Source organism: Schistocerca cancellata, chromosome 3 (genome assembly GCF_023864275.1).
Source record: "Schistocerca cancellata isolate TAMUIC-IGC-003103 chromosome 3, iqSchCanc2.1, whole genome shotgun sequence".
NCBI classification, from domain to species: domain Eukaryota; kingdom Metazoa; phylum Arthropoda; class Insecta; order Orthoptera; family Acrididae; genus Schistocerca; species Schistocerca cancellata.
In genome coordinates, this window is record NC_064628.1 from 166,814,894 (window position 1) to 166,959,072 (window position 144,179).

Here is a 144,179-nt window from a genome sequence, read left to right on the forward strand (position 1 = left end):
GTACTCACCACTTAGATTTTCAACTCCATCACTATTCATTCATTTCTCTTACACGTTAAACAAATACATAGTAATATAATTAAATGCAATAAAACATAAACGAAGAACTATCGAAGGAAAAGCTTTCCACCAAAAAAAACTACAGGTAAAATTGCTAACACTACATAAATAACGTGGTACATATTTTGACAGAAGCATGCAAATAAACAATAATACACTCCTGGAAATTGAAATAAGAACACCGTGAATTCATTGTCCCAGGAAGGGGAAACTTTATTGACACAATCCTGGGGTCAGATACATCACATGATCACACTGACAGAACCACAGGCACATAGACACAGGCGACAGAGCATGCACGATGTCGGCACTAGTGCAGTGTATATCCCCCTTTCGCAGCAATGCAGGCTGCTATTCTCCCATGGAGACGATCGTACAGATGCTGGATGTAGTCCTGTGGAACGGCTTGCCATGCCATTTCCACCTGGCGCCTCAGTTGGACCAGCGTTCGTGCTGGACGTGCAGACCGCGTGAGACGACGCTTCATCCAGTCCCAAACATGCTCAATGGGGGACAGATCCGGAGATCTTGCTGGCCAGGGTAGCTGACTTACACCTTCTAGAGCACGTTGGGTGGCACGGGATACATGCGGACGTGCATTGTCCTGTTGGAACAGCAAGTTCCCTTGCCGGTCTAGGAATGGTAGAACGATGGGTTCGATGACGGTTTGGATGTACCGTGCACTATTCAGTGTCCCCTCGACGATCACCAGTGGTGTACGGCCAGTGTAGGAGATCGCTCCCCACACCATGATGCCGGGTGTTGGCCCTGTGTGCCTCGGTCGTATGCAGTCCTGATTGTGGCGCTCACCTGCACGGCGCCAAACACGCATACGACCATCATTGGCACCAAGCCAGAAGCGACTCTCATCGCTGAAGACGACACGTCTCCATTCGTCCCTCCATTCACGCCTGTCGCGACACCACTGGAGGCGGGCTGCACGATGTTGGGGCGTGAGCGGAAGACGGCCTAACGGTGTGCGGGACCGTAGCCCAGCTTCATGGAGACGGTTGCGAATGGTCCTCGCCGATACCCCAGGAGCAACAGTGTCCCTAATTTGCTGGGAAGTGGCGGTGCGGTCCCCTACGGCACTGCGTAGGATCCTACGGTCTTGGCGTGCATCCGTGCGTCGCTGCGGTCCGGTCCCAGGTTGACGGGCACGTGCACCTTCCGCCGACCACTGGCGACAACATCGATGTACTGTGGAGACCTCACGCCCCACGTGTTGAGCAATTCGGCGGTACGTCCACCCGGCCTCCCGCATGCCCACTATACGCCCTCGCTCAAAGTCCGTCAACTGCACATACGGTTCACGTCCACGCTGTCGCGGCATGCTACCAGTGTTAAAGACTGCGATGGAGCTCCGTATGCCACGGCAAACTGGCTGACACTGACGGCGGCGGTGCACAAATGCTGCGCAGCTAGCGCCATTCGACGGCCAACACCGCGGTTCCTGGTGTGTCCGCTGTGCCGTGCGTGTGATCATTGCTTGTACGGCCCTCTCGCAGTGTCCGGAGCAAGTATGGTGGGTCTGACACACCGGTGTCAATGTGTTCATTTTTCCATTTCCAGGAGTGTATATGAAAGGTTTCGGATCGCTTACAGTTCCGTCATCTTGATCTGGCCGAATTAAAAGGGCCTTAATACCAATCTTTATCCTCACGTTAAGAGAAGTCACTCCTGACAATTGCAAAGAGTTAAGAGATTCTGTAAGTTGTGAAATAATTTGTTCAGTATCCATAATATTGCAGAATCACTATTTAAAATAAAATTGGTACCGGTACACATATTAGTTAGGATGTGGAAAAAAATAATATGTGTGTAATAACTACCAGACGTCTATTGGGGTGTGGTGCTAACGAGGCGAGAGAAAGGGGGATAGGGAAATGGACGGAGAAACAAAAGAGGATAAAATCGACAGGAGGAGGAGGACTTGGGCAGAGAGATGGGGGGGGGGGATGGGGAGAGGAGAGCGACAGAGAGTGGGGATAGAGACAATGTGTGATGAAGATGGAGTAGAGGAAGAAGGAGATAGACTTACAGAAGACTGGAACAAATACATACCCGTGCATTTTCGTATTCGTAACTGCTTAACCGAAGGTAACACCACAGGACACAACTACTAATCTATAAACACTCCGAGTCGCCGGCTTCTCATAAGCGTCGTCTGCAGTCCTACTTCACGCTCTTAGGCGGAATTGTTTCTTTTTTTTTTAATATGTAAAGCAGCCTACCTATAGGGTTCAAACTACCTCCATACCAAATTTTATCAAACCTGGTTCAGCAGTGTAGCCGTGAAAAAGTAGCAGGCAGAGTTTCTTTCGCATTTGTAACATTAGTATGCATAATTACAGCAAATGTCGCATACAACAGCAACAAATACTACAGACAACGAAAATCTACAATCCTGTCACAGGTCGCTCACTTTTACACTTTTACGGGTTCTGATTTCTTAGCTGCATTAAGAATACAGTGTACAGACTGTGCCTAGATCCACGTCAAGATTTTCAGGCTATGTTCTCAGAGGCTTGTTTCCCTTCCAGTGACCTCTTCGTAACTGTACGTTGATTTCATAAGTTGTAATCTGCGTAAACTAAAACCGACAAAGAAGCACTCCGTTTCTGTTCTACAATGAGGTGACAAAACTCATGGGCTAGTGATATGTACATACACAAATGGCGATAGAATCGCGTACATAAGCTGTAAAAGGGCAATGCATTGGGGGGCTGTCATTTGATCTCAGGTGCTTCATGTGAAAAATTTTCCGCTGTGATTATGGCTGCACGATGGGAAATAACATACTTTCAGCACGGAATGGTAGTTGGAGTTGGGTGCATGAGACATTCCGTTTCGGAAATCGTTAGGGAATTCTATATTCCGAGATCAACAGTGTAAAAAGTGTCGATAATACCAAATTACACGCATTATCTCTCACCACGGACAAAGCAGTGACCGATGGCTTTCACTTGACGATGGAGAACATCTGCATTTGCGAAGAATTGTCCGTGCTAAGAGATATGCAACTTCGTGTGAAATAAGCGCAGAAATCAATGTGGTACGGACGACGAAAGTATCCGTTAGGACAGTGCGGAGGAATGTGGCGATGAAGGGCTATGGCAGCAGATGACTGACGCAAGTGGCTTTGCTAACAGAATGACATCGCCCGCATCGCCTTTCCTGGGCTCGTGGCCATATCGGTTGGACCCTAGAGGACTAGAAAACCGTGGACTGGCCAGATGAATTCCGATTTCAGTTGGTAAGACTTGCTGGTAGGGTTCGAGTGTGGCCACAAGAAGCCATGGACCCAAATGACGATCAAGGCAATATGCAAGCTGGTGGTGACCCCATAATGGTGTAGACTGTGTATAAATGGAGTGGACTGGGTCCTTTGGCCCACGTGGACGATCACTGGAGACCAGTTGCACCCATTCGTGGACTTCAGTTTCCCAAACAACGATGTAATTTTACGGATGACTACACGCCGTCACTGGCCCACAGTTGTTTGCGACTGGTTTGAAGAACATTCTGAACAATTCAAACCAGTGTTTTGGTCACACGGATCACCCAAAGTGAATCCCATTGAACGGTTACGGAGCATAATAGAAAGGTCGGTTCGTACACAACATCCAGCACCGGTAACAATTCCACAATTATGGACAGCTTTAGAGGCAGCATGGCTCAATTTTTCTGCAGGGGACGTCCAATGACTTGTTGAGTCCGTGCCACGTCGAGTTACTGGATTACACCGGGTGAAAGGGGTCCGACGCCATATTGGAAGGATGTTAGGAGGTATCCTATGACCTTTGTCATCTCAGTGTATTCAATACGTGGGGAGTCACATCCTTTAAATTTATCCCACTTCATTTACGTTTGGTCTTTTTTTAATGGTTCAATCGTCTGTTAAGCAAATGCTCTCTAACTGAACCATAAAAGTCATGGAAAAAATTATCAGAGTATCAAGTTACGTGTGTGTGAACCGTTAGTACGTCAAGTGAATTTCAAAGTCAATATCACGCATCACTTACGAATATGAGCAAGATATCAGTCTCAGGATACGAGGATAATGGAACGAGGATAATGGAATGTAGTCAAATTAAGTCGGGTGATGCTGAGGGAATTAGATTAGGAAATGAGACACTTAAAGTAGTAAAGGAGTTTTGCTATTTAGGGAGTAAAATAACCGATGATGGTCGAAGTAGAGAGGATATAAAATGTAGACTGGCAATGGCAAGGAAAGCGTTTCTCAAGAAGAGGAATTTGTTAACATCGAGTATAGATTTAAGTGTCAGGAAGTCGTTTCTGAAAGTATTTGTATGGAGTGTAGCCATGTATGGATTTGAAACATGGACGATAACTAGTTTGGACAAGAAGAGAATAGAAGCTTTCGAAATGTGGTGCTACAGAAGAATGCTGAAGATAAGCTGGGTAGATCACGTAACTAATGAGGAGGTATTGAATAGGATTGGGGAGAAGAGAAGTTTGTGGTATAACTTGACTAGAAGAAGGGATCGGTTGGTAGGACATGTTTTGAGGCATCAAGGGATCACAAATTTAGCATTGGAGGGCAGTGTGGAGGGTAAAAATCGTAGAGGGAGACCAAGAGACGAATACGCTAAGCAGATTCAGAAGGATGTAGGTTGCAGTAGATACTGGGAGATGAAGAAGCTTGCACAGGATAGAGTAGCATGGAGAGCTGCATCAAACCAGTGTCAGGACTGAAGACCACAACAACAACAACATCAGTCTCAGAAGCCATCAACAGCTCTGGGGGTCAACAAAAAGTTTATTATCACCTTTTCCTATAAGGTGAATGGGAAACAGACTGTTGTCTCGAATCTGATCCCGGGTTCGATTCCCGGTGGGTCCAGGGATTTTCACCTGCCTCAAGATTACTGGGTGTGTGTTGTCCTCATCATTTCAACATCATTCATGAAAGTGGCGAGATTGAATTGAGCAAAGGTTGGGAAATTGTACAGGTGCTGATAACCGCGCAGTTGAGCGCCCCACAAACCAAACATCATCATCATCATTGAATGTAATCAAATTCATGACTATAATAAAGCAACCTCTGTCTGTACTGAAAATGTTGTATGTCTTAGTAGACGATGAAATACATTCAAACCCGGGACAAAGAGTTTCCAGAGACAACGTGTAGTAAACTGGCTTCCGATTTCCCCTTCAAGGACCTCACGCAGGGGGGGGGGGGGAATGAGTCAATTGTTTTGGCACTTCACCAACGAGGAAAATGTCCTCACCAGTACTGTTGTACCATGATGCATTACGAGAATGATGTAATGTAGGAGGAAAAGCCAGAGCAATGTTGAGCAACGTGATCCTGTGCCAATAGCGTAGTGGCAATGTTGGGAGGCGTTGTTTTGCTCGATAAGACTTCCGCAGCGTGGCTAGCACCCCGACTCAAGGTCACGGGCGTCGGTAGGACGCTTGTCTTTTGCGTCAGCCAGAGAATACTAGCGGCACCACTGACGGAGGCGCACCGGCACTTAACCTCGGCCTAACGCGGCCGCTTCCATTCCCTAACTCAATACTCACAGCGCCGCTGACTGTCTGACGCAACAGAGCTCGACTCGACGCTCGACTTACCCTAACGCGTAGAAAAGACCCGTTCTTGATACAACTGCGCACATGGCAACCTCGTGTTTTAGCAGTCTGACGGAAACAGGTAGAAACTTTCTCAGCCAGACGCTGTAAGGAACTGTATTTTAAACTAAAAATTCACTATTTTTTATGTGTGCTCTACGTTAAGCCAGGTCACTTAAACATTTTTGTTGTGAACAGATTCCATCACCGAAACGTAATTTTAGAGCGTAGAAAAACCTATCTGAAACTTCCGCAATGCCTCCACTGTTCTCAAAATTATTACGTCATACAAGTGTTTACATGGAGTGATTGAACGTAAGTCATAGAGTGCTAAGAGTAGGCTGCTTGTTGCAACGTTTGTTACGTTTTTCCCTTTGACAAAGCATATTTGTGAGGCGGGGGAGGGGGGGGGAGGGCAGGAGGGAGGAGGCTGTTATGTTGATGTATGTTTTCCTTTGTGATCTAACCCTCTCGTCAAATATTTTCTTCAGTTGGCACGGAATATACTCATAGGACCCATTATATCGCATCCCAGCAAGAAAAGTGACAAGTCAAAATACGGCAATTTTTAGTTTGTTACTGAAAAATATATGTGAGGTGCCGAAACATGAAATTTAAAGAAAGCTTATAGTATTTCGATATAAGTTTTATACAATTATTTCTTTAAGTCGAGCTTATTCAAGAATTACACGAATCTTTACATTTACAAGGTAATCAATAAGAAGAAACCCTTTTTCTCATCCATTACACCCCGGGCTACAACATTTTCGACTCCGGTTTTTTTGGTGCATAGTTCCCAGATTTGCACCTCTGTTTCGTTTCTGGCACGAAAAGTGGTCACACATCTCGTCCATGACAGCACTTCCTTTCAGTGCAGTGAAAACGTTGTCAGCAAATAAGTTTTCTCATTTTCTTCTGGTCAGAGCTAAACAAAGTTTAACTTATCTCAAGATAACTATTTTTAGTAAATGATCGTAATATACCTTCTTTTTTCTGGTTTGCCTAGGGCGTCAGATACTTAACACATCTGTAAGTGGCAAATGAAAATGAGCGTATGGAATTGTTGGCCGGAGGCCCCATCTGGGGGAGTTCGGCTGCCAAATGCAAGTCTTCTGGCAGTCGACGCGACACTGGGCGACCTGAGTGCCAATGAAGAGGGTGAAATGATGATGACGACGAGACAACACCCAGTCCACGAGCGGAGAAAATCTCCAACCCGGCCGGACCCGTTCAGCTACTTAGCACATCTGTAAGGCCGCCCGCGGTGGTCTAGCGGTTCTAGGCGCTCAGTTTGGAACCGCGCGACTGCTACGGTCGCAGGTTCGAATCCCGCCTCGGGCATGGATGTGTGTGATGTTCTTAGGTTAGTTAGGTTTAAGTAGTTCTAAGTTCTAGGGGACTGATGACCACAGATGTTTAGTCCCATAGAGCTCAGAGCCATTTGAACCACATCTGTAAGTGGCAGTCAGTCGATACCCGTCTGTACACTTTCTTAATGTTTTCATGTTTGGTTGTAGTATCGTTCATGGGGATGACCTGCAAGAGAACTTTAATCTTGTTTCATCCAAGTGCTCACTTCTTAACTGTTTATGATGTGGTAGAGGAGTACATTCACTAACTATGGATGTATTTCCACCTTTAATTAGGTAATTATAAGGCGGAAAAGTAGTATTTCTTCTCGACCAAAATATATAAAACGATTACTTTAAAAAGATTTGTAAACAAAGGTATACCATACTCCAAACAGACGTTTTACCTAAGTAATTGCTCAAAATATAAACGTAAAATTCCGCGATATGATCACCATCTACGCGCCAGGCAAATAAATGTCTGCTTGTCTGTGTCGAGCGCCACCGCACATGATATTAATTAAATAATACCTTTTCCAAGGGGGCAGCAATACTACATTTGCACTCTGAACGTTCGATTACCTGTCAGTTTAGACTAACCGTTACCTCTGTGATGTGAGTTTGACTTTTTAGAGCTAGCAATCGTCACAAATACTCCACTTGTCTGAGCAGAATGAACCACAGCCCTGTGTGGTGAAGATGTTTCATAGTCGTGTGGTATTACTTCTTGCCGGCCGCGGTGGTCTAGCGGTTCTAGGCGCTCAGTCCGGAACCGAGCGACGCTACGGTCGCAGGTTCGAATCCTGCCTTGGGCATGGATGTGTGTGATGTTAGTTAGGTTTAAGTGGTTCTAAGTTCTAGGGGACTGATGACCTCGACAGGTAGCTGTTTCACTGGAAGGACACCATACAGCTTTTGGCGGGGGTACATCGTAAGTTTGGCAAAATAATAATAATGTTTTCCAATTATTAATAACGGCTTATTTCGTTGCGTCTTGTGACCCATGCATTTCGGCTGAAATTATATCGAAATGTTGAATAGAAGTTCAGGATTAATATATTGAAAAGTTAATCAGCAACAGTTGCATTCTGTTGTGGGTACCTCAGGTAACAATTTGTACAATATTTTGCTAAAAACTAATACTGAAGATCAATGACTGAACAATGCTAAAAATAGACAAATAAATACTGAGACATCAAATTAACAAGGCCAGAATTAGTTGCTTTATTAGAATAACGGCAACAAACGACAATGTAAAATTCAAAATGATAAAAGTAGAATGATAGAAGTAAAGTAATATAATTGCTATGGTGTAAAGTCAAGTGCCAGGACGCCAGTCAGGAACGAGAGAACAGAGAGGGCTGTGAAAAAGACCTCAGCCAGTTGCACACTGCCCAACCCCTCTCCAGGACGGCAACTCGACAGCAACGGCCTCTACGCAAAGAAGACATAAGTCCCGCACCGAATGATCGTGGCCCAGTTCTGCAGCAGCATGAAGATTTAAAAAAATGCTTCAAATGGCTCGGAGCACTATGGGACTTAGCTTCTGAGGTCATCAGTCCCCTAGAACTTAGAACTACTTAAACCTAACTAACCTAAGGACATCACACACATCCATGCCCGAGGCAGCATTAGAACCTGCGACCGTATCGGTCGCGCAGTTCCAGAGTGTAGCGCCTAGAACCGCTCGGTCACTCCGGCCGGGTATGAAGATTAGGCACTGGTATAGCAGCAGCTTATGAAATGTATATACTGAAGAGATTTCTTATTTTGTCTGCCGCTTTTTGCTTGCAACACATCTATGTAATTCGCAAAGTAAAGTATTGTCATTTATCTTTTTGTAATGAAAACTCATTAATACGATTTGTTAGAATTGTTGTCTAGTGATCCGAGAAAGCATGTTTCCTAGGCACCCAACATTTGACGATTAGGCAGTATTCAACATTTGGCGACGATTATTATTTTGTGTTGCACTGGCACCTTAATTATACTATGTCTTTTTAGTTGCAGGGGTGTGTTTACTTGCTTTATTAATATTTCTTATAGTGTTTTTGCTAATCAGTGTTTTCAGGTGGGCGTTGTGGAAATTTTCTCTGTTGTTGCGCTTATTTTTCTTGCTTGCATTGTCTGTTTCTTGCATTTGCATATTCCAAAATGACCAACCCACCTCTCCTACTCTCAGCTCTGGCACCTCAGCAGCAAGCGATAGATGCAATGCAGCTAACACAGATGTTTCAGTCTTAGACCCAGCAAATTGTCTCACTGCCAAACAAGGTACAGAAGCTCCTGGCGAACCAATCTACCAGCACAGCACCACAAGCAACGATGGTAGTTCCTAGTGCTATACCGCCATTTCGCTGTTTAATGAAAAAGACGAGGAGTCGTTTGAGTGGTTGCAACAGTTTGATGCCCATGTAATTGCTCACAGTGTACCACGTACTGTGAGCCGGCCGCGGTGGTCTAGCGGTTCCGGCGCTGCAGTCCGGAACCGCGGGACTGCTACGGTCGCAGGTTCGAATCCTGCCTCGGGCATGGGTGTGTGTGATGTCCTTAGGTTAGTTAGGTTTAAGTAGTTCTAAGTTCTAGGGGACTTATGACCTAAGATGTTGAGTCCCATAGTGCTCAGAGCCATTTGAACCATTTTGAACGTACTGTGACACAACATTACTTTTTGTCAACAGTAGGATGTGCAGTGTTTCATCTCATTCAGAAATTGTTCTCTAACACTGTGATCAGGTTGTGGATCCGCTAGCTATCTACACTCCTGGAAATTGAAATAAGAGCACCGTGAATTCATTGTCCCAGGAAGGGGAAACTTTATTGACACATTCCTGGGGTCAGATACATCACATGATCACACTGACAGAACCACAGGCACATAGACACAGGCAACAGAGCATGCACAATGTCGGCACTAGTACAGTGTATATCCACCTTTCGCAGCAATGCAGGCTGCTATTCGCCCATGGAGACGATCGTAGAGATGCTGGATGTAGTCCTGTGGAACGGCTTGCCATGCCATTTCCACCTGGCGCCTCAGTTGGACCAGCGTTCGTGCTGGACGTGCAGACCGCGTGAGACGACGCTTCATCCAGGCCCAAACATGCTCAATGGGGGACAGATCCGGAGATCTTGCTGGCCAGGGTAGTTGACTTACACCTTCTAGAGCACGTTGGGTGGCACGGGATACATGCGGACGTGCATTGTCCTGTTGGAACAGCAAGTTCCCCTGCCGGTCTAGGATTGGTAGAACGATGGGTTCGATGACGGTTTAGATGTACCGTGCACTATTCAGTGTCCCCTCGACGATCACCAGTGGTGTACGGCCAGTGTAGGAGATCGCTCCCCACACCATGATGCCGGATGTTGGCCCTGTGTGCCTCGGTCGTATGCAGTCCTGATTGTGGCGCTCACCTGCACGGCGCCAAACACGCATACGACCATCATTGGCACGAAGGCAGAAGCGACTCTCATCGCTGAAGACGACACGTCTCCATTCGTTCCTCCATTCACGCCTGTCGCGACACCACTGGAGGCGGGCTGCACTATGTTGGGGCGTGAGCGGAAGACGGCCTAACAGTGTGCGGGACCGTAGCCCAGCTTCATGGAGACGGTTGCGAATGGTCCTCGCCGATATCCCAGGAGCAACAGTGTCCCTAATTTGCTGGGAAGTGGCGGTGCGGTCCCCTACGGCACTGCGTAGGATCCTACGGTCTTGGCGTGCATCCGTGCGTCGCTGCGGTCCGGTCCCAGGTCGACGGGCACGTGCACCTTCCGCCGACCACTGGCGACAACATCGATGTACTGTGGAGACCTCACGCCCCACGTGTTGAGCAATTCGGCGGTACGTCCACCCGACCTCCCGCATGCCCACTATACGCCCTCGCTCAAAGTCCGTCAACTGCACATACGGTTCTCGTCCACGCTGTCGCGGCATGCTACCAGTGTTAAAGACTGCGATGGAGCTCCGTATGCCACGGCAAACTGGCTGACACTGACGGCGGCGGTGCACAAATGCTGCGCAGCTAGCGCCATACGACGGCCAACACCGCGGTTCCTGGTGTGTCCGCTGTGCCGTGCGTGTGATCATTGCTTGTACAGCCCTCTCGCAGTGTCCGGAGCAAGTATGGTGGGTCTGACACACCGGTGTCGATGTGTTCTTTTTTCCATTTCCAGGAGTGTATTATGCCCAACAAGTGAATTTGGTAGCAGCTAGATATCAATTCATTAATAGCAAGAAACGGTCAGAACAAACTTACCGCTAGTGGGTAAGAGATTTACAGGGTTTGACGAGGAAATGCAAATTCACATCTGCTTGTGGTGCTTTATATTCAGATTGGTTTTTCGCGATGCAGTCCTGTACACTATAACTAATGTCAAACTTTGAGAATAGATTTTGAAACAGTGTCATGCATCTTTTCAGCACATAGTGCAAATTCTCGAACAGTACAATTCATGTACTGTGTCGGCCGATAAATTTGAGTAGCCACCAATTTGTCAGGTTGAGTCGTCCCTTGCTTACGACTGGCCCAGTAGTCAGCGACAGCATGCATGCAATACACTACATAAACGGTTCTCCATGCCGTGGTAACAGCTCTCTAAACAGCAAATGGAATTAAGTCATGCCCTCGGTACTATTCGTGGCACAAATGCCAGGACTGCCTGTCTAGACAAGCACAGTATTACAGTTGTGGCAAGAAAGGTCACATACAATGCATACATTTGTAGTGGAAAAAACATAAGAATTCGGCCCACTAACAAACATTTAGTCGCCAGGCTCGTGTAATCAATGCAGTGTATTCAAAGCCTGCTGCAGGCAGCAGCAAAACTAGCAAGTGAACAATTTCTTCAGTGCTACAGCAGTCCAACAAGCTTTTTGTTCATTCGAATATTTGTGGAAAATGTGACATTTCAGTTGCTCGTGGGTCATTCTATCACATTTCTGAATCATAATACATATGAACTGTTAGGCTACACACAACTGTCGAAAACTAGCACGCACCTTACATCCTGTAATGGACAAGACATTCCTGTTCTCGGAAAATGTACTTTGCCTGTGATGTATCGCTCGCATACTCGAGCTGTGACTTTTACTGTGCTACAATCACGCGATTGTGAGAACATATTTGGCCTTGATTCGTTTGATATGTTTGGATTTAAAATTAAGGACAATGTGTTGTCAGTGACTGCATTCAATGCAAAAGCCAGGGTAACTAGCTTTCTGAATGAATTCCCAGAACTCTTTTCTAAAGGTTTAAGTGAGGCTAATAATTTTGTTGCGCATATTACTATGAAAGACAATGCTCAGACGAAATTTTGTCCGGCCAGAGGTGTTCCTATAGCATTACGGGACAAAGGCGCTGCTGAACGTAAAGAATTGCCAGAGCTATTCTGCCCATACAAGCTCGTCGATCGGTAAGTCCATTGGTTTTGCTTCCCAAACCTTCAGATCGCATTTGCCTCTGTGTTGACTTTAAGTCTACAGTCAACGCATTAACTGTGATTGATATTTATCCATTCCCACGCCCAGAGGATCTCATGGACAGGTTAGGCACTGGTCGCTACCTTTTAAAAATTGATTTGCGCAACGGATATCTCCAAATACCACAAGATGAAGAATCTCAAAAAGTGCGTGTTGTGAAAACTCATTTCGGCTTGTTTAAATATCTGCGTTTGGCTTCTGTCAGTGCTTCCGCACTCGCCATTTTCCAACGTTATTTGGAACAGCTGACTGCTCAAGTACCAAACTGTTCAAACTATTTGAACGATATTGTTGTAGCAGGTCGTACACCTGAAGAACACATTGCAAATTTGCGTGCTATGTTTCGTGTGTTATCTGATGCAGGACTAAAGCGTCGACTGGACAAGCGTGATTTTTTAAACCAGGGTTTCAGTATCTTTGTCATATTGTACACAGCCATGGTGTACATCCTCTTCAGTCACATTTGTTAGCCATACGTGACTTGTCAGTTGCTCGCAATGTCACAGAATTGCAGTCAGTCTTAGGGAAAATGAATTATTACATTCGGTTCATATCGAATGCTGCACAAATCGGCGCTCCACTGCATCGATTGCGTCGAAAGAACGTTCTCTCTGTTTGGTCAGATGAATGTCAAGAAGTTTTACAAAAACTTAAAGATGCATTGCTCAGTGATCTATGCTTAGTTCACTTTGATCCTGACAAAACCGTTGTGTTGCAAGTTGACGCTTCCTCTTACGGAATCGGTGCAGGGCTATTGCTTTCGCATCAAAAGTGTTGTCCAAAGCTCAGTGTAATTACTCACAAATAGAGAAAGAGGCATTGGCTGTTGTGTATGGTGCCACCAAATTCCACCACTATTTGTATGGCAGAATATTTCGTAACGGATCACAAGCCATTGCTGTCCTTGTTTCATCCAATGAAGCCGGTTCCTGTACGAACTGCCCAAAAATTTCAAAGATGGGCTTTGTCGTTGTCTCAATACCAGTAAGAGATTGTGTATCGTGCGACAGCTCAACAAGGTAACGGGAACGCACTTTTACGTCTTCCGACTGACCCTGATACAGACGTTGATGCTTCTGCTGCATTTTGTTGTGACACCGATGCTGAGGATTCTGACTTCCTTCAGTCCTTTCCTCTGAACTATAGAAAAATTACACAGGCCACGGTAGGTGATTCAGTGTTTGAACATTTTGCTAAACTACATTCATACTTCTTGGCCTCTCTCATTGCATAGCATAAAGAACTCTGTAGTGCTCCGATACTTTACACGTCGGCATAGCTTCGCTATAGAGAAAGGAGTGATTCTTGTTCAAAATGACAGTGCACAGTCACGTGTGTTGATCCCCAAAGCTCTGCAAAAAGAAGTGTTGCAGTTACTTCACCAAGAACACTGGGGGATTGTTCATACGAAACATCGCGTCGACACTGTACTTGTCAGGGCATGGACACACAAATAAAACAGATGATGTCACAGTCTCACCCACCTGCGGAAAATCAGTCTGCTCCGTCACAAAAATTCTCTGCTTGTTCTATGTCGCAGTCGCCGTGGCAATGTGTGCACATAGACTTTGGGGGGGGGGGGGGGGAGGTCTTTTTGGAACAATCGTTGGTTGATTGTGGTAGACTCTTATAGCAAGTTTCCTTTTGCTGTACCAATGAACTCTACAACGTCACGTAGCACAATTCAGGCGTTGTCCTCTATTTTTTGCCTATTAGGTTTGCCTGAAGTCATAGTGTCAGACAGTGGCCCTCAGTTCACGTCAAATGAATTTGAAATATTCTGTGAACGCAGTGGCATACGGTATCTAACTAGCGCACCGCTCCATCCACCGTCGAACGGCGAAACGGAACATTTTGTCAGAACCTTCAAGCAGCAGATGGCCAAACGTCGCACCGCACACACCAGGGATCTAGCATTGCAACTGTTTCGCCTCCTGTAGTTCGCATCCACGCCGGCGGAGCTGCTTCACGACCGCCGCCATCGGACGCTGCTACACTTGCTCCACCCTCCTCAGCATCCGGAGCTTAAGGAAGGCAGCAAGTATCGCTTCGCGGTTCGCGCCGCGTGATATTGTCTTTTACAGGGTTTTTAGCGGCAGCAGACGGTCGGCGCGAGGCGAGATCCTTCGTCGACTTGCAGCATGGATGTGTCTCATTTCAGGCCCGAATGGATTGCAGCCCCAACATCAAAATCAAATTCGCCACTGTCATGTGCACGGTGATCCTTCTTTCTCTCGTCCCCCACATTCCAGGATCCCGAGGACAGCGTGGCCACAGCAGCCGCCAGGGGGTGTCGACACCACGGGACGATCACATGGAGAAGGATCTTTCACCGCCTCCGTCTCCTCTCGTCCTAACAATGGACCCGCCCACGCCGCAGCATATGACGCCTTCGACATCTTATTATGGGACTCAGGAGGTGGACACATATCCTTCTGGTCCACAATGACAAACTGAACAACGTCCTGTCACGGTCGCCAATATAAAATAAATAAAATAAATAAAATAAAACATTATTAATTATGTATGATAGTGATTGGATGTAATTAATATTTGCTTATCTGGAACGTGGACGTATAATTATTCGGTATCAGACGCTTGACAATGACTTTTTCGTAAATGTAATGTTATTCGTAGTTGACCGTGAAATAAGACTCAAATAAACGGACTTCGTATTTAAATCGTTTCCAAAGACTGCTGCGGTAGGTGCGGACTCAAATCTAAATCTCATTGTGGAAGTTTCCACCAGAGCAAAGCCCAGATGGCGGGATACGACTGGAAGCCTAATGTCTCCTGCAGCCACAGCCTCCAATCCATCGCAGCATCCACGCTCCTGCCTCCCCTCCCGTTGTCGTGCTCCCTATACGACGACGGTCGGTCGCTTCTGGGGGAAATGTCATGGCGTAATGTCAAGCCCTGGCACGTCAGTCGGGAACGAGAGAACAGAGACGGCTGTAAAGAAGACATCAGCCAATTGCACACTGATCAACCGCTCTCCAGGACGACAACGCGACGGCAGCGGCCTCTATGCGAAGAGGACATAAGCGCCGCTCCGACTGGTCGCGGCCCAGTCTCTACAGCAGCACCAAGATTAGGCACTGGTATGGGAGCGATTAGGAATTGCACATACTGAAGAGATTTCTTATTTTGTCTGTCACCCTTCGCTTACGACACATCTATGTCATTCTCAGAGTTTAGTACTGTCATTTATCTTTTTGTAACAAAAACTCATTAATACCATTTGTTTGAATTGTTGCCTAGCGGTACGAGAAAGCATGTTTCCTAGACACCCTACATTTGACGATTAGGCAGGTTTCAACAATAATTAGTAGAGGATGTAAAGGCACATTTGCATGCCGTGAGTGAGTTTCCTCGGAAACGCGAAATCTTAATTAAATAATTAATCTGTGACAAATAAATAAAGCCTATGGCACAGAACTGCAGCGCTGTGTCGCTGATAAAACAAAAACACAATTACGATACTCTTATGTTTCATTAAGAAGGGGAGGTCTGGTACAACTGGAGCGGGAAGCACGTATATTTCATTGACTAGCACACCGCCATATTTGATGTTATATAAGAACACTGTGAGTTGCAATCTTACTAGGCACTCGATTCTGTAAAGAATTTATATTTATGAAAGTAAGTAGAATTATTTAACTGTAGGCTTATTCGTTGAATATATCTGATTTAATTAACTGTGTAAACTTGTTATGTTTAGTAGACAGTCACCTCTGTACGACGTATTGACATGGCTGGCAAATTATTCTAATATTGAGATTTAGATTTGAGTCCGCACCTACCGCAGCAGTCTTTGGAAACGATTTAAATACGAAGTCCGTTTATTTGAGTCTTATTTCACGGTCAACTACGAATAACATTACATTTACGAAAAAGCCATTGTCAAGCGTCTGATACCGAATAATTATACGTCCACGTTCCAGATAAGCAAATATTAATTACATCCAATCACTATCATACATAATTAATAATGTTTTATTTTATTTATTTTATATTGGCGACCGTGACAGGACGTTGTTCAGTTTGTCATTTGTTACATTGTTCTCTTTGTTTCATGTGAAAAATCAACTTTCTGGACCTGGACGTGAATGTATGAGAAATAACAAAAATCTGAAGATATTTTCCAATTCTAAAATTTTGCGGGAAGACGCAATGAAGCTTCCAGCAAAATAAGGTAAGACGCAGCATCTTTGCATTGGCAGGCTTGACCAGGAGCATAATTCAGTGTATTAGCTCTTCAGTAGATTCTGTAGTATTTCTTTCGCGCGTAGCAGTTTTCAGTGATAAATTTCATTCTCAGTGCTTTTCCTTAAACAATAACTTCTGCAACAATACCAGTACACGAGTGTACAATATGGCCGACTTCTGTACGATACGTTGTAGCATGGCCAGCAGCCATTAAGAATAATCCGATATTCAGTTTACATTTTTAAATTAACAAACAGCCATTGTTGCTACGAGCGACTGATGTTCAACTGCATTTTATTTTAAAACCAGTGTCAAACTTTATTTTCTTGAAGCATACCATACCTGTGGCATGGTCATAACTAGAAAACAATACGCAAGGATGGAACAGCAAAGACATACTATTCAGACGCAATCCGACTCGGACGAGAGACAAATGTTAGAAAATGACTTTACGACAGCAACCGGTAGTGACGATTCATCAAATATTGACGCAAGTGTTAACGGAAATTTTGACAATAGGCCGTCCACCACAAAAATTTCAAAGTCTCAGTCAGAACCCATGTTAATACATGACGTCACGTCTAATGACGCGGCGGGGGCAGAGACCTTGCAAACAGTAAACATTGCCAACATGTTACAAATGCTAATGAAACAAAACGCAGAAAATATGGCAACCTTAAGGATGCAGAACGGGGAAAACATGGCAACCTTAAAGACACAAAATGAACAGTTAAAGACACAAAATGACGAAATTAAATCTGATCTCATAGCAATCAAGACAGGTAGTGACACTTTATGTAAACGTGTGGAACTTATAGACGCCACACTGACCAAACAGATGCCTGAGCTCAGTACGAAATTTTCCAAGCTTAATACGATACAAGAAAAGACTACAAATGACGTAGCACTTTTACAGACACAATGAAAAAACCTTAATGTCACGTGTGAAGCTCTTACTGAACAAATTCAAACATATCCTTCAGTACACGACAACCTTGAGAAACGAATTACTGACGTGCAGAATAAATTTGAGGATGTTGAACAACACCTGACTGACATCTTACAATCTCATGCCACAGCTCAATTTCAAAATATTAATAAAGAATTTCATGATTGGGTAGAGAACAAAGACAAACATTTTGATAGATGCATACGTGAAAATTTACCAACAATTGTGCACGACTCCGTAGCGGAATACATCACTAATAACAAACAGCTGATTAGTGGCGCAGTACAATCCGTCACTGCACCCATGAGACAATTCACGGATCAACCACAGTCTGAATGTAACGAAAATATCAGTCAAAATGTACAGTTCAGAAACCAATATACATTCGAGTATGACGCACACATACCGCACACGACAAACACACAAGAACAAAACACACCACGACTACAACACACACCACGACGTGCAAACACAAACACAAGCTATTATCATGGTAAACCACAGCAAAATTATCGTAACTACTCGCCATCTGAACATTGCAGTAATTACAGTGGAACAAATCCATATCATAATGCAAAGGAAGAAGAAAGCTTAATAAAACACAGGCAATTTCAGACTTTTATCCCAGAAAAACGAACCATTCCTCCGGTGATTTTTCTTAAATCTTTTAGTAACGCATTTCCACGCACTTGGAGTGACCGGAAAAAGATTTCATATATTGTCGGTTACATCCAAGGCGATGCAGCTGTCTGGGCATACAGTCAAGCTGACGTATGTACCACGTACAGTGAGTTTGAGCGTGCCTTTCTGAACAAATTCTGGTCGCAATCCGTCCAGGAGCGACTCAGAAGACAAATTTTAGTACCTGAAACTTTTAACAGTAAAAATGGTAACTTACGCAGATATTTTGAAAAATACTTGAACATGGGACATTTTTTGGACGAACCAGTCGCAACACGTGATATACTCCGTGCGTTGAAGGCCAAATTGCCTTTCAACATTAAAGAAAAACTCTTACATATTCCGGATGACGATCCAGATTATTTTTTAACAGCTTTAGATTGGGTTGACATGTTACTAGAAGATCAGCGCTTCGCGCGGCAAAACAGCAGCCACAATGTTTATACTAGTGGTATGCAAAACATGCAGGCTTGCCAACTCAATTCTGGCGCGCCCACAGTTGGATACGCGGTACAGCAAAAACAGCAAACTCACATGCCGTCTCAATACGGAAATCAAAATCAACTCGCGTATTCCAATACAAACAACAGTTACAACAGTAATAACACTCCATGCGGCAATCCATACAAAAGGCACCGCGGAAATAACAACAACGGTAACAACGGATACAAATGTAACAACAAAAACACAAACAGAAATAGAAATAATAATAACTACGAGCCAAGACAGCATCAAGGCTGGACTCGTAGTGATCAATACTTTCATTCAAACACTGCTTCATCACAGCAGCCACCAGGACAAAATTGGAGCATGCCTTACGACAGGTAAGTTATAATGCGCAACAGCAACAACAACCGCAAAAGTTTGGAGATCACAACAGGCAATATCCGAATATGAATATAATATAAATGACACCTGATACACAACCTCAATCTGTGTCAGTACCTAATACAAATGCTAATCCAACAAACTAGAAACAGTCACTTCTATGCCCCGGGTCGTGGCTGAAGAATTCTTGGGGGGCGACTTCAATGTTAATCAGTTATTTGACACCACAATTGAACAACAAAATATTGATATGCCTAATAATTCTAAACAAAAACTACCTGTTTTATTTATAAGATACAACCACAATGACAATATATCAGATGAACTTTTGCAAGACAGTACACAATGTCGTTCGAACACAAATGAAATTGTTTTAGCATCTACTACTGGTGTAGTAGGTGGGATTGCAACTACTATTATCTTAGATACAGGTGCAGCTGTGAGCGTTTTGTCTTTTAATTTCTATAGAAAGATGTGTGAATTGGAGCCTGTGCCTGAGTTTCCCGCCCAAAACTGTAAAATAACTACTGCTCTAGGTAATAAGTCATGTAGGGTTACGAAGCAAGTTTTTGTAAACATTAAAATAGGTAATGGAACCGTACAATGGCCATTACTGGTTGTACAAAACCTTGTGACAAATTGCATATTAGGAATAGATATTATGAGCGAGAAGGACTGCATTATAGACTTCTCCAAAGGTAAATGTATTTTAAATGATAAAGGCAGTGTAATTACACTCCTGGAAGTGAAAAAAGAACACATTGGCACCGGTGTGTCAGACCCACCATACTTGCTCCGGACACTGCGAGAGGGCTGTACAAGCAATGATCACACGCACGGCACAGCGGACACACCAGGAACCGCGGTGTTGGCCGTCGAATGGCGCTAGCTGCGCAGCATTTGTGCACCGCCGCCGTCAGTGTCAGCCAGTTTGCCGTGGCATATGGAGCTCCATCGCAGTCTTTAACACTGGTAGCATGCCGCGACAGCGTGGACGTGAACCGTATGTGCAGTTGATGGACTTTGAGCGAGGGCGTATAGTGGGCATGCGGGAGGCCGGGTGGACGTACCGCCGAATTGCTCAACACGTGGGGCGTGAGGTCTCCACAGTACATCGATGTTGTCGCCAGTGGTCGGCGGAAGGTGCACGTGCCCGTCGACCTGGGACCGGACTGCAGCGACGCACGGATGCACGCCAAGACCGTAGGATCCTACGCAGTGCCGTAGGGAACCGCACCGCCACTTCCCAGCAAATTAGGGACACTGTTGCTCCTGGGGTATCGGCGAGGACCATTCGCAACCGTCTCCATGAAGCTGGGCTACGGTCCCGCACACCGTTAGGCCGTCTTCCGCTCACGCCCCAACATCGTGCAGCCCGCCTCCAGTGGTGTCGCGACAGGCGTGAGTGGAGGGACGAATGGAGACGTGTCGTCTTCAGCGATGAGATTCGCTTCTGCCTTGGTGCCAATGATGGTCGTATGCGTGTTTGGCGCCGTGCAGGTGAGCGCCACAATCAGGACTGCATACGACCGAGGCACACAGGGCCAACACCCGGCATCATGGTGTGGGGAGCGATCTCCTACACTGGCCGTACACCACTGGTGATCGTCGAGGGGACACTGAATAGTGCACGGTACATCCAAACCGTCATCGAGCCCATCGTTCTACCATTCCTAGACCGGCAAGGGAACTTGCTGTTCCAACAGGACAATGCACGTCCGCATGTATCCCGTGCCACCCAACGTGCTCTAGAAGGTGTAAGTCAACTACCCTGGCCAGCAAGATCTCCGGATCTGTCCCCCATTGAGCATGTTTGGGACTGGATGAAGCGTCGTCTCACGCGGTCTGCACGTCCAGCACGAACGCTGGTCCAACTGAGGCGCCAGATGGAAATGGCATGGCAAGCCGTTCCACAGGACTACATCCAGCATCTCTACGATCGTCTCCATGGGAGAATAGCAGTCTGCATTGCTGCGAAAGGTGTACTAGTGCCGACATTGTGCATGCTCTGTTGCCTGTGTCTATGTGCCTGTGGTTCTGTCAGTGTGATCATGTGATGTATCTGACCCCAGGAATGTGTCAATAAAGTTTCCCCTTCCTGGGACAATGAATTCACGGTGTTCTTATTTCAATTTCCAGGAGTATATTATTGATTTGGACAGGAGGACTCTAAAGCATGACAAACACTGTACAGGATACAAGGTTCAGTTAGTACTTGACAATGACATTCAAGACATGCAAACACACTCATCTGACACAGAGCTAATGGACTTGAAAACATTGCTTGATCATAAGATAAATGAAGCTACAGCTCTCAGTGTACATGAAGGTATAAAACTACAGGAAGTGTTATGCAAATATTTACAAGTTTTTACCAAACGATTAGGTGTTATCAACACGTATGTGTACAAGATTGAAGTTAAGCCTCACAAGATCTTCTACCACAAGACATATAACGTAACGTTATCTCAACGACCTGCTGTGTGGCAAGAATTAAAGCAAATGTTAGACTGGAAGGTCACTGAACCATCCACCTCACCTTACTGTAGTCCTCTACTTGTTGTCAAAAAATCAAATGGTAGCATTAGGCTAGTGTTAGACGCACGAGCAATTAATGAAATAATTTTACCGGTTCACACAAAACCCGAAAATTTAGAAGAGCAATTACAGAAATTTCTAGATGCAAAATATTTTTCCACAATAGATCTCGCTAATTCCTTTTGGCAAGTACGTATCACTCCTGATTCTCGGAAATATACTGCATTTATGTTCGGGGGGCAATCCTATCAGTTTTGTGTTCTACCCTTCGGATTGAATGTCAGTTCTGGGATATTCATTAAGCCCTGGATACCGTGCTTGGCGGTGATTTAGTTGAGACAGTCACACACTATGTAGATGATATACTGATAGCTACACAGTCTTGGAATGAACACGTTGACACACTTCAAAGAATTTTAGAAAAATTTGCACATGCTGGAGTCACAGCCAATCTTAGAAAATCAAAATTTGGTTGCAGTGAGATAAAATATTTAGGACATATCATTAATTCACAGGGCATACGTCCTGATCCCAGTAAATTAGATGCTGTCAGAAACTTTCCTAGCCCTCGAACTAAAAAGCAGTTAATATCATTCCTTGGGCTATTGTCATTTTTCAGACGTTTTTTAGCACAACCACTTTTGAACAGTAAACATCTGCTAAATCTACTCAGAATGAATCAAGTTTGGATCTGGTTGGAACAGTGCCAGAATGACTTTAATACAATTAAACATGCTTTAGTGAATGCAAACATATTGAGCCATCCAGATTTCAATATAGATTTTTGTATGACTTGTGACACTTCACGTACTGGCTTGGGCTGTTGCTTATTTCAAGTTGTAAAGAATAAAGAAAAGGAACAGATAAGAATTATTGGGTTTGCAAGTCGTACTCTAACTGACTGTGAGCGTACATACTCCACTACTGAGTTAGAAACACTTTCCATAGTCTGGGCATTCAAGAAATTCAATTATTATTTATTTGGAAAACATACAGTAATTTATACCGATCACCAGGCCCTGACATTTTTGTTAACTTGTAAACTTGTACATCCTACACTATCACGATGGGCAGTTACTCTTCAGAACTACTCTTTTGAAATTAAGTACATAAATGGTAAGGACAACACCATTGCCGACGCTTTGTCTAGACTTCCACAAGGTATGAATGAAACCAACAGTGACTTAGAAAATATAAATTACTACAGGATTCTCTTAATGCAAGACAAGCAGTATCACCAATATTATATTGATATGTGCAGAAACATGCTTAAATTACAAAAACCTGATCCTCACTGGTATAAGATAATAACATTACTGGTAGAAAAACACAATCATCCTTTGACTAGGTATTACAAGTTACACAATGATGTGTTATTTTATCGCCGACATCCAAATGCTACTAACTGGTGTGTATGCATTCCCAAAGAGTCTGAACGTAATTTGATTTGGCACACACACTTAGTTTGGGGTCATTATGGGACGAAAAAGTGTTTGGCAAAGCTCAGCACATACTGTTATTTTAGCAATATGAGAGGAAAAATTTACGGGGAACTGAAAACATGTGTCATATATCAAAAATCAAAACCTCAGAATTTATCCACAAAAACAGATTTACATTCTATTTTACCGAGTAAACCCCTGGAAATTCTGTCTACTGACATCAGTGGACCGCATCCAGCAAGCTCTGGAGGCGTCAAATCTATCTTAGCTTTTTACGATATATTTTCTAAACATGTAAAACTTTATGCTTTAAAATCCGCCACTGCAAATGCTATAATACAAAGATTCTCAAGTGATTCCCTGACGCACGTGGGAAAACCTAAAGCAATTCTGTCAGATAATGCAGCATACTACTCTGGGTACAAATGGAGAAATTTCTTGAAGGGCAATAACATTAAAAGTATATTTATTTCAAGGTTTAGTCCACAATGTAACGCGACTGAGAGACTTTTCCGAGAACTAAACCGATTCATGAGGACCTATATTTCATCAAAACATACTAATTGGGTGTCCTACCTAAGTCTTTTCGAAGACGTACACAATAACTTAAATATTTACAATACAAATTACACACCTAACGAGATCATGTTCAATTGCAAACAGAACGATCAATGGATAGAACCATTACCTAAGTTGTCAGACAAGGAAATCACACCTGAACAGAAAATAAAAGAAGTATTGACTACACTGACACATCACGCACAGATACGAAACAAACATCACATAAACATAATAAAAAGAAAACAAAAATTCAAGGTAGGAATGCTTGTACTACTTCGTACTCGTCATAAATCTGTAGCACTCAAACGACGCAATGCTAAGTGGCGTCTGCTATATGAAGGACCTTATATAATTGTTAACATACCGCATCCTGGTGCGTATCTGTTACAACATCCTAGAACTAACAAAATTATTGGGCTATACGCACACCGAGATCTTAGAGCATTTCATGCTAAATAATGTCAAAGTCATACCCATGAAAACATTGCTAAGCAACTCGCAAAACTCTGTTTGCTACAACACAGATAATAAGTAGTATAGAAATTTTCATTTCAGCGGTTCCAGTGACGCAGTTGAAGACAGAAGAACTTTTCTTTCAACGCCGCGGCACCACCGAGAAGACTGAATATTAAAGTAAAATTTATGATTACGTAGCAGTGAATGATATATTAATTTTTCACGGAACATTTGTGACTGTAGGTACCACTGACTTGGTATGACACCTGACGAACCGACAGACGTCATCTGTGAAGCGATCTTTTACTTCGAGAAATAGATTAGACGCACATCTCTCAGCAAGAAAAGCATCTACCAGTAGTCAAGGCCACACAGACACTATACACACACGCACAAAACGCGAGGAATCGAACAGTTTTCCGTCTCTTATTATTTTGAATATTTATTGAGTAGTGAAAACGCCTAGTCTTGCCAACTGATGTAATGAATGTTGTGTCTAACCTATCTTAATTTCAGATGACATCACAAAAAACATCGATAAAATCCCAGCAAAACCGTTAAAGAGGACGTAAATATCTGCAATTCAGGTAATCAAATGTGACACAATGTAATAATTTATAGCTATGTAATGATGATGTAAACATGTTTATGTGTAACTGTATTATGTTTATGCTAAGAAAATATGTGACGTGTATATGTATGATTACTTGTGTTTTTTTTTTAAACTGATGTATAATGTAACTGTTACTATGTGAAAATTTGAACGATAACGAGTGCCAAAATGTGAAAAACTTTAAAAAAATTGCATAGTGAACCACTGTTCACGGACATTAACGTACATTACGAAGTCTGCAACTACGCAGAAACCTATGTGAAAGAAACTGTTAATGACATTCATCATGCATCGTACCTTTGTAAATGCGATGAACGATTTCTTTGATAAGTAACTACAAACATTTAGGTGAGCTATATTTAGCAAAAAACTGAAAATGTGAAGTGCGTAATTGGTGCATCGTCTAGTGACATTACTACAGTATCTAACAAGATGTTAACTGGATTAAATGGTCACAACGTGCCTGTCCAGAAAACAACACGACGAGTGGAAGAATTTTGGTTGGAACTTCAGGGAATGGAATGTTCTAGAAATATGACGGACACACCTGGACTATCCAAGGCTCGACGTCTGAGGTTCTGCAACCAAGCTTCCACGGAATATCGAAAACGAACTGCATATGGACCAATTACTCGACGGGTCACGTCTGATCTGTAATAAACAATGCTTTTTGTCACAACGAACTGCATCACAACGACTATAATGGAAATAGGAAATGGACATGCTTATGTATCAATCACGTTGTTATACAGCGATGTTACTGTGATCAAAAAAAAAAAAAAAAAAAAAACTTTACCACGACGTCACTAACCTGTGGAAAATTATTGTGCAGCAGATGAATATAAACTGTAATAACGACACTATGTGCATAGGTCAACGCACCTGAAACAAAAAGACATTTTTCTTTGAAGCATTTCAATGCAATACTATGTAACTAAGAACATTCAACAATCTAAAGTTGTATTGTATTATAACAAATATTGTAATTTTAAAACTAGGTTACCTGTCATAGAAAGTAGTCTTCATATGTAATCTTGGTGGAATATTTTCTTTGTGCAACGACTAAGAAATGCGCGCGCACACGAACAATATGAACTGCAACACTGTGCCGCGTGATCTAAATTTACGATATAACGGCAGTGCCGGAGTCACACAGACGCTTCTGCGCATGCGCGCACTCTATTTTGCCAACATAAGAACTTTTACGGCGCACGCGCGTCATTCAAATTTTGTATATAATATACAGTATAATGTAAGTCATGTAAATAGTTGTAGATAACTTAGATTTTCTTGTGCCTTTAGGTGAATTGCTCGCCTGCAGGTGTGTCCTTTCGCCTCGCAATTCAGGGGGCAATATAAAGGCACATTTGCATGCCGTGCGTGAGTTTCCTCGGAAACGCGAAATCTTAATTAAATAATTAATCTGTGACAAATAAATAAAGCCTATGGCACAGAACTGCAGCGCTGTGTCGCTGATAAAACAAAAACACAATTACGATACTCTTATGTTTCATTAAGAAGGGGAGGTCTGGTACAACTGGAGCGGGAAGCACGTATATTTCATTGACTGGCACACCGCCATATTTGATGTTATATAAGAACACTGTGAGTTGCAATCTTACTAGGCACTCGATTCTGTAAAGAATTTATATTTATGAAAGTAAGTAGAATTATTTAACTGTAGGCTTATTCGTTGAATATATCTGATTTAATTAACTGTGTAAACTTTTTATGTTTAGTAGACAGTCACCTCTGTACGACGTATTGACATGGCTGGCAAATTATTCTAATATTGAGATTTAGATTTGAGTCCGCACCTACCGCAGCAGTCTTTGGAAACGATTTAAATACGAAGTCCGATTATTTGAGTCTTATTTCACGGTCAACTACGAATAACATTACATTTACGAAAAAGTCATTGTCAAGCGTCTGATACCGAATAATTATACGTCCACGTTCCAGATAAGCAAAAGTTAATTACATCCAATCACTATCATACATAATTAATAATTAATGTTTTATTTTATTTTATTTATTTTATAAGGACCAGTGGACAAATGAGCCCAAAAGTTGCTGACGTCAGCACCAGCATTCCCAGAATTCTGACATCGCATTTGAACAAATGCACTAAGGCCACTATATCATCACTCCTGGAATTCTGACGTCATCGTCTCACTGCCTCATGAAAGACAACCACCTCCACCCCCTCCCGCCAACACCCGCACTGCCCCATCCAACGTGCCAACAGGAATTCGCCCATCGTGGAATTATTTGCATTTCATACAACTTAACCGACGCTTGCAATGGTTTTAACTTTTGTAAATGTATTCGAACAATCTTATGATATTAAATGTGTGTCATTTTGGTGTAATGTCGCTACAACACCAATAAGTAATTTAGTGCTTATCATTTGTTGCCCGTAGTTCATGTTGAGATTGGTATCTGAATGACATGCGTTGTTGCTCTCCGAATGATTAACGTAAGATACTTTCATATTAGGGCATGTGTATGACGTATTTTGTTCTGTGCTCCAAAGTATCTGAACGATCTGGGCACCAACACGATGCTGAAGTATTTTACTATAATTCAACTGCGTAAGTGTCAAAGTGTTATCACGTCATCTGGCCAATCGGCGGAGTGAGGGGATGTCTTTGTGCCTTTCGAACAATTTTCTCTGTGCTCTGTAGTGAGAGGACCAGTTTTGTTGGGGTATTTGTTATAAATAACAAATTAGTTTTATTATTATTGCAAATATGCGAGTTTCTTCCCACTGTTGGCAAAGCCACGTCAGTGTCATATTGCTTTGGGCCGCACTGCATGTAAGATACTTCACTGCTGTTGAACAAGTACATCAGAGAATCAAATGTAGTAATAAGAGACAGAAATAATGCCGCAGAATGTTTACATCTAAGTCTTTCTGCTTCTAAACGGGGATGGCTGAATAATATACAGCACATCGATGAATTTTCACGTCAGTTTTTCAAGTATGGATGCCATACCAAAAGAATGAAATTTATACCTGACACACTGAATTCTGTGTGAAACGTGGTCACACCCTTGCACTTTCGTCTGAGATATAGATACCAGGTGTAGAAGTATGAAACTGGAATTGGTTGCAATAATTACACGTCTGTTGATTGAAAGTGATAAACAATATTTTATTCAAAATAAACTCTATTGCTATTTATACATTTCTCCCACCTCTCCGGCAGGCTATGAATGCCACGCCATATAGACCAGTTAGCGTACATTTTCATATGAATTCAAGAATTGTTCAGAAACAGCGTTTTACAGTGACGAAAGTAGATGATAATTGAAAGGAGCCAAGTCTTGAGAATAAGCTGCATGCTCTAATATTTCCCAACTGAACGCCTCGATCTTTCGCCTGGCCCGTTTTGCTGTGTGTGATGGGGCTTCACTATGGAGCAAAATGACTTTACGTTACCTTTTTCCATATTCCAGTCGTTTTTCACGTAATGCTCTATTTAAACGGATCACTTTATGTTGGTAGGGATCAGTATTAACGGTTTCACCAGGTTTTAGCAGCTCATAATAGATGACACCCTTCGGATCTCACAAACGTTTTCTTTCCAAAGCGATTTGGTCTTGCAGTCGATGCCGACGGTCTGTCTGGGTTCACCCATGATTTTTCATCAACTGTCATTATTCGATGGAGAAACGACTTTCTTTTGTATCTGGCGAGCAGCATTTCACAAGTGGTCTTTCGATTTTCTTGCTGTCTTTCAATCAGTTCACGCGGAACTCGTTTTCCCACTTTCTGCATCTTTCCCATAGCTTTCAGCCGAAGAAAAACGGCTTTCTGCGTCCCATTCAATTGTTCCGCGAGTTCCTCTTGCATTTGGGTATCATCTTCATCCAATAAGGCCTGCAATTCGTTGTCTTCGAACTTTTTCTGTGGTTTCCCGTGTTCGTTTTTTCTCACATCAAAATCTCCACTTTTGAATTTTTTGAACCACTCGAAACACTCTGTTTGGCCAAGGGCATGTTAGCCAAAACCTTCGACAAGCATTCGATGCGATTCTGCAGCAGTTTTCTTCAAATGATAACAGAAAACCAATGCTGTCCGCAAATCGTAGTTCGTGGGCATAAAACTCGACATGTTTACTGGTTTGAAACAGATACCGATGTATCGAACTTGCGTTACTATCTGTTGACATTCGTATTCAGCCGTTACCTGAAGCAGATGGCGCTGCACAAGCGGTCTCATGGGCCCGACACTGACGGCTAGCGCCATCTATAGGGAAATTCCCGTTTCATACTTCTGGGTGTCTCTACGTATCACGTCATTGTGCAGTAAAGCTATCTGCTAGTACTCACGCCAATACCAGAACGCCAGTACCCCAAAACGTGGAAAATTTAGTGCTGTTTTTATATGAAGGTAACGCTGTGGAACAGACTACTGTTTTCTGCCAATACTACTTTGACCACTAGTGGATCGAAACGTATCAACTGGACGTCCACTGACTGATGAATCACATTTTATGCTCCGTCAGACAGATATCCATTTGGCCAGACATGGGGGTCACACCCCTCTACCATCCTCCATACCTACAAATCCTTAATCCGTCGCATCCTCTGTTATGCCAGTCCCGCCTGGATATCTGCCCCCCTCCCCAAATTCTATAAGTCCCTCCAGATCCTTGAGCACCATGTACTCCGCCTTGCCTTCCGTATACACCCTCCGTCCCCCACGCGGATTCTTTATGACCTCATTCCTTTCCCCCATCTGGTCCTATTCCTCGAACATATCCACATACTCTACACCTCCCGCCACCTTGATCCCCCTCACCCCCTGGTTGCTCCTCTCCTCTCCCATCCCCACCCTGTGCCACACCTTCACTGTTGTGTCCCCCCTACCCTCCATCTCTCCACCCTTCATCTCCTTTCCCAAGGTGGCTTCCATCAACTCCCCCTCCCAGATGATGCCCCCTCTCCCTCCATTTATCCCTCCTATCAACTGTGATCCTCACCCCCCTCCTTTCCTCCGTCTTTTCCCTGTGCTCCCTCTTCCCCCCATTCCATCCAGTGTCCAGTGTTTTCTCCCCGCCTAACCTCTCCCTACCTCCTCCCCCCCCCCCGAGTCCTTTTCGTATCCCCTCCTCTGCCTCCCCACTTTCTGTCGCGTCTGCTCAGCACCCCCCCCCCCCTCTTATGGGTCCTCATCCTCCATTGGCTCCTTTCCTCCTCCGCCCCAGCTTTTCCTCTCCTTCCCCCCTTTTTTATTTTCCCATCATTGGTCCAGTTCCCTCCCCACCACCTGCTCTCGGCTGTGGTATGTCATATTTGTGCCAACTTTTTAGTGCAGTGTTTAAGTGAGTGTTGTGTTGTGCGTCTTTCCAAAGTGTTGCAAACAGAAATCATGCTGTCGCTGGGTGTGAATTTTATATCTCTTGTGACCAGAAACCAGACTGTCGCCGTGTTTTTTGTCTGTCTGTTATTTTTCTGCTTCCTGTGTATTTTATTAGCATCATCAACCCTTTGTTTTTTGTTTTAAGTTCCACAATTTACCGCCATTTTACCTTTAAGTCACCGATTTTATCGCCAAATTTTATTATTTATTATCTTCATCTTTTTAAAACAAATTCTGTAGGCTGAAGAGTGGCGTACTAAGCTGCTGCCAGCCCGCCCCCTTCAGGGGGAATCGAAACTCAATAAAGAAAAAAAAAAAAGAAAAAGATAGCTGTTGGCATGTACTGTGTGAAACGTCTGAAAGAAAACTCCCTGCAACTATCATTGGAAGGGTCCAGGCTGTAGGAGGGAGCGTTATTGCCCGTGGGAATGTTTCCATGGCATTACCTGTGCAATCTCGTCGAGGATCAACACTAGTACCCACCTACCCTTGGGGACCACATCCAGCCGTATATGCCCTCTTCCTGTATGTGTCACAGTGGTCTCTACTGCAAAATGCAGTTATTCGGGCTTTTGAAAGATGGTCACATTGATGTCACTGGACTGTGTTTTACACATTAACGTTATAGTCAGGAGACAGGTTCACATGAATATTTTTAGATACACTCGCTGTCAGTTTACAAATATTAGCAAAAAGCAGTACTCTTAGGGGGCTTGTCTACGCCGGAGGCTGCTGTAGTAGTAGTGTTACCTAAACATCGATGAACCATCGGTTAATCGAAATCGTCTGCACTATCATCATTTCGGTTGTTTGCTTCAACGATCAATAGTTTACAATGTAATTCTTCTTTAATTGGCGTTCGGAAAATTGTTGGGTCCTATTATCTTCAAATGTTCAAATGTGTCTGAATTCCTAAGGAACCAAACTGCTTAGGTCATCTGTCCCTACACTTACACACTACTTAAACTAACTTAAACTAACTTAAACTAACCTATGCTAAGAACAACACACACACACACATACACGCCCAGTGGAGGACTCGAACCTCCGGCAGAAGGGGCTGCGCAGTCCATGACTTGACGCCCCTAACCTCGCGGCCACTCCGCGCTGCTCATATTATTTTCATGGCATGTGGAGTGCAGAGGGAACTTAGGTTGCATGTAGATAATTAATCAAAAACATGGTTGAAACGGCTCTGAGCACTATGGGACCTTACATCTGAGGTCATCAGTCCCCGAGAACTTAGAATTACTAAAACCTAACTAACCTATGGACATCACAAACATCCATGCCCGAGGCAGGATTCGATCCTGCGACCGCAGCAGCAGCGCGGTTCCGGACTGAAGCACCTAGAGCCGCTCGGCCACTCCGGCTGGCGATCTAGGCAAAGTCAATACACTGTATTTTTAAGGCAGCTGTGGTGTCACCGCCAGACACCACACTTGCTAGGTGATAGCCTTTAAATCGGCCGCGCTCCGTAGTATAAGTCGGACCCGCGTGTCGCCAATATCAGTGATTGCAGACCGAGCGCCGCCACACGGCAGGTCTAGAGACACTTCCTAGCACTCGCTCCAGTTGTACAACCAACTTTGCTAGCTATGGTTCACTGACAAAATACGCTCTCATTTGCCGAGACGATAGTTTAGCATAGCCTTCAGCTACGTCATTTGCTACGACCTAGCAAGGCGCCATATTCAGTTAATATTGATACTGTGAATCAAATACTGTCAAGAGCGACGTTCACCATTAACGAATTAGAGTTAAGTGTTCCACCAGCTACGTCGGTTTTTCTAAATTCTAATTTCCTTGTCCTGTCCAAGACCTCGCGCCAGCCTGCGTGAGTTAAAACGCAAGCCTTTTGGCCTCCTCTAGTAACACGGTGTTGGCTCTCCTGCCAACCACAACATTGGCGATGAAGCAAAACCGCGTTCTTATCGATATTGCCCTGATTTACTTGTGTAATGGCTTCGCCACAATCTTCAGATGTACTGTCCGAATTTTGTCGCTTACAGAATCAGCAGATGCAGGCCTTACTGGATACCCTTGGACAGCTCGCCCAGGGTCAACGTGCGATGCCAAACGATGCGGCAGCAGCCGCTCCACCGCTAACGCAGCCACAACACGCAGTTGCACCAACTTTTCGACCTTTTGATGCTGCACTGTAAATCTGGATGGAGCGGTCACGCCAATTTGGATTCCATCTCGCCGCCTACAGAATTCAAGGTAACGAGCGGCAACCTTTGTTGTTATCATCAGTCGGGGTGAACACGTACCATGGGATAATCAAATTATTTCCCCGACGCGACGCAGCAACTCTTTCCTACGAAGAAATTTTGATTGCATTAGATGCATATATCAAAGAATCAGTCAGTGTAGTTGCGAAACGGTATACCTTCTTTCGTGCAAAACGTACAGCAGGTCAGTCTAATCGGGAAGTGGGTTGCAAGCTTGCAAGGCCTTACTAGGGATTGTGCTTTTGATTGTCCATGTGGATACCCTTAATCAGATACTATGGTATGTGATGAAATTGCACAGAATGTTTCTAATGTTCATATAAGGGAACAGATTTTGAAACTAGTCAATCCCTCCCTTCAACACCGGCCGCGGTGCCCGTGAGGTTCTGGCGCTGCAGTCCAGAACCGCGGGACTGCTACGGTCGCAGGTTCGAATCCTGCCTCGGGCATGGGTGTGTGTGATGTCCTTAGGTTAGTTAGGTTTATGTAGTTCTAAGTTCTAGGGGACTTATGACCTAAGATGTTGAGTCCCATAATGCTCAGAGCCATTTGAACCATTTGAACCTCCCTTCAACTAGTGATGGACATATTGGATCGGCAGGACACACTTGACTTTGCTCAGGAATCATTTGAAACTTCACCAGCCGTGTGTCAGGTTAACCGCCCCCCGGGCAAGCTGCACAGAATGGTAAACAACCCTCGCGCCCGGCCACGCCGCTGCCTCTTGGCTCTCAGCCACGTGTGCCGCTCCGGCAAGGAAATGCAGTGCTAAAATCATGCCTGCGGTGCACTGCTAGTCATTCGCGTGAGAATTGCCCGTACGCCAAGCTATTTGCTTTTTCTCTAGTAAAAAAGGACATGTTCAGAGTGTTTGCCAGAAAAAGCTCAGATCGGAAACTCACAACCATTCCAGGACCTTTGCTTCGCGCCGGATTCGAACCAAGGATACTCAGGAACGTGAAACTTCACCCATGAAAATTCATGTAGTTCATTCCACTCCACTCAGCGCCACTCTCTCTAACAGTGACTGTGTTCACCCCACAAATAGTGTGCGTCGACATCGCTGGAAATCCCATCAAGTCGCAAGTGATTATGTACCAGTGTCAGTTCACATTGCACGAGACAGTCGCTCTTGTCATCAGCAGGACAATAAACTTTTTGTAGACTTGGACATTAATGGCAAAGTGATACCATTCCTGCTCGATACCGGAGCTGCAGTTTCACTCGTCAATCAAGACACATACAAACAGCTGGGCACAACTCCGTTGCGTGCCGCAAATGTTAAGTTAACTAGTTATTCAGGTCAAGATATCCCTGTGTTAGGACAGTGGAGCCTTCTTGCAACATACGACAGTTTTTCTCGTCTATGTGAAGAATTTGCAGACATTTTTGCACCGGGCCTTGGTTGCGCTAAGAACCATAAAGCACATTTGGAACTGAAAGTAAACGAGCAACCGAAATTATACAGAGCGTGCAATGTTCCCCACGCATTACGTGATGAGGTCGCAGAAACATTACACGATTTGGAATCAAAAGGTGTAATTGAACGTGTGCAGACTTCTCTCTGGGCATCACCCTTAGTAATTTTGCCAAAACCTTCAGGAAAATTGAGACTTTGTGTGAACTTCAAGGCAACAGTGAGTCCACAACTAGTGATTGCAACTTTTCCTTTACCCCGCCCAGAAGATCTTTTTGACAAACTGTGCCCAGGTAAATATTTTTCGAAGTTGGACCTCGAAGATGCGTACTTGCAAATACCGGTGGACGAAGAATCCCAGCGCGTTTTGGTGGTTAACACGCATCTTGGTTTGTACCGATTCAAACGACTGCCATTCGGGTGTGCATTTGCCCCTGCATGGTTTCAGCAATATCTGCAAACTGTTTGTGCGTCGGTCCCTACTGCAGCAAACTATCTGGACGATATTGTGATCTCCGGAAAGACGGAAGAAGAACATTTGGCCAATCTCAGAACATTATTTCAAATCTTGCGACAAAATGGTCTTCGCTTGCAGAAGGACAAATTTGTGTTTTTTGCTCGTGATTTGCCGTAGCTGGGACATGTACTCACTGCCCAAGGCATACATCCCAGTCCCACGCACCTTCGTACCATATAAGACTTGCCTTCGCCGCAGAATTTGAAGCAGCTACAGAGTGTGCTGGGAAAAATAAATTACTATAACAGATATGTGCCACATGCCTCTTCCATTCAGAGTGTGCTGGGAAAAATCAACTATTACCATAAATATGTGCGCCACGCCTCTTCCATTGCAGCTCCGCTTTATCGCTTACGCCGCAAAGGTGTTCCGTTCGTCTGGACGACGGAATGCGAACGCGCCTTTCGCCAGTTGATATCGGCGTTGCTTTCCAATACTTGCCTTACGCCATTCGATCCCCGGAAGCCCCTTTTTTTTATGGTGGATGCATCGGATTTCGGGATCGGTGCTGTGCTTGCGCACAAAGATAGATCGCACGATCGCCCTATTCCCTTTGCGTCCAAATTGCTCTCGTCTGCGCAAAGAAATTATTCACAGATCGAGAAAGAAGCATTGGCTCTCGTATTTGGTGTTACAAAGTTTCATGATTTCTTGTATGGTCGTCACTTTTTTTTTTTTTTTTTTTTAAGAGACTACCTGGTAGTCCCTAGATGCCACAACTGTGGCGATCTGGACCACGTTCACAAACATTGCGAAAGGAAGCCGGCCTGCTCCAGGTGTGGGGCTGAGGACCATACCAGAAAAAACTGTAATAAAAACGCAACCTGTATTCCATGTACCAAAAGAGGTAGAAAACCGTGCAATACTACTGGGAGAAACTGCCCAACGTATAGGATGCTAGAACAGAGACTAATCTCTCGAATTGATTATGGCTGAGGCCGTAATTGAACTCAGGAAGCCAAAAAGGAAATCCCCAAGCAAGAGGCTGAGGGACGCTCTGAGGGCAAATAAATTCAAAGAATTTATACAAAAAATCACACAACCACGATCTTTGGTGACAATAATGAAAGATGTCTGCATACAGACTGACCCGTGTGAAGAAGACGTTCCCTCTCCTCCTTGCTGGGGACCTGGGTCGAAACAAGAGCATACCCGACCACACTGGCATCCTATACTTGAGAGTTCACAATCACAACCACACAGTAAAGAAGTAATATCCACCAAACCTGTTCAGTTTAATGAAGTCAGTAGCTCAATTCCACCTTCTAACACATCACCTCGGGGTGTAAAGGGAATTGATCCCCAGCGAATTTACCCCAACCTGGAGCATGCGCTACAGTTATCAAGATTAGAGGAGCCGGCTATCCTCACAACTGCATTGAGACATGTGGTACGTGTCGGCCACGAGTATGGAAGAGATGTCACCTTTCCAGTAATGGAGGCTGTGGACAGAATTCAGCTCAAGACAATGAATCTCCCCACCGACTTCGGAGCCCTGCGAGATCTAGTTAAAAAGGTCTTCGAAAGAAGAAACGAAAAATTCGACATAGATGATCTATATTGCCAATCAGTGATTACCAATGGCAGAGTAGCCCACGACTGGACAAAAATGTGGCCAGAATCACACATTCATACATATTTCCCACGTGAGCCAACTAAACGTGGGTCAGATAAACACTCATAACAGCAAACTGGTCCTGCAGGAACTCCGGAGGGTGGTGGAAGAGAAGAGTCTAGATGTACTCTGTTTACAGGAACCGTACTCCCAAGCGGGGCGGATCCCATTCATGGCTGCCAATTGGCAAATTATACATTCTAACATAGAGCCTAAGGCTGCAGTTATAATTACAAACAAATCATTTAGAGCTACAGTCCTTGCACAATTCTCTGGCGAACACTGCAATGTCGTGGAGCTTCAAACACCCGCAGGAGTGATTTACATCTGTAATATATACTTCCAATATGGAAGAGGAATAGATGAGTTTCTAGAAACACTCACACAAGTTGCCACGGCATTGCAGGGACGAAGATTGCTTGTGACAGCGGACATAAATGCAAAGTCCCCCCTATGGTTCAGTGGCACGTACGATGATCGGGGGCTAAAAGCCGAGGAAACAATCATGGCATTACAACTGGTGGTTGCCAACCAACAAGGGAACCCCCCCCACGTATACTGGCGGAGGGGGAGAAGGTACAAATATTGACGTCACTTTAATGACACCAAACCTGGCCACAAAAGTCGATAAATGGAAAGTGTGGGACAAAGCAACCACCAGTGATCATAATTTAATAACATTCACCATTGGGGAAAGGGAGTGCCACTGGGACATGGGGTGGGAGCTGCAGCTTAATTACAACAAGGCTAACTGGGACCGACTCGCGGAGGAGTGCAACATTCCGACATTGCTGGACGGTGACGAAAACGTGGAAGAATGCGCCGAAGGACTGGTACAGGCGATCACCACAGCGGTGCGGGCAGCTGTACCAACCAGGAGGAGAGCCGTAGCGGCCACCCCCACACCATGGTCGGTCGAACTGGGACAGATGCGCCAGGCTGTGAGGAGGGCAAGGAGGTACTACCAGCGGAGTGTCGTCTGGAGGGAAAAACAAAGATGGCTTCAGATCTATCGTGAGAGCAAAGAACAATTTCAACAGGAGCTAAGGGCAGTCAGACTCAGAAGCTGGGAAAGTTATGTAAAAAGCCAACTGGCTATAGACCCATGGGGAGTCCCATATAAACTGGTACGAGAAAAGATAAGATCACCAATGGTGCTATCCACCGTCAGGGACGGGGACCGGATGACGGGCACTTGGCAGGAAACTGCTGAGGCCCTCCTCCGGGTTCTGTTGCCTGACGACGTGGAGCAAAATGAGACTGAAGAACAAAAAAGAATAAGGAGTGAAGATCAAAGGGACTATAACAATAACATCAGAGTCTACCCCTTCTCTGAGGAGGAGGTTGCTGCCCAGATCAAGGCCCTCAAAAGAGGGAAAGCTCCTGGCCCGGACGGCATTACTGCGGAAGTAGTGCAATTCCTTGCCCCCCAGCTCGTAGCTCCTCTCACTAAGTTATATAACGAGTGCTTGAAACTCGGGAAATTCCCAGGAATATGGAAAAAAGCCAATGTAATTATCATTAAAAAGAGTCCAGACAAAGATCCCACAGAAATTAAATCTTACAGACCTATCTGCTTGCTGGACGTACTGGGCAAACTTTTTGAGAGGCTACTGGCAAACAGACTGACAGCACACCGCGTGCTGTGCGGGATGAGTGACAGACAATTCGGCTTTCGGTCTGGGTGTTCTGCGTCTGACGCAATCGCCCTGGCTGCCGAGGTCTGTGGCTCCACCCCGCACAAGTATGTCGTCAGCATCATGGTAGACATCAGTGGCGCCTTCGACAACCTGTGGTGGCCCTCACTCTTTTCCTGCTTGCGGGAGAAGAACTGTCCAGGGCCGCTATATGGGTGTCTAAGGAGCTATTGTGCAGACAGGGAGGTCTGGCTATCGGCCCCTAGCGGCATAGTCAGGAAGATTGTCACCAAAGGATGTCCCCAGGGCTCTGTCCTGGGACCTCTCTTTTGGGACATCAACATGGAGCCTTTACTGGAAGATCTCAAGAATTGTGACGATGTGCTAGAGGTCATAGCATACGCAGACGACCTCCTCCTGCTGGTCGGCGGCCGAAGCCGCGAGGAATTAGAGCCGAAAGTGGAAAGAGCCCTAACTGTTCTTACATCGTGGTGCCACAGAAGTAAAATGACGATTGCACCCAATAAATCTACATACCTACTCCTCAAAGGCCAATTGGTCAGGAACCCGACGGTTAGAATTAATGGTATACCAGTTCTTCGGCGCCGCGAGGCCCGGTACCTGGGTGTAATCATCGATGAGAGGTGGAACTTTGCATCACATATTGACACCGTATCACAAAAATCCCTGGTTCTATTAAACAATCTCATCGGAATTGGTCACAAACGGTTTCACCTCCCACCAAATTTAATTAAGCTATATCATAACAGTATCCTGACCTCAATAATAGGATACGGATCTGGAGTCTGGGCACACAGACTCACGAGGGTCATGCCTGCCATGGCCGTAAGAAGAGTGCAGCGGAATATGCTTCTACGTTCAGCAGGGGCCTATAGGACAACACCGGGGGGAGCATTGTTAGTGTTAATGGGAATCTGCCCATTAGATATAAAAATTCGTGAACAGGCTGCCTGGTACTGGGTACAAAAGGAAAACAGGGACAAAATTAGGGAGATACTTGGGGTTTATGCAGGGGACAAGTACACCATCAAAAAGAGAGGGATAGAATTATGGCAAGATCAATGGAATAATGAGGATACAGGTCGTAGAACCTATGAGCTACTACCGGACATAGAAGAAAGAATAAAACTCACATTTTTTACGCCAACGAGAGGAATGCTGCACTTTCTTACTGGACATGGACCATACCCAACATACCTATGTAGGTTTGGGAAGCAGGCTACACCAGCGTGTGACTGTGGTGCAGTGCAGGGCACCCCAGAACATGTGGTGTATGAGTGCCACCTCTTCGATGATGTAGCCCAAGAGCTAAGACAACAGCTACCAAATAATGACACGTACCACTTGTTAAGGCGTGAAACAACTTTTGACATCTTAAACAAGCTTACAGACGAAATATCAAAAAAGATACTTAAGAACTATTTAAGGGACAACCACCATCATTAAAGACAAACTTTCACCGACTTAGACCTAGTGCACCCTTCCTGTACCGCCGGGCAAGGACTGGCCAGCCGCCTCACGGCTGGAATCCGCCTTGCCCTGGACTAGGAGGGAGGGGTGTACATAAATACCGGACTATGACGCACACCGATTTTGACACTTAGCTAGATTAATTAAATTAGAAGTAGAAGATAGGATAACACCTTAGAATACACTGCAGCGACACCAAGTCAAGAGCCAGCCCAGTGCCAGGGGCACGCCCACTGGGATTAGCTCAGTGGGCATGGCCAACAACTAGTAGGTTTATAGAAGCTCTGGCACAACTTGTAACGCTGCAGGTAGCATGTAGTTTCCCCGTAGATTATAGTTTAGAGCCTCATAGCGGCAACATTAGAGTAAATAATAGTAATAAGATTAACAATATTACCTGTAGTGTAGAATAACATAGCTGCATCATTTGTATCATACTAGGACCCACTAATGTAGTGAGGTAGTGGGTTTATCATGTATAATGTAATGTAATGAATAAAGATTTTTTTTTTTAAAAAAAAAAATGGTCGTCACTTTACCATCATCACAGACCACAAACCTTTGACATCGCTTTTTCATCCGACCAAGCCTGTACCTCCACGTACAGCGCAGAAATTCATTCGCGGGTCTATTTTCCTCTCGCAGTACCGCTACAATATCTTGTATCGGTCCACTGCTAAGCACGGAAATGCCGATGCGTTGTCCCGTTTGCCTGTTGCTGAGGATAAAGCATTCGATTCCTCCGAACTTGCTTGCAAGTTCATTGATTCGGAAACCGATGGTCGAATCGTTGCCGATTGATTTTCGTCGTGAAGCTACAGCCACAGCTGCCGACCCTGTCCTTGCTACCGTTCTGCGTTTTGTTGCTACGCCATGGCCCTTGTCAAAGTCACGGATCGGGGACTCGTTGGTTCGCTGATTTTTTGCTCTTAAGGAGAGACTTTTTGTTCGACGTGGTGTTTTGCTGTTGCGTTCTGATAATGATCAGCCCAGGGTCGTGGTCCCACGTTCGTTACAGTCCTCTGTCTTACAGCTTCTCCACCAAGGACATTGGGGTATAGTGAGAACGAAACAACTTGCTCGTCAGCACTGCACTTGGTTCGGAATCGATGCCGCGATTACGAATATGTGATCTTTTTGCATGGTGTGTGCCGAACAACAATCAGTACAGCCGCGGAAATTCTTTGCATGACCAAAAGCCACTTCCCCTTGGCAACGCTTACACATCGATTTTGCTGGTCCATTCTGGAATGCTCTATGGTTGGTCGTGGTAGATTCATTCAGTAATTTTCCTTTTGTTGTCCGGATGTCTTCCACGACGTCATCTGCCACCATCCAAGCGTTATCTAATATCTTTTGCATTAAAGGTCTTCCACAGACTGTTTCCGACAATGGCCCACAATTCATGTCCGCAGAATTTCAGTCATTCTGCAAGGCCAATGGTATTCAACATCTGACGTCCGCGCCGTTTTCGCCACAGACATAACGGTGCCGCTGGACGATTGGTCAGGACTTTCAAGTCACAGATGTTGCAGTAAAAAGAGTCGCTTTCTCGGGAGGACGCGTTACTGCTCTTTTTGTCCTCGTATCGCTCTCAACCCCGAGATGATCGCTCGCCGGCTGAGTTCCTCACGGTCGCCCTCATCGAACCTTGATGTCTTTGCTACATCCGCCGCATGAGATTCCTGTGCAGCGGCAGACACCTGTTTTGCCCCAGTCGACATTGTCTACTACCGCCACTTCCGAGGTTCACGGCGTTGGCTCGAAGGGCGCATTCTTCGCTGCCTCGGACGCGCTATTTATTTGGTTTTGGGGGCCTCTGGTGAGGTGCGCCGGCATCTCAACCAACTGCGCCTCTGTCGTCGCACGGGATCTGCCGCTCCCCGTCTGCTTTCAGCGACGGTGCCGTCCGGTCAACGCCCTGGGGACCCATCTACTGGCTCGCCTCAGCCCCAGGTGTTACCGACGCTGCCTTCCATTTTGCCCCATGGCGACGCGCCGCCGCCACCGCCGCCTCCGCCTGTTCTCCCGCTGGCGACGTCCGCAGTGGACGCGTCGCTGCAACCGTCGGGCGCCTCTCTGGATCACGCACCGCCGATCGCTCCCCGTGACCAGTTGTCCTCCTGTCTCTCTGCGGGCGCATACACCGCATGTTGGCGTGCACCCTGGAGTAGGTTTTCAGGCGTTTCCTAGCTCCCGGCGGTCCGAATGGCAGGGTGCGGGTGGCACAGCCTCGCCTGTTGTTAGGTCCCCACCTCGTCGCATACGTCAACATGGGGTCCTCCCCATGGCGAGCGGAAGCCTTCTGCCACAACCGTACGCCGATTTGCGGAGGAGGAAATTGGTGTCACCGCCAGACACCGCACTTGCTAGGTGGTAGCCTTTAAATCGGCCGCGGTCCGTAGTATACGTCCGACCCGCGTGTCGCCACTATCAGTGATTGCAGACCGAGCGCCGCCACACGGCAGGTCTAGAGAGACTTCCTAGCACTCGCCGCAATTGTACAACCGACTTTGCTAGCTATGGTTCACTGACAAAATACGCTCTCATTTCCCGAGACGAAAGTTTAGCATAGCCTTCAGCTACGTCATTTGCTACGACCTAGCAAGGCGCCATATTCAGTTACTATTGAGATTATGAATAATTTACCGTCAAGAGCGACGTTCATCATTAATGGATTAAACTTTAGTATTCCACCACCTACGTCCGTTTTTCTAAATTCTAATTTCCTTGTCCTGTCCCAGACCTCACGCCAGCCTGCGTGAGCTAAAATGCGTGCCTTTCAGCCTCCTCTAGTAACACGGTGTTGGCTCTCCTGCCAACCACAACAGCAGCTAAGAAATCAGAACCAGTAAAGGTGTAAAAGCAAGTGAGCTGGGACAGGACTGCATGTTTTCGTTTATAGTATACGTTGCTGTTGCCACTGCGGCTGGCTGGTAATTAATCAGCATCAAGTATGGTGCTGCCTTAACCAGTCTACGCTATTTATAAACGTATGTTGTTAATAGATTGGCCGCTATGGGGGAGGGGTCGTGGGAGAGAGAATTTTCTTGTTTGTCTTCCAGTGATGGCAACTCACGGTCGTGCGCATTTCGTACCGATGAGATGCTTGTGGTGAAAATTACACACGTAAATAACATGGATTCATGAATGCACATTATACAGATTGTCGTCTCCAAATGTTTCGGCATACTTACTTGTAGCAAGGAATACAAATGTAAAAAAGATTGTTGTAATACAAAGCAGATAGTAGAGGAAAAACATGACGTTTTAGTGACAGGAATTCAGCATAGCAAAATCTGCTGGTCGTGGCGTTACAATTACTGTGCTGCTGTCTTACGAGTATATAATCAACGGAACAGAATTATAACTACTGATGCTTAAAAAATGGCGTCAATGTTAATGCATATCTTTTGCCAGAGGAGGTGATAGAAAACTCTCAGCTGTTATATAATGGAAGCTGTTGTATCGCAACTACAACGAAGCCGGTGAAAGGCTATCTCTCAGGATCTGTCAAGTGCAGACTCTGAGCGGTCCGGGTATATTATAGGGATACATCGGTAAGCTGCGTGAAGGTGCCAGTACTGGTATCCCACCCCCCCCCCCCCCCGCATCTTTCCTTTCTCTCCGTTACAATAGTGCTCCTTATAGCGCTCCATGTGTTTCCCTCAGTTCATGGCGAAACTCCCAAGAAAACTTCTACAAGCTAAGATCCGTGTTAAGATCACGAGTGCTGCCGAGCTCAGCGATGTAGCAGCTGTAGCACTACAGTAGAGTGATGGCCCTATTGTTTTGCTTTGAGTGTCAACTCAACTGTGAAACACCCCCGGTCTCTTCAAAGCGCTTTCACTGATCCTTGTTTCGCCCGGGTGTAGTGTATGCCACATCTGCTGTAGTTCTTCAACAAGCACCCACACGTAAGGTACCAGGATTGCGTGGCAGACCAGTAGAAATTTCCTCTCTCACACCCCTATTCCTCGTGGCGACCTTCCTTATCTTGTTCTTCTTTTCCTGCTTTCCCTGCGCTTCTAAGACCCTGAAGCTCAACTTATCATCCACAAGTAATATACTGGCACGATTTTTATGAAAATTTTTTTTAATATGTGTGAGTAATTCTTTACGTAAGAAAAGGTTTAAAAAAGTATTTTTTTGAGAATATCAAGCAAAATTTCTGACATATTGGCTCTTAATTTTAAGATGACGTTTTTTCATGTCACCAACAAAATCTTGCTAGAATACAGTATATGTGATAAGATAGTAGTAGTGCTTACACACAACGCTGAAGTTATGAAAAAAAAATCTCCTGAAATCTTAAGAGCTGTTTTGCCGTCTGACTCAACAGTACAAGACTGTATCAAAGTAGAAACTTTTACCGATATTTTATTGAATGCTGAGGCTATTGTGACTTTTTCATAGCTGTACACCAGCCAGCGACAAACTGCGTAATGCTCAAAAAACAGCAAACAAAAAAGAATTGAAACTGATACAAGAATTGTCGACTCGATGGAACAGCTCATACTACATGCTGAAAAGACTTCTGGAAGTTTAAGTGATGTTGTAATAGCGATCAATGGAAGTTCAGAAGCACCGCCTTCCGCACAACAGAAAATTACTTAGCTGCAGCAGAGGAGTATTTGAAGTAGCAACAACAATATCACAGGACTCACATGTCACTGCTTCCTCAATTCTACCTCTTATACGAGGTATTTCTGCGAAGTTGACACATATGATATTATCGATAGTAGTTTCAATAACTAATAATATATCGATTAACTATCAATTGTTTTGTGCAAGTATTTCAAACGAAAAATAACTTTCTAAGAGTTTTTATTGATTAAAGGCAACACTGCAAAATATACAAAATTTTGTTATAAAAATTGAATCCTTCTTTAGTCTGTTGTTGTTTTCATTAATTATTTCTCCTGCCTTGGAGAAACTTTCTGCGGAGGAAGTTAAGTCGCCAGACAGCACAAATATTTAGCGGCCATTACACGCAACATACTACTGGATTTTGCCCAGTATTCTATTACACAAGCATTCTTGTCTAGTACTGGTTTTTCAAATATATTGACGTAGGTCAGTTATGGAATCACTAGTGTAACAACATCGATGTTGCACTGTTGCTGATTGGGCAAAAAAGGTATATCATCCGATTTAAAACTATTAGATGTATCAAAAGATGTATTAGCACTGCTCATGAATGCTTCTGTTTCAGGTATTATTCTTGGCGTTGATGTGATAATAGTGGAATACTCTTCCTGGCTTTAAAAAACTTGGTTTCAGGACATTTAAAGAGCCAGACAACGCTGCACAATTACCTCAGGAAGAGTATTTTGAAAAACTATGTGGTACTTTTGGTGGCGACTATGGATGTCCTACGGCATAATCAAACGACACCAGGTCGGGAAGACATCCTGTGGCGGCTGAATATTGTTGCTGCCGATGAATTAGTTCGTTGCAGGACACTTGCATGTCTTCTTCCATTTGTTCAGCCAGCACCAGATTGGGGGCTGTAGCGATAACAAGAAGATCTGAATACATACAGAGAATGCCATAACATTATTAGGTTGATGCATAATTTCGTAGCGTTTTTATTTAATTAGCAATTCCCATTTTTTATCTGTAGTTCACTGTTACTATTTCAGTTTACATATTTTTATTTTGTCAGTTGGAGATAGTAAATGGAGCTGTGGATTTTAGAAAATTGAATGCCAAATACAGAAATCGGAACCTTACTGACGTATTCTTCTGTTTGAGTTCAATAGAGGAGGCAATCAGAAACATTTGCGTCGTGCATGGGGATAGTGCCACTGGACGGATCATGGCAAAGATATGGTTTTCTCGTTTTAAGGAGAATCGTTTTGACGTCAGTGATTCTCCACGTTCAGGAAGACTTTTGAGGATTGATGAATATCTTTTAACCGAAATAATCCACTATGATCCACGTCAGTATATTCGAGAACTGACAACGTCTTTGTTACGTGTATCTGTCGTATTCGATGAACTTACGGAGAAATTTACTACGACTGGTCAGCGCGTCTGTAAAATAAGCATGTAGTAGTTCTCTAAGTCGTGGTTTACTGTCGATTCTGATAAGAACAACTCTGTCACTGAACTGTTCGCAGTAGCACACTCTCTGCCCTACGTTCCTGTTCATAACGAATTATTCTTCCGTTATACCAATTTCTTCTGCTGTTGATATTATCGTATACTCATCAGATCAGAAATCCTTGTCTTCTTTCCATTTCACTTCACTAACCCCTGTTATATCGAGACTGAGCTTTTGCATTTCGCTTTTCTGATTTTCTAGTTTCCCTACAATGTTCTAGCTTCTAACATTCTACACCCCGACTCGTAGAACGTTATCCTTTGGTTGATTATTCAGACTTTTTCTCATGGTAACCTCCCCCTTGGCAGTTTCCTCCCGGAGATTCCAATGGGGTACTGTTCCGAAATCTTTTGCCAATTTAGAGATCATCATGACAGTTATTCAATTACAGCTCACATTTCCTATGGATACACGTTACGTGTCTTTAATATAGTGGTTTCCATTGCCTCCTGCATCCTCATGCCGTTGATCATCGGTGATTCTTCCGCCTTTAGGAGCAGTTTCCGACCCCTAGGTTAAGAGAGTGTCCTGAACCTCTTATCGCTCCGCCACACTCTTTGACATGGCCATTGGCTATCCCTAAACATACGGGATGGTATGTCCATGGAAAGTGACGGTTTCATTACATCTGTAACACTTTCTGTTCCTTTGTTTGTTGACAAATCACCATAACTCACAGCGTCAAACTTTCGTTGTAAATAGTTTCATATTCAGGTCTATCTTTCTTTTTTATTTCCATGCTAATACTTCAATGCAAATGCTACATCCACAATCAAGGAATGAACCTCAACAGAGAGACAGGATTTCAGCTTCGAAAAACCTTGTTCCCAGAATTGCGGCAGTAAGGCATCGCTAGCTACAAAGAAATGAATTCAACAAGATCACACCGATGGTGGCTCGAAACCAGGACAGCTAGGTGAGATACCAATACCTTGCCCTCGTGCTTACGCTGGGCCCGTGGCTTGCTTTGCTGTGCTACGCGAGAGGAATTCGGGCTTTATTTCTCTCGCAAGGGGCTCTGGATATCGACACCTCCTACGAAGTTATAGCCCCATCTACTGGTGCTGCGTTTTATAGCGAACTAACGTATAAAATGGCAAGCCACCACAATTCACCACAGTCGCACCTGAAGACTACGAGTAACTGCCTCATTGAAATATTGTGCTGTTAGCATGACACCATCCTTCGCTACGTTCGATAACAGTATAAGAACCAACATCATCAGCAAACAGTGCTGATAACTCTGTATGTAAATCGTTCATGCATATTAAGGACTGTAGTAGTTCTCTACCTTTGCCTTTTGGCACACCGATGCTACTTTCACTTCCGTAATACCTCTGAAATCACCTGTAGCAGGAATCTAAACTTGGAAGGACTGACGGTCATGAAAACACGGTATTTGTAGAGCTGTTGCTCTAGTATTCACTGTCATCCACGACCAGCCATTGATAACCCCAGCGTACCGAGTTGGAGCCTGAGATTTGTGACCACTAATGACATCCGTTGTCCAAGCTGAAGCGCTCAGTCTGCAGTGGACACCCCAAGATCATGAAGAAGATCCCAGTAGAGAAGTCGAAGCGTCGTTAGTTTAGCAGAAATATGACGCGGCCTAACAACCTGCAGACTTACATAAATTTCGGGAATGTTATTATCTACATGCCACTGGTGCTTTACGGCTGGGTGAATTATCATTCTGTGATCATCGCCTCCGGATTATTCCTCCAGAGTATGCAGTACACAACGCACTAAAATATGTTCATATATTTCCACATTTAGCGTTTTCGTAAGCGGAATGACGGGACCACTCCCTAACCAAAGAAAACACCCATTGACCGTAACACCACCCCTTCCATATTTCACTGTTGACAATTGTTTACAACTGCTGTCCGAAATATTAGATGATCCCTCTCTATCAGTAAATGAGGTCTACCTGGTCTTGGGCTATGACACGCTGTTCCTTCGCTTTTCCACTTCACACTCACATCATCAATAGTCGACTTGGGCAGCTTTAGAAGGGTTGAAATGTCCTTGATGGATTTGCTACTCAGGTATGGCCGAGAGATTCTAGGCGCTTCAGTCCAGAACCGCGCTGCAGCTACGGTCACAGGTTCGAATCCTGCCTCGGGCATGGATGTGTGTGATGTCCTTAGGTTAGTTAGGTTTAAGTAGTTCTAAGCGTAGGGGACTGATTACCTCTTATGTTAAGTCCCGTAGTGCTCTGAGGCATTTGTTACTCAGGTGAGCCTGCCCGAGTGGCCGAGCGGTTCTAGGAGCGACAGTCTGGAACCGCGCGACTGCTACGGTCGCAGGTTCGAATCCTGCCTCGGGCATGGATGTGTGTGATGTCCTTAGGTTAGTTAGGTTTAAATAGTTCTAATTTCTAGGGGACTGATCCTCAGATGTTAAGTCCCATAGTGCTCAGAGCCATTTTTTACTCAGGTGACATTCTGTGACTAGTTCACAATCTAAGTTACCGAACTCTTTTAATTGGCCCACTGCGCTGTTTCTGCTTCTCTAGTGACACTACTACGTAACAAAACACAATCCGACTCCTTTTATACTGGCGGGTCAGCGTCTCGTGACGTCTAGTGCTCAGTTCCGCATTACATATTGGTGTACGGATACTAGTCACTAGATAGCGTATCTAGCGGTGTTTGTGACTGCTCTTTAATCTGTCAATGTTCCGAAAACCTCAAATGCAGACCAGACTGAATCCCTAAGGCAAACATCTCCACTACCCGAATGTTGCTGTGAACACCATTACGTTTTACCATACATGCCTGTGCCGGACAAGGTTACTGGACCAGGTACGCCTTTTCGTTTCTTTGAACTGTGCACTGATTTAACAGTCAGTTACAAGGGGACGTACTGTTTACAGTTTTATTGAAACCAAAGTGCAGCTTCACAATTTTTCACTTAAAAGAAGAATTTTTCAGAACAAAGAAAAAAAAATGAGAGACGGAAAAATCTAGGACTGACTAGCTATGAAACTACTATCCTTGGGACCTTTGCTGTGACATCCATTCAACCATAGAGCCACACTTCTGCTTCTCTATGACTCTTAGTACTCGAGTACTGTGTGTACAAATCATGCAAAAGACGCAGTCAGGACTTCTTCTCATACAGACTGTGTAGGTACACTGATAGCCTAATCTTCGACTGTAGCTATGTAAAGCCTAGAGCATACACTATTCAATTGGCGTGGTTTCAACTTAGAATCATGTACGTATTGGCAAAATGTCGTCAGAAGTTCAGAGTAACACACTATTTTACGAATAATTTTCGTACTTCTCTCGATTGTTTTTCTGCTGCATTTACTGTATACGTTTGGGATGTGTATGCGCAAACGGTAGAGAAAGTTGTTAACAATGTACTAATTTAGTTTGAGAGGTACTTCTCAGTGGATTAATAAGTGCATGCTTCAGCAGGGGTACGGTATATGAAGAGTACCGAATGTACATGTTGACTTCAAATATGACCATAGTTGGGAAAAATTTTTGTCAGTAATCTGTAAACAGTAACCAGTCTTCAAGGCCCCACAAATTGTTGCAAATAAAGAAATTTATAAAATGAACGTACCTGTTAGTACCGCTTGTGTCGAAAAGCTCACTTGCGATATAAATACTTGGCAGAAAATGTTGTGGATTGGCAAGACAGCCAATCCACTATGAGGAAGCCGAAAGGCACGCGTTAAGCTCACGCAGGCTGGCGTGAGGTCTGAACAGGTCTAGGAAGTTAGACTTTAGCAAAAAATGTCGTAGCTGTTGAAATACTTAACTTTAATACATAATAGGTGAACGTCGCTCTTGACGGTACATGTTTTACAGCATCATTAATAACTGGTAATGGCGCCTTGCTAGGTTGTAGCAAATGACGTAGCTGAAGGCTATGCTAACTATCGTCTCGGCAAATGAGAGCGTATTTTGTCAGTGAACCATCGCTAGCAAAGTCGGCTGTACAACTGGGGCGAGTGCTAGTAAGTGTCTCTAGACTTGCCGTGTGGCGGCGCTCGGTCTACAATCACTGATAGTGGCGACACGCGGGTCGGACGTATACTAACGGACCGCGGCCGATTTAAAGGCTACCACCTAGCAAGTGTGGTGTCTGGCAGTGACACCAATTTCCTCCCCTGCAAATCGGCGGACGGTTGTGGCATAAGGCTTCCGCCCGCTGTGGAGAGGACCCCATGTTGGCGTATGCGACGAGGTGGGGAGCCTAACAACAGGAGAGACTGTGCCACCCGCTCCCCGCCATTCGGTCTGAGGGGAGCTAGGAAACGCCTGAAAACCTGCTTCAGGGTGCACGCCAACATGCGGTGTATGCACCCGTAGAGAGACAGGAGGAGCCGAAGGTCGATCTCCATCGGGCTGGGGCACCCGACGGGCGAAGACGACATATGATCCGGAGCGGGCAAGAGTTCCATGTCGGAGGACAGTTGGTCACGGGAAGCGATCGGCGGCGCGTGACCCAGGGAGGCGCCCGGCGGTTGCAGCGACGCATCCACGGCGGGCGTCGCCGGCGGGAGAACAGGCGGAGGCGGCGGTGGCGGCGAGTCGCCATGGGGCAAAATGGAAGGCAGCGTCGGTAACACCTGGGGCTGAGGCGAGCCAGTAGATGGGTCCCCAGGACGCTGACCGGACGGCACCGTCGCTGAAAGCAGACGGGGAGCGGCAGATCCCGTGCGACGACAGAGGCGCAGCTGATTGAGATGCCGACGCACCTCACCAGAGGCCCCCAAAACCAGATACATAGCGCGGCCGAGGCAGCCAAGAATGCGCCCTGCGAGCCAACGCCATGAACCGCGATAGTTGCGATAGTATACAACGTCGCCTGGGGCAAAAGCATGTGTCTGCCGCTGCACAGGTACCTGATGCGGCGGATGTAGCAAAGACATCAAGGTTCGATGAGGGCGACCGTGAGGAACTCAGCCGGCGAGCGACCATCTCGAGGCTGAGAGCAATACGAGGACAAAAAGAGCAATAATGCGTCCTCCCTAGAATGCGACTCTTTTAACTTCAACATCTGTGACTTGAAAGTCCTGACCAATCGTTCAGCGGCACCGTTTGACTGTGGCGAAAACGGCGCGGACGGCAGATGTTGAATACCATTGGCCTTGCAGAATGACTGAAATTCTGCGGACAAGAATTGTGGGCCATTGTCGGAAACAATAGTGTGTGGAAGACCTTCCACGCAAAAGATAGCGGATAACGCTTGGATGGTAGCAGATGACGTCGTGGAAGACATCCGGACAACAAAAGGAAAATTACTGAATGAATCTACCACAACCAACCATCGAGCATTCCAGAAGGGACCAGCAAAATCGTTGTGTAAGCGTTGCCAAGGGGAAGTGGCTTTTGGCCATGCAAAGAATTTCCGCAGCTGTGCTGATTGTTGTTCGACACACACCATGCAAGAAGAGCCCATATTCGTAATCGCGGCATCGATTCCGAACCAAGTACAGTGCTGACGAGCAAGCTGTTTCGTTCTCACAATACCCCAATGTCCTTGGTGGAGAAGCAGTAAGACAGAGGACTGTAACGAACGTGGGACACGACCCTGCACTGATCATTATCAGAACGCAACAGCAAAACACCACGTCGTACAAAATGTCTGTCCTTGTGAGCAAAAAATCGGAGAACCAACGGATCCCCAATCCGTCACTTTGACAAGGGCCATTGCGTAGCAACAAAACGCAGAACGGTAGCAAGGACAGGGTCGGCAGCTGTGGCTGTAGCTACACGACGAAAATCAATCGGAACGAGTCGACCACGTCATCGGTTTCCGAATCAATGAACATGCAAGCAAGTTCGGAGGAATCGAATGCTCTATCCTCAGCAACAGGAAAATGGGACAACGCATCGGCGTTTCCGTGCTTAGCAGTGGACCGACACAAGATATCGTAGCGGTACTGCGAGAGGAAAATAGACCAGCGAATGAATTTCTGCGCTGTACGTGGAGGTACAGGCTTGGTCGGATGAAAAAGTTACGTCAAAGGTTTGTGGTCTGTGGTGATGGTAAAGTGACGACCATACAAGAAATCATGAAACTTTGTAACACCAAATACGAGAGCCAAAGCTTCTTTCTCGATCTGTGAATAATTTCTTTGCGCAGACGAGAGCAATTTGGACGCAAAGGCAATAGGGCGATCGTGCGAACCATCTTTGTGCGCAAGCACAGCACCTATCCCGAAATCCGATGCATCCACCATCAACAAAAGGGGCTTCCGGGGATCGAATGGGGTAAGGCAAGTATTCGAAAGCAACGTCGATTTCAACTGGCGAAAGGAGCGTTTGCATTCCGCCGTCCAGACGAACGGAACACCCTTACGGCGTAAGCGATGAAGCGGAGCTGCAATGGAAGAGGCGTGGCGCACATATTTATGGTAATAGTTGATTTTTCCCAGCACACTCTGTTGCTGCTTCAAATTCTGCGGCGAAGGCAAGTCTTGTATGGCACGGAGGTGCTCTCGACTGTGATGTATGCCTTGGGCATTAAGTACATGTCCCAGATATGGAAAATCACGAGCAAAAAACACACATTTCTCCTTCCGCAAGCGAAGACCATTTTGTCGCAAGACCTGAAATAATGTTCTGAGATTGGCTAAATGTTGTTCTTCTGCCTTTCTGGAGATCACAATATCGTCCAGATAGTTTGCTGCAGTAGGGACCGACGCACAAACAGTTTGCAGATATTGCTGAAACAATGCAGGGACAAATGCACACCCGAATGGCAGTCGTTTGAATCGGTACAAACCAAGATGCGTGTTAACCACCAAAACGCACTGGGATTATTCGTCCACCGGTATTTGCAAGTACGCATCTGCTAGGTCCAACTTCGAAAAATATTTACCCGGGCACAGTTTGTCAAAAAGATCTTCTGGGCGGGGTAAAGGAAAAGTTGCAATCACTAGTTGTGGATTCACTGTTGCCTTGAAGTCCACACAAAGTCTCAAGTTTCCCGAAGGTTTTTGCAAAATTACTAAGGGTGGTGCCCAGAGAGAAGCCTGCACACGTTCAATTTCACCTTGTGATTCCAAAACGTGTAATGTTTCTGCGACCTCATCACACAATGCGTGGGGAACATTGCACGCTCTGAAAAATTTCGGTTGCGCGTTTACTATCAGTTCCATACGTGCTTTATAGTTCTTAGCGCAACCGAGGCCCAGTGCAAAAATGTCTGCAAATTGTTCACATAGACGAGAAACACTGTCTGGAGGCACAGTCTGGTTCACTGATAGGGCCTGATTGACTATAGACAAGTTAAACAACTGAAATAAATCTAAACCAAACAAGTTCACTGCAGCAGAAGAACGAAGTACGTAAAATGACTCAAGTTTTGTTTGTCCCTTGTATGTTGCAAGAAGGCTGCACTGTCCTAACACAGGGATCGCTTGTCCTGAATAACTACTTAACTTAACATTTGCGGCACGCAACGGAGGTGTGCCCAGCTGTGTGTACGTGTCGTGATTGATCAGAGAAACTGCAGCTCTGGTATCGAGCTGGAACGGTATCACTCTGCCGTTAATGTCCAAGTCTACAAAAAGTTTATTGTCCTGCTGACGACAAGAGCGACTGTCTCGTGCAGCGTGAACTGACAGTGTTACAGAATCACTTGCGACTTGACGGGATTCCCGGCGATGTCGACGCACACGATTTGTGGGACGAACACAGTCACTGTTAGAGAGAGTAGCACTGGGCGGAGTGGAATGAATTATATGAATGTCCATGGGTGAAGTGTGGCGAGCCTGAGTATCCTTGGTTCGATTCCGATTCCAGCACGTAGCAAAGGACCTGGAATGGTTATGAGTGTCCGATCGGAGCTTTTTCTTTTTTTTTTTTTTTTTGGTTTGTGGTTTTAGGGCGCAAAACTTCTATGGTCATTAGCACCCAGGAGCTTTTTCTGGCAAACACTTTGAACATGTCCTTCTTTATTACAGAAAAAGCAAATAGCCTGACGTGACGGGCAATTCTCACGCGAATGTCTAGTAGCACACCGCAGGCATGATTTCACTGCATTTGCTTGCCAACGCGGGACACGTGGCTGAGAGCCAGGCAGCTGCGACGCGGCCGGGCGCAAGAACTGTTTACTGATCCGTGCAGCTCGCCCGGCGGTCTGGTTAACCTGACACACGGGTGGCGAAGTTTCAAATGATTCCTGAGCAAAGTCAAGTGTGTCCTGCCGATCCAATATGTCCATCACTTGTTGAACGGAGGGATTGACTAGTTTCAAAATCTGTTCCCTTATACGAACATCATAAACGTTCTGTGCAATTGCATCGCGTACCATAGTATCTGAATAAGGGAGTCCACATTGACGCTCAAAAGCACAATCCCTAGTAAGGCCTTGCAAGGTTCAACCCACTCCCTATTAGTCTGACATGCCATACGTTTTGTACGAAAGAAGGTATACCGTTTGGCAACTACATTGACTGATACTTTGAAATATGCATCTAATGCAGACAAAATTTCGTCGTCGGACAGAGTTGCTATGGCGCGTCGGGGAAATAATTTGACTATCACACGGTACGTGTTCACCCCGACTGATGATAACAAAAATGGCTGCCGCTCGTTACCTTGAATTCTGTAGGCGGCGAGATGGAATCCAAATTGGCGTGACCACTCCGTCAAGCTTTCCAGTGCAGCATCAAAAGGACGAAAAGGTGGTGCAACTGCGTGAGCGGTGGAGCGGTTGCCGCCGCATCGTTGTGCATTGCACGTTGACCCTGGACGAGCTGTCCAAGGGCATCCAGTAAGGCCTGCGTCTGCTGATTGTGTAAGCGATAAAATTCGGACAGCACATCTGGAGATTGTGGCGAAGCCATTACACAAGTAAACCTGGGCAGTATAGTTACGAACGCGAATTGGCCTCGTCGCCAACTGTTATGGATTGGCAAGACAGCCAGCCCACTATGAGGAAGCCGAAAGACACCGTTAAGCTCACGCAGGCTGGCGTGAGGTCTGGAACAGGTCTAGGAAATTAGACTTTAGCAAAAAAGGTCGTAGCTATGAAATACTTAACTTTAATCCATAATAGGTGAACATCACTCTTGACAGTACATGTTTTACAGCATCAATAGTAACTGGTAATGGCGCCTTGGTAGGTCGTAGCAAATGACGTAGCTGAAGGCTATGCTAACTATCGTCTCGGCAAATGAGAGCGTATTTTGTCAGTGAACCATCGCTTGCAAAGTCGGCTGTACAACTGGGGCGAGTGCTAGGAAGTGTCTCTAGACCTGCCGTGTGGCGTCGCTCGGTCTGCAATCACTGATAGTGGCGACAAGCGGATCCGACGTATACTAACAGACCGCGGCCGATTTAAAGGCTACCACCTAGCAAGTGTGGTGTCTGGCGGTGACACCACAGAAAATATGCAATATTCGGCAGAATAGCTGAGGTTTTGTTAATCCGAATAAATTTGTAGTAATGCAGTGAATAATGAGTCACGAAACCACTATAAAATTTCAGAGTTAGCAATTTCTACAGCTGTTATTTAATCGGGGAAAATTTGAAAAATAAGAGGGCTCAAAGCATTCAAGTGCGTCGATTCACTGGCGAAATTAGTTGAGAAATTTCATTTAAGGTGAACTGTAAGCGCACTATGAGGAACCCATCTTAGGTTACAAAAGAGAAACATCATCCATATGCAAACGTTTTTTCTCAAAATCTTATTCTGGAACACAGTGCAACATTTATATGTATTAGTCCACCATTAACCAAATGTTTTGTTAATAGTCTAACAACATGAAGCATGAAGCATTTAATATACGTAAATAATACTGCGTTTGTAAGTAGATTCTCTACATAGAAATCTCTGGAATGTTTCCGCCACAGATTGGTGAGCTCTGATCTTAAAATACTGAAACAAAGTTGTTTTTACGTACACTGAGGTGATGAGTTTTTGTGTTTTCCATGCTCGTCGTAGTTTATCACCATCTTGCGAGTAATCTACTGTTGGTGGCGTATTTCCATTCTCGTTTTCGACTTCTTCCGACCGTGCGTCTCCTCCTTGTAGCCCTCTGGCAGCCATCGTCTGCCAAACCTCTCGACTCCAGCCTTTCGCAGGTCGCCCACGGCTTCTTTTTTCCGTTGGGGTCCACTGCCACAGTTTCTGTGGCCATCGGCTGCCGTCCATCATTCCAGATGCCCATACCATTTTAAGCTATTCGTCTCTACGGTGTCTGTTATTGTTTTTTTGCCATTCATAGCCCTTTTTATGTTGGTATTTGGTATACGACCCTATCTGAAGAAGCCACAACTTTGTCTCCAAAAGTCCATCTCTAGTTTCATTAATTAATTTAAGTATGTAGCTATCAATTTTTCCACTGCATAGCACAACTTTTGCGTTTTTATGGGTGGATGGACGGTTTTACATTGTACGGGGCTGAACAGGATGGGCACCAGCGCCCTTTCTCAAGTTCATGATTCTGGTTCGGAAGCAGTTACTTAACTTAAAACGATAAGCAAAGTCCAAAAATTATGGCCACAGTCAAAAAATTCGCGTACTGCCTCCAGGAAATCTGTTCATTCCGTTGTTACAAATTACTGAAATTAATAAAACAGGTGACATTAAGGAGGGTGAGCCTCCAGCATAAAGCACGAAAGCAGATCAGCAACTTATTTTTATTAAAATTGCTACTTGTAATTCTGTCAAAGTTGCAATGAGAAATATCCTTTGTTTGCGGTGACTAGCTTCTGAAACGCAGTTCACTGTCAAAGCATCGCCTATAAACATATTACAGTAAGTGTTAAGGACTTTTTTCAAGATGAACAATTTCACATACAGAGGATATCCAGTGACGTGATAAGCCACGAGATATCTCATAATATCGTACCGGATCTCCTTTTTCCCGGCGTAGTGCAGCAGCTCGACTTGCCATGGACTCAAAATGTCGTTGGAAGTCCCCTGTAGAATTGCTGAGCCATATTGCCTCTGTTGTCGTTATGTCCCATAAACGTTCGATGGAATTCATTCTGGGCAATCCGGGTGGCCAAATCATTGGCTCGATTTCTCCAGAATGTTCTCCAAACCAATCGCGAACAATTGTGGCCCGTTACGTGGTGCGTCGTCATTACTAAAAACTCTATCACTGTCTGGGAACATGAAGTCTATGAATGGCTGCAAATGGTCTCCAAATAGCCGAACATAACCATTTCCAGTCAATGATCGATTGAGTTGGACCGGAGAATCCAATCAGTTCCACTTAAACACAGCCACACCATTATGGAACCAATACCAGCTTGCACAGTGCCTCGTTGAGGCTTGGGTCCATGGCTTTGCGTGGCGTGCGCCATACTCGAACTCTACGGTCAGCTCTTACCCGCTGAAATTGGGACTCTTCTGGCCACGGTTTTCCAGTCGCCCAGGGTCTAAGCGATATGGTCACGAGCCCAGGAGAGGCGCTGCAGGCGATGATGTGCCGTTAGCAAACGCACACGCGTCGGTCGTCTGCTGCCATAACCAATTAACCCAAATTTCGCCGCACTGTTCTTACGGGTAGATTTGTCACACGTACCACAATGATTTCTGCGGTAATTTAGGTAGTGTTGCTTGTCTGTTAGCACTGACAACTCTAAGCGAATGCCGCTGCTCTCGGTCGTTAAGTGAAGGCCGTCGGCCACTGTGTTATCCATGGTAGGAGGTATCGCCTGATATTTCATATTCTCCGTAAACTCTAGACACTGTGGAAATATTGAATTCCCTAATGATATCTGAAATGGACTGTCCAATGCGTCTAGCCCCAACTATCATCCGACATTCAATGTCTTAGTTCCTACTGTGCTGTAAAGACGTCAGAAACCTTTCCATATGAATCAGCTGACTAAATATGACAGCTTAGTTTTTTTCCTTTATTTTTATACCATCCCCCCGCATCCCATATGAATGGTTGGGGGTGGGGGTTGTAGGCGGGTGAGGGTGGTGTCAGCGTTACAGACAACCCGCTCTGTGGCCAAAGGACAGTACGAAAGATAAGTAGATAAAAACAAATGGCGAAGACATATACACTGAATTTAAAACTTTTTAAAGATGAAAAATAAAATTTTGCACTAGTAGTTAAAAATAGTAATAATGAAAGGTAAAATGAAATACAGTGAGCGCACATTTCAATCATTTAAAACATGTTGCCAAAACTCTTATAGGAAATCAGCACTTTCGTGTCAGAAATTGGAAGGACCTGCCATGGGATAGGGAGTCTGTTGTTGAAGGGGAAAAGGTTGTTTTATGAAGAGGCTAGGAATGTGGTGGTATAAGGATGGAACACTGCTGCATTGCCACGGTGGGGTAGGAGTGGCCTTAGGGACAGAAAAGGGAGTGGAGTGAAGGGGGTAACTGGTGATGCTAGTAGTTTTTGGGAGAAGGGGGGGGGGGAGGGAAGAAGGGCAACAGCTCCGTCAATGCACTGCAGTTTTGTGCTGTACGTGATACCTCCATCTGTCTATGTGCATGTCGCTATCCCATTACTTTTCTCACCTCAGTGTAGTTCTTGTTTTTCATAAACAAATAGTTACATACATAGTATAGAAACATAATATAACCAGTACATTCGAAAACAGTCGCAATCGGCAATCATGATTAATATGTACAAAATCATCTATAACGTAGACTATTATCAGTGCTTCTTGTCACGCAATAGCAGGAGAACTGATATGCGAAGTTACAGCAACCTACGTATATTCGCCAGAGGCTGCTATTAGTAGCAGTGAGAGTCTGTGTGTACTCTGAGGCACGATCTGCCAACTTCGTTTAAAATGATATTATTACATATTTAGCTGCAGTTTTAACAAAGAATTTGACGACACTAGCTTCTTAACTTTCATTATATGTATAGTAATTCTGACATATAGTTTCTGGTGATATCATTCATCATTTTGGTCAGTATTTCTGTTGCTGCATGAAATGTCTCCATCCACAGTACTTCATTAATTTCAATGAATAATGCCCTTTAATAGGATTTCTATTGTCATAGGAAATACACCCCCTCCTACGAGGGCTATTTTTGTGTCTAATGTCTGTTCAGTTGCGAAATGGTGAACTATAGTGAAAACAAAGTGTGCTATTTCCAGCATTTAGCTACAGTTCCAGCTACTTCTCTACATAGTCGCCGCTCCATCTTAGATGTTTTCCGTACCGTGGTACCATCCTTCCGACATCCTCGTCACTTCCTCCAATTTTATATCCTGGACTGCAACTCGTTGTCTCTGAAGAAACGTTGTCCTCATCGCCATCGGTTCACGTGAGCGACGATATGAAACTCGGAGGGAGACAACTCCGATCTGTCTGCTGGGTGATCAGAGACCGCCCAGGAGCGTCTTCATTGGAACTACAGTATGCGTCTGAGAACTATCATGAAGAAGGAAACGCATGACAGCTACGCTATGTGGCTGCATGAAATCGGATGAAACACCTCAGCAAGACTTCACACACGGGGGAGACGTTATTTTCTATACATCTGTACTTGTTCACTGTGCAATCAGAACTGAAAAGTGTGACATTACTAGATAGCCACACTAGAGACTCTGCGCAACACATCAGAGCAAAGCTTCCCTGGATTTTCACTGTGGTATTAATTTAAAGACCGATTGGAGGCTAAGATACTGCATATTTAGTTTAACATGTCACTTGGATAAAGAGAAGTACTTACAATGTGAGTAAACAATAGGTGTTTATAAACTTGTGCCATGCTTCAGTTTGTCTACTACTACAGTACTAACATTGAGCCACAACAGATATAGACACTACCTCCACACCAACATCGTTCGTTAATTTCGCAGCCTCGTGCTGTAGGCTTGACATTTCAGAAGTGCCTATGCCATTGAACGGAATGTAGCACACAGGGATTTTCCAAGAATTGTTAACACTTATCACCATTAATACAACTCATTTTCAAAGGGCAGGTTATCATGATCAATTTGTGTACCATCATCTACTGTGTCAACAAACCTATTTTAACAAAGTTGAATTATCAGCTTAATGACCAACAGTACAGGCGACCAGACGAGTATTCAACAATCGCCAAGTCTTTCTTGGAAACGAACCACTCCACGAATTTCAACCAAACTAAGGTCTTGATACAGAACTCCAGCTTCTGGGTTTTATCGTGACAGAACCATTTAATTTATAACAACGGACTACAGTATTAACTGGAAGTCTGGTTATCGTCTCAGGAAGGCCTTTCTTTCGACTTAGTGAACAGCGGGAATCTAGACCAAAGCACAAGACTGAAAGACAACCAAAAGCAGGTTGAACAAAGTAATACCTAAAAATACTGCGAATATTGGGGATTCATCCAGTTGTGCCACAGGATCACCCACAAAAATTATATATAGCTCTTCCAGAATGTGTCATATATCTGATATTTGATGTAACGTAACTGAAATATACGGTCCAATCACATTAATGTGACCTCGGTCTACTTTCGGACTCAGTGTCGAATAACCACTCACAAACGACAGGTGGCAGCACTGGCAATGGGGAATTTATGAAGCATTTTCGGGGAACGCCGGGAACAGTGCAATCGTTGCCGTAATGCGGAAAGGGTACAGTTTATTCGGCGTCCAAAAGGACTTGATCATTGGCTTTCAGACCAAGGATAGAAGCATTACTGAAACAGCTAAGTATGTACGCTTTTCGCTTGCCAAAATGGCGCTATCCAAAACCAGTGCCGAGGCAACTGTGGTGTGGGGCTGAATGACCACTAAGGAGATGTGTGCAGGCAAACAGACGTGCAATTGTTGATTAACTGACGGCCAATATGAACCAAGGGGCCACCGTTCAGCGAACGTCGCTGCATATGGGCGTCCGCAGCAGGCAACTGGTTCATACACCCATGCTGACTGCTGTTCATTGGCGACAAAGGCTGGGAATTTGCACGCCAATGCTGCAAATGGGCGTTCACTGAGTAACCACAAGGGGCCTTTTCAGATAAATCACGTTTTATGATCCATCGGACAATTGCCCATGCACCATGCTGCAACATTAGTCATAAGGCTCCAGTCCGGAGTAGATGATATGGGGAATGTTTTCGTGGCATTCCCTGAGTGGAAGGTGAAACAGATGAATAAGAGAGAGAATTTATCATTGGGGACCATGACTACACCTACATGGAGTTTGTTTCTCCTCAGCATGACTGTATCTCCTAGTAGAACTATGACACGTGTCTCATAGCTCGCGGTGTGGGTGCGTTATTGGGGTAGCATGTCGTCATGGCTCCCATATCCTTCTCGGTACCTTTCAGAACCTCACTGACTCTCCTCCTGGGCGTCTCGCAGCGGTCCGCCCTGCTAAAGGTAGTTGTTCAGGCTCGTGCTAATGTGACTGAACAGTGTTAAGATTTATATTCCAATTGCAAAACTGATAATAATACCAAACCAATCACTACTGTAACTTACACGTAAGTGATTCTCTTCGTGACACGTAGAGTGTATTAGATCAAATAATTATAAAGAATCCACCTCGACTGCAAATTGAAACCGGATGTAGACGTAGATTTCGGCGCGGATAATCATGCCCTCTTCGGAACACCCTAAAACTACAAACTGCCTAAAGAGACATGGTCCAACATTGATACAGAACGCCCAAAAGAGCAAAAGACTCGCGTAAAATGTAAAATAAACGGTACGTGTGTACCATGTCGATAGCTGTACTTAGCTCAAACGTCAGAAGCGTGCTTCCTCACCCCAGCCAACGTTCGGGGGGCCGCGGGCTCTCAAGTAAACTCAGTATTAGATTACTCAGAATCAATGGCCGTCAACTTGCTCCAGTCACATGATTGTCTCGTTCTTTTTCTTCGGCCGGCTGCTCATCGTCTCACTCGCCGATCATCTGAAACCGTGGCCAGCTCTTATCCACACTGGAGGAAACTGGATCTCATCACACTGCCTTCCGGTTAAGGAACACAAAATTTCTTCTCTATCTTGACGTGGCCAAATCTTGGTGAAAATACCACCAAAATCATAAAATAATTTTACTGTAATGTGTTACCAAGCGATAATGAGAGACCAAATCGAGGGGAGGGGGGGGGGGGGGGGGTGGGGCAGGGCTGAAGAATATTTGGAGGAAGCGAATCGCGACTGGCTGATGGTTATGCCCAACACAAATGTTCAGTACTATCCTGAACGGTCAAGAAATGTATTTGTGATAATTTAAAACAATGAGTTGGTGTGGTAACTCCTGCGTCTTCGTATTGGTAATAAAAGCACTTATTATATTTTATTAATGGTTACGCTTTACAGCGTTAAGCCATTTTTAAATCAACAAAATCCTATTGGTTTGAAGTACTGGATTTAAGTTGATCGCATGAAACATTAGTGTACATAGATCCTGTTCCTCTGCACGTAGTTTTACTCTGTAACGTATAAGGATTAGTGGAATATAATAAAGACTTGTGGTCAAGATGAGAGTTTCACTGTAAATTCGAAGAACGCCGACAACGTCACAAAGCTAATATGCATCTACGTTGAAAATTGACACATCTCTTTCAGTGTCCACAGAATATTCTGATTATACAAAGTAGATTGTGAATCAATTTCTTTTGCAATATCGCTCTTGACTGCTTGTAAGTGGGCTGTTTAGGTTTTTATATTGGTAACGCCACGTAGCGCTCTGTATGAAAATCACTGGCTGTGCTGTGTGCAGTCGGTGGCTGGTGTGAATTGTTGGAATTTGCTATTTTAGTGTTGGGCAGTTGGCTGTTAACAGCGCGTAATGTTGCGCAGTTGGAGGTGAGCCGCCAGCACTGGTGGATGTGGGGAGTGAGATGACGGAGTTCTGAGATCGGATGATCTGGACATGTGTCCATCAGAGAGAGTAAATTTGTAAGACTGGATGTCATATATATACACTCCTGGAAATGGAAAAAAGAACACATTGACACCGGTGTGTCAGACCCACCATACTTGCTCCGGACACTGCGAGAGGGCTGTACAAGCAATGATCACACGCACGGCACAGCGGACACACCAGGAACCGCGGTGTTGGCCGTCGAATGGCGCTAGCTGCGCAGCATTTGTGCACCGCCGCCGTCAGTGTCAGCCAGTTTGCCGTGGCATACGGAGCTCCATCGCAGTCTTTAACACTGGTAGCATGCCGCGACAGCGTGGACGTGAACCGTATGTGCAGTTGACGGACTTTGAGCGAGGGCGTATAGTGGGCATGCGGGAGGCCGGGTGGACGTACCGCCGAATTGCTCAACACGTGGGGCGTGAGGTCTCCACAGTACATCGATGTTGTCGCCAGTGGTCGGCGGAAGGTGCACGTGCCCGTCGACCTGGGACCGGACCGCAGCGACGCACGGATGCACGCCAAGACCGTAGGATCCTACGCAGTGCCGTAGGGGACCGCACCGCCACTTCCCAGCAAATTAGGGACACTGTTGCTCCTGGGGTATCGGCGAGCACCATTCGCAACCGTCTCCATGAAGCTGGGCTACGGTCCCGCACACCGTTAGGCCGTCTTCCGCTCACGCCCCAACATCGTGCAGCCCGCCTCCAGTGGTATCGCGACAGGCGTGAATGGAGGGACGAATGGAGACGTGTCGTCTTCAGCGATGAGAGTCGCTTCTGCCTTGGTGCCAATGATGGTCGTATGCGTGTTTGGCGCCGTGCAGGTGAGCGCCACAATCAGGACTGCATACGACCGAGGCACACAGGGCCAACACCCGGCATCATGGTGTGGGGAGCGATCTCCTACACTGTCCGTACACCACTGGTGATCGTCGAGGCGACACTGAATAGTGCACGGTACATCCAAACCGTCATCGAACCCATCGTTCTACCATTCCTAGACCGGCAAGGGAACTTGCTGTTCCAACAGGACAATGCACGTCCGCATGTATCCCGTGCCACCCAACGTGCTCTAGAAGGTGTAAGTCAACTACCCTGGCCAGCAAGATCTCCGGATCTGTCACCCATTGAGCATGTTTGGGACTGGATGAAGCGTCGTCTCACGCGGTCTGCACGTCCAGCACGAACGCTGGTCCAACTGAGGCGCCAGGTGGAAATGGCATGCCAAGCCGTTCCACAGGACTACATCCAGCATCTCTACGATCGTCTCCATGGGAGAATAGCAGCCTGCATTGCTGCGAAAGGTGGATATACACTGTACTAGTGCCGACATTATGCATGCTCTGTTGCCTGTGTCTATGTGCCTGTGGTTCTGTCAGTGTGATCATGTGATGTATCTGACCCCAGGAATGTGTCAATAAAGTTTCCCCTTCCTGGGACAATGAATTCACGGTGTTCTTATTTCAATTTCCAGGAGTGTATATATATATATATATATATATATATATATATATATATGACTTTTGAACACTATTGAGGTAAATACATTGTTTGTTCCCTATCAAAATCTTTCATTTGCTAACTATGCCTATCAGTAGTTAGTGCCTTCAGTAGTTAGAACCTTTTATTTAGCTGGCAGTAGTGGCGCTCGCTGGATTGCAGTAGTTCCAGTAACGAAGATTTTTGTGAGGTAAGTGATTCATGAAAGGTATAGGTTATTGTTAGTCAGGGCCATTCTTTTGTAGGGATTTTTGAAAGTCAGATTGCGTTGCGATAAAAATATTGTGTGTCAGTTTAGTGTTGATCAGAGTAGGTAAAGAGCGAAATGTCTGAGTACGTTCAGTTCTGCTCAGCTGTTTGAAAATCAAATAACGTAAGGGGTTTATCAGCACAGTAATTCATTAATTTTTCTGAGGGGACGTTTCAAGCTGACGTAACGCGAAGTCGTAGAGCAACTGAACGTTGGCCGTGTGAGGAAGTGAGGAAGCAGGGCGGAGCAGGAAGAGTTGCGAGGTGGTTCCGCGAACAGTCCCGCGAGGAAGTTGTAGCCGCAGCCGCTGATAAATGTGCGTCAGATAATGGCGACTGCCGGAAATTTCGGAAGTACACTCCACAGTCGTTAGGAAATGCTTAATTTACGTTCGTTACCGGATAACATTCAATGAGTAACTATACGTTATTGCGTCAGACTGCAGTGGGTAAAGGCACATAGCGCCACAGTAAACAGAATGGCAGTGTATTGTGCATGGCCTCGACTTTCACCTTGTTCCAGGATATAAAGCTCTTCGAAAAAATTATGTCCCGCATGGCTAAACGACATTCAGAAATTAGAAATGAAATATTTTCCATAACAAATACAGTCTCGGACGTAGATACAGTGTTACTAGATATAAAGTTTTTGCCAGCATTTTACAATAACAGAAGGCAAAAAATCCATTGTTCTCACAGAGGGGACTGTTAGACACCAAACCTATAGCTTCAAATGCTGTACGTCGACTCAAGAACGAGAACTAGGCGAACGAGTAGCGTACTAGATCACCTTTGATACTACAGACAGCGCCTTCTTGTCGATATATGTGACCTGTAATTCTCAGTGTTTTGCCAGAGAGAGATGGCACCGGATGTATACACATACGTCGCTCAAGTCCTGCGATTGCGAGCAGTTTTTTTTTTTTTTTTCAGCTCCAAGCTGCTAATAAGTAACGTCCCCGAATATCAATTCTAACTTATCATATTGCTCATTAGACTTCTTTCACCGATTTAAAATGTATCGCTTGGTCCCCAGAACACCTTGTAAGGTGACAAAAAGGTGTTCGGACAGACTGTGTGCATGGATCCAATTCGTTACCAGTCAGTGACTTATTTTGCCAGATGTTTGATGCTCGACGCATCATGTTTATCCACGAAATATTCACGGTACACACTTTCCCCGCGGTGATATCAAAGCATTTCGGTTGTGCACGGGATGAATATAATAACAAACACTTCAATCATGTACTGTTCCCCAACACGAAATAGGCAAGTATGAGCGTTTTTATAGCAGCTACAGTAACTTAAAGTACTGTTTCTAATTATGCAATTCCAACCGCTCAGGGGAATTACTGAAGAGTTTCTAAAACTTTTATAAGCTACCAAGGTGTCTTTGCACCAACATAGTAGCTTCGTAATTGTACCAACAGTCCAAACACTTGCATATATATTATACCTTCATGGTAAACTTAACTCTTGTATCAAGAAACTCACACAACCCATACTTTCTCATCTTACGTATCACGTTGATCACCTTCTGAGTTTCCATTATGTCAATCAACATAGAAATACAACTAGCTCATTCGAAGGGCCTAAAATTTTGAAGAAATTTCTGAGAGATTAAATCTGCATGTTGGACTGTAACTTGAACCTGTAATCTTGCTTTTCACAGCTTTCGTATTAGCTACTGAGCTGTCAAGGCAAACCTTACGACCTGCAACAATTATGTCGGTAAATCATGTTAATTAATTTACTACGACACTCCATTTACGTATATATTGCTGGAAAATTGTTGTATTCTACGTTTTTTTATGAATCAGAGTACTAAACTAAGACTGCCTTGGAAAAATTCAGATAAAGGAAACGTGGTTCCAGTCATTTTTACAGTTTCATGCTCTTCCATTAAAAATACTTAAACAATATAATTTCTATAAAAAATGCAATATAAAGAACCACCCCACTACTTTCCAAGTTTAGAAAAAAATTATCCCAAAAAGCGCACACTCGCCAAAGATATGATTACATATTTACGTACTATAAATACCCGTTATATCTAGAATTATCCGTGGCATACATTCTCAGACTAGGAAAAAATACGTAAAAAACGACACACCATGAAGGAATTATCCGAATTTATGGGGAATCGGTAGATGTGAGGCATATTTGCAGACAAATCAATGATTAAAATTTGAGAATAATTGGATGACTTATTCAAGAGTAAGAGCTTCACAAACTGTGTAAGTCAACAACGCGATGGTCCACCTCTGAACCATAAGCAAGCCGTTATTCAACATTGATCGATAGAGTTGTTCGATGTCCCGCGTGACATCACGCCAAATTCTGTCCAATTGGCGCGTTAGATCGTCAGACATCAAGCTAGTTGGAGGCCCTACCCATAACGCTCCAAACGTTCAGAATCTGGGAGAGATCTGACGATCTTTCTGGTCAAGATGGGGTTCGGCAAGCACAAACACAAGTAGTAGAAACTCTCACAGAGTGCGGACGGAAATTACCTTGCTTACTTCTAACACCAGGATGGCTTGCCATGAAAGGCAACAACACGGGTCGAAGAATATCGTCGGCGTATCGCTGTTCTGTAAGTATGCCGTAGATGGCGTAGATTCTGTTATGAAAAGAAATGACATCCCAAAACATCAATCCAGCTGGTTTGGCTGTATGGCAGGTGACAGGTTTGAATCGCATCCTTCTCCGGGGCGTCCCCACACGCTTCCTCGCTGGTTATTGGGGCTCAGTTCCAAGTGGGACTCATCACAGAAGACACACTCCAGTTAATGACATTCCAAGCTGAAGAAGTGTCAGGAGATGCCCCACACAACGATCGAATGCCAACCTGACAGTCGCACGCTATGAGGTCTGACAACATGACGTTTAAGGGTGCCATTTCTTTTCATAACATGGCCCCTTGTCATTCTACATTTACATCTACATTTACGTGAGTACTATGCAATTCATAATAAAGTGCCTCGCAGAGGGTTCAGTGAATTCTTTCGTGGCACCCTTGCAGTACAGCGGTATATCGACGATATCCTATGACGCGATTTGTTGTCCTTCATGGCAAGCCATCCTGAACTTTCATTTCAGCCAGAAAAGGTCCGCCTACATACGGCGAGAGTTTCTACTGCTTGTCTTTGTGCTTGCCAAATCCTTGCCATGGTCACCGGATCTCTTCCCAATTGACAACGTGAAGAGCATTATGGGCAGGGTCCTCCTACCAACTTGGCATTTTGACGATCTAACGCGACAATTGGACAGAATTTGGCGTGATATCCCTGACGAGGACATCTACCAACTTGATCAATCAATGCCAAGCCGAATAACTGGTTCCATAATACTCAGAGGTGCACCAACGCGTTACTGACTTGCTGTTTCATCTTTTTAAGCGCTTTCTCTTTAATAAATCATCCCATTTTTCCGAAATTAAAATGATTTGTTTTTCTGTACGAGTACGTCACACCTACAGATTTATGTTCCAGTCGGATAATTCCTTCGTGGTGTGTCGTAAAGTATAGCAACAAATAGCTGCAGAGCTTGTTTTACTTTTTAAAGTGGCCAATGTTTGTTTGTTGTAACGTGTAATTTCAAAGAAAAATGAAAGAAACTCAAAAATTAAGGCTCATTCAGACAAAACACAGGTACTGATTATATCACTAAGGAAAAGAATAAAGAGTTATGGCGGAATGTGGCATCAACGGCAGGAATGAGAGAAGAACGACTCCTTGAATACTGCAATAAATTTCAACCATTGCCGGCCGGAGTGGCCGAGCGGTTAAAGGCGCTGCAGTCTGGAACCGCACGACCGCTACGGTCGCAGGTTCGAATCCTGCCTCGGGCATGGATGTGTGTGATGTCCTTAGGTTAGTTTGGTTTAAAGTAGTTCTCAGTTCTAGGGGACTTATGACCACAGCAGTTGAGTCCCATAGTGCTCAGAGCCCTTTGAACCATTTTTTCAACCATTAATCGTAAGTATCACCGGAGATGAAAGTATGAAAATATACTTGGAAGAGGCCTTTAGACTCAGGAGGATCTAGCTAGATTGCGTCATGTTGATTCAGAGATTTAGGAATCATATATTGTGGTGCAATGAAGTAATGCTGAAGAACGACTGCAGTTTAGGAGAATCGTGAAGATAAATCAGTGTGGAAAGAAATAAGGTACTGAATTACTGAGAAATGATAAAGTAATATGGCTGCAGATACTGTGATAATACCACAATAGGCAATTCAGTTGAAGAGGAATGGACGTCTCTGAGAATGGCACTTAGATAAACTGGACGGACAAATATAGGTAGAAGGAACGTGGCTGTGAAGAAACCTGGGGTGATGGAAGATATAGCCCCACTGATAGACCAAAACGGGAAATATAAACCAATTCGAGAGAAGGGAAGAAGAGAGTAATTTACGCCATTCTGGAACAAAAAACCCTTGCTGAGAAGATGAAGTGGCTGAAGATTTCTTTCTTTTTTTATGCAATCGAAAAAGTAACCATCGTGAAAGCATAGATAAATCAAAATAACCTTTAGTTACATTAAAATCAAGAGCATCAACATTAAAATTGGAGTAAGAATTCAACTGTTAGACGCAGAGGGGAGAGTGGATAGGTAGAAAGAGTACTTTGAGGGCATTCACGAGAGTGAGGAATTGTCTGTTGACGTGAAAGAAGAAGAAATGGGAGTCGATTTGGAAGACATAGGGGATCGAGTATGAAATTCAGAGTCTGAGAGAAATTTGGAAGATTTACAATCAAACAAAGCAGAAGGCATAGGTAACATTTCTTCGAAATTCCAAAAGTCATAGAGGGGATTGTCCACCAAACGATTATTCATGTGAGTCAGTAGAATCTGTTACACGGAGGGGGGGGGGGGGGGGGGCGGGAGGTGGTAACATCGAACTTTCAGAAGAATAATATTCACATAATCCCGAAGACATCGAAAGCAGATAAATGTGAGAAAAAATTCACAATCATTTTAACAGCTTATGGACACAAGTTCATGACAAGAATATTACACAAATAATTGGAATAGAAAGCCATGTGTTAGATGAAAAATTTTACTTTGGTGAAGGTAAAGGCACCAGAAAGTCAATTTTGATGTTACGCCCATATTAGAAGCCAGATACAAGAGTGAAGACAACTTAATAGGATTTGTCAATCATAAAAAAAGCGTTCTACAGTTTTAAATGGAGCAAGAAGTTGGAAATTTGCGTAAGAATAGGTATGAACTGAATATTTTAATAAGCAATAAGTGCAAGAACTAAGAACGGACAGTAAAATGGAATATCGAGAATCAAACCACCTTCAGACTATTTCTTTGCCAATTTTTGAACATCCATCTTCAACCTCGGATGGAAACTGGGCTCCATAGCAGGTCAGGATATGAGAATTATTGGTAATACCGTCAACCTTGTATCTAAATCTCTTTATTTAAATGCGGTCGGTTCCGGGGGTCCTTTGCAATGTCATGAGGTCCCTGAAATTTTTTTTCCTGGCTACCAGTTTCAAGTAAAAATTCGTCAACTGTACAGAAGGACTTGTCCATGAGAGATTATTTTCAGTTAGATTTAAATCTTGCTTTGCTACCTGTCAGACATTTTAAGTTATTGGGTAATTTATCAAAGTTTTTTGGTGCTACATACTGCACTCCTTTCTGAACCACTGAAACCTTCAATAATAATCGGTAATAAAGGTCATTATTCCCTCTAATATTGTAGGTATAGACATCACTTTTCTTCTCTACCTGGGCTGGATTATTTATAACTAATTTCATTAACGAATGTATGTACTGTGGCGACGCAGTTGAAATGATTAGCACCTTGAAGACTCCTGCTCATGTGCTATACAATTTTTTGGTATGACTATTTGTTGTACAGAACTGAATGTGGTGTGGTTTTTTTTAATTTAGTGAGAAGGGAATGATCACAAAAAGAGCCCCACAGGCTTCAACTTTTGGTCCATTCCTATTGGTTATTTATGCGAATGACCTTTCAGTTAACATTGAGCAGGTAGAACTGTTATTTTTTGCAGGCAATACAAGTGTCATAACAAACCTCACAAGACAAAAGGCAACAGAGCAGATGGTAAATGATATTTTGGAAAGAACTGTAAAATGCTTCCCAGAAAATACTCTCCCTAAATTTGAAAAAAAAAAACACCACATTCAGTTCTGTACAACAAATAGTCATACCAAAAAATTGTATAGCACATGACCAGGAGTCTTCAAGGTGCTAGTCATTTCAAAACTATGGGTGATACAAGAAAACTAAGGTTTGATTTGGATTCAGCTCATGAAACTCTACTAAGATCAGCTATCAAAGTAAAAAAAGGTTTTAAAAAATTTTTTCGTTGGCCTGTGTAATCATTTGAAATATCATTTCTGTATTACTTATTGAATATTTGCACAGGATGCGGCTGAATTTAATTTCATATTCTTTGTCACAAGTAAGTACCAAACGTGAACGTGAAAAATTCGGTAGAAAAGTGTTTCCACGAAACCATATTACTTGTGTGTGTAGCATTTATGCCATACATAATAGTTGATCAGTACGAATAAAAAACCGTATGTGTCGTCACTCAACCTGCAGCCACCCCTTCGCATCCCACTCTGTAGTGTTCGTTAGAAAGTGAACAAGCATAAAGCTGTCGTGGTACGCACCAATTCTTAAAAACGTGAAGCAGTATGCAGTGACAAAAAGTGTGGGAACTCCTGATCTACATAATTGAACGCCTTGAAAACATCACAAAAAATACCAACCGGTGATATTTTATTACTTAATGCTTATACTATTTGATGAGTGGATGTATAAATAGCATCCTCAGCCTAGCAACGCTTCTGGAATCCAGACTGTGATATTGTAGGTAAATTGTTTCCACTTAATTGTGAGACTACTCTTGAGTACATTACCTTTTCGAATACTTTGGAAAAATAAGTCAGTAAGGAAACTGGGAGATAATTATTTAAATTTGTCTCCTCACATTTCTTATGAAGAGATTTAACAACTGCATATTTTACGCTGTCTGGAAAAATTCGTTGTGTTAGTAATGTATAGCATATATCACCAAGGACCTTACTTATTAAGTTGGAAAAACTCTTCAAAATAGTGCATGAAATTGCACCAATACCATATGAACTTATGTTTTTTAGAATTTTTTATAACTCTGTTAATTTCAGTGAAGGATGGTAGTGCTACTTTTAGTTGCTTGAAGTTTTGTGGAATGACATTTTTAATATATTCTCTTGCTTCTTCAAGTGAAACATTCAATCCTACTTTTGCTGCTACATTTGGAAATTGTAGATTTCCACTATCTAAAAAGACCAAGACGGAACTATCACTGGAAAGCTGATGCCGACAGATTTTTAGGATTGGCAGACGAGGTTATGGAAGGCTGTCCATGAGCTAGTTTCTGCTCTACGACAAAAGCTCAATTTCGTCCTGCACAGGAGCCAGTTACACATGCGTCCTCTTCGGGCTATCAAATTTTGTCTCACCGCCCCACCCCCTGGTTGTTCTGATATAGGACCGAGTCGCTTCTTCCTGTTTATGTAGATGAAGAAACCATCGAGTAGTAAGCATTTTCAGAATGAGGACGAGGCGAAACCTTGTCTCAGCAGCCAAAATACAGGATTCCACGAAAAAGGCATCCGTAAAGTCGTCGTTTAAGGTCTGGTGTTGCAGAAGGATAAATGAAAATTAAGTCAACTTATAATATAAGAAACTAGCTGTGTACCCGACCTTTCCTGGGCTTGTATTTATTCCCGTCTTCTATAGTCCAACTCCTCCTCCCCCTTTCGCGTCTGACTTTTCCTTCACCTTCTCTCTGTCCATCTCCTCCTGAACCTCTCTCTGTTCTCGTCCCCCTTCCCCAGTCAATCTGCTCTTCTGCCCTCTGTACACCTGCTCATCCACAGTCTGCCCATCAGCTCCTTCATCCCTTTTCACCTTCATTCCCCTCTAACTCCACCTCTCCTCGCCTCTCTTTCTCCATCTCCTGCTACATCACGTTTCTGTTGATCTCCTCCTCCCCCTCTCTCTGTCCATCTCCTACTCCCCAGTTCCCTGTCCATCTCCTCTCACCTACGTCTGTCTCTTTCTCTTTCCTTTTTCTATCCATTTTCTCGTCCTCCCTCTCATATCTCCTATTCCCCCTTCTCTCTGACTATCTCTTGTGCCTCACATCTCCATCTATTGCCTTCTCTTTCTTCTTTATGTCCATCTCCTCCAGTCCCCTCTCTCTGTCCAGCTCCCCCTCACTCTCACTCTCCCCATCTTCTCCTTCTCCACTCAATTGTGCCTGTCTCCTAATTCCACATCATTACCTGTCCATCTCCTCCTACCCCTTCTCTCTCCTTATCTCGCTGACCCTAATAGCAGGCTTGTAGTTTAGCAGGTCCATCCAGTGGTATACAGTGTGTTCGGAAATTCCCATTACAAACCTCTAAGACTTGTAGAGGGAAACGTGTACATAATATTCTGAATAAGATTCCATATCTGGGATGTACAGTTTCCATGACAGAGCTAGGTAACATGCAACAGGATAGTCCCGGTGGGGGTGGGTTACGCCAGATCGGCTGATGTCATTTGATGTCTGTCTACCATCTGACCTAGTTCTAGCCTCATTCACGTGTGTGAGTGTTAGAGCAACATGGTTTAGTACATGATCCTTCTAAATGGCGACGCTCACGGTAGCGGGACGGCTACTTGTTACCTTTATATTAGATCGTTCTTCACCACAATCACGCAGCGGCTTCGAGAAAGGGTACCTTCACCATCAGTAGGCGTCCTTGTGGTGCTCCAAGGAGACGAAGCACACCCGAGTTGTAAGAGGCCGTACTGCATCACATTGAAGAGAACCCGTCAATGCGTACATGAGCACTTTCTTTTCGTATTGTGCAATTGTAAAACAAGTCATGTACTGGGTCACATCTGATCAGTAACTAGTATAAGTGTTCAGTTTACCAACATATTTTCAAATAGTTGTAGCAAGGAAACGGTACGTTTCCGGACATGGGTTCCTATTCAAAATATTGTCTACTCACCCCCCTCTACAGGTCCTAGAAGTTTGTAACGGGAATTGCCTACACCTTGTACGTGGTTACTGTCTAAAAAATGTGTAGCGAATAAATTAAAACTTTTTGCTTGATGCGGCAGCTTTTCACGCGTTTCGGTGTTTATGGTGACATATCTTCTGAACTATGCGTCGTACAATGAAATATTTTTCTAGGTACATTCAGCGGCTTATTTCGATATTGTCTGTCAGGTGTGTTACGCATAGAGTTAGTAAAGAAGTAATGAATTAAAATGTCATACATGATGTCGCAGGTTTTTTCGCATCACAGTATTTGGGGTCATATCCCCTGAACTATATGTCGTATAGTAATATATTTTTGTAGGTACCGATACATTCAGAGGCAGATGTGGTTAGGGTGTTGCAAATAGAGTCAGTAGCAACGGAGTAAGAAAATTAAATGTCATATGATAGGACAGTTCTTCATGCATCTTTGTGTCGTACAATGATATAATTTTTTCGGGTAAATTTAGTGGTATATGTGAATACTAACTGCATAATGAGTCATGAACATAGTGGCAAAGAAGTAATATATTAAAACGTCATGCTTCATGCGGCAGTTTCACTGCATTAACACTGAAAATGTAGTAAGCAATAAACATTACCTTTCATCATTTTGTGCGGATTGTCAGTGATAAAAAGTTTCGTAGAGGTTTGAAAGTATGTCTAAAAGTTGTTGAAAGTCACTAAGTGCTCTCAATCGCAAATACTGGACAACTAAATTACGGGTATTGACGCGTCGTTGGCTACACTCAGTGATGATTTCCAGACAGTAAGTGATATGTGTACAAAGTTTGGTTGAAATCTGTCCAGTGGTTTAGGAGGAGATGTGGAACATACTTATATACAATACACGTTAAACCCGTTTCATAATATGTACGAATGAGCAACTGGTGAGGAAAGGAAAATATCGAAAACCCTTACTAGAACTGGAGATTGAATGGTATATTATTTGTAAAGGTGTCAGGAAACAGCTTCCGTGCTAGCACAGGAAGCAGTACTGGACAAAATCTGTAGTTAGAGAGTCTGGAAACCAGCCAACAAAAACTCGACCACAGTGGGTGTAAATGCTCTTGTGAGATAAAGAGGGTGGCACAGGAGTGGAAGTCGTCGTGAGCCACATCAATCCAATTAAAAGAATGTCTAGTTGGTTGTATTAGAGGGCAACTTAATTAAATCTTTGTCATTTACAATACTCTAAAAACTAATAATATAACGAAGCAATGATTGCACTCCGTCACGCAGATTATTTTGCATATATTGAAAAATAATCTAATTCGATGACTGAAAAAAGATCTATATATATATATATATATATATATATATATATATATATATATATATATATATAAGTACTTTATAAACTATTTACTGGAGCAGGGAGATAGTTGGTGACCAACAGTAGTTTGTATCTTGTGTCGCAGGTATGTCCCTAAATTGTTAGTATGTCGTCAGTACAGCCATCGTGGCCTGCGTTGCCGCTATTCAAACAATGCGACGTAAAGGATAAGCAAATAAAAAGAGTGATAGTAAATTTACGCGAATTACGTAAATTCAAAATCTACTATGCTGCAAGAGTACAGGAGACAAGAAACAAACTAGGTAAATATTGTGTGGATCAACGTTCCTACACTGTCGACGTCTTCCAGAGATATCTGATATAAAATTGGCCAGAACTCGCTAACGATGCTACATCCGGCGAACGCCGTGCTGTGCCCTTTTCCGGTCGTTAAGGTGTTAAGATAATTACGTAGCGCCTAGCCTGGTGTACGCATTCCTACAGAAGACAGCACACCGTGCTAAGAACCATGAATGATGTTGAATGCCACTCTAATGACATGACTCACAGTCACTTGTCTCCTTCCCTGTTACTTATCACTAAGATTTCATAAAAATATGTGTGGGAACGCATCGCTCCCACGTTAGAACATTTACTGTTTATTTGCCTGTGGAGTCCCCTGTCTTATTCGTGCTGATATACTGATTTCAGGAGCCGGATGTTAACAGTTGTGCTGTCCTCATGCGGGTTGCTTTTCGTTCCCACAGATACTTGTGATGGCGTACATTGGTGATGGGACAACCAAGTGATTTTAATAACCGATTGGTCAGCCGAATGAAAGAGTAAAATGAAGCCAGTCTTCACGGCCGCATCAGCTGTATGAATGTTTTCGTTCACTCAGCGGGTTTAAGTAGTTTCACTCAATGCGAAAGAACTGTCTGAAACAAGTCTTTGTCGGTTGTGGCCGTTATGTGGTTGTTTTTCACTCAGTCTACCGGTTTGAGTAATATTCAAGTACATGTGAATAAAAAGTATATTTCTAAAAATAAAGTATTTTTAAAATGTATGTATTTGAAACTTCCTGGCAGATTAAAACTATGTGCCGGACCGAGAATCGATCTCGGCACCTTTGCCTTTACCAGGCAAGTGTTCTACCATCTGAGCTACACAAACAAGACGCACATCCGGTCCTTACAGCTTTACTTACGCCAGTACCTCGTCTCCTGTCTTCCACACTTTACAGAAGCTCTCCTGAGAACCTTGCAGAACTAGAACTCCTGGAAGAAAGGGTGTTGCGGAGACATGGCGTAGCTGTGAGGACGGGACGTGAGTGGTGCTTGGGTAGCTCAGATGATTTGGACTTGGCCATAGGACGATCCGTGTATTCGAACTGCCTTTCGAGGTGAATGAAGATGAAGTCATCGCGGCGCTAAGGCCGTTCGGAAAAGTCCAGAGCCACGTAGCCGAGACATGGGCACAGTTCACGACGTATCCGGTATCGATCTCAAACGGCACGTTCCATCGTATATTTCTATCGGCGGCTGCCGTGCGGTAGTTATTTACGACGGACAACCTCGAACATGTTCCGGTTGTGGCAAAGAAGGCCACGTCCGTAATGAATGCCTGCAACGCCGCATCACACAACTAAGGCCCGACGATACGAACACCGACAGAACCACGACCACCCTTCCAGTCACCTATGCGGCGACACCGCACGTTCAGCCCACACAAGACGCCGTTCATGAGCGTCTCTCTGGTCCGATACACCCGGAGGCTTCCCAGCACCTTGACACCGGCAATGCCGCCCGTGAACATGTCTAACAGCCGGACACACCCACGCTAGAAGATCACAAGGATACCAATGAGAGTGTTCTGGAGAATGACGACCGCATCATAGCACCCGCGGCTTTTGTACCTGGACGACGTGAATCTCTTCCTTCCTCAGACACCGAAACTCATTGCCGAAAGCAGAAGTCTCCCAAACGACGAAAAGACATCAGAATCGACCAATGAGCCCCCTCCGCAGGACGAAGAGATGGCACATCACTCTGACGGAGAACACGATAACACTTTCTCCTCTGCCACGGAGACGCGCCATCCACAAGACGGTGATCCGTCCAACAGAGATCGTGCACACGCCCCGCGCCCAGAAGCCATGGAACACAGCACGCCTGTTGTCACCGACGCAATTGATCCGACTCGGCCAGCGCTGCCACCTCTCTCCAATGTCAAACCTGTCGGACACTTTTCATGGGCGGATGACACGGATTTCCCACCTCCATCTGATGCGGAAATGATATCTGCTTCTCCGTTAGACCAACACTAAAATGGGGGAAGTTTCTACGGCGACTCCTGCGACTTCTATGGACTTCCAGCATTCACCACGACAATCTTCACCAGCTACGAACCTATCGGCAGCACGGATCTCCCATCAGGCGTACCGAATAGCTACTATCAATACTAATAATATCGGCTACCACGTTAAACTTCAACTGCTGCATGACACGCTAAGAGCAGCGGACATCGACGTCGCCCTGTTACAAGAACTGAGGACAGCAGCTTGGACTGGGTGTTATGGATATGAGACATACGCCGCCCCTGCAGCTATGGAACACACAGGCGCAGCCATCCTCCTCCGAGAAGGGATTGCAGTTTCCGATGTCGCATACCTCCCAACGATGCGAGGGGTGGCCATAACAGTTGAAGTACTCAAAATCATAAATCTCTACGCCCCATCGGGCACTGATAAACGGAGGGATCGCTCAAAGTTCTACGCAGAAGATATCACGCCTTTATTCCTCGGCCGATACGATCATCTCATCGTAGGTGGAGATTTCAACTGTGTTCTCGAGCGCATAGACCAATACCCACATTTCACCACATGTCCGGAACTTCGCATCCTCGTCCGCCGCCTTCGTCTCCTCGACACTTGGCGAGTGGTACACGGCGGCCGCCGGGGGTATACACACATCACGAGCCACTCCGCCAGCCGACTTGATAGAATATACATCTGTAACGCTCTAAAATCAGTTCTCATCGACGCGGAACGTTGGCCGTCTGCCTTTTCGGATCATGACATCTACATATGTACCATGAACCTACGTCGACAATCTACACTCCTGGAAATGGAAAAAAGAACACATTGACACCGGTGTGTCAGACCCACCATACTTGCTCCGGACACTGCGAGAGGGCTGTACAAGCAATGATCACACGCACGGCACAGCGGACACACCAGGAACCGCGGTGTTGGCCGTCGAATGGCGCTAGCTGCGCAGCATTTGTGCACCGCCGCCGTCAGTGTCAGCCAGTTTGCCGTGGCATACGGAGCTCCATCGCAGTCTTTAACACTGGTAGCATGCCGCGACAGCGTGGACGTGAACCGTATGTGCAATTGACGGACTTTGAGCGAGGGCGTATAGTGGGCATGCGGGAGGCCGGGTGGACGTACCGCCGAATTACTCAACACGTGGGGCGTGAGGTCTCCACAGTACATCGATGTTGTCGCCAGTGGTCGGCGGAAGGTGCACGTGCCCGTCGACCTGGGACCGGACCGCAGCGACGCACGGATGCACGCCAAGACCGTAGGATCCTACGCAGTGCCGTAGGGGACCGCACCGCCACTTCCCAGCAAATTAGGGACACTGTTGCTCCTGGGGTATCGGCGAGGACCATTCGCAACCGTCTCCATGAAGCTGGGCTACGGTCCCGCACACCGTTAGGCCGTCTTCCGCTCACGCCCCAACATCGTGCAGCCCGCCTCCAATGGTGTCGCGACAGGCGTGAATGGAGGGACGAATGGAGACGTGTCGTCTTCAGCGATGAGAGTCGCTTCTGCCTTGGTGCCAATGATGGTCGTACGCGTGTTTGGCGCCGTGCAGGTGAGCGCCACAATCAGGACTGCATACGACCGGGGCACACAGGGCCAACACCCGGCATCATGGTGTGGGGAGCGATCTCCTACACTGGCCGTACACCACTGGTGATCGTCGAGGGGACACTGAATAGTGCACGGTACATCCAAACCGTCATCGAACCCATCGTTCTACCATTCCTAGACCGGCAAGGGAACTTGCTGTTCCAACAGGACAGTGCACGTCCGCATGTATCCCGTGCCACCCAACGTGCTCTAGAAGGTGTCAGTCAACTACCCTGGCCAGCAAGATCTCCGGATCTGTCCCCCATTGAGCATGTTTGGGACTGGATGAAGCGTCGTCTCACGCGGTCTGCACGTCCAGCACGAACGCTGGTCCAACTGAGGCGCCAGTTGGAAATGGCATGGCAAGCCGTTCCACAGGACTACATCCAGCATCTCTACGATCGTCTCCATGGGAGAATAGCAGCCTGCATTGCTGCGAAAGGTGGATATACACTGTACTAGTGCCGACATTGTGCATGCTCTGTTGCCTGTGTCTATGTGCCTGTGGTTCTGTCAGTGTGATCATGTGATGTATCTGACCCCAGGAATGTGTCAATAAAGTTTCCCCTTCCTGGGACAATGAATTCACGGTGTTCTTATTTCAATTTCCAGGAGTGTATATGGCGCAGTGCAGGAACTTGGAAACTCAATGTCGCGCTACTGCGGGACCCTGAATGTCGACAACAGGTCACCGACACGTGGCACACCTGTGTTCAACGCATTATGCGTTACGAGACCACACTGCAGTGGTGGTTGCTGTGCGCCAAACCGGCCATCCGACGCACATTGACACACTATGGCAGAGCCAAAGCCAGGTGGAATCACCACACAACTGATTTCTGCTATAGCGCTCTACGTGAACCCATGGATCATCCTCCATCCCCGGATCGTCTAAAAGAAGCTCAACGCATTAAGGCAAAGATTTTAACCTTGACCAGATGCCGTCTAGAGGGAGCCATTGTACGAGCACGCAGCCAAGATAGGATTAACGATGAAGAACCTTCTAGGCATCATATTGTTCAAAATATTCGTCGACGCCGACAGGCTTTAATGACGACTTTAGACTTACCTGATGGACGACGGCTGACTTCGCAAGCTACCATTGCGGATGCATTCACAACGCACTATAGACTTTTCTATCAAGAAGTACCTACCGGTGCAGAGGCCATTGCTGAGGTTGCCCAGGAGACACTTGGTACTCTAAACGCAGCAGCTGCAACCCTCCTGACTTCTGAAGTGACCACCGACGACGTACAAGGCGCTGTAGCCAAAGGGTCTCTGAATCGATCTCCCGGCCCGGATTGTTTACCTCTCAAATTTTACAGAACCTTCCAAGATTTGATGATGCCACGATGGAGGGACATGTGCTGGGAACTTTTGTCCGGCGCGGCGAACCCGCCACCAATGTTCATGGAAGGCTTACTTGTACCAGTCCCAAAACCCGCAGGAGGACCACGACTCGACAGTTATCGGCCGATCACTTTACTCAATTCCGACTTCAAGATTTTCACACGCCTTCTAGCAGTGCGACTCAAACATGTCTTACGAGACATTGCTTCACACGAACAAACATCCTTAGGCGGCGATCGTAATATACAGACAGCCCTTAGTGAATATCGAGATGTGATCGCTGTGGCAACACACTCGCGACTGCCAGGCGCTTTAATCTCCATCGACTTCAAACAAGCGTTTGACCGCGTCAATCATGCATTCCTCAACGCAGTGATGGACCGAATCGCAATTCCCCCAACGTTCACGCAAGTGATTATGCGGCTCCTTCGTGGAGCAACGTCCAGACTTCTCGTCAACGGCAGACTTACAGAACCTATACGGATTGAACGCTCAGTTCGGCAGGGTTGCCCTTTGTCGACGGTGATTTATGCCATTGCGATGGAACCACTCATTTGCGGATTACGGTGGCGTTTGACAGGTATTCCACTCCAGGATCATATGCTCCGCTGCCGAGCTTACGCGGACGACTTGGCCCTCGTCGTACGTGCAGCGGCCGCGACGTACAAGCTGCGATGCAGTGGATTACCCGTTACAGTGCAGGGGCAGGGAGCGCTATGAACGTGGTAAAATCATGCGCCATGAAGATCGGCCGCGGCCTTCACGCAGACAGCGTAGTCCCATTTCAACTGGTGGACACCCTTCGTTGTCTCGGATTAGTGTACACGCGAGACATTCGCCGCACCTCGGCGATCAACTTTAGGGCGCTGTTGCAACGCATCTGGGCCAACATACAAAATCACATACTACGCCCGCTGAATATGTGCCAGAGTGTCACCTTCGTCAATACCCATCTGGCAGCCCGGATACCCCATATTCTGCCCATCACTGCGAAAATGGCGGCCAGATTACAGGCGGCTTTCGGCTATTTAATTTGTTATGGACACATCTTCAAAGTCCAGTATGAAGCTCTCACCTTAACGAAGCGGGACGGTGACCTCGATCTTGTTAATGTGAGAGCCAGGACTACGGCACATTACACCAATACTATGCTCCGGTTATGGAAAATCCAAAATGCTAGTTTTACTGGAATGTTGATCACCGAGCTCGCACCTGTTTCGAGACGCCCACCGACGTCTTTGGCACACATCCCACCTCCGATGTCACATATCGGTCGTTTCTTTTTGGAGTACAGCTACATATGCACCGAGCTCCCCAGGACCAGTAAGACGACCACCCGCGACATCTACCGCCTTCTCCGAAAGTCTCCACCCCGCAACCCCGTCGAAACACGTCACCCCCAGGTTTCATGGCCTACAGTTTGGAAAACGACCCACCAACCATATCACACCACTGACACCACCTCTATGTGGTACCTTCTCGTCAACGGCAAGTGTACTACAAGACAGAAACTGCATCGCATCGCACTGGTGGACTCACCCCTGTGCCTCAAGTGCAATGCCGAAGATACAGATTTACATCGTTTTGAGTACGGCCAGCACCAGCTGTCTGGACCCTCGTACAGAAGATAGTGGCTTTCTACCTCCGAGGACCACCACATCACGTTTCTCCTACCATGATGATGTATCCCGACACGACCTACTTTCCATCGGCTAAGTGGCACGCCATCACATCGATCAGTGGCATGGCTGTCAACTACCTCTTCCGGGACGACGTCGTCGATCCGGCGGACTTTTGGACACGCCTCCAAGTACATCACCACACCCTTCGCCGACATCGACACTATCGGGCCACTTTCGCGAACTATTTACAGAGTATTTTCACCAATCCGCCTCAAAGCTGGAATCTCAACGAACCGTGCCAGCCAAGACTGGACGAACCCACGTTCCCCTTCAATGGTCAATGATAGAATGCATTTTGTTCTGATGGCGCGCCAAAGTGGAGCATGGCGCGGAAAGTATTCCTATTTTATTTCACTTCTCTTTTCTCCTCCTCTTCTAAGTTTTTTTTTCTCCTTACACATGTTTATCCTTTTCACACATAGCTATCTATCTGCAGCCTATTTGTTTTCTTTCTCCTGTGCTCCCAAAAAAAAAAAAAAAAAGGTTGCTGCTGATGGTGAGACTGTATACTTATTTATGTTAACAAAAAAAAAATAAAAATAAAAAAGAATAAAAAAGAAGACCGTTGAGGAAATATAGCTGCCTTTTATGTTTTACGTTTTCAAATGATATTTTGTTATTTTATGTAGAACGTCGTCTTTAAATAAAAAAAATAAAAATAATAAAAAAAATAAAAATAGATGGTAGAGCAACTGCCCGCGAAAGGTAAAGGTCCCCAGTTCGAGTCTCGGTCCGGCACACAGTTTTAATCTGCCAGGAAGTTTCATATCAGCGCACACTCCGGTGCAGAGTGAAAATCTCATTCTGGATCTATGTATTTATTTATTCAAATACAAGTTTTCGTACTTGTGGCATTAAAACTCAATTTTTGGTTGGTTTCAAAAGTTTTTTATCTCGCGCAACACTGTAAATTTGTGTATATAAACGAACAACCACTTTTTAACACGTTTTTATTAGGCTGGATTGTTGTCTATTTGTTCGGTAAAAATGTTGCAGATGATTTTAAACTAACTTCCATATAGGATAAACACTTGTAACTTTCAACTAAGCTCCGAACTGAATAAAAACGCAATATCAATTCACTTTTTTTTTCTGGTGTGTAGTGAAGAGTACTTGGTGTGGTACTGCTGTTTTCCTGTTTTCCTGCTCCAGTCGCGAATGTTTCACACATGTAATATTAAAAATCAGGAAGAAGCTGTTTGAATAAAAAACTTTATAATAAAACACGTTTTTCACTTGAATGGAAGGAATGAATAATTCAACTTAAAATGCGAACATTGTAGGTTATGCTTTACCGTGACTGTTATTGACATTAAATGAAACATCAAGTTTACTCCTGCCAGTCACCGTTTTATTACAGTCGGCATTCAGCCGTGATACCGTGCGGACGGGCTCGGCGCGCCGGGCAGCGCTCCGCAAGTTTTGTTGTTTAGCCGCTAGCGCGGGGTTGCGTCGTTGTATTGCCTTATAGTACCGGTACCGACCCGCCATGGCATTCTCATACCGACAAGATACAATCAGACTAACGTTCAACGCATCGTACACGAGACCAAAGGCCCATGAAAAAGAACGCTTTCTTCGAGACATCATGCACATAGAACCGCAAGAACTGATAGGCATTCATTTGTCTATAGTGTCCAGCACAGTGTACCTCAAACTGATTGACGAAGCGGCCTGTAACAGACTACTCCAACGATCCGCAAACGGCTTTCACTTCTGTCACGCAGACGGTGATGTGAGCGTGGTAGGAGTTGACCAAGCTTGTCTGTTGGTGCGTACCGTGCGCATCTTTGAACTACCGTTCGAAGTTCCTGCCAACCTTGTCGTTGATGCGCTGCGGACATACGGCACAGTTCTGCGCCACACAGAGGAGAAATGGAACACATTCGAAACGTACCCTGTCCTTAACGGGGTACGACAAGTGTGCATAGAACTTAAGAAGCACATTCCATCATATGTTTTCGTTGGTGGCTGCCGCGCAATTGTTATATATGATGGCCAACCTAGGACCAGCTCGGGCTGCCACCAGGAGGGCCATGTTAGAACCGAGTGTCTGCAGCGCGGCCTCGTTGAGGTGCCCCGCAATGAACTTCCCTAACGATCTACGATGACCTCTCTCCCACTAACGTATGTGGAGGCGGCACGACATGATATGATGGATGATCAAAATCTGCTACCTCCTCAAGCCACTGCGAGCTCCGTTGGAGAGTCAGCGCCGTCGACGACGCCGCATCCAAACGGTGCAGACGTTCCTACAGCCACTGCCCACCGCAGCGTCGTAGGCACCCAGCCGCCGTCACTGTCGGGATCGGACACAGGGATTTCTGGTGACCGAGGCCGTGTCGAGCCCCGCCCTCCAGTGGATGTCGAATCTCGAACCCGCAAGCAAAAATCACCCAAGCGACACAAGAAGAGGCGATTGTCAGTTGAATAACGGGACAGGGATGTGAAGCCGTCCACAGTTGCAACGGACTCCAGTGGCATCATTCACCAGCAGGCGCCTGAAGACAAGGAACACTCTGCTATATCTGGTGTCCCAGAAAACGAGGCGCATTGCGTCGACTCCCAAAATGTGGGCTCCTGTGAAAGCGACCAGCCACCACTGACATCACAATCCTGTCTTGGTGATTGGGCAGGCGATATGGAGGCCGATGATGCACATCAAACATCGATATCGCCACCGGAGCCCATGGCTGACATGAGCCCAGAGGACTCTGCCAGTCAGCGGATCATACGGCACAGTAATGCACAGCATATGGCTGGATGGTTGTGTGGTGTGCGAGATCATCGTGGGCTTGCACCCGCACTCTGCCTCCACCACTTGATATGTCTCAGTCATACCGTGTGGGAACAGTCAATGTCAATGGTGTCCACTCCACTGTCAAGACCCACATGTTACACGGCATTATCAGAGCGGCAGACTTGGACATTGCCCTTCTGTAGGAGGTCGGTCGCGAGCTGCGTTTAGACCTATATGGCTACACCACCTACAGCCTACCCTCTGCTGATGGCGCAATTGGAATGGCCATCCTTCTCCGAGATGGCATGGACGCGACGGACGTGACGTACTTGCCGAACGGGCGAGGCATCGCTCTCACACTTGGCGCAGTCCGCCTCATTAACGTCTTCTCTCCCTCCGGTAATTCGCACCGCGGTGACAGGCATGTCTTCTATTCGGAGGAGGTAGCCCCACTTTTGCAAGGAAATAAGGATCATTACATAGTGGGCGGCGATTTTAACAGTGTTCTGCAGTCCGAGGGCCAGATACCGCATTACGTCCCATGCCCGGCTCTACAGACATTGATACGTGACCTCGCGCTCCAAAACACGTGGCTCTTACATCATGGGAACCAGCGTGGATATAAGCACTTTGCCAGCCACTCTTCCAGTCGTCTGGACCGGATATACGTCTCGCGTGCCCTCAGCACACCAACCCGTGATGCAGGACTCTGTCCGACGGCCTTTACGGATCATCTCGCGTATATCTGCCCCACCGTACCCCGACAACTCACAAGACGCAGCAGAGGCCCGTGTACGCTGAACGTCTCCCTCCTTCGCGAGGAAGCGTGTTGGCAAGCAGTTACTGACACGTGACGTCGATGTATCGGGCGCCTTCCCATGTATGCTTCCACGTTGCTGTGGTGGCTGGGATGTGTCAAACCTGCACTCCGAAAGACCCTGATGGCCTACGGACGTGACAGATCTAACTGGCAAAGGACAACATCGGAATTTTACTATAAAGCGTTACGTGAGCTGGCGACGCAACCGCCGTCTCCCCAACGTCAGATGTCCGTTCCACGCATCAAAGCGCGTCTACTTCGCATCAGGGCAGAGCAGCTAGAAGGTGTTCGCATCCGTGCGTGAGTGCAATACTGTATCCCGAACGAAACGGCATCAGTCTATCACATTGTGGGCGAGAGGAGCCACCGCAAACGTCAGCTCATTCCGGCTCTAAACACGGAGGAGGACAGCCGCGCAGTGACGCAAACGGACATAGTCCACACTTTCGGCCGAAACTATGGGACCTTGTACATGGAAGATCCGCGAAATGTACGTGATTATGACGAGCTGTTGCACGATTCTGCCGCCCCTAGGGACGTGACACCCGATGATAGTCTACTGTTGCCCATTACATCCGACGAGCTGACATCGGCCTTGGCACGTGGAGCACCGAACAAGTCGCCTGGACCGGACGGTTTATCCCTGGAATTCTACCGCACTTTTTACGACCTTATGGGCGACAAGTGGCTCCAAATGTTTCAAGATCTAATCCGCCCTGATTTCACTGTCCCCTCAGAATTCACAGACGGCATCTTGATCCCAGTACCGAAACCGAATGGTGGTTGTAGGTGGCAGGACTTTCGCCCACTCACACTCCTCAACTACGACTACAAGATCTTCGCCCGCATCCTCCGCGCGTCTCCACACCGCTATCGGGAAAGCCATCCACACCAATCAGACGTGTTTAGGTGGTGTCAGCAACATTCATACGGCGTTAGGAGCATACCGCGACGTAATTGCTTTGACGGTGACCTGCAAAATACGAGGCGCCCTTGTCGCCGTAGATTTTGACAACGCATTCGACTGCGTCGACCACGGCTTCTTACGCGCTTTTTTGCAATACATGGACCTCTCTCCACAGTCTGCACAGGTGGTCCTTCGACTGGTCCACGGAGCGCGCTACCGCATGATGGTCAACGGTAATCAGTCTGGTCACATTGTTGTTGGACGGTCAGTGCGACAAGGGTGCCCCTGTCGGGTATATTATTTGCGGCAGCGCTTGAACCAGCTTTAGAAGGTCTACGGCAGAGATTAACAGGCATTTCTATGCGGAACGTGACCTTTCGTTGTGGTGCATTCACCGATGACGTGGTGTTCCTGGCCAGATCAGAAGATGAAATGCATATGGCGCTACAGTGGCTACGCCAGTACGGGGCGGTCGCTGGGAGCGTCATCAACGTGAAGAAGACAAAATACATGGACGTTAAAAGGGGGCTTTCCCAAGCAACGGCGGTGCCCTTTGACAAGGTGCCCGTACTCAAGTGTTTAGGAGTGCAATTCTATAGCAATGTCCGCCGCACGGCGGCGGCTACGTACCACCGGCTCCTACACCAGACACGTGCTCTGCTGCAGGCACAACAAATTGCGTCGCTTGGATACGCTCCTCAGAACACGTTATGTCAACACCTATCTTGTCTCCAAACTGAACTACTTTGCGCACGTCCTTCCCTTAACGGCTACGATGGCAAGCAGATTTCAAGCAGCATATGGACATTTCGTAAGCACCGGCCTTGTTTTTAAAGTCCGATACACCACCCTGACACTGCCGCAGCGGGCGGGCGGTATCTGTTTAATTCACGTATATAACCGTGCGCGACCGCTTTACCTCAACACTATGCGTCGCACGTGGACCTCTGCCCACGCCACTCTGGCGGCCACCCTGATAGCGGAAGTGGCACCACACACTCTGCATCCCCCGGTTTCTGTAGGACACATTTCACCGGCACTCGCCCACATCAGAGAGTTCTTGATTGACTTCGGCTACTTACGGTCAGGGGCTACTTACGGTCAGAACTTCCGACGATATGGATGCCCAGCGCGAAAGACTACTATCGCCTCTATCAAATGCAGCAACCTATAAATACGGTCGCCCACAAACATCCTGAAGTTGCCTGGAACACGGTGTGGCGAGCGGTACACACGCCTCTTCTACCTACGGCGTCGCGTTCATTGTGGTACGTGGTTGTGAGTGGGAAGTTCGCTACTCGTCAGAGGATACTTTCCATACATCTGACGGACGACCCCTTGTGTCCGACGTGCTCAGTCGTTGACTCGGATGCACACCGTCTGACTTGTGCCGCGACCAGCGAGTGCTGGCTACTGACGCAGCGCATGCTGGCATTACTCTTGCGGCGATTGCCGGAGTCTATCTCCCCTGATGATGTATTGCGCCCCGATGCCGTATACTTCCCATCAACCAGGATGAACGCCGTTAACTGGCTAAACGGCATGCCCCTTTACTACATATTTTGCGATGCTCCCAAAGGCACACTCGACTTTTGGTCCCTACTGATGACTACACACGCAGCTTTCAGCCGCCACCCGAAGTATAGTTCCCGTTTCGCAATTTATTTAGGTTCATTATTTGCGGATCCTCCTGCTCACTGGGGCGTTCCGGGTATGAGACGCTGAAAATGAAGAAGAATCCTCGAGCATACTGATCCTCTACCGACGGAATAGGGGGGAACCCCACCCAACAGACGAGAAGACAACTCGGACGCTCGGCTACGGAAGTTGTAGAATTCTTTTTTTAAACAAAAATAAATCCATAAATCCAATACAAAATAAAAGATAAAAAAATTAAAAATGTTATAAAAATTAAAGAAATAAATAAATAAAACAACATAGACAGAACCACTACATCCTCTTCCTTATCCTTCGATCCTCGAACAAGTTGCTTGAGCATGGCGGTGGGATGGCCAGGCTTCGGGTGTCGATCCCTGCCCTACCCGTCGTCCTGCTCCTGCAGCGGTTCCTTGTTTCTCTTTTTTTTTTAAAAAAAAAAAGAAAAAAGATGGTACAGCACTTGCCTGGGGTAGGCAAAGGTTCCGAGTTCGAGTCTCGGTCCTGCACACAGTTTTAATCTGCCAGGACGTTTCATATCAGCGCACACCCGCTGCAGAGTGAAAATCTCATTCTGAATGTAAGTTTTTTTTTTCTTTTATTATGGGTATTAACATCTGAGGTCATCAGTCCCCTAGAACTTAGAACTACTTAAACCTAAGTAACCTAAGCACATCACACACATCCATGCCAGAGGCAGTACTCGAATTTGCGGCCGTAGCGGTCGCGTGGTTCCAGACTGAAGCGCCTAGAACTGCTCGGCCACAACGGTCGGCTATGTATTTATTTATTCAAATACAAATTTTCGTACTTGTGGCATGAATACTCAATTTTTGGTTCGTTTCAAAAGTTTTTTATCTCGTGCAGCACTGTAAATTTATGTGTATATAAACGAACAACCACTTTTTAACACGTTTTTAATAGGCTGGATTGTTGTCTATTTGTTCGGTAAAAACGATGCAGTTGATTTTAAACTAAATTCCATATAGGATAAAGACTTGTAACTTTCAACTTAGCTCCGAACTGAATGACAACGCAATATCAATTCACTTTCTTTCTGGTGTGTGGCGAAGAGTACTTGGTGTGGTACTGCTGTTTCCCTGTTTTCCTGCTCCAGTCGCGAATGTTTCACACGCGCAATATTAAAAATCAGGAAGTAGCTGTTTGACTAAAAAACTTTACAATATAACCCATTTTTCACTTGAAAGGAAGGAATGAATAATTCAACTTTAAATGCGAACATTTTAGGTTAGGCTTTACCGTGACTGTTATTGACATTACTTTTGTTTACAAATGTGACAGTATACAGTATACATGTGATGTGTTACGACAGCGAAAGGAACCTGTGACCACTGGACGCAGTGCCACAAGTTCCTCCAAAAAATCGTAACACAACACACACAGAAGTGTCATACTAACTAATGTAAATCCAGCCGATGATGGAGATTTAAACCTTTGAAACGCGTCGTGGAAATAAATAAAACGGTGACTGGTAACAGTAAACTTGTTTCATTTAATGAATAATTCAGTCAATATGAAAGTTGCAGCGGTGTAGAATGTTTTCATTCAATTGGTCCCACATACTGCTTTCACTCGAAAAAACACATGAATAATAATGCTACTGAGACGCGAAAACTACAACCGATGTAGTCGATCGTTTCATTCGGCTGCTCCTACAGATTAGTTCCATTCAAAAGAATCAAGGACCTGGCCGGAGTGGCCGAGCTGTTCTAGGCGCTTCAGTCCGGAACCGCGCGACCGCTACGGTCGCAGGTTCGAATCCTGCCTCGGGCATGGATGTGTATGATGTCCTTAGGTTCGTTAGGTTTAAGTAGTTCTAAGTTCTAGGGGACTGATGACCACAGCTGTTGAGTCCCATAGTGCTCAGAGCCATTTTTTGAGTCAAGGAGTAGTCCGACCTTCCGGACGATTTTCACTCAGCTGCTCCCACAAACTGGTTTCAATCAAAATAATGAATAATTCAATCGACAGGAAAACTATAACCGAATGTGTCGATTGTTTTCCAGAAACGAATGAATCCATTGTTTTCATTCCTTGTTCTCATCACTGGCTGCAATGTTTTAACTGTGCAGCGACCTTAAATGAACATCAAGATATGGCATTTTGATAAAGTTTCGGTGTTGAATGCGTTTCAAAGCAGCATTCTATTTCAACATTGCAGCCTACCAGTACAGAATTCTGTTCGTGTCAAATTCCCAGTCAAATTACTTCGTTTCTACGACGCGCCACGTTGTAATTCAACATAAAATAGTGTTGACATGTAGAAAAATTCTTGACGTGTCAGTTTCAGCTAATAAATTTTCCTAACGCTATCCATGTCTACCCCACAGACTACGATAACTAACGAACGAAAGATAAAAATCGCTGAACATCCCGTTGATACTGTCATTATTTGGGACGGAGCGTGCAGAGCCATAAGGGAAGTGAAATAATCACGGTCTTGCAGTAGAATGGAGTATTTTTTTAGGAGAGTGCTCCTTTTCTATTCCTTTTATAGGGAGTACATTCCATTACTGACGTCCTATTCTTTATGTTCCGCAAAATACCTATATGCAGCTGCCAGAAGTTGTTTATTCGGCTAAAAATGTTTTTCAGAAACGAATTTCGTTGTAACTGTGAAGTCAGGCAGTACAAAATCTTGTGAACAGGAAAGATTTTCCACCAAACAGTATTTCAGATCGTCCATATTCCCACTGCCGAACACCTTCCATTGGTTGTAAAAGATGTGTTTTGTCTTTATCGATAAAAGTCTTGTATATTTTCTATCCACCATACTGAGAAGATTTGGTTAGTATTACCCGGCTATTTTTTAAGGTTTGCAAGCTAAATAATAATGATAATGCATTTTAGACACAACTATTCCGGCACTTACCAACTGCTTCGATTCCTGCATCGTTTCATACTAGAAATGTGCGTTTAATTTGCATAAACATTTCTCAAAGTTAATTCGTCATGTAAAATGCACCAATCTCGTCTTTTGTATGACAGAGGCAAGAGGTGTTTTACACAACAAGATCAACGATCTCCTAATATCTCATTGTGCACATTCTAGATGTTTTCATCTATAATTAGTTTTAAGGTTTCCTTAGAGTGGGTCAACATCAAAATGTGTACGATTATGTTGACTTGAGATTCGCTGCCCCTAATTGTTGGTAATAAATGAATGGAGTCGTAGCAAGCAGTCACCATCCTTGAGTGAATTTGTTGAATATAAAATGTCTGAAACAAAAAATTTTACTGTGGAACCGCATAATAAAACGGTTTGAACGAGGAACACGGAATGCCACTAGCTGAAAAAGGACGTTCAAGTAAGAACTTGAAATTTCTATCATTATCAGCGCAAGGTAAAGCCGTTTCTCCGAAGTAAAGGCATTAAGCTCTTCACCGATTAGAAAACATGTCTCCACCGCGGCGTATGGTAGCAACTTCCCATCTTTTAAACTGGACGGCGTGAAGTGGCTGTTAGTCATCCAGCAGACAGTTTGCGTCGGCCGCCGTCCGGGACTGCACTGGGAATTTTGCTCTTCCAACTACTGTGCGATGAGTCAAGACTCGGCTCGGGCACTGTAGGTTACAACGGTAAGCCTGGGATACGTCCGCCGGAACCGGCGCACAAGGTCGCGTGCTCGCCAGTGATCTACGTCAGCGAATTCCGTCAGCAGCGGGACTGCACAGTTCCCCCCATACCACAACAGCACACCGGAGTCCACATTCTTGCTACTTTACTAATATGAGCCGTTTCACAACATTTAGAAAATTAATAATGTACAACTTGTTGGATTTTACCCAAGAAGAAAGCAAAAAGCGTGTTGTGAGGGCTATTCAATAACGTGGACACCAACCGAGGGAAAAGAATGGAAAAGCTTAAAATAGGATAACTGTATCAGGAGAAGCAGAAATGAATTGTCATCGTAGTATAAAATCGACAGGATCGTGGTTGAGGACGTTTTATACGTAACTGCCAACATGTTAACATGTTCTTCGCTACTGACTTTTCAATGTATAGTGGAGTGTTTAGTCCAAACACTTATTCCTACCTGATTTCAGAAAGCAGTGGCGGGCATTGAGGTTTTCACCAGACACATCGAATTAGATTTAAGGAAAACCTTGCCAAACGAATACACTTTTCTTTCTAATACAGAGTAAAAAACTATAGGAAATAAAGAAGAGTTAGCTAAAGTTCAAATATTTCATACAGTCGAACAACAACATACTTATGCCTTTAACGGTATATTTATATAAATCATCAATACAGAAATCAGAAATCTGAAAAGAATGTTTTAATAACGCTACTACTATCGGGAGTGTGCTGAAATATTGCTTGCCTTCGAGCGTTGACCGTTGGTGGAGCGACATTCCGTTCGTCGGAAGTCTTCTGATTTCTAGAACAAGTGCACGGCCAATTCTTGGGACCAGTTTTGTTCTCCACCACGTGTGACAAGATTGCATAAAAAGCGAACGAAAACTAGCTGTTCCTCTTTACGTGCACAAATTTCAGTGAGCTTATCGTGATAATAGTGTATTTAGTACTGATCCAACTACTGATTCACCACCATCTTACTTATTGATATTTGATTACATACCTCTCACTACTTCAATGAATGTTATCAAATTCGATATTTGACTTGATGACTAGAATGTCGAAAATGGTTTACCAGTAGATGTTATTGGTTCAAATGGCTCTGAGCACTATGGGACTCAACATCTGAGGTCATCAGTCCCCTAGAACTTAGAACTACTTAAACCTAACTAACCTAAGGACATCACACACATCCATGCCAGAGGCAGGATTCGAACCTGTGACCGTAGCGGTCGCTCGGCTCCAGACTGTAGCGCCTAGAACCGCACGGCCACTCCGGCCGGCAGTAGATGTTATTTATCAACGTTATTTATCAATAGGTTTTATTAAACTACACTGCCGACTATTACAACTGGAGTACCGTGTAGGCTGCACGCAACGAGCGACAGACTGGCATAAAGTGTACTCCATGCTTCGATACGCAAAGCTTCAGCATTATCGCGCTACTGTACAGAATAGGTAGTGCAACGTCATCTACACTGAGCAACAGAATTAGAGGATAACTTTTCCGGAAACCCACAGTTCCCTCCCACTGCGACGTATAAGTTAGAAATTTGACTCAAGTGTACCTACAACATTTCTCTGTAATGGTCCAAAAGTTTGCGTCCTGTAACGATACCATCGGGCTCAGCAACACTTCAAATAGCAAGGTGTCGTCCACATGTGGAAAAACGGTCAGAATTCAGTTCATGTGACTTGTAAATGAGGTTAGTGGTGTCACATTGGCACCAAATTTTATTCCAATTCTACCAAGTTTCACCGTGGAAGTGTCACATGGTGGGAAGGACGTCTCAGCCCCTCTTACCCACACTTCACCCCTTCTTTCGAAACTTCTGAGATGGAGGTCAGAACTGCAACGCCCAGAGTTGAAAACACGCAGTTTTCTTATGAATGGCCCACGAAAATATTTCAAACCATTGCCGCTAAGAATCTACACGAAAAGGCCTTAGGGAGTGGCAGAAAGGGCGTCAGTGAAACCACCCATTTCCTTGGGACGTTGATTCCCACACGTTTCGTTGTCTAAAACGATAGCTAGCAGTCCGATGAGCAACAGGGACACGTTGATGGCAATGTTTGGTAATGCTGACATCTCTCTGAGTCTTCAACCAGCTCTGACATCGTGGGCTAGCGACCTCACTGAGCGTGACCTCGCCTCTCTGATGTACAGTATGGCTGCAATTTTTGCTCCGGTGTACGCGTGCAACCACCAGGGACTGTGCAACACCGTTCGACGAAACCTGAACGTGATCTTTTCCGAGGTCGCCCCTACTTGTTTTCTATTTTTCTGTAAATTAATCGAATAAATACTATGCAAGTTGTATTAAACTAATAATCTGATAATACTCATGCCTGTCAGCACATATCATTTTTTTGGAAGTTGGAATATTACACTCTTTTCGAAGTCTGAGAGTATTTCACCTGTGTCATATATCTCACACATTATGTCAAATAGCATTCTCGTAGTACAACGGTAGCATGGCGATGTAATCGCTGTTCTGTCACCTTGACACATATATGAAAGTAGTGTGTAGACGTAGTACGTTTTCTAGACCTGTCTAAAGGCCGCTTACAACAGTCACGGTTTCTACTCTTGCAATTACGTTTAGTACTTCAGATGTTATTCTAACTTCGGTAATTGAAGTACTTAAACATAACTATCTCCGTAACAACCGCTAGTGACCTCAACTGCCGCGTAATGGATAAAGCTCGATCAAATGTCAAGTTATCGTGTAGTCTTGGTTGCAGCTTTTCTTTTTCGTCAAACTACTTCTTGTGAGTGATAATAATATTGAAACCACGGTCGCCAGCCAAAACGACGATTAATCGATTGACGTTGTTCAACTAATTCACCAAATTTGGTCATTATTATATTTTAGTTCTTATTAAAACTTTTTCTCTTTTAATAATTTCTAAAACTGAAGGAGCAGGCTAATGCATGTAGGTATATGAATATTGACTGCTTTCAGAATTCGTCACACGCATACACGTAGAACGTTTCGGTCCATGAAAACAACGCCGGAACGACAATAATGCCTACATACGCTTCTGAAGGCAAGATCAGCAACACTGCCTCTGAAAACATGTATTATACACAAGAAATATTTTTACGATACTTTTGTTAGTATCGAAATGATGTCAATAGGTTTTTTATGCTTGGTCTTCCTCAGTATTATTAAAATAGTTACTTTACGTAATTTCTTGGACAGAAGGTCCCATTAACCAAGTTCACACAGTAGGTAGGATTGGTATTTATTTTATCTACTTTCAAGGCAATCTACAATTCTCCATATTTACTTTAATTGTTGTTCTTGAGTGACAATTGAATTTTACTTTGCAAGAACACACTCAGTTGCGCAATAATGTTCACACCAATGAATTCTCGGTTTCACTCTCTTTAGTATAGGAAAGGAACCCTCCTTGGAACAATTTAGGTTAAATGAGTAGTTTTGTGTAAAAAAACACTTAAATGATTATAGAACAAAACACTCAAAAACTTGTCAACGCAGCTCGTATACGGAACTAGGGACGATTAATTTCACCAGTGTCGTCGTGAGCACAGTTGCTGGAGATTTAGGTGCTTTGAAGGTACGTACGGTTTTGCAGCGACGGAGATTATTACCTGTCTGCGTGGCGTCCAATTATGCGACTTATACCATCGCAAATATGAGTTTGGCTTTCCTGGGGATCTGCGTCAGTCTATATAATGGATGCCTTAGACCATTTCACATCCAGGAACCAACACTCGTTGTAGACGTAATTTTATATCTACTCTAAAGCGTTGCAAACTTGTACCTTAGCACTTCCCCTTCACTCATATCTATTAAGCAGTTCAACTTTAGCTTTGTTTAAACAATACTGCGGAGTACAGCGCGCATCGGCTTTCGTCACCTGCCTCAAGCACGTTCAAAAATGGCTCTGAGCACTAGGGGACTTAACATCTGAGGTGATCAGTCCCCTAGAACTTAGAACTATTTAAACCTAACTAACCTAAGGACATCACACACATCCATGCCCGAGGCAGGATTCGAACCTGCGACCGTAGCGGTGGCGCGGTTCCAGACTGAAGCGCCTAGAACCGCTCGGCCACAACGGCCGGCCTCAAGCGTGTCTTGCGCCTGTTTGTCTCACTCCACTTCTCCTCTCTCCTACCTGCTTCCGTTAGCGCTTCCACCTTTTTGACCCTCAGGTAAATCCCTACTGGTTTTCGCCTATATTTAACTTTAGCCCTGAGCTGGTGTTGACTTCACTTTACAAACAATTATACGTAGTTAAATAAAAGATACTTATTGTTACTTACATAACATTATAAACGTTTGTTAATTACTTATAAACATTAAACTTCACACAGTCAAAGAATATTGTCTTCTGCAGACCATGTTATACACTGCATATTGTACAAATCTCGTTCTTTGCTTCATTAGTGCAAAGTCCCTCAACCCCAAAAACGTCGATAGTCTTACTGTAGCAGGCTAAATAGTGATGAATGTATGTCGTCTACCCCATGGGGCTTGTTTCTGTGTTTCTCATATTCTTCACGCAATATCACATTCGCTGTCTTATTGTCGTCAACTTCCTCTTCTATTTATGTATATATGACGGTAGTATCTGTTCCCGAAAGAAACAGTTACCGTTGATGACCATTCAGTTTTGCTAGAAATGAAATGATAATTAAATGGACACCCTAGCTGCAAACAGGCGTTGATGTACTTCATTGGGGACATGTTGGAAATGTGTGCCCCGACGGAGACTCGAACCCGGGATCTCCTGCTTACATGGCAGACGCTCTATCCATCTGAGCTACCGAGGGCACAGAGGATAGTGTGCCTGCAGGGACTTATCCTTTAATTATCATTCCTCTTCTATTTCTATAATATTTATTCCAGTTCATTTCCCTCGTATAGCCCTTCTAAATATTACTTCCACGTTTCAGTTTTCTCTTCGTTGCTTACTGTTTACTTGCCATCTGAACTCTAGATATTCATACAGCTGCTTCTCTTTTTTCCTAAGGATTCTATAACTGTCCTATTGGCGGCATCTATTTTTCCTTAGTCTACAGCCTTGCATCCATCTTCATCCTTGCATTTGTCCCCTAGCCAAACCTGTTTAGCAATCTTGCCCTTTCTGTCAATCTCCTCCTTGAGTAAGATCACATGCAACAGCGCTACGTTGGTACACGAAGTATCTTGTCTCAGTATCAGATAGTTTATCGTAAATGTGGTGTTGTAGCACACGCCATCAGTTTTGTAACTAAATGGTTCAAATGGCTCTGAGCACTATGGGACTTAACATCTTAGGTCATCAATCCCCTAGAACTTAGAACTACTTTAACCTAACTAACCTAAGGACATCACACACATCCATGCCCGAGGCAGGATTCGAACCTGCGACCGTAGCAGTCGCGCGGTTCCGGACTGAGAGCCTAGAACCGCGAGACCACCGCGGCCGGCAGTTTTGTAACTATGTGGCGTGGTACCTATAAGACGTGCGCATACATTCACAATTTTTTGTTGCAAACGTCAACGGCAGTGCGACTTACGATCGGAACATATTTTATTTGGTTTGCTGTACAGTTGTAAGGCAGGGCGCAGAGTCAGTTTCTGTGAACAGTTCAGTAACAGGGTAGTTCTCACAGTCGACAGCAAGCCAACACCTACAACAATAGTTCACTTGTACAGGCAAACGTTGCAAGCCGAACATGAAGAGAGAAAGAAATTACAGTGGACGTTGGAAGGGGAATTCAGTGCGTAAAGGAAGACGAAAATCTATTGTGATGGAAGTTCGGAATGTGGTTGTAGGGAAAGGAATGGAAGAATCGGATACAGGAGAACATGGGTTTGGTACTAGGAATCAGGGAATAGAAAGACTGGTTGAGTTCTGCAATAAATTTCACCTAGTAATATCGAATACTCTGTTCAGGAATCAGAAGTGGAAGAGATATACTTGGAAAAGGCGGTAGATACGGGAAGATTCCAGTTAGATTACGCCACCGTCAGGCAGAGATTCCGGAATCAGATACTGTATTATAAAGCTTACTCAGGAGCAGATATAGACTCAGATAAAAATTAGTTGTTGTGAGGAGTAGGCTGAAGTTTAACGTGTCGGGAAAAATCATGCGCAGAGAAGTGGCATAAGGAAATACTAAGGAGTGAAGAGATACACTTGAAGTTCTCTGAGGCTACAGAGGAGTGGACATCTCTAGAAAGGGGAATTACAGAGGTTGGAAAGGAAAACAAGGGTACAAAGAGGGTACCTGCGAAGAAACCATGGGTAACCGAAGAAATACTTCAGTTGATCGACGAAAGAAGGAAACACAAAAATGTTCAGGAAAATTCAGAAATAAAGTGATACAAGTAGCTTAGGAATAAAATTAATAGGAAGTGCAGGGCAGCTAAGGCGAAATGCTGCATGAAAAATTGAAATAAATCAAAACGAAATGTTTGTTAGAAGGAATGACTCACCCTACAGAAAATTCAAAACAACCTCTGGTGAAACTAAAAGCAAGAGCAGTAACATTAAGAGTGTAAAGGGAATTCCAGTGTCAAATTCTGAGGGGAGAGCGGATGGGTGGAAAGAGCACATGAAAGGTTCCAATAAGGGGGAAGACTTGGCTGATGACAAAAGTCGATATGAAAGAGATGGAGGATCAAGTATTAGAATCATAATTTAAAAGAGCCTTGGAATACTGAAGATTGAATAAGGAAGAAAAGAGAGACAAAATTCCATCAGAATTTTTAAAATAATTAGGAGAAGTGGCACTGAAACGACTAATCACGTTGGTGTGTAGAATGTATGAGTCTGGCGATATCCCATTAGACATTTGGAGAAACATCATCCACTCAATTCGCAAGATGGCAAGAGCCGACAAGTGCGAGAAGTATAGCACAATCAGCTTAACAGCTCATGCATCCAAGTTGGTGACAATAATATACAGTAGAATGGAAAAGAAAATTGCGGATGTTTTAGATGGCGATCAGTCTGGCTTTAGGAAAGGTAAAGACAGTAGAGAAGCAAATCTGACGTTGCAGTTTATACTGGAAACATCTTAAAAAAAATTAAGACACGTCCATAGCATTTTATTTTACTTGAAAAGGCGTTCGATTTGTGGGACTGAAGATAGATAGGGTGCTCCTGTTGAAGGCACACGTTCACTACCACCATCAGAGACGTTAGTATGTTGTTACTGTCCAAGGGAGCACCACTGCAAGTTGTTCATGTTGGCACCAGTGCAAGATGTTCAGGTTTGTTACTTTCATTCCTTGATGAAATACGGGCAATGTTTTGAGACATTTAAGGCCAAATTAATATTTTTCTTTCCAGAACAACCCATCTGGACCTTCCCTCGTTGTAAATCACGAAGAATGTGAAAGGAAAGCGATGCTTCATACACTGACACCATAGTAAATCTGTTCGATTCTGAGATCTGTTTTAGAGAATCAGCAACATCAGTTCAGTGAAATATTTTTGTCGTGTGTACATAGTACAAAGTCTTATTTGAGAAAAGTGTGGACCTCTCGTCAAGATACGCCTTCCGAGATATTCAGAACATTTTAAAGCTGTTAGACAAAAATAATTGATTTTCAAACTTCGATCACACTCTTTTCTCATAATAAAAGTCATCAATTCAAAGCAGAAATACCTTAGGTCAATTTCATATTGTTATAATAAATACAACGTAGCGAATTCGTTGAAAATTAGGAGAAAAGTGGCTTTATTAAGAGTGATAATGCTATTATACCCGATCCAGTCATTCGCAATTGTGTTTTCCAAGGTTTCGCAAAACATTCTTAATGAATTCCAGCGTGCTGCGCCAGTGACATGCCGAAATATCAATTTTCATCATGCAGATAGTTAATGGAGGCATGATGAATAACTGTAGAGGAAATTTTTAAATTTAAGGACGCATCTTTCGTTGAGATACTTTTAGCTCAATAAATACTGAAATACAGCTGATGGAATTTTGTTAATAAAATTGTCTTAGTTTTCCATACGAAGACAGTTTGTCTAAATATATAACATGAAGCAAATTCTGCTGAATTTGTGTATGGATTTTGTAATTTTTATTTTTATTTCAACGTCTGCATTTTATGGAACTGAATCTTCAGGTCCTTCACTAATGATGAAATTGAGAACTTAGGATATTTTTATTTCCTGTTTAGGTTTACTTCCTTGCATTTACCCAACAACTGAAAAAAGGGACCATTAAAACACACACACACACGCACATACCGGATTCTGTGTCACTCTTTATTCAATAAATGGAAAATTATTGTATAATAATTGCTTTGAATTGAATTGAAAGTTTGCCTAGAAGGAAGCAAGATTTATAAAATGAAAGTTGCTTATCGTCGCATTGTAAAAACGTGTAGCTGAAACCAGGGGAGTCTGTCAATTTCTGTTGTTAATGTTTCTTTTAATTTTCATTTAGATAACATTTTGAAGGGAAGAATGTCTGTGCAACATATATTCAGAAAACAAAATGCAAAATATTAGTGTAACTGTTCAGATGCAGTTTGTAAATTAAAGATTCCGTAGCAGTTATGGTAGTTGTAGTTATGTCTTTCACGAACATTCAACGGTTGTAATTACGAAATGCAAGAACATCGAACATCGACTACTTATTAGTATTTTAGACTTCATGCAAACGTGATTAAGTTAGAGATTCATTTGCAGATTATTATTGTTATTATGAGTTTTCTTCAAGTGCGCCCATGCACATCCCTCGTTAGATGTCGTCACTCTGTGAGAGATCTGCCGCGAATAGCTTTTGCAATAATTCGTAATGTTATGTTGGCAGAAGACGTCACCTGTGATAACCTTGCAGTAGATATAGAATTGTTTAGGGAAAAACTGTCGGTCCAATGAAGTCGCGACTGGCAGTCGTTTATGAACAGCCTAAGCTGTAGACAAAGACCAGGAAAATGAGGACGCTGGAAGTCATGAAGAATGAAGTTACATTGCAAAACGAATGCTTCAGTATATAAGCATGTTCTGGAAATGTGATTTTAGTTAGTGTACTGTACCTCAGCAGTGGGTTACCACATCCGCAATAAGCAGATGAAGAAAAAATATAGTCGTGCGGGATTAGACGAGCGGTCTCGGGCGCTGCAGTCATGCACTGTGTGGCTGGTCCCGGCGGAGGTTCGAGTCCTCCCTCGGGCATGGGTGTGTGTGTTTGTCATTAGGATGATTTAGGTTAAATAGTGTGTAAGCTTAGGGACTGATGACCTTAGCAGTAAGTCCCATAAGATTTCACACACATTTGAACATTTTTGAAGAAAAAATATGTTCTCACAGTGAAATGATCACCATCTCCATAAACGGCGCTACAATGACACGAATTCGTACATGTGGATGACCAGATGCAGGGGAGATCTGCGGCATACGTAACTAACATTTTTCATCTGCGTGAGAGACTTAAGGTCAAAACACAGGTTCTAAAAATTGAGTCACTTTTAATGGTAGTACGAGTTTTAATAAATTTCCTTGGGATCGCTGGCTACGACGGTGTTTCTTGCTCGATCTTAAACTCTTGTGGTGACTTGAAAAGGCCTGTTCTTAAGCTGTCTTTGTGATCAGCCTGAGGGCGTATTCCTTAACAGACATAATAATGCTGCAGTTGAATCCACCTACAAAACTCAGTACAAGCAAAAGATCTCCAACTGCAGATCCATTTCCCTCCTTCTACATCCATGGTCCGCAAGCCACCTGACGGTGTGTGGTGGAGGGTTCTCCCTTCTATTCCAGTCTCGTATTGTTCGTGGAAAGAAAAATTGTCTGTATGCCTCTGTGTGGGCTCTAATCTCTCTGACATTATCCTCATGGTCCCTTCGCGAGATATACGTAGGAGGGAGCAATATACTGCTTGACTCCTCGGTGAAGGTATGTTCTCGAAGCTTCAACAAAAGCCCGTACCGAGCTACTGAGCGTCTCTCCTGCAGAGTGTTCCACTGGAGTTTATCTATCATCTCCGTAACGCCTACGCGATTACTAAATGATCCTGTAACGAAGCGCTCTGCTCTCCGTTGGATATTCTCTATCTCTTCTATCAACCCCAACCCCACACCGGTGAGCAGCATTCAAGCAGTGGGCGAACGAGTCTACTGTAACCTACTTCCTTTGTTTTCGGACTGCATTTCTTTAGGATTCTTCCAATGAATCTCAGTCTGGCATCTGCTTTACCGACGATTAATTTTATATGGTCATTCCATTTTAAATCACTCCTAATGCCTACTCCTAGATAATTTATGGAATTAAATGCTTCCAGTTGCTGACCTGCTATGTTGTAGCTAAATGATAAAGGATCTTTCTTTCTATGTATTCACAGCACATTACACTTGTCTACATTGAGATTCAATTGCCATTCGGGGTGGCCGAGCGGTTCTAGGCACTACAGTCTGGAACCACGCGACCGCTACGGTCGCAGGTTCGAATCCTGCCTCGGGCATGGATGTGTGTGGTGTCCTTAGGTTAGCTAGGATTAAGTAGTTCTAAGTTCTAGGGGACTGATGACCTCATAAGTTCAGTCCCATAGTGTTCAGAGCCATTTGAACCAATTGCCATTCCCTGCACCATGCTTCAATTCGTTGCAGATCCTCCTGCATTTTAAAGTTTCTGAGGAAGTAGTCTATGATGAAATGCCTGCGAGGTTTTTCAGGGATTATGCGAAAGAATTTCCTCCTCTCCTATCGGTGGTCGCTGCAGCAGCGAAGGATACTATACGATTGGAAGAAACAACACGCTCTTCTCGTTTTCGAGAAGAATCGTCAGACAGGTGCACATAACTCTAGGTCACTATCGCTGACATCGATATGTTGTAGATTCGTGGAACACATTTCATCCTCACGTATTTTAACCTTTTTCGAGAGCAAATATCTCCTACGAAAAAATCAAGAAGGATGCCGAAAACAGCGATACTATACTCAGCTTGTCCTGTTCGTACGTGAGTTCAAGAGCACCGCACATAAAGAAATGCCTTTCTTTCGTTTTCCAGAAGACAGCAGATACAGTTCCCCTTAACCTACAAAGTTTCCGAGCGGGTCTGTGACTGGATACAAGACTTTATAGAAGTAGAATCCAGCACGACATTTGTAACGGCCAAATTCGATAGCTGGAAATAACTTTAGGAGGACCCCAGCAAGTGTTATTGGGTCATTACTGTTACAAAATATACAAGGGACGTTCAATAAGTAATGCAACACAGTTTTCCTCATGGCAGGTTGGTTTTATTCAGGATCCCAATACACCTTGCCACTTCTCACTCTTGTGGCAACAAAATCACATTTTTCAACATAATCTCTGTTCAATGTGACGGCCTATATTCCCGAGTGGTTTACGTCGGAGCCATCGTTTCGTTGCTGCAGTAACCTCCCCATCGACCACGTACCCTTTACCGTCTTATGTAGATGGCGAGGAACCTAGCGGGCGCACAGCTTTGAGTACCGCAACTGGTGCACGAGTGTGTCAGTACTACCAACAGCTACGTCCAGCTGGGCGTCAGGAAGTTTGATTGTGATCTGTAGACCACCCTAAATGAGAGCGTCCGCGTGTTCCAACACTGCAGGAGTCACAGCTGTGTACGGCCGGCCAGCATGCGGGAGATCGGAGAGGTTGGCGCAATCTTGTTGCCTTGGGGATAGACGTCTCGCCCAACGACTCACCGTGCTTTTGACCACTGCCAGGTCTCCGTAGACACCCTGCAAGCGCCTATGATTTTCTGCGATGCTTTCCCGAAAAAGAAGCACAGCGACAGCTTCTGGTTGGTACGCTTAACGCCGGCTCCTATGAGAACTTCACGTAAGTATAGTGGCTGAAGCGGGAAGATTGACGGATGCACAAAGGATTCCGCATATTTTCTATCGAAACTGGCGCGAAAACAAGTGTTGCATTGCTTGTTGAACGCCCCCCGTATAAATCATGTAGTGGCTGAAGTCCGAAGCTCCTTGACACTGTTCGTGGAAATTGCTCCAGTCTGTAGGAAGATTACAACGCCAAAAGACTGTAGCGAGAAGAGGGAAGCTCTACATATGATCTATGGGTGGTGGAGAATCAGGAAGTTGACCCTGAACGTAAATAAATGCCCCATTTTTCTTATAAAGAGGCAAAGGATACATTACTGTTTGTGTACGCTTTTGCCTATTAATCGGTGGAAGCGATAACTACTAAAAAATACCAAGGAGTACCTGTCCAGTGATACCTACAGAGGAACGACGACATAAAACTAATAATAGGAGAAAAAAGATGCCAGGCAGAGATTTATTGGAGGAATGTAAGGTACTGTAACTCTGTAATTCACCCGCAGAAGAACCGGCATACAATGTCTTCCAGAATGAGATTTTCACTCTGTAGCGGAGTGTGCGCTGATATGAAACTTCCTGGCAGATTAAAACTGCGTGGTGGACCGAGACTCGAAGGCAAAGGTCCAGAGTTCGAGTCTCGGTCCGGCACGCAGTTTTAATCTGCCAGGAAGTTTCATACAATCTCTTACTCGATCATTCTGGGAAACGTACCAGGTTGTATTAATAGTAGAGATTGAGACGATACAACGAAGAGCTGTGTGTTTCGTCACTTGATCTTTTAGTGAGAGCTAGAGCAGTGGAAGTCATATTGGTCCCTACCGTCCACTAGTGGGCATTCCAGCTTTCATAGTGGGCGGTGGCCGGTAGAAGTTCGAAAATCATTTTCAGTACTTTGTCATAAAATTTTCACACTAAGTATTTCTTAAGTAATTTTTATTGTATTCGTACATCAACTTGCTGCAACTCTCCATTGCAAATTTTATAAAGTAAAATTACTTCTCTACTTTAGCTATCATCATTACTGTGGAATAGGGTGGGCAATTACAAAGTTTCGTTACTAAGGCAGATACTAAAGTGGATGATAGGTAAAAGAGGTTGACTACCTCTGGGCTAGAGAGTTGCTGGTTTACAACTGAACTTCCGAGAGCGTACTTTCAAAAAAAGTCAACAAAATATTACTTTCAACCACAAATGTATCGCGAAACAACTACGAAGAATAAATCAGTGAAATTAGGACTCTTATTCACGTTTATCGGCAGTTATCATTCCTCATTCGTGAATGGAACACTTCCCGAGTAGAGCAGAGGTTGCTCACTGCCGTTCAGTTTGGTTTTCATAAGGGATCCTCCACACTGAAGACCTTCAGATGAAGACCTAGCTTAATGAATCAAGAAAAAAATTATGGTGGTATATTCTGTGACCATTGCAAGGCCTTTGACTGTGTAAGTAATAAAATTCTACCTGTGGAAATAAAATGTTTAATAACCTTGGTCTGGCATGTATATGCATTTACCTCTATAAAAGAAAGCGGAGTCACCTTGACTGTTTCACATAATTGATGAAAGTCTCAGAATGGGGAGCCTCTGTTCTTCTTAACCAACCTGAATTGTCTTCCAATGACTTCAGGTATTCAATAATTCTAATGTCTGCTGGTGACATAATCTCCACTAATCAGTGGTCACAACTTAATGCTACTAGAGACAGGTAGAACTGTATCTGAAACCGCGCGGCTGTATGATTTCCTCGCTTGTTAAAGTGTACCTTAACTCTTGGTCCGAAGGTAACCTTTCCAGTTGGAATCTATGGAACATGATGAGGGAATGAGTCAGTGAAGAAGAAAAACAAATGTTCACAACAAGTATTAACTCGACTTTGATGTGTTACTTACAGAGTTGTTAAGCGGACATCACAGTGACTAATGGAACCACTTGACAAGAGGCAGATTTAGATAGTTAACATAAACTGTTTCGAGTTTCCAGGTTGCTTTTTTTGGTATGTAACAAACACCATTCAAAAGCAAAGATCGCACAAAATATTTTTTATTCAACACAATCAGTTTCATTAGTCATCGCTGTCATCTTCAGGTCTTAAACAATTTTTTTATAGCAGAACATGTTCATTTTACGCTGAACCTCATGCAGAAGATGTAAAATGGATAAAACGCAGCACATTATAAACGTCAATCATAGTTAAAATATTTGAAAATACACAGTACCTTGTCCAAAAGGCAAGGTACATTGTCCATATACATATTTCTCACAAATGCTTCTCAGATGACATAAAACTAGTACACCATAGCACATCCACGTACATATGCTCAGTAAATACGCTCACTGTTTTCACCAGATAACTTGACTCCTTGTATTTGACAGTAGACTAGGTTTATTTTTTCTACGCCCACAAACGTTTGGCACGCTATTTCCGTGAATGTCTGTTTCAGATACAACAAATTCGAAATTCACCACGTAACTCTCAAGTTGTTTTTGAGACCCAGGACAAGGATCGGGATTAATTTAAGGAAAATATGTGGAAGGGTGGCCCAACTTCATGCGTTATTTACCATTCCCAGTTAAATATTTTTATTAATATTGATTCTATCATAAGGCACCTAATAGTTGGGAAAATTCTTGACGAATTCATACAAATAGGTAAGGGTTTTAAATAAATATCACAACGCATAAGAACATTTACATTATACATAAAATTGCAAATGGCACTCTAAGAACATGTCAATTGTGCAATACAATGGTGACCCGATTACAAACAGTTAATTGATTAAATAAACCTGCGGCGGCAGTCTGTCCGCGCGACTAGCATCACAGCTGTGGGCTAATCTCACACAGAACTTGAATGTAAGTTCAACAAACACTGAATAAGAGACATCAAAATGCATATACCTCCACTGCAACAGTAAACTCTAGGCCTACTCAAAGAGAAGAAATTAGACAGAAGTACATATAATCTTAGCATCTACAGCCCCTTAGCCACTTCAGCACTAGGAGGTACACGATCAGGTTAATTTTCCTTTTATTAACAATACTAGGGAGCGTAAAGCTAAAGCTAATTACGACACTTTGGTGTCATAGGATACGGTTACTCTGCTCCCAAATAGACAAGATAAGGCCAAGCCAACGAAACGCTACCTGTGTGTAAAAACGAAGCAAGCAGTAATACTTCACTGATTAGCCACAAGGCTGTTACACATAAATCATGTCAAGTACTTAAATAAAATATAGTGCAACTAAAACACTACTAAAATGATAATGACAAACCCTCATTTTTTAAAAGAAATGAAGAAACTCAGAGTCCACTTTGCTCAAAGGCTTTCATCAGACGTCCACATGGACCTAACAATAATAGAAACACTCAGTACATTACTTCGCCAAAATCACCATAGCCAGGTCCTAATCCGGCGATACACCCTCCGTGAAATGATACCAAAAGAATGACAAAACACTACTCAACTTGAGTCTGGAAAGGGAGCTCCGCAGAAGCACGTGTGACCTGTCAGCACCTAGGCCTCGTTTGATGACGCGAAGGTCGCCGAAGCAGAAGGAAAACGCGTCCCTGCCCCGAACCAGCAAAACAGCAGTGCGTCAAGCGCTGCCGACACAAGGCTGTCAACGTATACCAAACAACAAACAGGAAACAAGTTTGATATACACAGCAATACTTAAACAGGCAATTAAAGATTATTTTGAAGGAAACCAATTATTAAAATTTCAGTATAGGGACGGTCCACCCATAAAAATTGCAAGTTAACCTTCCAAGCAATAACAAGAAACAATGTACGAAGTCATTTAAAAGAGTAATCACATAATAATGAAACAAGAGTAAAGGAGGTGCAAATAAAAGCATATAACCCCCCCTCCCCCAACACACACGACACATGTGCATACCTTTAGGCTGAGCGCACACAGTTTTAGCTACAGGCCAAAACCAGTAACTCACCCCAGGAAGGACAACACAAATTACGGTCAGTAGTATCAAATATCTAATGATAGGAAACTATTAGTTCAAGTACTAGATTAACATTGCAAAATAATAACTTGGCGCTTACGGACCCCTCGAAATTGACACATAGAGCGCCAAAAGGGGTGACTGAAAGGAATTAGGGAACCCGATTCGTGGCCAGCTCGCACTGGGGTAGAATTGACAATCTTTTAAGTACAGTACTTGCTAAGCAGTCTTCATACATAATTTCAAATAAATACCAAGAAGGCCAATAGCTTCAGGAGTCGAGGTAGGTATTGGATAATACTGCCCTCCTGCTCGCAGCTACTAACAAGTTGTTCAACACATTTTTATTTAGTACACCACAATTACCGCGGGACCCCAACGGTCAACAATCGTAACGCTGCAGTCACCATGACGCCTAGTACTCATGCACACCTGTCCAGATCCGTGTCCCACACACCACTCCCTACCACACAGACCCGGAGGGAACATATAACCAACCAAAGATCATCCCAGGAGGCCAGAATCGATGGAACGCTCGCACAAGTGGCGCCAGTAGGATCGCGTGCGCACCTTCACACCAGCCGCACCTGCTCAGTTTGTTTCTTATGGTGCGTTTTTGAGTCTGTGCCTCACTATCCTTTGCAGTTCCGGTGTTTACCCGACATTCAATGCACTCAGAAACTAACGACAGATAAATATCTTAAGTTCAAAAATGGTTCAAAGGGTTCTAAGCACTATGGAAATTAATATCTGAGTTCATCAGTCCCCAAGACGTAGAACTACTTAAACCTAACCAAGCGAAGGACATCACACACATCCATGCCCTAGGCAGGATTCGAACCTGCGACCGTAGCAGCAGCGTGGTTCCAGGCTGAAGCGCCTAGAACTGCTCGGCCACCGCGGTCGGCGATCTTAAGTCCTGTGCATCTTCATTGAGTACCATCCTGAAGACACATGTTTAAGCTTTACAGTTTACCTTTATACAAATTGAAGATGGTTCAAATGGCTCTGAGCTTTATGGGACTTAACATCTCAGGTCATCAGTCCCCTAGAACTTAGAACTACTTAAACCTAACTAACCTAAGGACATCACACACATCCATGCCCGAGGCAGGATTCGAACCTGCGACCGTAGCGGTCGCGCGGTTCTAGACTGAAGCGCCTAGAACCGCTCGGCCACCAGAGGCCGGCTCATATTTAAGAGTTATTGGTTGTTTGTGAACGAGTTACGTAGTTATGCAAGTAGTAGTGTGTCTCTGTGAGTCACTGCTGCATAGTAGACACTAATAACGTCGTCGTACTTTTAATGCTGATATTACTTGTGTTACATTGCGCAATTCAATTACTTTTTTAGCATAGACCAGTTATGTTGGCAACATGGATGAGATCAGCGTTAAATTTCATCGCTGTTTTTCGTGGTAAAATGTATAAATAAGACCATCACGAATACTTGCAAGTATGTTCTCCACACGGGTGAGCGTCACGCAGACACTTGTAAAACTGTACTGGCAGACGTCTCAAGACAGACGAAAACTACCCGCAGAAAGCCTCATTCTAAAGTTTTAAGAACCCATTTTAAGTGAGGAACATAGGAATGTGTTACAGTTCCCCGTGTACTGCTGCCTTGGGGGTCATGAAGACATTTAATTGCAGACACACAGAGGTGTCTGAGCAATCATTCTTCCCGCATTCCGTATACGAACAAAGGAGTCCTAGTAAGTGGTATAATGGGAAGTACCCTCTGTCAAGTACTCCACCATGGTTTCCAGAATACATAAGCAGATATAGTCGTAGATCGACGGCTTTCAGAATGTCACATGAGAAAAGTGAGAGTTGAGGTTCTCATTGCTGACGTTTCTGGACTCAATGTTTGCTGGCATGGAGAGGTAATTCCGTTAGAGATACCCCTTTACATTTAATCTAGGATTATGTCATCCAGATCGCTGATCGCCAACAGCGATCGGCTAGTTTATCTTTCCTGTTTACGGCTAGTGATCTTTGTCAGAGAGGTTAGTGAGTGCAGGGGGAGAGTCTTTGAAGGGATGTAGAGTAGCAGCATTGACAACTTAGGGGTTTACCCCCAAATTTAGGGGGAAGATAGATGGAAAAGGTTTTTCGCTGGTGCTTCATTTTTACGGGGGGATTTTTGGGGTGACTCTGAGAGAAAGACAGAAAGCGCGCACGAAAGACAGCGGTTGAGATCATGGAGACTAGAGTAAAGGAGTGTGCACAGCGTGTTTCAGCAGTGGACACGAAATCCGCACCTCTTGTGGCGGCGTTGCGGTAGACAACATCTAAGACGTATATATATGTAGACAGAGCAATGATGGAGATAGTTTACTGTAGTCTCCAAGGCAACGGGAAAGAGCTTCGTACCGCGCAAACGCTGTACGATATTGTACTGCTATTGGTGGATGTTACGCATCTTCGCACCGCTCGCCGTAGAACACAGAGGTACCGGAAGAACAGATTTCCAGAACGCTGTTACTACGTATTCTCCTATCCTGTGAACACTCCTTCACTCTATTCTCCATGTTTCTCTGGTAGCAGGTGGCTCCTTCTGCCCCCTGACCGCTTGGCTTTGTATCTCCCGTCCATCTTTTAGTCCAGGTTTGGGGCGCTGAAAGCATCGCCTTCCATCACCCGTAGTCACCAGGTGGTACAGTCTGGTTTGATGTGACTAGGCAAGTTGAAACTAGTAGTAATGTCGTTACGTTTGAGGCCTAAGCGGAGTTCCGTACAATTTTTGGGATGCTACTGAGGAACGAAACTGCTCTAAAAAGACGCATCCATATGCGGAATTTCACCGACGTTATGTTTTCTGTATTTTACACATACAAAGAATGCGCGTAGTACGAGGTATATATAATCTCATCTGCGTCAGAGGTAGTGAAAGGTAAAGAATTAAGATACTTCTTTCTTTCCGTAGCTAGGTTCTTATAACACTTCTTTCTGCTACTGCTATACCATAACCTTAAAGTAGGAGGCAGGTCGTGAGATGTAACTATCTAGTTAAAACAATTATGGTATTAAGCAACAGAGCAGTGTTACCCTCTGAGAGGAATTTTGTTGTGTTGACTGAGTTGTACCTAACGGGGGTGGCTTATCGGAAATGAAAGTCAGAATTGTGTAAATATTTGAACAGTAATAAACAAAATTTTTGCCTATTTGCACTGTTTAACGGATAAATAAAACGGTCGCCAGCCTAATTAGGCAAGAGAATGATTAACATTCTTGTTCAAGAAAATAGTTATTAGTAACTTTAACGGATAAACGCAACCTGTACTTTGTCACACGCGAGTGTAATGAACTCTGACACATACATATGTTTACGGTAAGACTGAAGCTAACAGCTAGAGCAGCACATACTATTTGCAAAAATATAATAGATACCGAAACACACTATTACTTTCAAGGCTTATTCAAACTGAATGGTCTTTATAACATTACTATTAATATTCACTGCAGAATCATTAATTGGATACAGGTTAAGTATTATTTTTCAAACACTTTCCTAGTTGACATAGAATTATAAATGTTGTTCACTGCAAAATTATGAGCTGGTAATAGGTTGAATCTCTCTCAGTTAAATACTTTACTATTTAAAATGAAAGTTAATTGGAATTCACTAACAGGTTACTTCTCACCGTCTACTGAATAAAGATATTATTGTTTTCATAAATAGTGGTAAAGGATAACCTGTGGGTCTTATTACACTATTAATATGCACTTTCAATACCCGAAAGAAACAAGTGCTTAGCAAGGCAATATAACTTTCCAGAAATGCAATTCACGACTTTTGCTGCAGCGAGACACTATGTTGACAAATTTACAAGAAACTGAATCACCTGTCAACATTTACTACAGACAGCACTATGATCATTAACTAAGCAAAACTTTATAAGCCTCAGTTTTAAGAACTTTAATTTTTAAAAGAAACAACAAATTGTCTTTATTACCATAGTCTTCTACTTTCAAGTAAATGATTAAATAGGTGACTTTGAAACTCCACTAAATTTTAAATTAGACTGTTTCCATCCCCGGGAGGCTTTCACAAGACTACATTTACTACCTCCTACAATTTCATTAAATCCACAGTAAATCTAAACACTCTTTCTTACCAAAGATCAAACAACATTATTTAATGTTCTGAGGCTTTCATTTTTTTCCACAAACTAGGACCCTCGGTAATCATAGTTTAAATGGAGAGGAACCTGAAAGGTGTGATAGGAAAAAAAAATCCAGGTAGGTACATAAATTAAGTTATAAGTTACCTTATATTTGAGCACACTAACACATCCAATAAGCTGATCCTTCACTGTACATCATTATAGTATTCCGTTACAGTGATTGCGCAATGTGGTGGCAACTGCATATTGGTAGGTGGATTTGCAGGCAGAATTGCTGGACTCTGTCCCTTCTTGGTGGCGATGATGGATACCAATTCCAGAACCGTTACAGCTATTTACTCATCCATCTGACGCATTGGAAAGTGGCAGAAAAAGCCTCTCTCGGAACCACCACAATATGCAACTTTTAGACGGCAGTTCACGGTTTGGTAGTTCGTCCCCGACTGACTCTTGATTCCACCATTCCTACCCAGGCCAACCACAATTTGCGCGCGCTACACAGTTCCGTTCCCTAGGGGAACCACAACAACTTTTACATACAGAATAACTAAGAACCCTAATTGAGGATCAGCAGTTTACATAACAGCAACCAAACACTTTAAATAAGACAGAACATTTGCACATATTGACATTTCTACAAAAAATTATTCACACAGAAATTACAATTATATACAGTAAGTTTCGTTCCCTCCAAATGGGACAAAGAATTTAAATGACAGATATACTACATTACATAGAATCAAACCATGACATCAAAGATTTTACAAAGAAAGGAGTATACAGTTTTTTGTTATCGATTCAATCTAACAACATTTACAGAAGCTCAACGACGTAACATCAAATAAAACAAAAAGCAAAATAAATCAGTAGAGCACTAGAGTCATGGTGTTACATTCTCTTCAACAATCAATACAGGCGATAAATTTTAGTAGTTGTCTTAAGCAGTCCACAGATACTGCAAAAGTCATATAAAAATAATCTTCCTTTGATTTCAAGTCATTACCACTCAAAATATTGTAGGGATATGTAGGAATCCTGAAACCATTCTGTGGTGAGGAGAAAGTTCTATGGGACGCCGGAATTTAATTCTTTTACTTTTATTTTGCAGGCTGTAGGATTATTTGTTACTTTATATATTGTTTATCTCATTTTAAAGATAAATTATTGTAAGAAATCCTGATTAGAGACCGGCCGGGGTGGCCTAGCGGTTCTAGGCGCTACAGTCTGGAACCGCGCGACCGCTACAGTCGCAGGTTCGAATCCTGCCTCGGGCATGGATGTGTGTGATGTCCTTAGGTTAGTTATGTTTAAGTAGTTTCAAGTTCTAGGGGACTGATGACCTCACACGTTAACTCCCATAGTGCTCAGAGCCATTTGAACCTGATTAGAGCTTAAAGATTATCAGCAACGGCTTAAGCCAAAAAATGTAATCGATTACTACGTCAGTGTGTTGATCCCAATTTTTATAAGGTCATAATACATCTGCTGTTGTCTCGCAGAGCATTATTTGCCCTCTTCTGACATGCTCAGTGGTTCCTGGTATCTCCGTGTAAACAGACAATACATCATAACTGCTTAAGCTCTTCTCGGACGTTCCTATTGCACATTCTTAAAGAACGTATCTTGCTCTGTGAGGAAACAGAACGCTCTATTATCGCGGCAAATGAAAACGTTTATCCAGTTAATGAGTGCTACTGAACAAGTCTAAGTCATTGGAATACAAAATATCTCTCTCAGGATCTCAGGAAAAGAAAGCAGTGTGTTCTGAACTTTGTGTGACACCAGTATGGAAAAAAATTCGATTATAATTGCTACAACAGTCAGAGTGAAACAGTAGCACGAAATTTCTAAAAACACACAATTTACGTAACAAAAAAAGGAATTTAAAGGGAGACCATGTAGAAAATTTTAACACTTCTGGTGTGAATAATTTGCAATGGAATAAGTCAAATACCTCCAAAAGTTTGATGAAATGAAAGGAAAATAGGTATAATAACTGCATTGCAAGTGAGGAAGAGTTTCTTCAGATCCTGATTGTGAGTAGCTCTTATGCAGACTGTTTCCACGATGATTACACATACTTTCAGCAATGATGGGAAGGGCACCTGTATCGTTTTAAGATAAGTAACTCTGTCCTGCAAGCACCTTAGTCGAAAACTACGAAGACAAACGTATCGTACGACCATTCATCCAGTGTAATACGAGAACCGTACACTCACTGGTCGTACGCTGTAAGAAACATTATTTATGGTATACTTAGTTGCTGCCATTGTGGGGTAAGCAAATCCGACGAACATCGTATTGAGAGATGGGGACGGGATACTCCACTAACACGCTTTGTTAAGAATAATCTCACCTGATTTTCGGGAAACTAATTTTTTTCCAGTAAAATGGTTTCATGGAATTATCATGATGACATTAAAGATGCTCCTCATGAACACATGCGTCAGAGGTGAAGATACCTATGAATGAGAAGGTGCTGTTTCGCTGTTTCGTTGCCAGCTCTTTCACTCGTTCTACTCCTATTTGATTCCTCCTTGTGGATAATCCGTCTGGCCAGACAGTATCACACATAGTCGGTCCAAAACCGCAACGGCAAAGCTGCGGGCAGACGGACCGCTGGAGTTAAATGGCTCTGAGCACTATGCGACTTAACATCTGAGGTCATCAGTCTCCTAGAACGTAGAACTACCTAAACCTAACTGACGTAAGGACATCACACACATCCGTGCCGGAGGCAGGATTCGAACCTGCGCCGTAGCAGTCGCGCGGTTCCAGACTGAAGTGCCTAGAACCTCTCGGCTACAAGGGCCGGCATGCTCGGGAAGTTAACGGTTTTACCCGAAAATCTGTGTGAACACATGATCCGGTGCCAGCACGACGGATTGTAATGTCTGCTCTGACACCTCTAGAACCTCTGATATACGTCCCAGTCCACATCTGCATCGTACGATACTATTTTCAAGTAATGTGGATACTGTGTGGACTGAAGAGCAGTTCTTGGCAATAATACTCTTTGTTGTGTTCAATAGCGCTGTGGTTGATCAGATCGTTAGGACAGAATTTTTTACAGTTAATATCACTGCCGGAAGACCCCACTTTTAACAATTTTTACGACTATAGCAGTTTTTGCAAGTTTTGCAGTCAATTTTGTTTTGAAGACATCAGTCTCCTGACGAGTATAATGCGGCCCACCACTAATTCCACTCCTGAGCTAACCTCTGCATCTCACAGTAGCCCTTCAAACCTACGTCCTCAATTATTTGTCGATGAATTCAAATCACTGTATGTTCACTTACAGTTTTTACCCTCTACAGCTCCTTCTAGCACCATGGAGGTTACTCCCTCATCGCAGGCCCCGGTAGCCGAGCGGTTCTAGGCGCTTCAGTCCGGAACCGCGCGACTGCTACGGCGCAGGTTCGAATCCTGCCTCCGGCACGGATGTGTGTGATGTCCTTAGGTTAGTTAGGTTTAGTTAGTTCTACGTTCTAGGGGACTGATGACCTCAGATGTTAAGTCCCATATTGCTCAGAGCCATTTGTACCATTACTCCCTCATCTACTAACACATGTCCTGTCATCGTGTCCCTTCGTCTTTTCAGTATTTCCCATAACGATGTTCCTTTCCTCATAGATTCTGCGGGGGAACTCCTCATTCCTCATCAGCCAATCTAACAAGTTGTTCTGTAGCACACATCTCAAACGATTCTATTCTCTTCTGCTCCGCTTTTCCTTGCGCCCATGTTTCATTGCCATACAATGCTGTGCACATTCATAGAAATTTCATCCTAAAATTAAGGTCTATGTTTGAGACCAGTAGATTTCTCTTGGCCAGGAATGCCCTCTTTGCCTGTGTTAGTCGGCCTTTTATGTCCTCTTTGTTTCGTACGTCATGGGTTTTTCTACTACCAAGGTATAAAAATTACTTATTCTCGTCCACTCTGTGGTTACCAACTTTGATGTTACCTATTCTCATTCCTACTACTTCTCATTACATTCGGTTTACTATGTTCCTATTCGGTACTCATTAAAATTTTGATTTCATTCAACAGATTCTGTAATTCTTCTTCACTTTCACTCAGGATAGCAACGTCATCAGTATATCGTATTATTGATATCTTTTTACCTCGAATTTTAATTCCACTCGTGAGCGTTTCTTTTATTTCCATCAATGCTTCCTCGATGTACAGATAGAACAGTATGGGGGAAAGACTACATCCCGGTCTTACTCGATTTTTCATCCGAGCACTTCGTTCTTGGTCGTCCACTCTTATTATTCCCTCTTGGCTCTTGTACATATTGTTTATTACCTGTCTTTCCCTACAGCGTACTCTTATTTTTCTCAGGTTATCGAAAATCTTGTACCATTTCACATTGTCAAACGATTTGTTCAGGTCGACAAATCCTCTGAAGGTGTCTTAATTTTTCCTCAGTTTTGCTTCCAGTATCAAGAGCAACGTCAGAACCGTCTCCCTGGTGCCTGTACATTTCCTAAAGCCAAAATGATATTCACCTAACACATCCTTGCTTTAGCATTTTGTCCATCCCCAGCACCTGTAGTTGTATGCAACAAAATACACTAATCGCCAAAGAAATTGGTATAGGTATGCGTGCTCATATACAAAGATACGTAAACATGCAGAAAACGGCGCTGCGGTCGGCAATGCCTATATAAGACAATATGTGTTGGTGTAGTTGTTAGATCGATTACTGCTGCTACAATGGCACGAGTGTACCGTAAATATCAGGAATCCGGTAAAACATCAAATCTCCGACATCGCTGAGGCCGGAAAAAGATCCTACAAGAACGGGTCCAACGACAACTGAAGAGAATCGTTCAGCATGACACAAGTGCAACCCTTCAGCAAATTGCTGCAGGCTTCAGTGCTGGGTCATGTACATGTGTACGAACCATTCAAAGAAACATCATAGATATGGGCTTTCGGAGCCGAAGGCCCGCTCGTGTATTTGTGATGACTACATGACACAAAGCTTTAGGTCCCGCCTGGGCCCTTCAGCACCAACATTGGACTATTGATGACTGGTAACATGTTGGCATCCACTCCCCCCTCCCCCCCGAGGTATTCATGCCTGTCTTAAAAGGCGACTAAAAGGAGTCTCTCACTTTTCGGCCTTTATGTGATGGTCCCCTGTCGGGTTTGACCTCCATCTTTCTAAATTTTTCCGAAGAGCCAGCCAACTGAGTAAGGGTGCCGTACATGGTGCATCGTGTCCATCGAGCATTGAGATCTTTAGCCCACTTTCTCGTCCTCGCGTTTCAGTCCCGCCCATTCTCGAATCTTGGGCGATGACACCTTCCTGGGTGCGATTTCCACCTTGCACTATGCAGTGTCGCTTTCTGCGCCGACGATGACCATGACTTCTTAGCACCTCATATCCAGCACGGTAGCCAGTCCCTTGTGGTGGGGCCGCCATTTACCCTGTTAGTTGTAGACCCCTGGCAACACAGGGATCACTCTGCTGATGCCTGCGCCGTTAACTCACCACGACTGCCATGGAGTAGATGTCCATCTCCCTGGGGCATCGGGACTCCCGGTAATGGCCATCCGGCCAGTGGCCTTTGCAGCAGCTGGGTGGCGCCTGTAGGGAGGCACACTTGTCGGAGCGGGTGGCATCAGGGCAGATGACACGCCATAAAGCATAGTACATCATCTCTTGCTGGTGGTCCGCCGCCAGCAGTCTCTAAGCGGTCGAAGTCTAACTTCAATGCTAATAAATATGGCCCCAAATCGTCCCCCCCCCCCCCCCAGGGGGTTCACGGTCCTGTCGTGAGTACATGCGTGGCGAGCACAGCGCCCTGAGCTATTGCAGCCTTCCTTTTTCCTGGGCTGCATTTAGTTTCCCTTCCCCTCCTTTCCTGTCCTTGCCACTTCCCTTCCGCCCTCTCCTCTCCCTCTCTTAGTGTCCTTGTTTATGTTGGCCCCGCTATCCTCCTGGTTATGTTGGCTTCGCGATTTAGTTTTGTTGCGTAATTACCTCATCCTTTTGGCATTCTCTGGTCCCCCTCTGGGATTTGACCTCCATCACTAAATTTCTATTCCATAGGGTGAGCCATTTGGGGAAGAGCACCTTACCTAGTGTCTCTAGTGTGTGCCCTTCTCTTTCCCTCCATCTTTTCCTTCATGTCGTTGTCTGATGCTAGGGTCCATAGCCAGCATGATAGCCAGCCTGTGTGGTGGGCCCTTGCTGTGGCTGAGTGGTGCCCATGGGGAGAGCCCCTGATTGGAGTGAGTGGTATCAGGGCGGACGCTATGCAAATGAAACGCATACAGGTCCAGAACACTGGCAGTTCTCCTATTGCCGTCTCTTAGAATGAAAAGGATTCTTTTCGTGCTGCTTCTTCTGCCCCTTCAGCCTTCCCTTCCATGGCTACCCCCAGGGAGGAGGGTCAGGCTCATCGGCTAGGGGCGAAACCTTTCCCACGCTATCTGGTTTGCACTAGGACTGTGGGGGATACTTTCACCAATACCAAAACTTTATTTTTTGTTGAACACATTGAGGACAGGTTTGGCAAAGGGTGCCTGCTCTCTTTCTGTTTCAGATCTTGCTGCAGCTGGCTCCTTTCTGCAGCACAGACCTCCTCGATCTCAAACAGAAAAGAAGAAGAAACATAAGTCCCACGACAAGGAGCCTCTGGTGTCGACAGAGGTCCTGTCCCCACCTTCGCAAACTGACTCTGACCTGCTGTTCATGGATGTCGCCCCCTCCGTGACGCTGACGGATGGTGACCTGGTGGTATGACTGGCTTTAGCCTGTTCACCCCCAATTTGAATCATCGTTCTGTGGTTATACAATGGAACTGTAATGGATATTACCGTCACCTTCCGCAGTTGACATGCCTTATTTCGTTTTACTCTGCAGCTTGTGTGGTTTTGCAGGAATCTCATTTTACTGATGATCATTCACCGACCCGCCATAGGTTCCACGCTTTCTGTCGAAATCAGGTTGGCACCCTGTGGGCCTTTGGTGGAGTTTGTACGTTGGTCCATACCGACATTGCTAGTACGTGGATTTCTCTTCAAACTACATTGGAAGCGGTTGCTGTTAGGCTCCCCCTGGACTCTGGGGTCACAGTTTCCAATCTTTATCTCTCTCCGGACAGGACACTTACACCTGCTGCCTAAACTGCCCTTCTTCAGCAACTTCCTCCTCCCTTCCTCCTTCTCGGGGATTTTAATGCTCATCTTCCTTTGTGGGGATGTGCATTTCCATCTGGTTGGGGTATTCTCATAGACTGGTTTCTTGCAGACCACGACTTGTGCCTTCTTAATGATGGCTCCCCAACTCATTTCAGTGCCGGTCATTGTACTTTTTCTGCCATTGATCTTTCTTCTCTCTCCCTTCTCCCTTCATTACAGTGGTCGCCACACGACGACCTCTGCGATAGTGACCCATTTCCCATTGATTCTCTCGCTCCCATCCTACTCCCTGATGGACAGGTTACCTCGTTGGTCTTCCCAACGCGCCGATTGGCCTCTATACTGCACAGGTCGTTTTTTCTCCCTCTTTGTTGGGTTGTATTGATGACGTCCTACATGACGTGTCTAACGCGATTGTTCGCGCTGGTAGCCTTGCTGTCCCGCGCTCATCTGGACCGTTTCGCCGCTGCCAAGTCCAGTAGTGGAGTACAGCCATCGCCATTGCCATCCGTGATCGCCGTCGAGCTTCACAACATCTTAGGAGGCACCCATCCATTGCCAACCTTATTAACTTTAAACGCCTTCGCGCTAATGCGCGTTACTTAATAAAACGGAGGAAACGGATGTGTTGGGAATGCTTTGTTTCTTCCCTCGGTTCTACTGTCCGTATGTCACGGGTATGGACTACACCTCACTCTCTCCAAGGTTGCCATCGGCAGTCTACCCTCCAGGGCCTTCACCTCCTGGATGGCCTTTGCATGGACCTGTTGATTCTCGTGGAACATCTTGCAACCCATTTTGCAACAGCATCAGCCTCCTATCCGGCTGCTTTCCTTCACCAGAAACAGCGGGCTGAAGCATCTGCTTTATGTTTTATCCCTTGTCAGTAAGAATCTTACAACGAACCTTTTACTGACTGGGAACTTATTTCTGCACTTTCTTCTTCACATGATACGGCCCCTGGCCCAGACTCCATTCATAACCAACTGCTTCAACATCTCAGTGCTCCACAATGGCAACATCTTCTCTGGGTGTTTAACCATATTTGGCTCCAGGGGGACTTCCCTTCTCAATGGAGGGATAGCATCGTGGTTCCCGTCCTTAAGCGTGGTAAGAACCCCCTGTTTGTTGAAAGCTATCAGCCAATTAGTCTGACAAACGTTGTTTGCAAGTTACTTGAAGGGATGGTAGCCTGTCCGCTCGATTGGGTCCTCAAATCTCGGGCTCTATTGTCCCCTTACCAGTGTGGCTTCCAAGAGGGATGGTCCCCGATCAATTATTTACTTTGCTTGGAATCCGCAGTTCGGCAGGCGCCGCCATTTGGTTGCAGCATTTTTCGACTTTCGCAAGGCCTATGAAATGGCTTGGATCCATCATATGTTACTTACACTTCATGAGTGGATTCTTCAGGGCCCACTCCCGATTTTTATCCGCCAGTTCTACTTTCATCGGTCATTCAGGGTTGGGGTTGGTAGAGTTTTTAGATCTAAATGGACCCAGGAGAATGGTATCCCACAGGGTTCCTTCTTGAGTGTACTTTTTCTCATTGCGATAGATGGACTTATGGTTCAAATGGTTCAAATGGCTCGGAGCAATATGGGATTTCACATCTGAGGTCATCAGTCCCCTAGAACTTAGAACTACTTAAATCTAATTGACCTAAGGACATCACACACATCCATGCCCAAGGCAGGATTCGAACCTGCGACCATAGCAGTCATGTGGTTCCGGACTGAAGCTCCGAGGACCGCACGGCCACCGTAGCCAGCGGACTTGTGGCCTCTGTCGGTCCTTTCGTCACCCCTGCTCTGTATGTGGATGATTTCTGCATTTGGGTTAGTTCCTCTTCGATAGCCTCTGCAGAGCGGCAGATCCAAGGTGCTATATGGCGTGCCCAGTTGCTGACTTCCCTCCTTGTGTTTTCACCATTGACAACACGACTACCCTTTAACGTTTTTTAGCCTTTTACCTTTTACCGTTATTACTCTTCTGAGATGTAAATCTGTTTGAATGGACCACCTTTGACATGAGGGACTAATGACCTTGCTGTTTGGTCCCTTAAACCCCAATCAACCAGTCAACCAACGTCGCAGTCGCTGTCCAGGAAAGCCAACGGGCGCTGCAGCGATTTAAGCGACACCCTTCTCAGACCAACCTTCTCACTTTTAAGCGTCTCCATGCTAAGACTCATTACCTTACTATGCGTAGTAAAAAGGAATGATGGGAGCGCTATGTTTCCTCCGTGGGGACGTAAGCCTCTTTATCGCACGTTTGGTCATTGCTCCGTAGCGTTCTGGGTCGCCAGCAACAGTCAACTGTCCAAGGTCTGCACTGATCTATTGGTCCTCGCAGTACACCTTGCGACACACTTTGTGATGGCATCATCGTCAGCTTCCTACCCTACATCTACATCTATAATTATACTCCGCAAGCCACCCAACGGTGTGTGGCGGAGGGCACTTTACGTGCCACTGTCATCATCTCCCTTTCCTGTTCCAGTCGCGTATGGTTCGTGGGAAGATCGACTGCCGGAAAGCCTCCGTGAGCTCTCGAATCCCTCTAATTTTACATTCGTGATCTCCTCGGGAGGTATAAGTAGGGGAAGCAATATATTCGATACCTCATCTAGAAACGCACCCTCTCGAAACCTGGACAGCAAGCTACACCGCGCTGCAGAGCGTCTCTGTTGCAGAGTCTGCCACTTGAGTTTGCTAAACATCTCTGTAACACTATCACGCTTACCAAATAACCCTGTGACGAAACGCGCCACTCTTCTTTGGATCTTCCCTATCTCCTCCGTCAACCCGACCTGGTACGGATCCCACACTGATGAGCAATACTCAAGCATAGGTCGAACGAGTGTTTTGTAAGCCACCTCCTTTGTTGATGGACTACATTTTCTAAGGACTCTCCCAATGATTCTCAACCTGGCACTCGCCTTACCAACAACTAATTTTATATGATCATTCCACTTCAAATCGTTCCGTACGCATACTCCCAGATATTTTACAGAAGTTACTGCTACCAGTGTTTGTTCTGCTATCATATAATCATACAATAAAGGATGCTTCTTTCTATGTATTCGCAATACATTACATTTGTCTATGTCAAGGATCAGTTGCCACTCCCCGCACCAAGAGCCTATCCGCTGCAGGTCTTCCTACATTTCGCTGTAGTTTTCTAATGCTGTAACGTCTCTGTATACTACAGCATCATCCGCGAAAAGCCGCATGGAACTTCCGACACTATCTACTAGGTCATTTATATATATTGTGAAAAGCAATGGTCCCATAACACTCCCCTGTGGTACGCCAGAGGTTACTTTAACGTCTGTAGACGTCTCTCTATCGAGAACAACATGCTGTGTTCTGTTTGCTAAAAGCTCTTCAATCCAGCCACACAGCTGGTCTGATATTCCGTAGGCTCTTACTTTGTTTATCAGGTGCCAGTGCGGAGCTGTATCGAACGCCTTCCGGAAGTCAAGGAAAATGGCATCTACCTGGGAGCCTGTATCTAATATTTTCTGGGTCTCATGAACAAAGAAAGCGAGTTGGGTCTCACACGATCGCTGTTTGCGGTATCCATGTTGATTCCTACAGAGCAGATTCTGGGTTTCCAGAAATGACATGATACGTGAGGAAAAACATGTTCTAAAATTCTGCAACAGATCGATGTCAGAGATATAGGCCTATAGTTCTGCTCATCTGCTCGAAGACCCTTCTTGAAAACTGGAACTACATGTGCTCTTTTCCAATCATTTGGAACCTTCCGTTCCTCTAGAGACTTGCGGTACACGGTTGTTAGAAAGGGGGGGGGGGCAAGTTCTTCCGCGTACTCTGTGTAGAGTCGAATTGGTATCCCGTCAGGTCCAGTGGACTTTCCTCTGTGGAGTGATTTCAGTTGCTTTTCTATTCCTTGGACACTTATTTCGATGTCAGCCATTTTTTCGTTCGTGCGAGGATTTAGAGAAGGAATTGCAGTGCGGTCTTCCTCTGTGAAACAGCTTTGGTTCAAAAGGTTCAAATGGCTCTGAGGACTATGCGACTTAACTTCTGAGGTCATCAGTCACCTAGAACTTAGAACTAACCTAAAGACATCACACACTTCCATGCCCGAGGCAGGATTCGAATCTGCGACCGTAGCGGTCGCTCGGCTCCAGACTGTAGCGCCTAGAGCCGCACGGCCACTCCGGCCGGCGAAACAGCTTTGGAAAAAGGTGTTTAGTATTTCAACTTTACGCGTGTCATCCTCCGTTTCAATGCCATTAGCATCCCAGAGTGTCTGGATATGCTATTTTGATCCACTTACTGATTTAAAGTAAGACCAGAACTTCCTAGAATTTCCTGTCAAGTCGGTACATAGAATTTTACTTTCGAATTCACGCATAGCCCTCCTGACGCCAACTTTGACCGTTTAGCTTCTGTTTGTCTGAGAGGTTTTGGCTGCGTTTAAACTTGTAGTGAAGCTCTCTTTGATTTCGAAGTAGTTTCCTAAATTTGTTGTCGAACCACGGTGTGTTTTTCCCGTCCCTCACAGTTTTTACTCGGCACGTACCTGTCTAAAACGCATTTTACGATTGCCTTGAAATTTTTACTTAAACACTCAACATTGGCAGTGTCGGAACAGAAATTTTTGTTTTGATCTGTTAGGTAGTCTGAAATCTGCCTCCTATTACTCTTGCTAAACAGATAAACCTTCCTCTCTTTATTTTATATTCCTATTTACTTCCATATTCAGGGATGTTGCAACGGCCTTATGATCACTGATACCCTGTTCTGCGCATAAAGTCTCAAAAATTTCGGGTCTGTTTGTTGTCAGTAGGTCCAAGATGCTATCTCCACGAGTCGGTTCTCTGTTTAATTGCTCGAGGTAATTTTTCTCCAGCAGAAACGCAGAGTTGAACAGACCACCCTCCGTTTCATCCCACACCATGTTGAGCCCTATAATGCACCTTTCGCTGAATGGGAATTGGTGCAGGCTTTTAGCTCTTCAGGAGAGAGCCACGGGGCCATATTCCGCTTACAATAAGATGATTCAGCCTTTGGATGTTCCCCAGAGGCAACAGCTCCTCATGGTCCTCAATCACATCTGGCTCACAGGTGATTTTCCGTCACAATGGCGAGACAGTATAGTTATCCCCATCCTTAAGACCGGGAATAACACAACTTCTCTAGATAGCTGCTTCTCCATTCGCCTTACGAATGTGCTTTGTAAACTGCTCGAAAGGACGATCAACTTCAGATTATGTTGGGTACTCGAATCTCGAGGCCTTTTGTCACCATATCAGTGTGGCCTCCGGGCTGACCGATCTCCAAATCACCATTTACTCTGATTGGAATCAGGCATCTGACAGGATTTTACTCACCGCCGGCACCTTGTCGCAGTGTTCTTTTGACCTACATAAGACGTATGACGTGGCTTGGCCCCATCTCATTTTAGTTCCCCTCCATGACTGGGGCTTCCGTGATCCCCTTCCGATTTTTATCTGCGAGTATTTATCTCACCGGCTCTTCTGGGTTCGAGTTGGCACTTCACTCAGCACCCCTCAGATACAGGAGAATGGTATCCCACAGGGTTCTGTGCTAAGTGTCACATTCTTCCTCATTGTCATAAATGGGCTTGTGACCTCTGTTGGGCTTCTGGTTATCCTGGAGTTGTATGTCGACGATTTTTGCATCTGGTGCAGCTCCCACTCGGTGGTGTCTGCTGAGCGCTTGCTCGAAGGCGCCATCCGACGGGCATCTGCGTGGGCCACCGTCCATGGCTTCCAGTTTTCCCCTTCCAAAACGCGGGTTATGCATTTTTGTCGTCGACCCAAAGGATACCCAGATCCAAAACTTTATTTAGGCAACCAGCTCGTCAATGTTGAAGCACAGTCCGTTTCCTGGGTCTTATTTTTCATAGCAAACAGACATGGCTTCCCCACAATCGCCAACTAAAGACTACACGCATGTGGAAGCTTAATGCTCTCCACCTCCTGGCCCACAGATCTTTGGGTCCAGACCGTTCCACTCTTCTCCATCATTACCGTGCTCTGGTCTTGTCCAAACTCGATTATGGTGGTCAGGTTTATGGCTCAGCAGCTCGTTCCACTTTGAAACTCCTTCACCCTGTCCATCATTGTGGGGTGCAGCTGGCTATTAGTGCCTTTTGCACTAGTTCTGTTGATAGTCTCTTCACAGAAGCAGGGATTCCCCCTCTACACATCTGATGGAGCCAACTCCTTGTTTCTTATGCAGTCGCCATTCGTCAATTCCCTGACCATCCTGTGTACCCTGTGCTCTTCGTCAACGAGGTATGTCTCCCTCCTAACACCCGCCATGGGTGAGATGGCCAGTTGGCATATGTCTCACTACTCTCTGCCAGGACCTCCATATGCACTCACTGGACTGCTGGACTGTACCATGTATCTTTCCTCCCTTAACCCCCCTCCCCCCCTTGGATGGTGCCTAGACCACGGATTAGGACCGATCTCTCCCAGGGTCTCTGTTGCTACTATGGTTTACTGGCATCTTGTATGTGCCATCCTTGCAGAGTACCAGAGTGCCACAATCTTTTATACTGATGGTTCTAAGACTGCTGGTAACGTGGGATACGCTTTCACGTCTCCTACTGGCTTTGAGCACCATTTGTTGCTAGTAACTTGTAATGTATTTACAGCAGAGCTACCAGCCATTCACAGCGCCCTCCTTTTTGTTTCTCAGGCCTCCCTCCATAGTTTTTTAATTTGTTCCGACTCCATGGCCACCTACAGGCTATAGATCGATGCTACTCTCGTCCCGCCTTGGTATCTGCCATCTATGACCTTTCTCTGCCCTTGAGCATGACGCCTGTTCTGTCATCTTTCTCCGGGTTCCAAGTCGTGGGAATCCCAGGATATGAATTGGCTGTCCGTTTGGCTACAGAAGGAGATACTTACCCCCCCCCATTTCCTTTCACAATTCCAGCTGCAGATATGCAGATCTACGTCAAATCTCTTTGTCCTGGAATGCCATCAGGAGTGATACTGCTCATAGTAATAAACTCCGCACAATCAAGGGGTCTACTGCAGTTTGGGGCACTTCTTTCTGCCCCCTCGGAAGGAGTCCGCTGTCTTATGCCATTTACGCATTGGCCATACCCAGCTCACCCACTGTTTCCTCATACGTAACGACCCACCCCCACAATGTGGTTGTGGCCGCAGACTGATGATATCTCTCATATTGGTGGCATATCCCCTTCTGTCGACCCTTCATGCTAAGTATAGTCTTCCTGCTTCCATAAAATTTAATGTTAGCAGACGATCAACGGTTGGTTGATACGGTCCTCAGTTTCCTCCATGAAAGTGGTTTTTATTGCCAGATATAAGGTTCTCCTTTAGTCTTGCAGCAGGGGCGCGTTGTTTGTGGTTGGGATTCCTTTTGCAGTATTCACAGTGTGCGAACCCGTCACCGCTCTCCTTTTTTCCAGTTTTTAGATGTGGTCTCACCTTTTATTCTTTTACTATGTGTGTAATGTTCACTCTTTTATAATTTGATTCCTCTCAGTGAATTCATTCACTTTTAGCAGACCGTCGTTCTTATGTAACCCACTTTGGAATCGATGGACTGAAGACCTCGCTGTTTGGTCCCATACTCTCTCAATCAATCAATCCATCAACCAAACTGGTTTCCTTGCCTTTAACACCTATACTTGAGGTCCAGTCGAGTACATCTACATGGTGTACACCTAGGCCGCCATTCGCTTCGACCTTTCACATGATACTAAGGACCCAGTCAACCCCGCAGCTCTCCACTGCCACTTCCTCTCGATTCTTGACATGTACAGAGGCCACGAAGTGGTTTACACTGATGCCCCGATGGCTGATCATCACATTGGCTTCACATACGTCAATGGAGGACGTACTGAACAGCATACCCTGGCCAATGGCTGCAGTGTTTTCACTGCTGAGCTGGTGACTATATCTAGTGGTCTTGATCACATCCATTCATGCCCTGGGGAGTCGTTTCTTCTGTGTACAGACTCCATGAGCAACCTACAAGCTTTCGACCACTGCTCCCCTCGTCATCCTTTGGTAGCGACCATCCAGGAGTCCACCTATGCCCTGGAACGGTCCATTCGTTCAGTGGTGTTTGTCTGGACCCCAGGTAACGAATTTGCTGACAGGCTGGCCAAACAGGATACGAGAAAAGCGCTTATGAAGATCGGCTTCTCTGCAACTGACATGCGTTCAGCACTACACCGCAAGGTTCTGCAGCTTTGGAGGATGAAATGGCATAACCTTATCACGTGCAACAAATTGCGTGCCATGAAGGAGACTATGAAAGTGTGGCAGTCCTCCATGTTGGCCTCTCGCAGGGAATCTGTCACCCGTGTGGGTCTGGGGCTTATAATAGGCTTGAGGTATTCCTACCTGTTGTACGAGGCGACTAAAAGGAGTTTCACACGTGTTGGTCTTTATGTGATGGTCCCATGTAGTGGTTTGACCTCCATTCTTCAAAATTTTCCCGAAGAGAGAGCCAACTGGGGAAGGGCGCCTTACAAGGTGCATCATGTCCATCGTGCATTGAGATCCATAGCCCACTTTCTCGTCATTGCATTGCAGTCCTGCCCATTCTCCATCTCTTGGGTGAGGAAACCTTTCTGGGTGCGTTTTCCACCTTGCACTATGCAGTGTCACTTTCTGGGCCGACGATGACCATGGACTTCTTCGCACCTGATATCCAACACAGTAGCCAGTCTGTTGTGGTAGGGGCCACCATGTACCCTGTTGGTTGTGGCCCCCTGACTACACAGTGTTCGCTCTGCTGATGCAGGCGCCGTTAACTTCCTACGTATGCCAAGGGGTGGATGCCCATCACTCTGGGGCATTGGGACTCCCGGAAATGGCCATCCTGCCAGGTGGTCTTTGCTTCAGCTGAGTGGCGTCCATGGGGAGGGCCCTGGTAGGAGTGGGCGGCATCAGGGCAGATGACACGCTATGAAGCGTAGTCCATCATCTCTTGCTGGTGGTGTAGCACCAGCAATCTCCAAGCAATCATGAGCTCAATTCAACACACAGAAGTATGACTCCAAATCTTTACCCTCCCTGGCCACACCATGGGAGGAACGTCAGGCTAAGGGTGGCAGCAGATCTTATTCGCCCCGATACCTTGTATGTTCGAGAGCTGATGGGGAATCTTTCATGACGATAAAGCCTCAATTTTTTGTTGAGCATTTAGAGGACAAATTTGTGGAGATGGAGGGCTTGTCCAAAATGCGATCTGGGTCAGTCTTGCCCAGTCACAGAAGTTACTCACTTGTGACAATCTGGGGATGTTTCTGTAACCATCGCCCGCATCTCGTGGTCGTGCGGTAGCGTTCTCGCTTCCCACGCCCGGGTTCCCGGGTTCGATTCCCGGCGGGGTCAGGGATTTTCTCTGCCTCGTGATGGCTGGGTGTTGTGTGCTGTCATTAGGTTAGTTAGGTTTAAGTAGTTCTAAGTTCTAGGGGACTGATGACCGTAGCAGTTAAGTCCCATAGTGCTCAGAGCCATTTGAACCACTTTTTTCTGTAACCATCACGCCCCATCGATTCTACATTCGCATCAAAGCCGTGGGACCCCACCCAACACGAGAACCAGTATCGCAGAGTGATAAATCGCCATGTCGAGAGGCCACGATCATCCCGCTACCGAGTTCCGACACGTCCTCGTACGCGTTTCTCCTTCTTGCACGAGACATAACACGATCTTTAATTACAAGCGTTCAACTTTGAGTCTGACCACTAGCTTACGCTGATTCGAGTAGTTATAAGAAGTATTTCTTCTATGGTAAGCAGCAATCTCACATCGCTATAAGAGCTTCTTTACGCCACATGTCATTTCTGTTATTCAGCTTTTAAAGTGCAAATGTTTACGCAGCTGGATACTAAATTACGGATCGCAGTCACAAATAGCTATTTATTAGCCTCCGAATTATCAGAACGCGGAGGTCTCCGTATTGTCGGAAATACATAAAAAAAGATAAACTTCATGTCTATAATTCTCGTAAGTTTCACCAGCATTTTCTCTCATAACAAAGTAATGACATGGAATGTCAAACTCAAAACTGCCACAAAACTTTTGTATCGAACTACGTCTTACAACATTAATTATAACTAACTGTTCAGCACGTCGTCCTTAGTGGTTTAGCGTAAATAGCATGCCTCGATAACGAGAGGGCGTGGGATCGGACCACTAAGTTTTCGTCTTCATTTTAACGTAGCCTTCACCTGTCAACGATGTGAGGGATTGCCAGAAACGACTCCTGCTTCGCACTCCACGTTAAACTGCAGATCTCCTTATAGCATTATTTTTAATCACAAACTCTAATATGAGACTAAACTATTCTTTTTTACGTGTAAGCGGTACTAAAAATACAAAGAAAAGAAAAAAATAAGACTTTAATTACATGATGTCTGACTACCAATCTATATTACCAAGAACAGGAGCGTGAGAGCATAGCCACAGGCTACACTACCTTGTTTTATGATGTTTATATTGTATCTTCCTTACTTATGTTTCGCTGTCTTGTTGTTTATTGTCTGATTGCGGAATAATACTCCGCCTCGGAAGTCCCAACGGAACTAACTGAGCGCGGCGTTAATCCTCAGACGATAGGCGTTACTGGATGCAGATATGGAGGGCCATGTGGTCAGAAGAGTTCTTTCCGGTCGTTTTCAGTTTTTGTGACCGGAGCCGCTACTTCTTAGTCAAATAGCTCCTCACTTGGCCTCACAAGGGCTGTGTGCACCCTGCTTGTCAACGGCACTCGGCAGACATCGAAGTCAACCATGCAAGTGCTATACAAGACCAACAGCGATTGACTTCGATGATCTAACGCCGGCCGCTGTGGCCGAGCGGTTCTAGGCGCTTCAGTCTGGAACCGCGCGACCGCTACGGTCGCAGGTTCGAATCCTGCCTTGGGTATGGATGTGTGTGATGTCCTTAGGTTAGTTAGGTTTAAGTAGTTTTAAGTTCTAGGGGACTGATGATCTCAGATGTTAAGTCCCATAGTGCTCAGAGCCATTTGAACCATTTTGATGATCTAACGAAAATCGCTCTTACCACTGCGGCAAGGCCGTTGGCTTGAGGAGGGATAAGTTAATATTAATTGTCTAGCTGTGTTGAATTTCGTAGCGTCAGATGGAATACCTTACATGAATAACATTTTTGGATTACATGTGCTATTTATGATTTCCAGAGGCCGTCTTCAAAAGGATGGGGACGGATTTATTCAATAACCAAAGACTCGAGCTTCATTTATGCACTTTCTTCAATCATTTTCTTAATAGAGAAAGAACCTATCTGCGACAGTGTCGATATCCGCTTACGTTATTTTCTACATTTTTTTTCATTGAAAGAATTTCATTACATTTTAACGGTCAAGAGTCACTGAAGCGTGACGGCAGACAATCAAAACGGATTGGTCGGAGATATTACCATTTTTCTACTTTTTATGACCGCGGGAATAATAATTTCTTACTGATATTTAACTTTTCAGATCACGAAAGTATTTTTGCAACAGAAATTTGCGCAGTTTGTAAGCATAAGAGATAATCAGATCGCCGTTGGAATCTACCATCTTCATGTGTAAAATACGGACGTGAAAGTTTTAAGTCATTTGCATTTTGCAATGTCGTGTAGCTGTAGGATTTTACTTTTGAAAAACTTTCTCTGTGGCGAGGAAATATTTCACGCTATCCCCGTTGGTTAACTGGGATAGGTAAGGGACATGCAACTCGCGCAGGTGGCGTGCAGCGGGCCACTGAAACTAAACGAAATTGTTATTATTGTAACGAAATCGATATGGATAGATGAAACTTGAAGTAAAACTATGTTGGCACTTCCTTCCGGAAATTGACTACACACATCTCATAGACGAGTTTGGAAGTAGTAGGGCAGCGTGAAAAACATATACATCATGTTGCTACGTACGCTCCGCAGGGCCTTATATGGTGACGGTATGAGAAGCATGACGGAGAATTGTCCGGTAAATATCGCAGCTACGCTGGTCTTTTCCTAGAGAAGTACATTGGTATCCTCGCTAGCAACGTAGTGAACATTACACTCTACGCACTCTTATGATCCCTAAGCCCACTGAAGCATCTATACGTAACACTGGACACCGTCATTTGGTGAAGGGACGCTGACGCTTCAGTTGTGTAAGAGAAATATTTCCGAATAAGCAGCTGATTGGTCATCCAGTGCACAGTAGACGACGAAGTTATTTGAGACAAACCACAAGCTCGGGATGGGGGATGGACTGGGTAGGAGTTTCGCTGTTCTTTCTCAAACGAACCATCTAGGTGTTTGCGTTAAGCGATTTAGGTGGCCGGGCGGGGAAATTAATAAAACCGTCGGCACGAGGACCACACATTGGAACGTTGAGTGTTGAGTGTGCCGCGTTTCTGTCACAACGTGGAAAAGTACTTTGGGGAATTTTTCCGAACGTTCTGGGCAATATCTAGTACGTCAGATATTCTGAGCGTGCGTCTGAACTTAGATCAGTGAGATGTGAGAAAGGCTCCAACGTCAGATGAGGCCATCTCTCTTCACTACAGAGTTGCGAGACGTCATTTTGGCTTTCAACTGAAGCCCATATGTACAGGGTGATTATAATTAAAGTTAGACTCTCAAAACGCTGTAGAAATAACACCACTGGTCAGAATGCCTTCAAATTGCAACCGAATATTATCGGAGAAGGAGGAAAACGTATGGCAGAAGAAAAAATAGTGTGAAAATTGATCAATAGATGGCGCTGCATGTGTCAGAATACGTAAATGAAAACACCTGTCATGCGCACGACCCATTGAAGTTGGTATAAACACGCCGGATACACAGCTTTTCCTCCTTTCCCGTCTGCGACGTTCGCCACGCCTGTCTCAATGCGGAATAGCGCTCTGCTTGTGAAGCTGTATTACAAGAGTGATGACTGTGCACACGTCGCTCTGCAGAAGTTGTGGGCACTGAAGGGTTTGAAAAAAGGCGTTGGCCAGTGACTGCCGTGGGTCTGGAGAAAATGATTAGGAAATTAGAAAAGCCGGTTCTTTTGGTGTGCGACCTGTTAGAGGAAGGATACGAATTGATTCGACGTCAGTGGAAGCAGTAGCCACAGCAATCCAGGAGGAGACCTGTGGTGGTGTGAAAACGTGTAGTGCATCGAGAATTGCCCGAACATTGGACATACCCGTGGACACGTTGAATAAAATCCTTTGAAACATCCTTCTTTGCTATCCATTCAAAACTACCCATGTGCACGAGTTGCTTCCTGTTGACCTGCCGGCAAGAGAGACCTTTGATTGAGAATTTCTTGCTCACATGATAGTGGACAATGATTGGCCGTGGAAGATTTTGTGGACAGACGAAGCCCATTTCCATCTGACAAGATATGTCAATAGACAGAATTGTCGAATATGGGCAACGGAAAATCCACACACAAATCAACCAGTACCACTTCATGCAGAAAAGGTCACTGTGTGGTGCGGGTTTACGGCAGCATTTATCATAGGGCCATATTTTTTTCGAAGAGACAGGTGTTTCCGGTCCTGTTATCTGTACTTTCACTAAGCGCTATGAGTGTCTTTTGCGCAACAACGTCATTCCAGCTCTCCAACACCGTAAATATGTGGATGGGATCATTTTTATGCAAGATGGCGCAGCTGTGCACATTGCAAATCCAGATAAGCAGCTGCTGAAGCGCCATTTCGGAAATGATAGAAGTATCAGCCGCCATTTCCCTACAGCCGGGCCGTCCCGATCACCTGATCTTAATCCGTGTGACTTCTGGCTGTGGGGCTGTCTGGAAGATGCTGTGTTCAGTGTTCCAATTGCGAACTTCGCTGCACTGAAGGCACTGATTACGCAACACATACTGAACGTGACCCCGGAAACATTTCGATTAGTTGTGGAATATGCTGTTTCTCGATTTCAACTTGTTGCAGAAAACGGTGGACAGCATATTAAACATGTTTTGCGGCAGTCACACAGAAAGTAATAATCCGATTTGATTTTTATTGATGCTTTTTATGCAGTTTTTGGCCTCAGGACAATTAAAGCCGGTTTCTCCCATCCGGTGTGCTATGATGATGCCGTGGTGGATGGACTTGCGTAACTAACAGTGTTACACCCGTACACCCATGTACACTGAGCAGTACAGTTTGTTTAACGTCAAACATACGCCTTAGGCATTGTTGTATGATTCATTTGTCATTTGTAGTCGACTACTATTAAATTATGATGCTTACAATGCCATCTTTTGTTGCATTTTGTAACTTTTTATTTTTCTTCTGTCATACGTTTTCCCTCTTCTCCGATATTCCGTTGCAATTTGACGTCATTCTGACCAGTGAAGTTACTTATACAGCGGTTTGAACGTTTAACTTTAATTATAATCACCCTGTATATATGCCTTTTCTAAGCGCCAGGAAATTGCTGATCTCTCGAAACCCGTCGACAGTTGTACGATTTATTGCCATAAAAAGACGGAAAACGCGATAGTCAGTTAAAAAAGTAACTTGTGTGTTACGAACGTTTCAAGGCAAAGGAAAATTGAGGATCCATCAAAAACGCCTTTGTCTTAGGTGCAATTTGTTATGATTAAATGCCACGTAAGAAAATAGCTACGACTAAATCTTTCATGTGATGCTAAGATGTAAAGTATGGTAGTGTAATGAGTAGAGACACATCACTGATGTGACCGCTGACGTGTTGCCGGTTCGCGCCACATTGTATCCGATTTTTCTTTTTTAACGTTCACCTTTTCTGATAGGTTCTGATACTTTATTATTAGTTTAGTAGAAGAATATTCTATAGACTTTAATGTTACGTAAATAAAAGTGCGCTGTTTCTGATGAGTGAGTTCGTTCTGTTGGCTTTATCTACAAGACAGATTGCACTACTTTCAATACTATATTTTGCACTTTCCTGCTTCAAATTTTGTGTTTCACAATTTGTGAAGATTCTACTAATGGATGGGAAAAGTGATCAAGTAAGAATGACGTTAGGGTTCCATTAAAAAAATTAGCATCATGAAATAATTTTATCTTTGTATCGAACTATTTCTAATGCAACTTTTACAAGCCGCTGTATTCATTCACTGGACATGGTACTTTCCTTTTAGCCTTATAAAGTACCGTATTCATGGATACTGAAATTTTTATTAGTGTATACTGCAAACAGAACAAAGCGATTAGCGTATGAACAAGGGAGGAAATGTTAGCAGCGCTAACATAGATTTTTACGACCGTCCATTTCGTAAACAGTTTGATTTACGAGCCAGATAGTCAACAACTGGCGCTGGACGTTGCGATCGCGTACATCTCGTTGAGGCGCACGTGTCATATGCACAGGCCCCATCGTTTCAGAGCGTTCAGCAGCACGTCTAACTCGGCACGCTCAACGTTGACGCTCAAAAGCACGGTGCGTGTTACGAAGGCTTTACCATACTGCAGAATTCAAATCCAGATGGTTCAAGAACTGCAATTGAGTTTTCAGGTGAGGTAACGTCCTTACTTCTTGGCTCTTGGAATGACAGCTGTCTTGGGCCAGAGTGTTGAAGGAAAAATATGTAGAACATGGTCACTTCTGTTCTCAAGAAGGTCAGTATCGGCGAACTTCAAATTATATCGCTCCACGGAAGTTACGTCACCCTCATCTGTGGCTGTGTCAGAGTAGCAGTTCTCGCAATACTCTCTGCTCGCACGTGATGCCTCAGGCATCACACGACTCGAAAAGATGTCAATCAAACAATGCGTACAGAAAAATCAACTGCCCGGTCGACCTCCGTTATTACGCAGCGCATTCCTTAGTGGTAAGATAACATTATTTTTCGTATTCGTGACAGATAACGCATCTGTTATCGGACTTCACACGTCTGCGGTCACGGCTGGAGTGCTAGTTGATCATCGTGATTGTGGGTGGGTGCCTGTGTTCGTGCGTTCACGTACACTTTTCCACTACAAAAATGGGGTACTCGTACTCGCTTGGAAAATGGAAAGACGAACCAGAGAATTATATTCGCGTTTCGATTCGAAGAAATCTATTCTTTTTGTTCTAAAAAGAGTGGGCCATTCAGATTCCAATCGGTGACCTTGTAGCCGTTGTGGAAAGACGCCACAAATGTCTAGAGTGTAGCCAATGTTTCGTCTGATATTTTATTCTTAGACATTACAGATTATGTCTTTCGAATATTGTCAGACCTTGTTCGTAGTTATCTGCTCCTAGTTGATAGACCTCTATCAAGTGCCCCAGGTTTGTCTTGTTTACGGCCCTATGTGTTCTGGTGAAGCGTTAGTTTGGCTACTGACCCTTCGTTACCCAAGGCGATAAACGATCTACAGAAATAATATGGACGTTAGGGAAGAGCGTACCTAGAATCTGACATGGGGAGGGGGTGGGGATAGACAATATTAGTTTCGTTGTGAATGACGACATAGATTTGAGACCTCACAAAAATGAGTGCATTTATTATTTGTCAGTATTCCTTTTAACGCTCTGACTTTCCATAAGTTGATATTGAACTGGTATGACCGTCTGTCTGGTGAGGCTGGATGAGAATTCTACAGTCGAATATCCTTTGCTTGGAGAGCGGATGGAGGCCCTTGAAACCTCCAAAAGTTCATTTTAGTGGACATTACGTGTCAGATTGTCGCCACTACTCATTACGAATGAACTGCAAGATTATGCATTGAGAAGGTATAATGATTAAGACGTACTGTTCTTATTTTATAAGTTGCTGTGTACAAAAATTTTGCTGAAAGCCGGTGGATAAAATGGAGCCGCCTTCTGTTTGCAGACTAGGGATTCTAGCCAGACAGCGTCGCGAGCAGCAAAGATTGTACATCGAGCCGCAGCCTGTCGCTGAAACAAAATACGGCAGCCGAAGATTCACAATGAATTAATTTGACGGGCCTAGTGGTATACGGGTCATCTCCTTCAGTTCGATGAAAACCGAACTGGGTGCATATTATGCGAGCTGGGTCCATCTGGCCCCTATTTGTTGAACTATCACAGCATGGGATAGCTCCATGTCAATACTAAAAAGGGTGAGATAAAAGGTCTTACAAAGCAGTCTCAAACTCTCCAGTAGAATAGGCGTGACCTGAACCTCTCTTATACCTAGGTTCTGACTGGTTAACTGATCACCTGAACAATGACTGCGAGAGAAAGTTATACCCCGTGTTTATAATCAGCGTGGTTGATACAGAGTGTGATAGTTCGGTTTCAAATGACTGAAACATAGAAACTGAGGGGAAAAAATGAAGCGAAATAGAAAAAAAGTGAATGATAATTCCAAGAAGAAGACATGTAATAGTGGACAAGAATAGGCAGACCAGTAGCGGAAATGCAGAAAAAGGATTTCTTTAGGTTAAGTCGGTAGCAAAAAAGCTAAAAAAAAAAAGAAAAACCCTTGTGATACAAGCGTGGTCTTCCGAACGGTATCTGTTCTAACATTTCAGGGAGGGCAAAAAGTCTGTGTACGGTGCACATGCAATGGTCTAGGACACAATACTGGCGTTAAGTATGCAGAGTATTAACGGTAAGGCAAAGAAGATAAATTTGTGACCAATTCGCGTAACACATTCGTAGTTTTTTTTTGGCTTTTCCTTCTTATTTTTGTCTTAGAGTGTATATAGACCAATCAGAGAATAAGACTCTGGTACAGTGGCACTCGTCTACCGTTATATGGTCTTGTAATATATTTTGCTGAATAAAACTTCCATACATCAATTCAAAACTAGATTACAGACTACAGCCACTTTTTCTGTATAGACCAGATCCTTGATTTTGATCAGTTTAAAAGTAAATATAAATGGAAGGGAACATTCAAATATTAAGTAAAGGGCAGAATAGTAAAAGATATTACGATTATCTAATGAAAATGAGCTCTGGAAAGATTGTAGCAAAGATAAAGCTGACCTTTAATACCCAGTAATCTTCTTTGTTGACGTAATGGCAATGAAAAGAAATATTTATTGAAGAGAGGAGAAAATCAGTGTACTGAAAGCTTTTTCTTACAGAAGGGACATATAAAAATACTGCCGTGAGCAGGAATGATGATAAATTAAATACAAAATGTAGGAAAAGAAATTTACTTATCGGGGGATACTGACAATATGAAGGGTACGTAATGCTTTGCTGACTACGTTATTAAGTAAGTATTTGCCTTCCACTTGAAATAAACAATGACAAGACAGTGTTACAGCTTTGGTCAACTACAGCTTATCTCCGTCTGCTGAAGAGATACAACATAGTAGTCAGGCAATAACACTGTATCTTATAAAGCTCGAACACCAATCAAGCGAAAAACATACGTCAATACAAAGAATATCAATAAAAATCAGAGTAAAGCAGATTTTCCGTGCGCTCGTTGCCACAGAATAATGCTGCGTTTCATTGTGCATTCACCCCGCCCCCCCCCCCCCCCCCCCCTGTAGAGCGGCGGAGCTCCGGGAATTTATACGAGTATTTCATTCACCCGACGTCCACCTCTCGTGTGCACTGAAGGCACTGCTTGAACTTCTTCAGCCTCCGGTACTGGCAGTGACGGTTCTACTTCCCCTTGTGAAGCCGAGACAGTGTCATCCGTGTCCAGTAGTGTGGAAGGTGGCACGTCGTGTTCAGCGTGTACATCCCCTTCGGTCGGTAGCATACGTGCAGGTTTGACACGTTACAAAGATACCACTTAGGTCTTCCCATTTTGATCTATGTGCATGTAGTGTCCATCGCGGGAGAGAACTCTGTAGGGCCCAGACTATGAGGGCTGCAGGGTGATAAGCCGTGGTATGATGATGGTGTAAATCGCATAGGTTGGCCAATTCTGAGAACACCGTCGATTCGAATTGACGCCCCTGGTCTGTGGTGACATGTATATAAGCAGGCGCTACCGGTTTCTGGTGATACGCTTTCTGGCAATCAATGACACTAAAAATGGTCGCGCCTGCCAGCGCGTGCATAAAATCGTTAATATGTGGTATCGGGTAGTGATCGGAAATAGTACGGATATTGAGTGCTCGGTAGTCTCCACATGGTCTCCAGGTCCCATCTTCCTTCTTTACTAGATGAAGTGGTGATGACTACGGGCTGTCGGATCTACGGACGACTTCCGAGCGCAAGACTTCTTCGAATTCTGTCTTCGCTGCAGCGAAACGATCAGCAGTTAACCGGCGCGGGCGCTGAGATACTGGCTGACCTGGTGTGGTCCTGATGGGATGGACCGTGTTGTGCTTAACTGTCTGTGCACACGGCACGGATTCGCAGTTTGATACGTGTGGCGTCACTTCCTGTCTGTCATCAAACTTAGGCAGAGAACCTCGTCCTAGGCTGCCTCTAATGCTCTTCTTACCCTGGCGGATGCTCGACGAGCCAACATCTACTTCAACTGCGTAATGAAACAAGAAATCTGCTCCCAATAGTGCGTCTTACACATCGGTAATCACGAAAGTCCATGGAAACCGAAGTCTACATCTATATGGCATTTTCCATAAGTCATTATTGAAGTCTGATTTACTGCTGTGAGTTTTGATTGAGATGGAGGGAGCTTCACATGGCAACTTCTAACAGGCAATTCACTGACGTCCGAGCCTGAGTCGATGAGATAAGCGCGGCCAGATTTAGCGTCTGTGACAAAAAGTCGGTGGGACAGCGAAGGTAAAGAAGAAAGGTTACTCAGCAGTAGCTTCCTGTCAACGCTCTCACCTCGCAGTGGTAGGCGCTGGTGCTGGAACTCGCAACCGGCGGCGTCTATCGCCGGCCACTGTCGTCATTTGGGTGGGTACAGAGTGATGTACATCGCGTCGCCTTGTTTCTAAAGCGACGGTGGTACCATCAGATACGTTCCTAAGGCACGTTGCCATCTTCCTTGCTCTTCTTGTACGTGGCTGCCTTGCCTCCCAGAAACGTCGATATCTGTCACCGCAGGTCGTCAATGGGATTTCGTAGTTCGTCCAATTGTTGAGTAACGTCCGTTTGTCGGCGTTGTTGTATCACTGCAGCTTCCTGAATGCCTGTACTGCTGCGTTCGAACATCATAGACCACGTATGCCCGGCGTTTAACGAGGCATAGACCTTGTCGGCTAGTGAGAGCAACTATGAATCTCGCGTGCGTCGGAAAGAGCCACAGCCGTTCTAATTGCCTCTGGCAACTGTACGCGCCATACATGTTGCAGTTATCATATCTAGCAACTCGGTGTCGTTGGCAAAGCTTCGCAGGTGCCGCCAAAATTCCGAAGACGACTTATCTTCTCTCTTTTCGCCATGTAGTGCTTGTTTGTTACGTTGTTCCACTGGCCGACATAGTCGTTCAAGCGGTAACTTTAAAATGCTTATACTTCTGCGTCGGGGGGGGGGGAGTATTATATCTGCGCTGATCGTTGCTGTTTCACTGTCGAGTGTACTAGCAGCGATCACAAATTTGGTATCTTCGTTTACAATGCCGTGGTGCTGGAAAGTCAGATCGAGCATTGCAAGCCAAAATTCCGGTTTATCAGGAATGAACTGCGGTGGGCATATCTTGATCTTGCTAGTTTCATTCGCCAAACGGGTGTTACTTGATGCAGTAGAAAAGTTCAGAGCAGCGTTTTCCTGGTTTTCAATGTCACGTTGTAAATCTTCGATGCGCTTCAACAAAGCGTCTCGCCGATACGTAGTACTTTGTGTGTCGCGCGGGCGCGCCGACTCTGCGGCAGATGAGACCGGACGGTGCTGCATTTGCTCATCTTAAACGGAATTCAATATACGGGGTCACCACTTCAGTCAATTACAGCTTATCTCCGTCTGCTGAAGAGATACAACGTAGTAGTCAAGCAATAACTTCTTATTTTCTAAAGCTCGAACACCAATCAAGTGAAAAAATAAGTCAATACAAAGAACACTAATAAAAATTAAAGAATAAAGCAGATTGTCCGTGCGCTCGTCGCCCCAGAATAATGCTGTGCATTCACAGATGTTCTTCTGGCGACACCCGCACAGCTTTTTAAGTTACAGAAAAGAGGGAAACTTGAGTGATATAGTAATTTGTAAGGTCTTATGCATTCTAATTCATTGGAATTGATTGATATCTGGAATCAAGCGATAAATTTGTGATTTTTCATTGGCAAAGTTAGAATAACAAATTATTCACTCCTGCTCAATGATGAGGTATCGGTGCTATCGTTCCGCTAACGCTGCTGTGTGTAAGTGTTCATCAGAAACTTAGACTGATTGCGTTAGTGAATTATCCTTAGTGCTGCATAAGAGAGCATATTTAACTATAAGAAAAGAGATAGTTCTATTACCAATGCATTACTGACGCAAACTGTTCGATAGCAACTAGAAGATAGCGAGTTCTTAAGATGATTAAGGCAGGATTACTTATACAAATTCAGCGACACACACCCATCTATGTTGAAGGAAAGTATGATTACAGCTGAATTGAAGTTTTCCGTGGTTTTATTACCACGTTTAGCGTTTCCTGATAATTACCTTTAAAACAGACATTAGTACATATTTAATTACCTATTGCGTGGTGTTGAACCATACTGCAATTCTGTAACATTCAGGGTACCAGCAACGTAAGACCCTAAAGAGCTTGGGATCGTTTCATGAAAGACTGAAGTTGGATACTAATGCGCGTAAAGTTGCTGGTAGGTGCGAAAGAACAAAAAATAAATTGCGTTTTGGGAGGAAGGAGTAAGTTTACACCTTATAATAGAGCTTAACCTTCGCATACCATCACACACTGCCTAGACTATCACTGGATATACCTTCACATTAGGGACGAAAAGGAAAACGAAACAAATTCTCTGCTTGATAGTTTACTTGTTACGTTTTTTAAAGTACCTTTCACCAGTGGTAGCAGTCTTTTAACACTTTCGCAAGCAGGCTCATTTCAGAGTTCATTAATACATATTCTGATTTTTAAAACCGTAAAATTAGTAAACATAAATAATAAAGTTGGCGTTATGCACAATGTCAATTTGTGAATCAGATCAATTACTTTCTGCAGATAGCAAATTTATTCAGTAAGATAGGTTCTTGAGTGGTTGACCTCGTAGATAGGAATCTTTAAATCTAATCCAACACTCATTAAAATTATCAACCGAAACTGATTTGTAAGATAATTATTTCCATTATCAATACTATCTTGATATATCACGAAGTAAAAAGGTCAAATATTTTATTTATTAAGGTGGAAAGGCATTCTGAGAATTTCACAGAAGAAGCGAGAGCCGTTGGACGCAAGCAGGGGTGAGACCAGCACACGTTTTAGTATCGGTAACGGTACGGTACCAAGGGTGAGGTAAATGGCAGCGTCCTGAGCGGCCTACCTTTGAGGACGAGGTTAATGCCGTCGCGATAAATTAAACTGATATGACAATGTAGGAGATTAGCAGTGCATTTCTCACGTGCTGAAATCGGGAGTTATGCAAGTACCTTAGTTTTTTAAATATAGTTGTCGCCATAAATTAAACAAATGAAAGAAAGATACTTTGGTTCGGAAAATCAAGCCTGCTGAATAGCCAATTTTTTTCCCCTTTCTTCGGAGAGCACCAGCCTAGATCAGATGAATGTTGTATTACAGGGCAATGCATAGGCACTGGCTAAGTAAAAGCTGATAACTTTCCTATTAGATCTGTGATTTCATTGTAGTCCTAATAGTTAAAATAAATGAATATCAATTTAAGAACACGTTCTGCTCTACGCATTGAGATTTATTTCGTTGTGGCTTATTATATCCATTAGCTATTGAATGAGGGTCTAACTGAAAAACGTAACTTCGTTTCCAGGTGATGTTCTTCAAAAGGAATATATTTCAGGGGCGACCTAGCAAGGAACCCAGGATTAATATTTGAATTTTTCCAGCAGCAGTTCCCACATTCACTCGCACAATCCAATTTCCTTATACACTGAATTAATGTGATTAATATTAAATAATACACTACTGGCCATTGAAATTGCTACACCACGAAGATGACGTGCTACAGACGCGAAAATTAACCGACAGGAAGAAGATACTGTGATATGCAAATGATTACCTTTTCAGAGCATTCACACAAGGTTGGCGCCGGTGGCGACACCTACAACGTGCTGACATAAGGAAAGTTTCCAACCGATTTCTCATACACAAACAGCAGTTGATCGGCGTTGCCTGGTGAAACGTTGTTGTGATGTCTCGTGTAAGGAGGAGAAATGCGTACCATCAGGTTTCTGACTTTGATAAAGGTCGGATTGTAGCCTGTCGCGATTACAGTTTATCGTATCGCGACATTACTGCTCGCGTTGGTCTAGATCCAATGACTGTTAGCAGAATATGGAATCGGTGGGTTCAGGAGGGTGATACGGAACGCCGTGCTGGATCCCAACGGCCTCGTATCACTAGCAGCCGAGATGACAGGCATCTTATCCGCATGGCTGGAACGGATCGTGCAGCCACGTCTCGATTCCTGAGTCAACAGATGGGGACGTTTGCAAGACAACAACCATCTACACGAACAGTTCGACGACGTTTGCAGCAGCATGGACTATCAGCTCGGAGACCATGGCTGCGGTTACCCTTGACGCTACATCACAGACAGGAGCGCCTGCGATTATGTACTCAACGACGAACGTGGGTGCATGAAAGGCGAAACGTCATTTTTTCGGATGAATCCAGGTTCTGTTTACAGCATCATGATGGTCGCATCCGTGTTTGGCGACATCGCGGTGAACGCACATTGGAAGCGTGTATTCGTCATCGCCCTACTGGCGTATCACCCGGCGCGATGGTATGGGGTGCCATTGGTTACACGTCTCGGTCACCTCTTGGTCGCATTGACGGCACTTCGAACTGTGGACGTTACATTTCAGATGTGTTACGACCCGTGGCTCTACCCTTCATTCGATCCCTGCGAAACCCTACATTTCAGCAGGATAATGCATGACTGCATATTGCAGGTCCTGTACGGGCCTTTCTGTATACAGAAAATGTTCGACTGCTGCCCTGGCCAGCACATTCTCCAGATCTTTCACCAACTGAAAATGTCTGGTCAATGGTGGCCGAGCAACTGGCTCGTCACAATTCGCCAGTCACTACTCTTGATGAACTGTGGTATCGAGTTGAAGCTGCATGGGCAGCCGTACCTGCACGCGCCATCCAAGCTCTGTTTGACGCAATGCCCAGGCGTATCAAGACCGTTATTACGACCAGAGGTGGTTTTTGTGGGTACTGATTTCTCAGGATCCATGCACCCAAATTGCGTGAAAATGTAATCACATGTCAGTTCTAGTATAATATATTTGTCCAATGAATACCCGTTTATCATCTGCATTTCTTCTTGGTGTAGCAGTTTTAATGGCCAGTAGTGTAATATTAACCTAAACTATAATAAGGTTAATAAAGTGTACCATAACATTACGACCTGTCATGGCACTGGGTCATGGCTAGAATACGAATCTGTTGGAGTGAACAACGACTGATGTATCCAGATTCCGAGCCTCTCATGCCACTCTCCCCATTCTAGACTGAGATGTGATGACTCCCGCGATATATATAGAATACTAACTGAAAAGTATCGGCATGAGTCTGGAATAAAAAGGTAGTACACTGTCTTCCTAAACATATTTTCTGAGGAAAGTGCTGGGAGTGAAAAAAGTGTGCATTTGATGTGCTAATAGGTTCCAGTATCACGCCATTCTGAAAACCGTGTTGTCTGCTAATGCTGAATAAACGAGTACCCTCTGGCGCTAGCCATAGCGTATCTACAGTAACAATATTGGAGGACTCATTGGCATCTTCTGTTACACGATCGTCACGCATTGTCGTTGATCACAGAAGTGGTGGTGTTCACGACCCATCACATGTTACTTGTTTATCCGTGCAAAGCTCAGTACCAGCATTAATTGCCAGATAGTGTTTTCTGTTATTAGGACCTAATGGCTTACCAGTTGCTCTGATATCTAATGTCTACCGAGCCCTATCACATGGTAAGCGGGTGTCTATGAATTGTTTGCTTAGTTGTATGATTTAATGTAATGGATTAGAACAATTGTCAGCTCCTGTACAGCACTTGCAAAGGATTTTGCTCTTGCATGTATGCAGAATTTTAAGAAGTTTTCTACTTAATTACATGTACTTCCTTCTGTCAAGTGACGGGATACTTCGTGTATCTAAGAGGTGCCAAATTATGATGTAGTTTAGATTCTATACTCAGGCACTACCTCTCGTGTACGTGTCCTAGTACTCACTACTACGATGGCAACGTCTTATTCAGGATAATCTCAGAGTTCAGGTGGCCAGTAGGTCAAGAAGTTTGTAGGATATAACAGACGATTTTAAGTTTACAATTTGCCAAGGTAAAATGGACTTGAGTGGAAATTTGTACATTGTAAAGCATCAGTTTTGATCAATTAATAAGCTGCCACATACATTGCTCGTTCGTTTTCTAGATTTTAAATTTGGTTTACACATGCAGAATCTGGCCAAAAAATAATGTACTGAGCTACAGCTGATGATTTTGTACTGCACATTAGCCAGCATTTTATCTTAAATACATACGGAGTGGAGATTTCGATTCACATTTTCCAGACCCTCCTATTGTAGAACAACACAATATTCCATTTTTGTTTCACATAATCCAAACCCACAAAATTACTTTATAACTAGAAGTATGAGAAATGTATGTGTATTGTATTGATAGAAATGCGAAGCCACGCCCATAATGTAAATCCACAGTGTAAATCCTACACTCAGTGGTCTCTCAGAACATAATACTTAGTTACTTGTGTTTAATGTTACTGTTTAACATAAATAATATTAGAAATCATTAGAATGATACGCAAACAAAAATGACTGAGAATTTTCATAACTAGTATTTAAATACAATTTCAAAACAAATGCTTAGTACTATCACTACAACTGAAAAAAATGTATTTGGAAGCGTAGTGGAAAGCTTTGAAAAATACACTCCTGGAAATGGAAAAAAGAACACATTGACACCGGTGTGTCAGGCCCACCATACTTGCTCCGGACACTGCGAGAGGGCTGTACAAGCAATGATCACACGCACGGCACAGCGAACACACCAGGAACCGCGGTGTTGGCCGTCGAATGGCGCTAGCTGCGCAGCATTTGTGCACCGCCGCCGTCAGTGTCAGCCAGTTTGCCGTCGCATACGGAGCTCCATCGCAGTCTTTAACACTGGTAGCATGCCGCGACAGCGTGGACGTGAACCGTATGTGCAGTTGACGGACTTTGAGCGAGGGCGTATAGTGGGCATGCGGGAGGCCGGGTGGACGTACCGCCGAATTGCTCAACACGTGGGGCGTGAGGTCTCCACAGTACATCGATGTTGTCGCCAGTGGTCGGCGGAAGGTGCACGTGCCCGTCGACCTGGGACCGGACCGCAGCGACGCACGGATGCACGCCAAGACCGTAGGATCCTACGCAGTGCCGTAGGGGACCGC